Genomic DNA, 125,695 nt, shown 5'->3' with positions numbered 1-125,695 from the left:
ACAACGGGTGCACTAGAGGGGCAACAACGAGACGACCATCAAAACAGGAATGGTTTTACAGGGGGAGGCCACTGACATTTTTTCCCCTCCTCATCCTTTCTGACTCTTTTTCACCAGTTTTGCATTTGGCTAGGGTCACTGTCACTACTGTTAGCATGAGGCACTACCTGGACCCTACAGAGGTTGCACAGGCAGTCCAACTCCTCCAGGATGGCACATCAATACGTGACATTGCCAGAAGGTTTGCTGTGTCTCCCAGCACAATCTCAAGAGCATGAAGGAGATTCCAGGAGACAGGCAGTTACTCCAGGAGAGCTGGACAGGGCCGTAGAAGGTCTACAACCCATCAGCAGGACCGGTATCTGCTTCTTTGTGCGTGGAGGAGCAGGAGGAGCACTGCCACTACATTTTGTAGGGCACTGCGCTACAAAATGACCTCCAGCAGGCCACTGGTGTGAAAGTCTCTGACCAAACAACCAGAAACAGATTTCACGAGGGTGGCCTGGGGGCCCGGCTCACTGCCTGGCATCGTGCAGCTCGATTGGCATTTACCACAGAACGCAGGAATTGGCAAGTCCGCCACTGGCTCCCTGTGCTTTTCGTAGATGAGAGCAGGTTCACACTGAGCACATGTGACAGACGTGAAATGGTCTGGAGAAGCCGTGGAGAACGTTATGTCAGAGATGGGAAATGTGGAGTCAACAAGTCATCTCCATGTCATGTATTTGTTCTACCCACCCACTGAAGCACGTGAGTCCAATCTTCACCGTGAATCAACCTGTACAGATTGGACTCATCTGGTTAATTGGCTAGGTAGATTAAACACATGACATGGAGATTACTTGTTGACTCCACATTTCCCATCTCCGCATTATGATGCCTGTAACATCATTCAGCATGACCGTTTTGGTGGTGGGTCAGTGATGGTCTGGGGAGGCATATCCATGAAGGGACGCACAGACCTATACAGGCTAGACAACGGCACCCTGACTGCCATTAGGTATCAGGATGAAATCCTTGCACCCATTGTCAGACCCTATGCTGGTGCAGTGGGTCCTGGGTTCCTCCTGGTGCACGACAATGCCCGGCCTCATGTGGCGAGTGTATGCAGGCAGTTCCTGGAGGATGAAGGAATTGATACAATTGATTGGCCCTCACGCTCGCCTGACCTAAATCCAATAGAACACCTTTGAGACATCATGTTTCCATCCATCCGACGCCACCAGGTTGCACCTTAGACTGTCCAGGAGCTCAGTGATGCCCTGATCCAGATCTGGGAGGAGATACCCCAGGACGCCATCTGTCGTCTCATTAGGAGCATGCCCCAATGTTGTCAGGCATGCATACACAAGTGAGTTGCTGCAATGAAATTTTAGTAAAATGGTCTAGCCTGCCGCATCATTTTTCCGCTGTAATTTTTAGGGTGTCTTTGAATTCAACCCTCTGTAAGTTGATAATTATCATATACATTAAAGGATGTGGCATCCTTTTGTTCCTAACACATAAACTCAGTCCATATCAGTATGAATAAACGGCATGATTCTTTTCCCCATTGAGATCTGATGTGTTTTCAAAGTGTTCCTTTAATTTTTTGAGCAGTGTATATGCTTTACATTAAACACTACTTTGTAATTTAAAACACAAAAACTCCAAGCGTGATACATTAGGTCAATAAAAAACAAGAAATTGTTGCAGAGAATTTATGAGAAGGAAGGGACTTTTCAGACCATTAAAGTCAACTACAGTTATAGAGGATATATATATATATATATATATATATATATATATATATATATATATATATATATATATAGATATAAATTTATCTTCGATTCCATGACTCCGTTATGTTTTTGCTTGAAGTTATCAATCATATGGTCAGACTTTCATGCCGACCCATGCCTGTAAACTGTTCAGTGACAGTTATTAGAGAAAACTGATGCCCGTTGATGCAAACCAGAACAGTCAAATCCTTTCTTTCTAAATAGCAGCAGAAAAAAAATCTTATTGATTTGAAATGCTTTTATGGCAACAAATGCAAAAAATATATAAATAATAAAAATAATTTGTAAGCAGCCACATACTTCTTTGCAGAGCTGGGTTTGTTTTAATTTCTCTATTTAAGCTTTTGAAAGCCACTTCTTGTTCCTTTTGATGTCTGTGATGAAGCTCATGCATTCAAGGCAAGGCTTAGAAGGGAACAGTTCAAAAGTAACTTCACAGACCATGACACAACACTTGGAGCAAAGTGACTTGTCAAATTAAACATAACATAGTCTTGCTAAATGAGACTGCGGCTGGTTTTATCCTATTCAAAAGCTTGCATTACCCAACTGTAAAGCTCTGCAGGTTCACATTCCAAAGAAACACCAGACACCCCAGACTACAACTTACAACATCAAAGAGGTGGGTAATGTTATGGCTACAGTATGGATCAACTGAATAAACATGAAACCCTAAAGGTCTCATCTAAAGAAAGTAAGCAATATGATTACAATCACTGTTCTTCCAGCATAACTGACTGTTTTCTTTTATGGCACCAAACTTGAACTTGGTTTCAAATGGAAATTATAGCTGTATAGCTCAACTGTTCAAAAGCATTGTAGATTAAATGACCTGTTCTTATGCCTCAGTACAGTTTAAACGCATGCATAAATATCTGATTATATTTGTCATTAGTCTTTCTATGTCTGAGCAGAAACAAACAACAAAAGATAGTGCTTGATCAAATTAAATCAAGCTTTATATAAAACGCTTTCCAACACAAGAGGATCTTATATTACAAAATAATACCAAATATCGAAAATAGAATAAAACAATGAGAATGAGTAAAAAAAATATATATATTTTAAAAGAAATTCTGCCCCCTGTACTATTGGACGTGAGGAACCTCTTTTTGGATAATACCTGCAAGCCAGGTAAGACAACAAGCAGCAGGTTTTTTGGGGGGAATCAGCTGAAATCTCTCAGAGTAAAGGTGGAGAAACCAGCAAAAAGCTGCTCAGATAAAGCTAATAATGCCAAGATGGAACAAACATATGAATAAGTTTCTTTGCATCATCCTGAAAAAGATTTTTCTCACTTTAGTAATGTCGTTAAGATGATGAAAAAGCTCTAGATATTTCTTTATTTGTGAACTAGAAGGCAGATCTGGACCAGAAACATTTGAAATCACTAAACCGAATAAAGCATTGCTGCTTTATGTGCATCATGCTTTAAAGCAAACACAACAAAGCATTACAAAAGTAATTATACCACATATTTCCCCAATGACTTTGATTCAAAAGAGAAAGAAAGCCTACGGTAGTTTTATCATTTAATTTCAGGTCCTGCCCATACTTCCTTCCTTCTGCTGCACATTCTATCCCTTTGTACAGCTGAAAGTTGTAAAATTGAGACAATATTATTTCTGGTCATTACTTCAAAATGTTTGTAAACCGCTAACCACAACACTCCACACATAGAGGTTACACATTTTATTGCCTTTAATCACAGCCTGATGTCTTTTAAATAAATAAAGTAAAACAAAAAAGAAGAAGAAGTTTAACTTTTTACTCCTGGAATATTACAGGATGGACGACCCAAACAGACTAAAGTTTAAAAGGTTTAAAACCAGATAATGATGAGTCAGTCAAAGTGATAATCTATCAAACTTTTCTTTGCTGAATCAGAAAAAAAGCTTAAAAAGGATTGTGTCAAGCTGTAAAGCAATGACCAAAGGTCCACGAGCAATCTTTAGGAAAACAATGAATAAATAGGAAAACACCGGGAAACAAGCAAATAATCCATGGCAGAAAAGACACACATGGATTAAAAACTATAATCTGGCAAATTATTGCTAAAAAAATAAGAGAATGCATATTTAAGAGCTTACCAACAAGAGAAGAAATATATAAAAAGGGTTTATTCATGTCTGGGAGTGAAGGTTTGGTTACCTTTGGACAGAGAGTACCAGCTGGCTCCATTGGTGATCCCTTCGTTAAAGAAGTCTCCACAGTTCCAGCCTTTGTGCATCCAGCTGTGAGCGTACGAGTAGGTCCGAGCCAACTGCCATCACAAACAAATGCATGTGCTCTTCATCATTCAGACATTTAAATGAACAGATAACAGTGAGACCATGTCAGATGTACAACATCTGGAAGTAACTTTTAACCAGCTGCACACCTGCCTGAAGATTTTGTCATCTGGGGTGGCAGCGTATGTGGTCCTCCCTCGAATGCGGGGGTCTCTCGACCTGTCGAAGGGATAATTGGCAACCACTGCTCCTCCGTGGAGATTGGCCGATAAGATGAAGTTGTAGTTTTGCATCCATTTTATAACGGCCAGAGTCTCGGGTTCGACCTATGAAGGGAAAGTATAAAAGAGACGCTGAGGCTTGGAACACAATGAGAAGTGCAAGTTAATGCAAAAACAAGGTGAAAGTACTTTTAATATATATTTACTAAATTTCCAATACAATAAATTGCAAAACTGCATATGATGCTCCAGCTTTACCAACACAGAGAATGATGAAAAAAAAGAGGTGCATTATAATTTAGCCACCTTGATTCGCTGCTTTGTAGATGTATACATCTTTCTCTACTTTACATATAAAATATATAATCAGCTTTCCCAAAGCATGATGCTTCTAACTATGTTTAAATCTATTGCAAATAGATTTAAATGTCTTATTTTGGAGTCATTTGACAAGAGCTTCTTTTTTTTTTGGTTGAGATTTTATGGCACTAGTGGCTCGTTTTCCTTGACAGTAGGATGACAGGAAAGGGGGTATGAGAGGGGGAGAGACATGCGGCAAAGTACCACAGGTAGGATTTAAACCCGGGTCAGTCGCATCGAGGACTAAGGCCTCCTTACGTGGGTCGTGCGCGCTAACCACTGCGCCAACCTGCGCGCCCCAAGAGCTTCTTAAAACTGGGGTGTCCAAACATTGTTTATTGCAAGCTGGAAACAAGATTTCTCATGGCTCTCTGTCATCCATTTCTTCTTCCCACTTTTCAAAAAAGCTTAGATTTATTAAGTGCATCTTTGTGTCTTGTTTTTCTTCCATTTCATAATTATACACTTCTTTTCTATTTTTCTTTTGGTATTTAATTGAATCTTGTGGTTGGATCATGACAAAGTCATATGTTTATGCTCTTTAAAAATACTTTAGCAGAAACAGTATTGATGGTAATTAAAATAACCGGTTATCGATGCAGCAGAACATGTTGCAGAACAGACACAGCATTTGGTAGACAAAATGAATCCTCTGAAAAATTAAACATGCTTTCAAAAAGCCTTAGGATATAAGAAACCTTTAAAAAAGTCTACACCAAAAAACATTTTTATTAATAAAGAAATGGGAGTTAACAATTTCAGCTTCTCCAAGTTCTTTGGGAGCTCTAATGCAAAAGATTAAAGCTCAACCTTGAGCTTCTACTTATTTTCCAGACTAGTGGAAAACATAGCTGTTCTCTCCCAGCCCTGCATCATGTAATCGCTCTTTCTGGGAACAGCCTGTAGAACAATAAACACAGTCTGCCGCCCTGTTACTACTGACCTTGAACACATTACAGTAGATGTAACCAAGCAGGATGACTTAAACGTATCTGTGAACCTTTAGTGATGTCGGTACATCATATAAAGTAGAAGTTGTCAACAAACTGATGGACCTTGACTTTAGGAAAGAGGCTGTGACCCACAGAATAACAATGGCTCAGTTCACATTACACACTGAATCCCAGTCAGTCAGTCAGTCTGCTTCACTGCTTTAGTCTATTTTATCTTCCTGTCCTACCCTCGAGTCACAATCATCTATAATTATCACACATCTAAGTTCACATAGTGTTCATGTTTGTGTGCAATGAAGCTGATTTTTATATGGTTTTAAATTGACAAAAAATTATAAAAATCTGTAGTAAAGTGGCAACCTATCCAGAAATGGATGGATGGATGGATGGATGGATGGATGGATGGATGGATGGATGGATGGATGGATGGATGGATGGATGGATGGATGGATGGATGGATGGACGAATGGATGGACAGATGGATGAAGAGGTGAATAGATGGATGGATGGATGGATGGATGGATGGATGGATGGATGGACGGACGCACGGATGGAAGGACGTTGGATGAGCGGATGGATGGACGGATACACAGATTGACAAAGGGAAATATGGATGGATTATTTAGTCCTTCTGGAAATCTCATTGGTTTTCCTAGTTTTCAAATAATTTAAAGTGAAATTTAAAATATAAATATTAAAAAAAATATTATTGAATCTTAACACATATAACACATAACAGATGTAATACTTTAACCTTAAAGTGTTTCTGTTTTAATATAGCTATTTTTACATTGGCACAATATTAAAATCCAGTAAAAACAGCCCCTTACCCTCCAGGGTCTGTTACTCCCCTGCCTTTGTGGTCAGAGCTCCCTGCACTCCTTCAGTGGCTCAGAACAGATGGCCCTCACTGCTGCAGTCCATAAGAAGCTAGAATGTCAACCAGTCTGCACTTATCTTTCCATAATTACAGGTAACGTTACAATTATTACATCTCTCTGTGTATATTTGCACTCCATAACCTGCTACTCCATACTGGAGGAAATGGAAGAGGGCAGTAATTTGTTGGCAGTCTGACCACAGATCTTTGCCTGGACACCTACAGTTCAATGTCATTTACAACAAAATTTAACTTTAGATCAACAAAGACACAGTGGGAGATGATCATCTGTGAAAAAGAGTCTGTTTAAGCATGACAAAAACAACCTCACGCCTTCTAAAAATGAACGTCATGGAAATCCTCTGGCTTGATACATATCTACTTATTTCTAGCAAAATCACACTAAAATTACAACATGTGGCATTGCTTTGCCTAAATACTACAGTAAGAAGGGCTTCATGTTGTCAGTAAATGTCATCCTGACCAGCATGAATAACATGGTGATAACAGTGGCGCGGTTGTGTCTTCCTGTCAACAGGCAGTTGGCTGTGAAAACCAGGGGCCACTAAATAAGACCAGAGCAGTTTTGGATAGTTGTATTTTTTCCAAACCATGTTTTAATAAGAAATATCAGGATAAAAAAGGAAAAAAAAATAAAATGGTCACATTTCCATGGGAGTAATGGACAACATTCAAACACAAAAGGGTAAAGCTTTCCAGCTGAACTCGTTTAAATAGGAGAGATGAGGCACCATATACTATTTCCCCAATATGGTTATAGTTTAGTATTACTTTCACTGAAAAACCTAGTTATCTGATTCATTTTAATATTCATCTTATACTTTTAACATGATATAGCTTCATCATGATATGACCAACAGTCCTTTTGAAATTTGTATTTTTTCATAGTTTTGTAATATTTAATAAAAAACAATATCAAGTAACCGACTCAGCAGCCAATTATAAACCAGCAAATACAACCTGATGCTGGAATTTAGACAGCAAAATGAAGAAACAGGCCTGGTTTCTGCAAAGTCATGTATTCTTGTTGCCATATGTTTGGCATTTGAGTAACTTAGTGTTATTATAATTATTAGAATAATTTGAGCTTCATTTATCATCAATTTTCAAAGGTATGTTCTCAACTAGAAATAAGCACCATTTGCTTTTGGCTTTGCACAATAGGCGGATGGATACTGTGGTATTTTTGATGAAACAGAAATCCATTAGATGGGGAGGGGGGACTTTAAAGGAGTTAACCAAGAACAGCAGCCTTTTCCTTTTGAATTTAGGCAGAGAAGTTCAGGCTCCCCAAAGGACCTGACCTTAATACTAGAAACGTGCTTTTTGGCAGACTATTAGCTGTACTTTGACAGCACATGCTTTTATAAATCCCTCTACTGTTCATTTCACGCTCAAGTGCCCTAAAGCAAGTACAGGGGGAACTACAGAGGCCATTCGATCACCTGGAACGAAGCCACATGTCTTCTAAATCCAACCTGAATGATGGTATTTACTCTAAAAATTCAATCCAGTTTATACTCTCAAAAATAAGGATAATATTCACAAGCCTGTAGCCTGTGTCTGTTGCTTCTAAAAATGTCTATAAATGAACAGCATATGAGAAAATGTTATTAGCAAAGAGGAAGGTTAGATGTGCCTTTTCTACTTGCAATGTTAATCTTTTTCAAATTGTGATCTGGGGTTCTTTTCAGTCAACATAAATAGTATATTCGTATTTTTGGAAAAAAAAAATGCAGTTCCAGTTCAGGTAAAGAAAAAAGGAACAGAAACTCTTATTCTCCCACAGCATACTTTTAAATTTCTAAACTGTGTGCAGACAGGTTACCCAACAGATTTTTAATATAAAGCACACCTTCTGTCTAGAGTGTTTACTAGTAACTGTATATAATTATGGACAGGTCCTTATATAGTCAGCCAAACTCAGTTGGAGCAGAAATTTAATCCTGGGCAAAGTTCTCCAACTATGTAAATGAACACAGTTGTTCAGCACATGCACACACAAAGTCTATTCAGTTCCTTTCAGTGTCCAATCTTTACCAGCCATATTTGCTTTTATTTAAAGAAAAAACAAATGTATGCATGTAGTCGAAACAGGATATTTACAGAAACTACTACATTCAGACCAAACTTTTCCTGAATGCAGAGGTTTGGAGACAAAAACCTTTAAAATCTACTTAGTTGTTTGGATCATTTGAATTCTTACTTTCTCTTTTTATCAGAAGAGGTGAATCTTCTAAGCGTGAGCTTGCAAATATAATGAAAACAGAGGTATGGTGGGGGTAGCATCATGTTGTTTGGTGTTTTGCTGCAGGGGGATTTCTGCACTTGGTGCAGTTTAGTCTGATTTAATATCAGACTATGAAATTTTTTTTACAGTATTTGTCATTTTATGTACTGAACTTATATGATTTTAATTGTCTTCTTACATAAACAGTTATCATCCATTAACACTGACCTGATGTTCCCAGTTGTCTGGCAGCGGAAGGTGGTGGTTTCTTCCATTTGTTTTCTCATAGTAGTACATTAGTGCATTCAGGTCTGGAAAGTTTCGATTCAGATCAATATCTCTGGCATTCCCTCGACCCACCAGATATCCATTCAGTTCAGGACCCTGTTGACACAAACAAATTGATCTCCTTAGTGTTTGTTTGAAGTGTATCGCTGGTAGACGTTAGCCTAAATCAGTGGTGTCCACATTTTTTGGCCAAAATTATTTCGTAAAAGGAGCTCAAATGTCAAAAAAACGAAAACATATTTAACAATACAATTATTTTTAGTCTGCTTAAAAACTAAACATATAATATTTAAATGAAAAAAGTACATGCCAAAATTGAAACTTAGCTTAGGGTTATGCTCATTTTCCTCAGCAGATAAATATCTAGATTATGAATTATTTTGGCTTTGATTGAAATAAGGAAATAATTTAGATAAAAGAACAGGATAAAGGTAACAAATTAGTTAAAAGAAACATTAGGAATTGAAAATATACCAAACTGTAAATATGTGTTCATAAGCATTTAATAAGCAACTAAATGCCTTGACTACTATTCTTACTACTATATAAGTCATTTCAATTTCATGGATAGAGCTGGTACTATTTACTATAAAATAGACTATTAGGGATAATGCTAACAGCAATTTTGGTTTAAAAAAATTTTTTACTATACCCAATATTTTATTTGTAAAAACGTGGTAATTTTTGGTAATAATTTTGGCTTATTGAAAAAGAAAACATAACCACAAATTGTCTACTTCTGAGGCGAAAGGAATGAAGAAGATCCCAACACCAGGGACTGGTTTCTAAAGTCAGACAAATAAAAACAGATGAACAAAAATTTTTCAGTCTATACATTAAGAATGAGTCTGAAATAACTCTGCCCAATGTTACAATCTGTTTGTATCCCTTGTTAAATAACGTTTCATGGTTTGATTTCACTATCCACACAGAAGCACAAATGTAAATTAAGAAACGTACTTAATCAAGCTTATTAAGAACTTTTAGCCTCTTTAAGTTGGCTAAAAGATCTCAAAAAGCAAAACAACACGTCCGAATCAAAACAAAAACAAGAACAGATGAAAAATAAAGTCACTGACATGAAGGTCTAGGGCAGCAGAGGGAACAAAAATGCACCCGTCACCTTCCCCATGAACCACAGTGATGGTCCATGTGATGGTCCATGACTTTTGAGAAATATTTCTGCAGAATGACGAAACAAACATACAGCCAAACCAACATTTCAGGAAAAAGCTGTGGTGGTAAATGCCTGAGTTTCTCCACTGCTTCGTGACCAGGACAACATTCTATAATAAAGTCATACTAAAGTCATTCTCTCCCAGCTTTTAGATGCATCCTAGTTCCAACAAATCTGAACCAAATCAATTGCTCATCATTAAGACTTTTATTCCAGGAAGTATTGGAGCAGAAAATCAGCTAATAATTTACTGCAGTTTGAGCCGCCTGCAGTAACGACATAAAGCAGTAAACCTGTAAGGAGAACCCTACTGCCATTCCATAAAGTAAAGTTATTCATGTTTAACCGTTATCATACCAAGCATGATGCTGGGAAACCAACCATAACATTTATGTCCAGATGCTGCTGCATCCAAACATCTGTTAAGCACCAAATTATAGTGTAGTTCTGTGCACTCTGATTGGTAAAGAGAAGGTCTGCTGTCTGCTATGTGCTGCAGCTCTCTTCCGGACATATAATTAGTCTCAAAGAGATTGCATACACGTGTGTAAGTGTTTGTGTCAGACTGGGTTGTATGCGATCTGTGGTTCCATGCACAATTACCTGGAAAAGATTTTCCTTAGGTACTTACTGACATGAGCAAACGCTGGGATCAAAATCACCTGCTATTGTCTGGATCTGAGTTGCATCTTGAATGCAGTCATTTGAACTTAAAACATATGGCTTAACATATTATCACATAGACTTAAACAAACTGCATCTTAAGACTGAGGGCTGTGCTTTTTTAGCACATGTGTGTTTTGTTTCACTAATGGATCCTTGACATTTTTGGCAAAAACAACTTTTTTTTTTCCTACTTAGGCAGCAGATGACTGGATTAGAAAAACAGAGGGTCCTTAGGGGGATTTCTGTCTCTGTTTTTTCTTCTTTGGTGCTAGAAGCAAAAAAGCTCACACTCATACCAGTGTTTACATTACCTGTCTGGCTGCCACTTCATAGCCGTCAGGGTTCATGGAGGGCAGGATGTGGATGCGTGTGTCATGGATCAGCCTTGTGATCCGCTGGTTTCCGGCCCTGTACTCTTCGCATAGAAACTTTGAAAGTTTGATGAGAAGTTCGCGGCCGAGCACCTCGTTGCCATGCATGTTGCCCACATACTTGAACTCTGGCTCCACTGCAAGAAGAGTTGAAAAAATGGAGGGAGTAAGAAGACATGCGTGAGCATGCATACGCTCTTATATGTTTAAAACTTAATGTTTCAAATTTAGCCTGCTAAAAAAAGTAGTGCACTTTTTTTCTCTTAAATTAGAGTGCCTTTTTAACTCAAGTCCAGAAAAAAACAAATACACATAATTGTACCATATGAGTCAATAACATTGCTGAATTCAAATCATGTGGGTATAGAATATCCGCCTTTAAAACCTTTTTTCACACGATTGTTGGAGAGCTGGTGCCTAACTCTACAGAACATGGGGCAGGTTACACCTTAGACCGATCACCAGTCAAACACACACATATACCTAGAGTCACCTTAAAGGATCAAATTAACGGTCCTGTTTTTGGATTATAGATGCAGATCCTGGATCCTGGGACACAGGCCCTACAACATTAACTGAGTCCCAGATATGTAGTTCTTAGGTCCCCCATTTAATGTTTGAAATGGGAAATGTACTAAATTGAAAAGATTTGTTTATTAAACTACTACGCTTCGTAAATGAGTAAAATTTCATATAACAATTGTATTTTCCCTCGATTTAAGTAGGTAAATAAGATGATCTGCCAGTGGAATTTGCATATGTACCTATTTCTTATTTAAATTTACTTATTCCATTGGCAAGTGTCCCACTTACCTGCTCAGTTTTTTAAAAATGCATGTACTTTAGGGAAAATGGACTTACTTACACTGCAGTGTAAAGACCACTGTTCTTCCTGCTATAAATATGTGGGGTACATGTTTCAGCTCATTCTAAGGGATTGAATTATTGGTTGATGTCAAGCAATCATTGTTAGAACACAGTCAATGCCCAAAATGATGTTTAAAGACTTTTTATTTGACTTTATCACAGATTCTTAGTTTAGAAAGTTGCAAAGTTCAGACATGAAGAATGCAGCTGTAGATATTTTTCTGTGAATTTACTGTTGATGGCAAAAAAGCTTTTTCAGAAAGGACAAATTTAAGCTTCTCAAATGAGAAATGTAAGGCCAATAAGTGATTCTCCCCGTTTGTGTTATTTCAGAGGTCATCTGATATTCTCGTTGGTATCTTAAAGCAACCAATCCAAACAACCCCGTCCGCTGGATAGATTTCCCTCCTCCCATGGGTCACTTCGTTAATCATTCCTGAAGTGCAGAGAAACCCAGACCTGCATTTAGTGGAACTTTAGGCCAACACCGTGACTGAAAACTGACAGCTATCAAGTATTGTTGTGTGCATTGCTGTTTTTCCCAAATTCATTTGTGTGTTTTCTTTGTTTATCTCTCACTCATGGCAGTTTGACCGTGCAAACCCCCTCTTTATTTTTACCATGATGACAACCAGCAGTGAGTTCAGAAACCACTCGTAGATAGAAGCAGCAGGAGCAAACAAACCAACCAAACTTCCTAAAGAGTAAAAAGAAGGCTGACCTAGACAAGAACCTAAGGTCACTCCCCCGTCATGAAGTGTACAGTTCCTGTTTTTAACCTTGCGACAGAGCAGGCACACATCCGTCTATTCTACTGAAGGAAGCCCCTACGGGTACAAAAGCGGAAAGCTGAAAAAAAATGCAAGCTCAGTCATGGCCAAAATAGCATTCTTTGCAGATATCAGGCTATTTCTTAAGTTGTTCCCTAAGCAGCAATGAAGGAATGGTAAGAAAAAAAAATTGACATGTTTGACATGTGGTATAATCATTTGGCATTTTACCCACAAATATGAGGTGCAGTGTGGTCATGGTTTAGATGTTTTTTATGTGCAATCAATGAGCAAAATAAAGAAAGGAGTTGATTTGGAGTGTAGGGAGAGAGTGAGTGTGTATGTGTGTGTGTGTACCTGTCTAACCCTCAAAGTGAGGACCATTTTTCCAATTTCACCAAATTCAGGACCAGTTTTTGCAAAGTGATGACATTTTGCCGGTCCTCACATGCTACTTTGCTAATGGTTAGGTGCAGGGTTAAGGTGTCAGTTAGTTAGTGTTAGGGTGAGGTATGCATTGGTAATGGTTAGGTTTAGAGTTAGTTTTAAGATTAGAGCATAGAAAGGGTTGAAAATGACTGAAAATCAATTGAAGTCAATGGGAGACACACATGGTCCTCACTACATATAGCAGAATGAGTATGTGTGTATGTGTGTGTGTATTTGTGTGTGTGTGTGTGGGGGGGGGGGGTATTAAACAAGCAAAACATTTTGCAGAAGTAGGCTCTGGGTTAAACCCATGTTGACTCAAAATGAACCTATTAGTCATCTACTCAGTTTTGAATTGCACCACACAATTTGTCAGAGGTCGGATGGCAGAAAAACTGAGATGAAACACAGATGTTGGCTCAGTTCTTTTGCTTTTTTATTTTCTCTTTTTGTTGGATTTCCACTGATGATTATCAAAGACGCCAGCTTTTTAAAGCCCTCCTCTCTTTTTACCCTCATGAAGCCAAATCTGGAGGCTTTTGTTTTATCTCCTTGGGATAAAACCAGAATCCTCGCACAGGCTGCTCAGTCTCCTGCCAGCTATGTCCCAACACCAAAAAGTGCATATGAACAGAATGTGCTCTGAATATCATCTATGCTCCACCAAAAATCACTGACATTTTCTCTACCTTGATTAAATGCAAATGAATCTGAACATCCTATAAAATGTGTTTTTGTGTCTACCTGTTAAATGCTCCTCTATATCCTTTCAGCCAAACAATAAATCAGGTGTTACTCACAGGCTTCATGGATCCCTGGGTTGTCACTGAACTCCAGCACATAGAGGTGGCGGCCCTCCACACTGCGCCCGATGCTATAAATGCGAGTGATGTAGGAGCATTCGCTCTGCACTGCAAAAAGGACTCGGACCATGTCCTCATATCGGTGATGCTGAAAGTCAGAGCCCGACGCTGGAAGCCCCATTATCCCCAGCAGGAGAGCACAGAGCCAGGGAACAGTCCTCCTCTGCAGCATTGTCCACTCAAAAGACACAAAGATGTAAAACACAGAGGAGCACAACACACAACTGTCAAGATGTGTGTGTTTTTACATGCCAAACATTTTGCTTAGTGCTCTTTTCTTTCCTGGTTCCCCCTCTTGCTCCTGCTCTCCCACTGCCTCCTCCCACATACAGACCTTGGAGTGAAGAGCAAGCAAGGACAGCCCCCCTCTCCTCCTTTGTCTCATTCTCCTCCTCCAACAGCTGCTCCTCTTTCACTCTTTTACCCCTTGGGTCCTTGTCAAGTACATGCTACTTGCTTTATTAGTGCTTTCCAGTTCTTCCAAAATCCCCCCAGGCAGACCCTCTCCCTCTCTCTGCATACAGAAATTACCTCTGTCTGTGTGAAGCATTCATTTTTTCTTCCTTTTCTGTCTTTAACTCAACTTATGTGCTTCTTTCTTGGGGAAATGTTTCCAGGGTGCTGCTTTTCTCAGCCCTTGCAGTTCTCAATCATCCATTCATTAACTCTTAAGTCAACACATGGCCCCTGTGTCTGAGAGGATGCATGCATGTGTGCCTGCTTTCCTCTGATGAATCAATGCAAAAAACTATTTCGCAACCTCTTAAAGCTCTTTTTCTTCTAAATCATACATTTAAATAAAGTTTCTTACTAAAGTATTGATACCCAATTAGTCTACTATTCTTTTTTTATATTCAAGACATTAAAATGATGAAAAGGACTTTTCTTTATTATCAATTAACATGCTATGACTATTTGGAGGTAAATGAAAACTTTTTTAACCCAACTCCCCTTGGTAAATTCAATATTTCTTTAAATATTAATTGTCTTGTTTTCACTTTAGGCCTTAGAGTTGACTCGATTTTTCTTATCAGTAAATATTTTTTGATAGAAACCATCTCAGTCTTTTGTTCTGTTTTCTTCAGACCACATGCCATTTTTGTGCAGGCTACAACAGATCCTTAAATATTTGTCTTTAAGGGGATGATAAGTTATAAGTGATGCAGAAGGTTAGCAGATTCTCCTACCTGAGCTGTGTATCTCTGCAGCTCTTCCCCTAACACAATGGACCTCTTTTTGTTCTGGTTAAAGCTATTTGTCTTCATTCTGCCAGTTCTGCAGCAAAATAGAAAATGCTCTTCGTTCAGATAAAAAATTTTCATCTGCATTTCATTCATTCCTAATGCTGCAAAATGGCTTGCTTTGCTGTGCTTTGGTCACAGACCATGCTGTACTACTTTTTCTTATGGATGGATTAAAATATAACCACATTTGTCCGCTGGGCTCCTTGGTTATGGTGTTGTTTGTTCACTAGCTTCCTCTAACAAACCTCTGAGGCCTTCGAACAGCTGTACATAATGAGATGAAATTAGACACACTTTGGAATACATTGAAGCTGAAACTACACTTTTTCTTAGATTTTTTTTCTCCCACTTCCTAATAATGTCCTTCTTCTTGTCGGTCATCCATAAATTACCAATAAAATACATTGAACTGTATTTCTTGTTTCCATGTTTAAATCAAATGAATACTTTTGGAAGACACTGTAGAGGTTAAGCTTTCCCCATCATGTGCAAATATCCCTGAGAAGAAAGGCCCAATACTATAATGAAATTTTAAACAGACACAGGTTGGTTAAAACACACATGCAGCCTCTACAAACACACACAAACATTCAGAATGTGCTCAGGCCTCTGTCAATCAAAGCTGCTGAGAAAACTGAAACTTTTTAGCCGCCAAAAGGTTGTGTAACTGCATGAGGAAATCAAACATATAAAGGGAACAGAAATCAACAGTTGTGCAAGAGGAGGAGGAGGAGGCCTAGGAAAACAAATGAAATATAAAGGATGCATCGATGAAGAAATCAGAAGATGGGTGTCTTATTGTCATGCAACCAAAAAATACATTGCAAAAAGTTACTGGAATTACTTTAAGCCAGTCCTGCTGGTATCCATTAAGGGTGAAGTTTGTCTTGCTGGCCGTTCCTTGAGGATTTTTCTCAAGAGTTTTTCTCCACTCACTGTTGCCACTTTTGTCTTAGCTGAAAGGATTTATCCCAGCAGGATACTTTAGCATGGATTAAATCAACGTAAAATATTGTAGAAGATAGTGCCTCATAAAGGTTTTCCTATCCTTTGTACTTTTTGACAGTACTGCACTTACAACCAGGAACCTCCATCCATCCATCCATCCATCCATCCATCCATCCATCCATCCATCCATCCATCCATCCATCCATTCATCCATCCATCCATCCATCCATCCATCCATCCATCCATCCATCCATCCATCCATCCATCCATCCATCCATCCATCCATCCATCATCATCTTCTCCCACTTATTCCATCAGGCCTATCTCTGGCAGTCTAGAGAGTATACCCTGAGAAGTGGGCTACACCCTGGACAGGTCACCATTCTGTCACAGAAACACCACAAACTTCCATGTTTTTCATTAGGATCACTTGCATCCTCCAGTAAGCTGAATGACAATTGCTGATTGAATTCAACCTTTTGGTTCAGCCATGTTGGAGTGTTTAGGGAAGCTGACCAAAAATCCAGAGTAACTTTGGAGGAGCTGCAAAGATCCAACGTTTGGGTGGGAAGATCTGTTTTAAGACAAATGTCCTGATTGCCTGGACTTCAAGTTTGGGTTAATCTGAGTTCTCATGTTTTGGGTTATTCCTGTCTTATTGACGTTAAACACTTTTTTGTAACTTATTCCATATTAATTATGACTGATTTACTTTTTTCTACCTGTACTGCTCTAGTTACCCTGAATTATTTGTCCATTTTCTTTTGCTTATTAGCAGTGGTGGTTGTAAACCAAATTTGCTGGGGGGCAGGGGAGCAATATTTTTTCATGTGTACAAAGAACAAAAGCATGAAACAAAAAAACAGGGCATTAGATGCTCTGGTTTATCGGCCCCGATTTACAGATTTTTAGAGATAGGAGACCGGTTGATATTTGAAATCAATCTTACCCCCAATCTTTGACTCTTTAAAGGTCTAAAAATCAGCCTCTAACAATGCTACAAACTTTTCATCTATATTCAAGAACATTGGCTATTTCAGTTTTATTGTTTTACAGGTATCATCTTTTTTTAAATATAAAACCAGTTTGAAACATAAAAGTTATTTTCCTAATCCTATAATAACTGCAGTCGGCGAACTGAATGTAAACGTGCAACATCTTCATTGTAAAATCATTGCTGAAATAAAGGTGTGATGATAAAAAGAAAAAAAATCAATGGCCCTAATCATGTCCCAGTGTATAGTATATTCGTAAGAAATGAATGTATTATTAGGTCTTTATTACAGGGGCCAGGGCCAGTTTTATGGAGGCACCAGTCTAGAATCACCCATGCTAATTAGTCTTGCTTCCCTGAAAAACCTCTTTAGTTCCTTGTCATGGACCATTGGTTCCCAACCCTGTCTTAGGTGTTTCCTTGCATGATTATGTGATGAAAGGGGTCCTGAGGAGGTTAAATAATCATGAAAATAAAGTTTGCTGGAACAGAACCACTCCCAGAACTTGCAGAGCAGGGGGGGTTTTCAGGATCAAGGCCAACTGGACTATAACTTCCCAGTTTTTACAAGCCACTAACGATCTCCTTATCTTTTGGCATGGCTTTCCAGGAGCAAATCGAGTCTCAGATTGTTTTCTGTATGTGCTCCTCACCAACTTTTCCTTCATGTCTTCTTTGAAGGCTCTAAGTTATAATCTTTGACATAATGTCATGATCTTATCTGTGTTTCTGTCTTCCACAAGCACAATATGCTGTTTAACAATAACATAGATATACACTCAAATGGTACCCTTTATAGTGGGGTAATATAAAGAAACATTTCATAGAATAAAGTCCCATATATTGCTTTTCTCAAACCATCTAAACATGCAAACAGGCAAGATGGCCTTTTCATTAAATTTAGGTCCTAGCTGGACCCTATAACTTAGACTGCTCACCAACCTAAACACACTGTTTTTTCCACGAAATACCAAAAAAGTAAAATAATAATAATACAATCCACTCTACTTTATTTCCAAGTTTGAAGACATTTCGCTTCCCATCCAGGAAGCTTTTCCAAATCAAATTGAAATTTGGTGTTGCACGTGTGCTGCTGGGGGGATTCTTGAGGCACATTAGGGAAGTTATGGTTATAGGTAAAGGTTTGATGAGGTACATTCAACAGGACCATCTTGAAAACCTTTTAGACGCTGTAAAGATTTGAGGTTACAGCAGAGGTTCAGCTCAAGAGGAAGGGTTTAAATCACTGTGTATTTCAGAATCACAATCTGTTTTATTGGCTGAGTTTCTGCACTGAAATAAGGAATTTCAATTTGGTTCCACAAACTCAGCGAGCAGACATTGGAAATAAAAAAATTAAAAGTGGAGAAAGACATAAATAACAAGAAATATGTTGATATATTTGTATGTAATGCAGACCTCTTTGTTCTATTAAAAAAAGAGTTCTATTTCACAGTGAAGTGGCATTATAATCTGGTTGTTTATTGTTATGATCAGAGTTAAAGCCAGGGGAAGAAACTCTTTGTGGAAATACTGTTCTACAGACTTGATTTTCCTATTGCATTGGAAGTTGTGAAAAAATGTAAAAACTGATGTTCACCGATGTTATCTATCCATTTTCACAAAAGCTCAGCAATTTTATGGCTTTGAATAACCAAAATGTTCAGTGTTTTAAAGTGCAAAGGTGCAGAGGTCATACCCCAATAGCTTGGCAGCTATAAATGCAGCAAGATATTGTTCTACAAAGTATTTACTCAAATAACAGCAACATCTTTAGGATTTTTATTTCTAAGAGAAAAATTAGTAGACAAAACAATTTCCCCTTAGAGTCATGCACTTTATTGTGTTGCTCTATCACATAAAGCCCACTGAAATGCATAGAGAGTTAGGATAGTTGCAATGTGAAAAAATGTGGAAGAGTTTAAATGATGTGATTCTAGTGCAAGACGCTACATGCTCTTAGCCTAGTAGGTAAGAAGCATCCAAACATCACTCAACAGCTTTATCCTAACTGTTCTCGCCAAATTCTTGTGCAGAGGTAGGTAGAGCACCCAAACAATTAAGAGTAAAACTAATTATAATGTTTTTATCAAGTAAGAGTAAAAACGTATTTGGTAAAAACATTTTTCAAGTACTAAGTGACTCTTAATAAAATCTGGCTTACTGTTTAAAATTATGAAACAACACAGATCAAAATGTAAAGGTTGTTAGAGTTCTGGTTCTGTTGTGTTTTTCTGTTGGATGTTCTTTGTTTGTTTTTTCTCAGTTACTGTCTTAGTCTTGGTTCTGTTGTGTTTTCTTTTGAGTGTTCAGTTTTGTTTTACTCCTTGTTTTCTAGTTTTAGTGGTTTTATTTTCATTTTGCTGTGTTCTCTGGCTAATTCTTAGTCACTGTTTCCGTCTTGGCTCTGTTATGTTTTTTCTTTTGAGTTTTCAGCTTTACTCTGCTCCATGTTTTATAGTCTTAGTGGTTTAATTCTTATTTTGTTGTTTTTTCTAGATATTTTCAGTTTTCTATGTTTTTATATGTTGCCCTCTGCTGCCCTCTTGCGTTCTACTTTTTCCCTAGCTCCTTTTTTTTTGTTCTGCTCTGTGCACACCTGTTCCCAATCTGCTCGTTACTCCTCTCTTTGTCTCAGTCTTCCTTAAATACCCTTTCTCTTCAGTTCTTCTTTACTGGTTCCTCGTCAAACTTCCTCCAACTCTGTCTCTCTGAGCCTTCCTCCTTGTGATTGTGATCCCCCTGATGTCTCCATGGTTTCTGGTTTGTCTTGACTCGTTTTCTTCTTTTGATTTTTTGGATTCCTGGTTTCCTGTTTTTGGACTTTATTTTCATGTTTTCATTTTTGGATAACCTGCCTCTGTTCTCAGTAATCTCATCATGAAATTCACCTCTGTCTCCCTGCCTCGGCTTTTTGGTCAACAAACCCTATCCAAATCCCAGCACTAATAATGTAATTGGAAAAACAAAAAACAAAAAACAAAAACAAAAAACAAGACCAGCCATAAGAAAAACTGTTTTAAATCATGTGTAAACATCTTAGAATGGAGTAGAGTATTTCTAGTGACAGTACTTGCTTACTGTCACTTTCTTGTCCACCAAATATCACAGTGGGTTAACCAGATATTAAGTGGGAAAGTTCAGAAAATAAAAAAATCTTTTCAACCGTAGGATTTATTCTTCTGCTTGAATAATAAACATTAATACAGTGGTCAGGACATGCTTTATGTGCCCCTTTTGTTTCCTGCCCCTGCATGTCAAAACTCTATGTATGCCACTGGATTGTACATAGAGTGGATGGAGTAGTCAAGCATTTTACTCAGGCAACAGTTGCTATATATTATAAAGATATTATGCATAGGTAAAAAGTAATGTGCAGTAACTACTCCTTAAAAAACCCTTTTGTCGAAAAGTTTAATTAAATGCAATTGAGTAAATATAGCAAGTTACTATCCACCTCTGGTTTTGGGCACTATGTTTTAATGCACTATTCTTTTTTTCAATTTCTGAGTGAAGAAAGTGTAGTAACATTCTGGTAACATTCTATAATATATTAGGCTTTGCAGAGTTGAAGTGTTTCCATCTGTGCATCGCTTCTCATCAAAATTTGTCTGACAAATCTGCCAGCTGTTTCTTTTTTAGAAAGTACTTCATGTGTCAATGCTTGTCGTGTTGAATAGTTTATGTTTGATATAACTATATGGCAAGGCTGTTTCTTTTAGCCTATTTGAAGGCTTGGAAGTTTGGAAATGGTGAGAGAATCAAGGACAAGAGGGCTGACTGATCAGAGGATGTTTCTTTAGAGACTCATAATCACTTCATCCAAACCCCAAAGTCCAAACCAACCAACCTCCCCTATATTTTTTCATACTTAGGTTGTGCATAAACACCACCCCTAACCAAACTTTGTTAGTAAAGATCTCTAGTGATCCTTAATAATCATGCTTTCCTTAAATTTTAAGCACACAATACAACGTTTAAAAAGCGCGATGAACATCTTTTTTGGTCATTTCAGTGTATTTTATCTTAAAAAATAGGACTCTGAGACATGGAAATCATCTGCAAAAACACATTTGGTAGCTTTTGGTTGTGCAACAGAGCTTTCCTTTTCTTTGCTAATAATAGCACTAGTATTATATTTCCCTCCTTCTGGAAGCCTTACTTAATAAAGGACGACTGAGTGTGTTGGCTGAAAATACGACATTAGAATGATCCATGACCGCTTGGAATACTTTGCATTTCTCTTGTGGCATTGCGTCTTCCACATTAGCATAGCTGTGCGGCCTTGTGAATTGTTTTGTTTTCTGAATAATAGCTTGCCTTCAGGGGGCTGCACAGGGGCACAGCCAAATAGGCTCCGGTTTTGAATCTTAGAAGGGACTGTTTTTGTTGAGCTTGCATGTTTTTCTTGTGCTTGATTTATTCTCTGCTAATTATTTGCCATCTGTCTTTTATTATTCCACTTGTCATTACTTCAAAGCTTTCTCTGCAATTATTAGGGTTGTAAAAAAGCTTTGAGTTTTATAAAGACATTGCTGCAATAAAGTATATAAATATATATGTATATATGCAATGAAAAAAACGCAGAACCGCAGAACCCTCAAGCTCCCAGGCCTCTGGTAGAGGAACCAAGCTTGGAGGAGAAAGAGAGACCACCTGCGATGGGTGAGGAACAGTTTTTTTTTTTTTTTTATGTGCATTTATATTTTTTTCTTTTAAGTTATCCAAACCAACATGACCCTGTCGGAAGAGCTAAACAGTGAAGGCTTATAACTGGGTATTTCACTGATGGCAGGAAGGACTGTTATGATGGGCTGGTAATATTTGGTGAGCATTTCCTTCAGTGAGTAGGAAAGGATGATGTTGAGTTTTACCAACTAAATTTTCAGGCAGTTATTGCAATAAGAATTAAAAGAAAATATATAAACTATTTTAAAATGTTGCGATCATTACCATGTTTTTAGCAGTCTTAAAATAGGAGCCTTGCAAATACAAAACAAGGACAAAGAATCTTCCTTATATAATTTCCACATGTTTGCATGTTTGCGCATTCCCGAGGAGGGTCTGCCACATAACGCCTGTCCCAAACCATGTAGTATGTGGGGCAAGTGGACCGTTCAGCTCTTCAACAGCAAGTCTGCATGTGTACTGGAATTTGGCAGCAGGTGCAACGCCAACTTACGGAGGAGGAAACACGTGCATTCAAATATAAGTTCTGCGGGTTAGCTGGATGTTCAGCTGAATCCCAAACTGCACCCTGACCACTAACTCTTAACTATCAACTGTCACTCTATAAAGACACACTCACAGCTGTGGAAAGCGCCTGGATTGTACGTGGGGTGTCAACCTGCACCACAGAGCAGGTTGACATGCATGTCAACCTGTCCCCTGACATAGCTGTGCTATAATATTTTTTATCATTTATGTTATATAAGTGCAGATTTTTAAAGTTTCTCCAAAGTTGCAGGTATTTCAGAATGATCTCAGTGGTAGTGGTGGCCTAGTGGTTAGGGCATAGAGCTCTGCTCCCCAAGGGGATGGGTTAAATGCAGAGAATGAACTTCGTTGCACTGTACTTGTAACAGTGTAATGACAATAAAGAATGCTGGAAATCTAAAAGATCTTTTTTTTCTTAATTAGGATGCTGCAAAAAAGTAAGGCCGTTATATTACTTGGGTCATCATCATCAGCCACAATGGCGTGTCATGATGGGTTTCAGAAAAGCCCAGTATGCAGAACACCACGGAAATAGATGAAAAGTTTAACAAGTTTTATTGAGCACAAGCACATGGAATAAACACGGGAACTGGTTCAGGCCTGGGGGCAGGTTCACTGGAGTCTGTGAGGATGATAGTTCAGTTAGCTTGGGAGCAGATGAGTCTGAGTTTGAGAGTTTCAGATTTTATTCCTTGAGGTGTCCGGGTTTTGGCTTTGAGAGGAGAAACTGTTGGGTCCAGAGACTGTTTAGTTCAGCAGAGTCCAATAACCGCTTCAGCGTCTTACTTCTAGCGTGAGGGCAGACCTTGGCTTTGGGTTTCCAGCTCTTAGTTCAGAGCTGCATGAGAATCCAGAGAAGGGTCTTCAGGTTTGGCTCAGAGGGCAGGCTCGGCAGGTTAAGCTCAACCAGAGCTTACAAGGAAAAAACTGGATTCCAAACTGGATAAACACTGCGGCGTTGAGGCAAGGTCTGAAGGTAGGTTATATACTGTGGATCCTCTGATGATGAGATGCGCCTCAGGTGTGTCGAAGGCTCAGCTCAGGAGGATCCACGACGGACTCTGCTGGAGAAAGGTGGAACTTCTCCAGATCCCAACATGGCGTGCACAGCACCTGCCCTTTTCATGCCAAACCAAAAAAAAAGGGCCCTAATGATGGTTGCCTTTTTAAAAAAAAACGGTGTAGCTTTAGAGTGTGGCCCGTTTCTGGATCTAAAAACTTTTACCAAAACCACTAACTTTTATACTTTTGCACAACAACACCCCCCACCAAAACTTTGAATGGTTTGAAATGGTTAATTATTTTATTGACACAAATTTTTCATTAAACTGTGTTCAGTTTTTACCAATTTTATGGTGAAACCAACCTGTAGATCTTATTAAAGATATTGGTAGGACAGAATATGCCTATTAATTTGAAATAGGCTACATATATGATGTTTAAGCTGTGTCCGTAATAAACACTGCCAGGACAGTGAGCGCTATGCACCACACAAAGTGCCCTTTTTTTTTTTTTGCTTGAGCACCTGCCCCCCAAAAAGTCTTTGCACTGCACTGATCATCATTACCACAGTTTTAATTCATGTTTTGTGTTTTACATGCCTTTTTTATTTATTTATTCTTATCAGCTTTCCTTGGATGACACTTTATGTTTTCCTATGGCTATTTTTATATTCATTTTGAAATTGTTCAATAAAAAAAAAAAAAAAAAAAAAAAAAAAAAAAAAAAAAAGTGGAACTGCCACTTGATTATTAAGGTGCTTAGACTGGTTTGTCTGGGGTGCTGGGACAGCTCTGTAGTTTTATCGTAGTTACAGCTACTTTACACCAGAGGCCAGTGTAGTGCTTCTCAAAACAAACTAACAAAACCTTGTGAGAAGTCTAAAGTGACCTAATATTCATTTTAAGCCCTAATTTGTGAAATGAATGAAGGAAAATGTAAATAAAAGTGGACTCAGTAATAATATATTTAAATTATTTCATTCTTTTCTTGCTATTTTCTGTTTGCAGCCTTTTTAATTCTAGAAGCAATAGAGAATACAGAATAGACCAAAACTATTATATGAATAAATATATAGAGATTTGTGGATTTCTGAGTTTATTCTAATAATTCTTTGTGTCAATATCTTCAGGTTTTCAAAGCTTAAATGCTCCTCTTTCTCCGCCTATTTCCATAATGAAATGAATGTGGTAGCTTGAGGCGGAGAGTAGAGTAGGGCTGGCTTTTAGACATCTGACTCTATTTGGAGTTGTTTTCTCTCACAGATATGTTTTTTCCTGTTCTCTTCAACTGGTGCTGCTCAAACCACAGTTCACTGGCTGCCTGCATCCTATCAGAGAGCCCTCAGCTGCAGCATGGGTGCTCTTCCAATGCACTGGGTCTTATGGATGAGTGTTTTAATGTTTGCAGGGATAAAAAAGGCAAGCGGTGAGTTCAGGTTCTTGTTTATACTTATTAAAAACTAAGAGAATAAGAAGGCTTATTATAGGGTAGCAGAAGATAGTTTAAGGGATTCTTTTGTTTATTTACTGTATCTTAAAATGAAGTAAAGAGGCTCAACACTAAACTTGCTCACCTCCCATAAATAGGCAGAAAAAACTATTAATGCCCTCTTTTTATGAGTGTAAAATATGTATTAAAGCCTATGAAATGTTTTATTTTGCTTTTTAACTACACATTTCCTCCATTCTGCCAAATTATGTAAATATTTCCATTGCTCAAAGTTTTTATGAGGTTTTACTTAAGTTGAGTTAAATTGAGTGCAGATCAGCTTTGTTTGATACATTAGTAGCTCTAATTTGAAGCATATTTCATCTTGGTGCATTTTAAAATTAAACTAAACAAACCCAGCTAAAATCTGGAATGAATTTTTTCAAGTTTTGTCCAGTTTTAACTGTATTTAGTTCTAATGGTTCCCTTTGGTTAATTTTATTCAGAGTTTTCTTATTATCTAGCCAAAACAAGATAAAAAATGGTGTGGTTTTAGCTGTCATTTGTAACTCCATTTAAAGCTTTCCTCAAAGTATTCAAAGCTTGTTACGTTTTTCTTTTTTTTTAGCCACAGAATGCTGTTTTACCACATGATAACACATAGCACTATCTACAGTAACTGAAAGGAAATATGTTTGCATCAATCCCCCTTTGATTCTATCACATTTTTTAATGCAGCTGCATTCATTGCTTAGAGAAGCAGGAAAAACTCTTCTGTTAACTGGAAGTGTTGTAGCTCAGTTTTACGAAACTGCTTATCTGTATCTCTATATGACCTCAACCCATCAGGCATTTATAAAAAAAAGTGGTAACAGGAAACTTATAAAAAGTCACATTAAAGTTTGTAAAAAATCATTTGGGGAACAAGGAAAATGTGCAAAAAGAAATAAAATAAGACTAAATTGAACTTTCTGTATTACAAATTACAATATTGTGACTGCAGGGAAATCCTACAATCATAATGATAGAGGCAACATAAACCTTCACACTGAGGTGGAGGTTCACCTTTTATTGGTAAGACCCCAGACAAAAAACAAGGGATTCGATGCAATGTTTGAGAACAAAGCATTTTCCTTTGTAAAGGTTCCTAGTAAGAGTCCATGCATAAATCCAGCTGAGTATTGGAACCAAGACTTAAAAATGGAGGTTCATAGATAACCATGTTTGCAATCTGGCCAAGCTTCAGCTGGTGTACAACAGAGAGTTAGAAAATATTTCAGTTTCCGGATGTGTATAGCCAGCAGAGACATATCAAGCTAGAATGCAGCTAGAATTGATAACAGCAGCTAAAAAAAATCAACATATCAAAATATACAATGTTTTTTTGGCCCCTTTCCTTTACCTTCAGAACTAGTCTGCATTTGTTTAATTACACCAATAAATACATTGGTTGGTCTTGACCTACAAAATGTGAGAAAGTTTCTATTTTCTTTTCTTTATTTACATCCCTTGTTGTTCCATTTAAAATAAAATTAAAAAAAGGAAAATCTCTTTCCCTTTGTTGAAACAAAATTTTACCTTTTGGAAGCTGCCAGATTTTTATTAATATATATATGTTTTTTGTAGTTTTAGAGAAATAACTTTTCTACTCTTGGATTCAGGCTCAAACGTTTGCACCTCCAGAGGAGCCAGTACATGCAAGCAATGTCTGGCTGTTCACCCCAGCTGTGCTTGGTGTTTCAAAGAGGTTGGTACCTTTTCCTGCTACACTTTCATGGAAGCAATAAGCTGCCAGGCTGATGCAGGCTGGCACAGAGGTCCCGCTCAAGCAGAAGTAATCCTGGTTGGATCAACTCAGGGAATTTCTTAACGTGAGATACTGAGCTGTCAGTTACATGGGACACCGCAAATTGCAGAGCGAATATTGTTAAATGTGTCATCTGTCCTCTGATACTTAAAACCCCCAACCACATATGGACATAATCATGTTTCATTGTGCCAGCTCATGGTCTATAACACTTTAAAACTCAGAATGATGCAGCATTTCAATTTGCTAAAAGTATTTACAGATCTATACATTTTAGTCTTATTTCTCTCAACAGGCTGTGGTTGAACTTTTTTTTTTTTTTTTTTCAGTCCCCTGTCTGGCAATGTGGCAATAAGAATAATTGTCTTGATGCCAAAAAAGGGCCCAACAGATTTTGCTTTCACAAGTGGAGCAGTACGGCTGTCGCCATAGTGTTCCACTTGATTTATACATATAAATTGCTTTATTATGATTATGCAGGCAGTACTACAGATTATGTGGATACTGCAATGTAAGTAGCACAGGAAAGGAAAAATGAGAGAAGATGAAAGAAAGAGGAGATGAAAGGGAGACAATGATAACTGGTTGAACTTTTTAAGGGTAAAAAAATCTTTTACATACAATTAACTTCACTGAAACTCTGTTATAGACAGGAACTCCACAGATGATTGCTCAGAATGGGTTTCACTAAATCTGCTTTATTTTATTGCTGATATCAGGACTTTGGCCATGGAGTTGCCAGCTTATCACGCTGCGATCTGAAGAAAAATCTGATTGCAGCAGGATGTGATCAATCAAATCTAGAGTCTCCAACCAGCAGGCTCCAGGTGATCGAGGACCGGCCTCTCAGCAACAAGGCGGCTGGAGCAACCCAAGATGTCACCCAGATGAAGCCGCAGAAACTGCACATCACTTTAAGACCAGGTGGTTACCTTTAAATCAGAGTTATAGGTGATGTTAACTAATTAAACTCACAGCTAAAAACTGTCACATATTTTCCAGATGATGCAAAGCGCTTCACAGTAAAGGTTCGTCAGGTAGAAGACTACCCTGTTGACCTTTACTACCTCATGGACCTTTCCTACTCAATGAACGATGACCTTTTCCGCTTGAGGACACTGGGTCGAGGCATTGCTGAGGCCATGAACCGAACAACCAGCAACCTTCGCATGGGCTTCGGGGCATTTGTGGACAAACCACTTTCACCGTATATGTACATCTCACCTGAGGCAGCTGTGAAAAATCCCTGCTACAGGTAGGGTTAACCAATCCTCCACCCAGCTTAATCATAACAATAATAATTTTGACAATATCTCTTATTATAATCATGTTCATTTTAGGACAGATCAAATGCAGATGCTGAAGAAACTGTATTTAGATTAATTGCACTTTTAAATGTTTTGAACATTAGTTTTAAACTCGAAAAAGAGTCAGCATACTCTGTTAAGTATTCAGCACTCTTCTGCTTGTTCTTGTAGCTCACGCTCGTATTTTACAAGTTTTTGTTAGTTTTTTCTGCCCTAATGTGGAGCTGCCATTGGTGTCTGAGTTGAGTCGGTCGCCTCTGAGTATCTACCAGATCTATCTAGAATATAACGCCTCGATCGCTTGCGATCCAAAATGCATTTGGAGAAAACAGGCTACAGGCTTTTACTGTAGATGCATCTGCAATGAACCACTGATGTGACAGCCTGCTCATTAAATGGTGTTTTAGATGTTAAGGACAAAAAAAATTTGTTTTCAAGATACTTTTTCAGTAAAAACTAAGTATACAAATTATACATATAAATTTTTATATAGGATTTTATGCCCAGTAAAGCCTATCAAAATGTTAAATATTCAAAATCCTTTAGAAAGACACCCAGTGCAGCAGAGCTGGGAGTTCATTCGCTAGCACACGGTTGTCAGATTACTCCTCGTGAGAACCGGCGATGCCCAAAACTGAACAAGTGAGTAAGGCCATGCAGTAGTAGGCCAACCACTTGCAGGCGAACCACTAAGGACCGCTGCAAAGAAGGTCAGGCAACTGTTGGAGGCAGGGGTAACCACAACCCAGGTTGTGTGATTACAGAAATAGTCATGCTCACCTCCATGCACAGCCTGAGCTGAGGAAGCCAACTCCTCGAATGAGGTCATGCACACTTCTCTTCTACTCTATACTCTACAGGAAGAGGCAGAGGGCTGTTTTGGGTTTGCATGTGCCTCCTCAGCTCAGCCGTCTTGTGTCAGGGTTTATGTCGGTGGATGTGAAAGTCACATTGGTGCATCTTCTGACTCTGAGAGTCTGCTCTCTGACTGTTGCCTCAGCCTACAGGCCTAGTTGAGAAGGAATTCGACCAAGTTCCTCATGGTGTGCTGTCGGGGTGCTTCAGAAATATGGAGTCATGGGCCTTTTACTAGGGGCCATCATGTCTCTGTACAACCAGAGCAGGGGTCTCATCAAGATTGCCAGCATAAATTGGACCTGTTCCCATTCTATATTAGACTCTGTCCTCTGTCATAGATCCTGCTCACAAGTTTAATGGAGGGTTTATATTTGCAGCCAAGAGTAGGAGGGGGTCAAGTTTGATGATCAGCAGATTTTTTTCTCAGATTTTTATGATTGTTGCGCTGCATCAGTTTGCAGCTGAATGGCCTGGATGAAGATGTGTGTCTTCAAGATTGAGTCTAAAGTTCTCAATAGGAAAAGGGAGAACTCCCTTAGAGATAGGATCCAGGAGAGGCTCAGAGTGGAGTCACTTTTTTACATCGAAACGTCAAATGAGGTGGCTCAAACCAATGCCCCCTGGTCATTTCCCTAAGGAGGTGTTTCAAGCATTTCCAGGCAAGAGGAGGCACAATATACACTAGGAAGGCTTGGAAAAGTCTCTGGTGTTGGAGGGGAGTCAGGGCATTTCTGCTAAGACTGTCGCAACCCTGTCATTGATAAAGCGGAAGACGACAGGTCTGAGTACTCAAAAGCAATCATTCATAAAATATTTATTTATTTAATTGATATTTTGATATTGTGATTCCATTTTTACATTTCATTAACATTTGGTGTTTTAGTTAGAACCCAGTGCTAATATAAAGGAGTCAAAACAGTTTCATGTCTCATTGATGTGCTGCTGTAAGGGGGTAAAATGGTGACTGGTTTTCTCTAGTCTACAACACAAATATTCTAAGTTTTGTGTAAAGCGTTATGGAAGTTTATCTCAGCTTAGTAAAAAAAAAAAAAAGGTTAATGACGGAGCATATGTCTTTTGGGGTTTAATGAAAGCTTGCAAAATGTTTGTCATTTTTGACTTCAGCTTCTTTTTTCGACACATTTAGTGTATTCAAATCTAGACTTTGATTTGTCAGTGCACAGTGTGTTACAAACAGTGCTGATCTCACAGGTTGTTTATGTCTGCATGTAGCACCATTAAACTGATTATGTCATTTCAGTGAGGACGTCTTTAATCGCTGCAGTGCTTAGCAAGAGAGCAGTCAGAGTCACAGCAGTCGTTAAAGGCTCAGCTAGGCACCCACAAATGCTCGGTCAGCTGCTCTGAAACAGCCGCAGGTAGTTTACCCCGAGAGTAAGATTGACTACAAGTAAGCTGCTGTGAGGTAACTCCACCCTGAAGCTTCTCTAAGTTTGATTTGTTGGTTTAATCTCGGTTGGAGAAATGTACTTTCTGTTTACACATAGTCTGAAAAGAACTAGCCTAAGGGAATGTTTCAATGTAAGATAAGACAGACTAAAAAGTTGGAAATGATTTGAGGTTTAAGGTATGGTGTTGTATCCTGCTGCTTGTAACATGTAAAAAATGGGTACATTGTGGTCATAAAGGGACAGATATGCTTGTGGACAGAGGTGGGTAGTAATTATTTACATTTATTTAGTTACCTCACTTTAGTAACAATCTGAAAAAAATCTGTATTTTTTACTTTTACTTGTGTAATATTCTTGTAAATTATCTCTACTCCTACTTGAGTAAAATATCTTACTACTCTGCCCTTTGTGAGTAATTTGAACTATTCCAAAATCAGGTAAATATAAACAGGAGAAATTAACAATGGAAGTTTGTTACCCTGTCCTAACATATATACAGTTTTCTTTGTAAGGATTGTTTTTTTAAGTTTTATGTTTATATTTCTTATCCAATAATTTGCCCTTTTATATTTATGACATTTATTTGTATTCTTTCAGCATTTGAGTATTTAAAACACCATAACCTGCTTATAAAGCCTGTTGGCCAGGATCATTTATAAAGATTAAATCTGATGATATTATCCAACAGTTACTCAGAAAAAATTCACTCTCACTTGAGAACAATTTTTGGGTTCTCTAAACATCTCTGGCTGTGGAAATCACACTGTGCTCAATTGGCACAGAGGGGCTAAAAGAGAGCCAAGAAACTCTCCTTCCTGTAGCATTATGCCATAAGCAGTAAAAGAAGCTTGGGCCATTGATACAATACATACTGGATGAATGAAACCTTTTTCCAGGAGGTTGTTGTGTGATGTTGCTGAGCCTTTGTACATGGTAGCCCCAGTGTTACTATCTTATCTGACCGAAGTGGAACCTAGTGTGCTCTGCTCCCATCCAGCACATGCCTCTCACTGGATATTGGGTATGTTTATAATAAACCAGAGAGATGGATGGTTGTGTCTGAATATCCAAGTAGATCAGCAGGTTCTTAAATACTCATATTGCTGCCAGGTAATTGTTGACTTGGCTGTTTGTGTTTACAAGTAATTTTACAGGCATTCCTAATAAAGTAGCTGGTGAGTATACATTGTTTTGCCTTGATTTTGGAAGCTGCCCCACCTAAAACAGAAGCTGTAATGTGATGATATCAACTCATATACTGGAAAAGTCTGATTAGCAAAAAAAAAAAAAAAATTACTATAAACAAGCTAATTGCTATTTACGTCATTGACACAAAGCTAACCTTATACCGTACATTTAGCTTTGGGCCGGCCATAAATCGAATGAATAAGAGGAGATTGCAGTAAATCATCTGCACAATATCCATTTGAGTAAATATTTTCAGGAGTAAACACATTAGTCAACATGATTCCTTAAATCATATTGAATTAATGTCATGCATAGAATAAATAGCACTTAAAATAGTTAAATAAGCAGGGAGGAGTAAATCAATTCTATAGTCTAAGTTGTTTCTCCGGCTGACATCATTTCACATGCAGGCTTTGTATGTACAGGATTTAAATGTATTTATATAGCACCAATTTATGATAAATGTCATCTTAAGGCACTTTACAGAGACAATAAAGTCAGATCAAACACTCAGATTGGTTAAGAGTTTCTATCAAGGAAAATCAGTTGATTGCATCCAGTAATTAACTTGCAAAGTATGCACCTGATCAATTAGCTTGCAGTACCAATTTTCACTTGTATTGGATAAAAGAGAGCACATACAGTTGTTCATAGTAAGAGAAAAAGGACTACACTGAAAAACAGATGAATCTATAAACAAAGGTGTTGATGACATATTACTTCTCATTTCAGCATAGAGTCACTGTCAAACAGGAACAGACAAATCAACTATGAGAAAAAACATCACATTATGGGAGGAACTAATGAATACTGGAGAACAATTATAAGTCGTCCCTATGTCCTCCAGCAGCCTAAACATATAGCAGCATGAATATAGAAAATATTTTCGATGAGGTATGAGAAAAGTTGAGCCAATTTTAATTCAGACTCAGCAGAGTTTTGATAATGGTTATCATAACATGTCTTCCCCATCTAGATAAGTAATAGAAATGATTAAAGAAAAGTAATATTATGAAATCATGACCTAAGAAATATAAATGTAATACTATAAAATAGTTTTTTGTTGATGTAAATGCTTAAATAACGGAAATCTTAGATCTGTCATGATCAGTTAAAGGAATCTGACCCAAATGCAGAGAAACCACTCAGAGAACACGGGGAAACGTTTGACAGGTTTATTTGATGTAATGAGTACAGGAGTTGGATCTGGAACTCAGTGGACTGTTGAACCGGAACTGGAAGGTCCAAAGGGGAGACCACAGTGATCAATTCAGGGACCGTGGGAAATTTGACCGAAACTTGAATAAAGGTGAAGCGGGACTCACGTTTGAGGGGGTTCTTGTCATTCCTTAAATCCAGTCTGTGTGGGATCTTCCAGAGAAGAGGATACTCATTGGAGACTTGAACGAATCATGTGGAGGTTTTACCCTGCTCAGTGCATTCTCAGTTATTTCTTCCAGGGGGAGAAGGTCCAGGTATCCAGTTTTCACAGGAAGGCTTCCCAAAACTGGCAAACACTCTGGCGTTGAGGTAGTGACAGCCCACTGCTCAAATACTCCTCCAGATAATGATCCAACGAGCCGCAGGTGTGCAGGGAGGCCCAACGAGGACAGGGAACCACCTGGTGGTTGAGAGAGAAAAACACACAAACAACCCACACAAACTGGATTCCTAACAAGATCAGTTCATATAAATTACAATTTCAAGAGAAAAAAAAAAGCAAATTTGTAAGCATAAAATATTTTCTATAGAAGACAAATAATCATAAAAGTATAAAATTTCACAATTTCATGGATTTGATTGTATGTTATTACAAAAATCTTTGTGTTTTACCCCTTCATAAATGTTAGCATTTCTCAATAGGCCATGCTATCATCACTCAGTAACTTATGTATGTTATTGTTCGGTCTGTCTCGGTTTACGTTCACTGGTTTCATTTCTACTTTGGGTGACACTCAGTGCTCATAGGTCATGACGGTATTTTTCAAGTCATTGAAAACATACTATACTGCATAAGATCTCGAGGAATCTTGAATGTTGGCATGGAGGTCTGAAGCACGGGGGCTTGGTTCGCAACTGCATTGGGTTGGTTTAGAAGCATGTGGCTGGAAAAGAGAAACCCATACCAGGCCTAAAAAAAAAGAGGAACTGTAGAAAGATAAAAAAAAACAGACTGGTAACTGATAAAAGATAATATTGCACACAGTAGAGTTGATGCTTGGCAGGACAGAGACCAAAGGAACTAAAGGAAACATCTGGCGATGAAAAATGCTAAGGGAAATAAAAAAGGAAGTAACAAAAGTTTGTACAAAGCAAACATTTTAAGATTTAAACAACGAAACATCGCACCAAACCTTGAAAGAAAAAAAAAACGAGAACAAGTCTATGTTAAAATCAACAAACCCAAACCTGACACCATGGGTTAACACGAACATGAATTAAAAAGTTGATTTCTCTTCAATTGACAGCATTAATACCACCTGTCTGCCCCAGTTTGGCTACAAACACGTGCTGTCTCTGACGGAGGAAGTTGGCCGCTTCACAGAGGAGGTGAAGAAACAGATTGTGTCCAGGAACAGAGATGCCCCCGAGGGAGGATTTGATGCAATCATCCAGGCTGCTGTGTGCAAGGTGGAGAGACACACCGCATGAATGCAAGCATTTTTGCTGCCTCAGACACATTTACTTAGATTTTAATATGCATTCTTTCCCCTTATGTCATACTGAGTTAATAAACGAGAAACATCATTCTCAGAGATAAAACTTTTTTGTGTAAATTAGAAGGGGATAAAAGAAAGAATCTGAAAATCAATGTTTTCCCCCTGTGTGTGAATTAGGAGCAGATCGGCTGGCGTCCAGGTGCTTCGCACCTTCTGATTTTTACCTCAGATGCTAAAACCCATGTAGCTTTAGATGGTCGACTTGCTGGAATCGTGCGGCCCAACGATGGAGAGTGCCATCTGAACTCTGACAATATGTACAGCATGTCAACCACTATGGTAAGCACATATTGGGGTTGACAAACAGAAATGTGTGCAGGCATTTCTTGCAAAATCTTTGAATGTTGTGTGACCTAACAGCACTGTCTGATTTGTCCCACAGGATTATCCATCCCTTGCTTTGATCACAGAGAAGATGTCAGAGAACAACATCAACCTCATCTTTGCAGTAACAAACTCTGTGGTGTCCCTTTACAAGGTCAGTTCAGACCCAATACAATGAAATCACCATAACCCCTGAAAAAGGTTAAACCTGGCTGCTAAAGAATCAGATCCTTTCAGCTCATCCTTTATTTTTCGCCATTTTCAGCAGTTTCCTTGCTTTGCAAACAAATCCTTGAAAAATCGTCTTGAAAAAAAAATAAACAATCTCAGGTTCTGAAATATAGAGCCTTAGTTTTTATATACATGTGATAGAAGTAAATATATTTTTTATATTAAGTACTGATAAAGAAACAATATTGAGGGATGCAGGCCATGCGCTGCTCTGGAATTAAGGAAAGACAGCTGTAAATCAGAGAAAAAGGCCAGGCAAAGGAAAGGTACAAAAAATGTTTCTATCAATACTTTCTACTTTCCATTTTGACTTAAAAAAAGCCTCATCTCTCTGCTCCTTCACCCCACATCACAACAGCATCCAGTCTCTAATTGTTCAACAAAATGTGGATTGACAGAACCGATCAAGTATTTGAACTGCAGTGAACTTTGCATTTCATCCTCAGCAGTTTTCTTTTCGCCCTAATTGTTCCGCTAGAAACATATCCTTTGCGTTGCTTCAATCCCTTCTCTCATGAATGCGATTTGACCATAGGAGAAAACTATGCAGTGGTGTTAAATTTTCCTCATCCATACAGCTGTCATAAAACAGGACAAATGGACCCAGTATTCAGGAGAGACTGACAGTAGGAAGTTTCAAAACATTTAATGACAAAAGAAAAACAGAACAGAAACAAAACGCTGGCTGCTGTGGATCTGCGGACATGCAGCGCATGCGGGCGAGGCGGGGTAACATCCATCACTGGCACACTGGTTGTGGGAGAAACACAGGTAAGTGACCATGATAATCTGACAGAAGATGATTGTCTCTGTGAGTCACTTACCTGGTTTAACAGTTCAGTCCCTCCTCTCTGCAATGCTGAATCCAGGTCAGGAAAGAGATCCATGAGTCCGTAGCATGACCAGGGCTTCAAAACAGGAAAAGATGAATACGTTAAGAGTTCCATGAGTTCAGCAGTGAGCTCAGACAATTACGTTTAGATGGAGACAGGCGTGCCAAGTGGTTTAGAGGAACAGAGGCAAGACATGGTACCAGGAGAACTGCAGAACTTTAAACCTGGCTCCAACCAGGGGCCAGGATCAGAGGACTTAAATCTGGCTCACCCCGCACGCCGAGCCACAACGAGTGGACTCCTTGGAGTAGAGCCAGGACTCAAGTTGCCCCCACATGCCAAGCCAAACTAGACCATAACAGGCTCAGTGGAGAAGAGCAGGGACGCGATCAGGAGACATGAGACAACCACTAAAACCCGCCAGAATCCCTGGCCCCTAGGGACGGGAACATGAACCATGGAATAACTCAAACTAATGAAACAGCAATAAATCAAACAAACATGAATAATGATCTGGCAGAAGGAGCAGGTAGATAAGACGAATGCTATTTAGAGAGCTGGGAGGGCATGGCAGGTGAATCAAGTGAGTAAACAGATTAGCTACCTGGGCTGCGATCATGACAATAGCTTTGCATAAATGGCAAGAAAAGGTACTCGCTTAAAGAACTTGTAGCAAAACCAAGATAAATTATGCACAGATTGATTTTTTTACTGTAAAGAAATTGGGATTTTAACTCTTACATTTCCCTACATAAATATGTCAATGCCATTTATTGTCCCACAATGGGGAAATTCACTCTGTGCATTTAACCCATCCCCTTGGAAAGCAGTGGGCTGCCATCGTGTAGTTACTGGGGAACAGTGTGAGGATAAGTGTTTTGCTTAGGAACCCAAAGTGCATGCAGTAGGGATTGCAACCATCTCAGAACATAAAGGCATTGCTCTAACCACTAGGCCAACACCAGCCATACATAAATGTGCTGTGTGTTGTTGTAATGTGAAATAAAACTGATGGAAATAAAAGGAAGTTTATGGTTTTAATGGGACAGAATAGAAAATTTGTTTTTGTGCTTTTGTATCCATAAGTTATTGTCCCTCTTTTACCATCAATGAATGCACTTTTAAAAACTGAAAACAATTCTCCTTGAATATCAAACTAAACAGTCACATCCCATGAGTGAGGTTGCACTCTAGAAATGGTTAAACTGAAATAAATTTTTTATTTTGTTAAAAATTTTTCTTTTCTGAGGATTTGGAATAAGTGTGGCAGTTTTCGAGTAAAGACCTTGGACAGGTTCTTGTGTGTTTAAGGCACCTGAGAATACATAGAATTCCTGAAAAGGGCAAACCTATAACTTTTTCGGACTCTGTTAAGCTGGAAGCATGTCAAATACGCTGCTACAGCAATAGTGAGTACAGATTCCTTCATGACTGAGATTTACTTGGTATGTAAGCATGCCCCCCTTTCACCCATGTTGATGCTTTCTTATCAAATAAATTCTGAGTATAACACAACTTTTGAGGTTTAGATATGGAGAGAGGAGGGTGTTCTCACCATCCATCATGTAAACACAGTCTTAAAACAATTTCTGCAGAACACTAGGAAAGGGTTTTATTGCCATTAGATGGACCTAGCAGTCAAATTTTATTCTTTTGTCCCAAGGAAATAAAGTTGGAATGCTCTGGAGAAACAATTTTCAGAAATAAATGCTGAACAACATGTATTTATGTTTGATCTTATCACTACCTGGCCTTTGTAGGTGGGAGTGTTCTTTAAAAATCCTTATTAACTCTAGAGTCGAGAGTGTCTAACAGAAATACATTCAAACCATAAAAAAAATATTTTCCTTACAGCTTTATTTTTTGTTTTAATTTGAAATATTATTTTAGTAAAAACAATTTTTATTTAAGATGTTAAGGGAAAAAATATCCCAATCCTTGCCACCATGAGAAATATATATTTAACCGTCTTATTAAAAACTACATTTACTGTGATTAACCTCTTTTCTGGTTGGATTTTAGAGACCATGAATACGCCTGATTATTGTGACAGAAACGTAGACGTATTAAGTCACAATAACAAAGCAAACTAGGCATAAAGTCACTGACATATTTTCATTTTACAAGGGTTGCTTGGTCCTTTCTAGGTTTTAGGTCCCTAGTGAGCCACAGTGGTGGAACAATGAACATTTAAAGCTCAATCTACCAAAATTAATCCAAGAGTGGATCAACAACCGGGGATTAACATAGACCCTTACCACATCTCACAATTTCCAGGTGTCACTCACCCCTTAGGTTTAGTGTTTATTATGAAGAATAGGAAAAGAATTAAGAAAAATTTGCATTTATTGGAGAGTTTGAGTCAAAAAGCACTGCTGAGTATAAGGGGAATGATCTCTGAACAGATATAATTAGGTAGAACATTATAAAAAGCTTGCATCACTTTACAGCTGGCATAAAACTATCATTGCATTGCAGACAAAGAAAATCATCCCACAGTGGTTTTAGTAGAATAAACTGGTAATTTGTCATAATTCACAAAATGATGAATTCTTCTCTTTTGCAGAAAATCTTCGATCAGTTTGATCAATAAGTTTAAGCTCACTTGGGTTTTGCAGCAGGTCAACCTCTGAATAGCTAAAAAAACAAAAAAACAAAAACACATTAAGATCTTGGTCAGTTTATTTTTGAAAATACTCCCGTGTGGCTGAATTAATAAAATTCTCAAAGGACTTGTGGACGAAACTTTCTCCAGAGTTTCTCCACTCTGATAACCGCAATCAAGATTTGCTTCTGCTGTATAGGGTCAAACTTCTCCCCCCAAAGGGTAATATTTGGACAATGCAGTATATATTTGGTTAGATTACATTTATTTAAATAGATGAACCCCTATGGGAGGGGAGCTTTTTGCTGAAATCTATGTGAAGGAGTGCAGCGGAGAGGAAGCTTTTTGTGATCAAAATGGAAAGTATTGATAGAGTTTTACAGGCTTTTCCGTTTTAGAATCAAGGATGAACACACTTCAAAGCATTACTCAGGGTCTGATTTCATCTATATTTTCATGTGTGTTTTGGCAACCCTCTTAGCAAATGAACCGCAGAGGCTAATGGAAACCAGAATGCCATACCTTGGTATAAATGATTCAATGGTGTCTGTTTTAACACTGCCTTTAGTGGTTATTTCAAATAGATGTATTTGTCACTCATTACTGTTGCTCTAATTTATAGACTAGATAACATGTGATACACTTAAGAAACATTTAAACTCCTCATCATTGTGTACTGTCTATTGCAGAACTACAGTGAGCTTATTCCCGGCACCACAGTAGGAACGCTGTCAAACGACTCTGGAAACGTTATCCAACTCATCCTTAAAGCTTACGCTGTGAGTGTCACATAAATACACACTTTCACACTCTTACAAACACACACAAAACCTTGGCTAGACAATGTTTGAGGAGATGACATGTGTTTGCTGACCCACACCCATGATGTGTGAGTCATGTGCACTGAGCCACAGTCTCAGTGGAAATGCCACAGCTTCTGAAGAAGTGTGAATCTGACCAAATGTTGGTGTTTCCTGGCTGTTATTCAACATTTATGTTTGACCTAAAGCCATGAAGCAGAAAAATTATGGATGAGAGAATACCTGTAGATTAAAACAATAACTCAAAGATGTTTTTAAAGAACCAGCAGGAGCATAACAGGTTCAACATAAATGGTTAGCTGTGTCTAAACTAAAGCAGTAACTTGATGCCACAAAGATTGTACAACAACTGGTATTTTTCTGTAGAGGAAATTAAACCTTTTTCTTTCTGTTCTGTGTTTTTGTCAGGAAATTCGTTCTAAGGTGGAGCTGGAGCTTCTGGGTGTCCCAGAGGAGCTGTCCTTGTCCTTTAACGCCACCTGTCTGAATGGAGAACTCATCCCAGGCATGAAGTCCTGCTCTGGGCACAAAATAGGGGACACGGTTAGTCCACTGTGACACCACTATTTTCCAGTATGGATGATTTTCAAGAAGAATGAATTAAATATGTATTATTCAACAATACAACTGATTAAAGAAAAGAAAACATAAAATAATTATTTAATTCAAGATTTTAAGATACTTGCCTATGCATTTATAGGCTGTGATAGGATCAACTCTAAAGTCTAATTTTCTTTGTGATAAATGGATTAAATATAAGCAATGAAGGGATGAATAGCAAAAAGGAAACTTTGCATAAAAATTTATCAAAAAATCAGAAAAATTTTAAAACCTACCTTTCACTTTCCTTCCTCCTAAAATTCCATATCGAGTTGTAAGTAATTTGTCGGCACTACTTGTATAGAGGTGCAAAGAGCATTTAAATACTGAAAATTACAGAAAAAATCCTTTAAATTTAGCACATTACTGCATGTTGGGTTCTAAAGTTTTTTTATGTGCTGAAAATCACTGGGTCAAACTTTTTGAAGATCCCATAGTCTCCTAAAAAAAATTTCTAAATTAAACACCTTTTGCAATGTGGGTGACATTCTGTGAACTTTTGCTAACTAATCTATGAATTCCTGTTTTGTGGGATTAAATATGATGTAACACAGAGAATTGTTTAAGCGGCTCTTCAACATGGGAAAGCCAAAAGAGTGTGATACCTACATAAGGGATATGTGTTAACCTTAGAAAGACAGAAAATGTTACCTTGCATATCGATATCTGTATATACAGTCTGAGCACTAGTCTGATTTTTATAGCAAGAGGATTGGTGACAAAGATCTATCAGGTCCAGTGTTTTTGTTGTCTCCATAAAGAGGATAAGGATGGTAAAGAAAAAGAAAAAAGTTAAAAAAAAAACTTTGAAAGTAAAACAACTTGACTGCAGTTTTAAGCTGAACTCATCATCTGAACAGCATGTAAAATTAATATTCCAAGTCTTAAACTGTTTGGAAAGAGCTCTGCTGCACATTTAGATTGACCTTAATGATCTGAAAGCCCATCATCTTAGCGGATCAGTGTCTGATTTGGAAGGACAAAGTGAACCAAAGTAGAGGATTTGTGGTATAAATTTTACTGAATATCTTCTATTTAATGAGGCTGAGTCAGACATTTGGAACCACTATTAAATGTAACTTCTATATCCTATAATTAGCATGCAATAATTACTAAATGGCAATAATTACTAAATGGCAGTAAAAAACGTTGGTATTTTGTTTACCTTTATAGTATAAGGAGCTAATAAAAAACATACATAGTTCTATTTGCTATTTTTGCTTTTATTGTGGAAAATGTCTTCCTTATATTTCCATTTCCCTTAAGTACACCATCTACATCTATTTTAAAATGGATTTCTCATTTTCTTTCCAAATGCTGTCAAGGAGCAGACTGTGGAAGGAACAGATCAACAGTCTTCACTCTCCTGTCTGTTTTTTTCTGGGCCAAAATACTTGATTTAAATGTCTGCTTTAAAAGTTGACCTTTATTCTTTTTGTTACTAACTTAAATTTGAGTCTGTGTTGTTCTTTCCTGAGTTTAAGTGACCCATTCTGCCCCTCCACAAATTTTCTTTTCTCCCTGGCTCTGATAATATTTCCATATTTGGATCTCTCTGCAGATGTAGTTACTGCCCACTTTTGGACATCAACCAAATATGGATCCAGTACCTCACTAAACAACTACATTAACTTTGTGCTTTTCTTTGCATTCCTTTTAAAATGCTTCCTTATGAAATCGATTTAATAATGGTGTAAAATGAGCAGTAGTTTGGTGAACATCAATCTTTCTGTCCTTTAGGTCTCATTCAGTGTGGAGGCCCGTGCTCGGGGCTGTCCCAAACAAAAGAAGAAAACATTCATCATCAAGCCTGTGGGCTTCAAGGACTCCCTCTCCATTACTGTCACCTTTGAGTGTGACTGCAAGTGCCAGAGCAAAGCCCAGCTAAACAGCCCTAAATGCAGCAACGGGAATGGCACCTATGAGTGCGGCATGTGCCTGTGCCACCCCGGCAGGTTAGGGCCATACTGCGAGTGTGCAGAGGGTGACTATAACCCCATGGAGCAGGACCGCTGTAACGGGCCTGAAGGCTCCGGAGGAGCCGTCTGCAGCGGCCGCGGTGACTGTGTGTGCGGCCAGTGTGTGTGCCACAGCAGCGACTTTGGAAAGGTGTGGGGGAATCTGTGTGAGTGTGATGACTTCAACTGCCTGAGATACAAAGGAGAACTATGTTCAGGTAAGGTTTGATGACCTGATTAAGATTAAATGTAATTTAATTCTTTGCCTAAATATTAGACTTAAATAAATCTTATAAGACAGAAGAATACAACTGAGGAATATGTACCAATATAATATATGAGGCACTGTTAATAATCAGTTAGATAAATCATTTTACCTCAAAATCAATATTTCTGGCTCCTCAAACTTCAGAATTGGGCCTTTTATACCATTTCTGACAAAGATTAGATGCTGATTTTATAAATAAAAAAGCCCAAACAGAAGTCTGTGGTTCGCTGCTACATGTAACACTCCCTATACTCACAACCCTCTTCTCTTTGTTAAGATATAGAAAAGGCTCAAAATGAATTCAGATTTAGTTGTATGACCTAACAATGAAGCATTTATGAGAAATTACAGAAAAATATAACTTTCCGTGCTGATTTTCATATGTTGTGTCACTTTCCAACACAACACTGTTGTGAGAAAATGCACATTTCTACAAGATTTTTTATTTTTGTTGATAGGCAGACGTGTGTTGAGGGTAGCCATTTAAAGAAAGAAAAGATAAGAAAAAATAACTGACAACTGTGTTATGAATTTTTGAGGAAAAAAGAAATATCTCCAAAAAGAAAAAGAAAAGGACAATTGGAGAATAAGGTCAATTATAAAAGGACAACAACAAGAAAATCAGAAAATCAAAATTACGTTGTTAAAAATGATTACCATTGTTTTTTTAAAAGGTATAGTGGAGGATTTTCATGATTTTTGAAAAGAACCGCCCTCTCCACTTTAAAAAAATGCACATGCACAACCCCGTACCCGCTCCCGAGGAGAGGGAATGCCTGTTAAACGTGTGCGAGAGTGTGCACAATCCAATTTCTCCTTGTGCACGCTCTGTTTAAAAGTTGCTGTTTGCATCACTCATACAAGCTTACTTTCCCATAGAAAATGTACATTTTTTTCCACTATGTCAGACTCACCAACGTTAAGTGAAAATGGGGGACGAGCACGTAGGATGGCCTTATGTAAACATATCGCCAGAATGACTGACAATTAGGAGGACCACTTATTTTGATGATTCCACCCGGAAATCCTCATCTATACCTTTAAAGTTAAATTAAAGGACTGTGTTTAGAAAAGATGATTGAAAGTGGAAATTTTGTCAGAGACAAAAGCTTTTTCAGATATTCCCAATTTTAAGAGAAGGACATCTTTTATTTCAACAACTGTGTTGCTCAGCAACAAATTAAGCAGACGGATAACAAAAAGCCAAACATTGAGTGACAGGATCATAAAGCTCTAAAGGACATTCGCTTTCAGTGTGCTATTGTGTGATGGTTTTACTGCGATCATTAAGGCTAGTTTAAGGTGAACCTTAATGACAAGAACAAATGGACATTTCTTTCAAGATTTCATATATAACTTGTTAAGGAACAAGCTTTGAAGTTCACAGGAAGCGTGTTTGTGGCCCGTGGGGCAATTTTAAGATATTCTCAACTTCTGGAGCCACATGTACTGCAGTTTTTCAACCCGCTGAAATATCTGGATGAATACCCGGAAAGATCAGAGGTCTAAAACAAATACCGCGTATGTTTTAAAATCACCTAACGTTAAAACCTTATTATATAATGTATTTCTGAATGTTTAAAGTGCATAAAATTAGCCATTGACCACTGGAGTTAGTGTGCGGTTGTGGCAAAGCTTCATGTGTTTACAGTTTTGTAAATTGCAGTCCTTTTTAATGTGTCGACATGCCACCACACACCCTCTTCATCTGGGAAGAATTACACACAATAGCAACTCTTTCCTCCAGTGCAGGACACGGGCTCCACATACAACAAACATGTGTCACTGGATGGACACCATGTGTGAGCACTGACTCAGACTGTATGCTTTTTTGTCAACTGTGCACAGTTTATTTTAAAAAGGTTCAAAACGTTCCAACAGATGTTTTAGTTCCGGTGATGAAAGTTTTCTGCTGCCAGAGGTGACCCTTAAATTTAAGGTTTCTTTGGAGTGACGATGTGTTTGATGATAGCAAAGAAGCCTCTTCTATAAATTTATCTTAAGATAGCATGATATTGAATAGAACCAATCTATTTGGCTACAGTAGTACATCATTCAATTAACTGTTCACACCTTCCTTTATCTTTTCTTCACTCCCTGTAAGATAGGGATGTGGTGATGATTTTCAGTTCCCAGTATTAAATCAAGTCTTTAAAGGGCAGGTATTCTGGTTAATTCTCGTACGAAGAATTCCTTTATCCTGCCATGAAAAGGTTTGAACTCATAAATGGCCTGTTTACCTTAATGCCAATTAATTTAAATTAAAGTCCAGCTTTTGACTTGGCCATAATTAAAACGTAATTTTGAGCCCTGCAGAGATGGACTTACAGGTCTTTAAATGCATCATTTTAAAATCCTGTTCTCCTCCTGGAGAGCTATTTTCATGACTCCTTCAGATAAGACAAGTTGTCCAGACCCTATAGAAAAAAAGCAGCCTTTACAAATTCATGATGTATGGATATTGGTATGTTTTTTTTATCTTTGATGCTTTAGTAGTTTAACCATTCCAACTTTTTTGTGAAGTTTTTTCTAATAAAAACTTCTGTTTTCTTTTTGGTCCACAGTGATTTCGGATGCTCTCTTTTGCTGTTGACTAATAAATTGTAATATTATCTGGGGCAGCTGAAGCCCGAAGTTCCTTAGATTTTGTTTAAGGTTTTTCTGGAACCTTCTGGATGCTATCTTAATAGCTCTAGGAGCAATTTTTGATAAGCCAGCAACTCCTTAAAGCGTTCCCCTCTGTTCCACTTGTAGATAAAGGCTCTCGCTGTATATCACTAGTGACACAAAAAGCCTTGGAAGACTGCTCTGTAACACTTTCTGGACTAATGGATAACCCTGAGAGCATTAATTAATTTCTTTATGTCAGGGCATGACGTGCAGCTTTTTGGAGATTTTCAGCCTACTTCATGTTGTCAGAGGTTTCTTCATTTTGCATGTCAGATTTTTTGTTAAGGCCTGCTTTGATCTTAGAGAACAGATGTCCCATAGCTGACATAACATAAATGGTTATACATTCAAATAGGGCTACAATGATTTGTAGCAGGGCTGCTCAGTCGTGCAATTGGGTAGCACTGCTGCCTTGCAGGAAGAAGGTTCGGGGTCTTTCTGCATGGAGTTTGCATGTTCTCCCTGAGTATGCGTGGGTTCTCTCCTGGTACTCCGGCTTTCTCCCACAGTTCAAAAACATTACTGATAGGTTATTGGCTTCTCTAGTTTCTCCTTAGGTGTGAGTGTGTGCGTGAATGGTTGTTTGTCCTGTTGCTCTCTGTGTTGCTTTGCGACAGACTGGCGACCTGTCCAGGGTGTACCCCGCCTTTCGCCCATAGACAGCTGGAGATAGGCACAATGCACCCCTCGCAACTCCAATTGGGACAAGCGTGTCAGATAATGGATGGATGCATGGATGATTTGTAGCATTTCTAAACAAAAAAAGTGTTCCAAAGCTGCTTATAAAAAGCAGTTTTACTCAGGTTATGAAACATTCAGCGAGTTCTAGAAAATAAGAATAGATTAATTTATTTAGATGAAGAACACTTTAACACTACTGTACATTGTAAGAGAAAACGGATCAGGTAAAATAATGTATAAGGCTTAATAATACAGGTTTGAAACCAATAAAACAGCTAAACAGCTGATATATTCACTCACCTGATTGTCAGGATCTTTTAAAAAAAGATTATTAAGAAATGGCTTGGTTGATTTGGACCACAGTGTATGAAACTGCATTGAGACACCATTACTAGTTCATATAAATTTCACAAATGGAAAATGTGTTTCTGAAAAGACAATTACTTGTTAGGCTGAGTTACAGGAGGAGACTGTATGGTATATATTTACTTCCCTTATTTACTTTTTATTCTCTTTATCCCTAACCTAAAACAGTTCCACCAGGGTTCGGTCTGACTATGACACACTTGGAAAACAACGCTTAAATTACCATTTATAAACCTCAAGGGACAGCTTTTCTTCATTTCTTCATGTTTACACTTTGCTCATTTGATGTTTTTAGATTTTTGTATTTTATCCAGGATTTTGTCCATTTGTATGTTAGAAAAAAATCCAAAATAAAGCTGCATGTGGTATTCCAATCTAGTATGAAAAGGAACTGCTCAAATAAATAATTAGAAGTCTAATTAAATCCAGATTCTATCAAAACATAAATAACAAGCATGAAAATGATACCAGTGCTTCCATTTAACATTGTTAGTACTTTTTCATGTTGCCAGGCAACTTTGTTCATAATCAAAATAGGTCAGGACTGCAAAAGAGAGAACAAGGGTTACAGGCATAGTGTAAAAATCTTGCACAGGTTACTGACTTGTACCTCATTACATTATCACAACTCATAAATCGCTCCAGCCCCCTTCTCCTCACTTTGCTCACCCAGAAACATTTTGCCGTATTCCCAAAAGTCTGTTGAGTTTCGTGAAAATACCTTTCTGCTTACTCATGGGTTTATGTGGTGTAATGAGGCTAAAAATAAATCCATGTTTGGTCAGAGACGGGGCATGTGTATGAGAGGACTGGAAATGTTCAAAGTCTGGGCCTCTGCAGAACATGGTATGTCTTTGCCCTCAGATAACTCATTAAATGTGAGCGACATTTGGCTTCTGCCGTAAAATAGTGAAATGAAAAGACATCCACACTGCGGTGAAGTAGTAATAACTGTTTGCTTGGGGATCATTGTTTTATCAAGCCACCCTGTCCCCAAACAGCTTCCTGTCTTGCTGTTTATCCAGGCATTGTTCTCTGCGGTTTTGGACCGCAGCTTTTCTGTACTGTCACTCAGACTGACTCACATGCATGCATGGACAAATGTAACAACAAGGGAATGAGATGCTGAATTTTACCCACGTCATGAATCATTGATCCAGAAATAAAAGGACGCCTTCTCCAGACAATGGAACTAGCTTTACCGTGTGGTCGTTTTTAGAAACGTCAGCAAAATGATTCTTCTTTCCAGTCAGGAGCTTTTCCAGCTGGACTTTCAGAAAAAAAAAAAAAAACACTGAAGGTTTTGGCAAGAAATATTAACATGTTATTATTATGGTATTTAATGGCGGATTTTAAACAGGCCTTTGGTTACTTAATATGTAAAGATTTAGACATGCACAGGTGATCATTTGATGGCTTTGGGACTTCTTAAAAGCAACAAAAGATGCAAATTTATAATCACTTTTATATTGAATAAGTTCTAGAAGATCACCCAAACTTTTATAAGTTGTTAGAATCAAGGCATAGTAGTAGAAAAACAGAATCAAGGAACATAACTTTAATGCTAAAACCCTTTTTGGGTTGTTTATTTAAGTTTAATTTCTGGTTGGTTTATGTGCAGCACGTGCCTAACAAAGCTGTCAATAACAATTATTCAAGGCAAAATATGTCATTAACATATAGCATATAACAACTCATTCACCTGTGTCAATATTCATTTACTTAATCACATCCAAGTTGTAAATTACATTTATTTAAACAAATTAAGTAAAGTGTACCTGTTTTTCATAGGCACCAAAAGCATTTTACTGTACTCAAAATTTTAAGTAAACTTATATCCCTGTAGTATTTGCTGTTATGAAATAATAAAGTAGATATTAATTATTTTCTTGTGCTTGACATATTGATTTACTTTGTTGCATCATGTTACATTACTTACTAATATCAGGTAATCATTGTCAGTTTTCTTTTGATAAATGAACCAATGGTCTATTTATTTGATATACATTAAACTGTTTATTTCTAATTTTAAACAGTTTTACAAAGAAGTAAATACCCTATTGTATTAAATTGCCCAATATTTCATGCCACCCAGAAATTTGACAGTCTAACTGGAATTCATCCACGCTTAATCCCAGTTGGGGTCGCGAGGGGTGCTGGTGCCTATCTGCAGCTGTCAATGGGCGAGAGGCCCATTGACCAGTCCATTGCAGGACAACACAGAGACAGGCAACCTTTCACGGACAAACTCACAAGGAGAATAAGGAGAATTTAATTAGCATACCACACCCATGTTCCCCATTTGTTAATTGTCCTCTTTTTTTTGACAGTTTTGATGTTTCACCTCTGGAACGTGTTGCTGTATCAGCTACAGCTTATCAAAAACATGCAATCTTCTTCCCAATTCAGGCCATGGGGTGTGTAACTGCGGTTTCTGCCAGTGTGCACCAGACTGGCAGGGCGAGAACTGCAATTGCTCCCGACGCACAGACACCTGCATGTCCAACCTGGGTCTACTCTGCAGTGGCAGGGGCCAGTGTGTTTGTGGGGTCTGTGAGTGTACACAGCCAGGGGCCTACGGGGCCACATGTGACAAGTGCCCTACTTGCCCAGACGCTTGTACCATGAAGAAGTAAGTCTACAAATCCACCTGTTTGCATGAAGAGTAGCTGAATTCAAAATATCTGGCTAAAAATTATCATTTACTGGATGAAATTGCATTGAATACGATTGTCTTCATAGGGAGTGTGTGGAATGTAAGCACTTCAAGAGAGGCAAGCTGCATGACGATAACACCTGCAGTCGAATTTGCAAGGATGAGATTGTACTTGTTGATGAAATAGGTAAGCCTTGGCCAAAGTTAGGATTTGTAATACACAAATATTGTTAGGACTGATTTGTTATTGCCAAGTGTATGACGACGAAATATGCAAGTAATTGTTAATGTTTTAAAAATTCTTACAGAAAGGCATGATTTCAAGTGCTGTTTTTTTTTTTTTTTTGTTGTTGTTTTTTTTCCGAGTGGACTCACATCTTTCTCCTGCCTTCAGTGCATGTTTGTTTTGATTAGAGTGCCCAAAACAGGGGGACAAATCCCCTTACGACAGAGGTAGGGTGAGACGCCGTTCATGATCTCAGAGAGGGTATGAGGGGAATCAGTGTGAGAACAGGGGCTGAAAGAGTACCATAACCGGGATGAGCTGGTCAAATATACCGCCTTATGGCGCTAAGGACCGTCAGGGGCAGAGGCGGTAGCTTGTTGCTGCTACCTCAGCAAGAGAGCTGGGGAGCACAGGCAGCTCGGAGAGGACTACCAGGAAACAACGATGATGGCCCTGAAGAGGCTATAGAGGCTAACTCTGGAGGATTAAAGCAGAACAGCGGAAGATCCGAATTGTCCTCTGGGTGGAGAGTGGTCTAAAGACAGGGGAGAGTGGCTGCAGTTTACCGTGAGGAGAATGGAGTGACATCTAAGAGGCCTGTCAGGGCGATAGAACAGGAAGAGACGACAGCAGGCCAAGGCTAGGCTCTAGAGGGTAACTGCTGGAGATGAACAGAGGACTGCTGAGGTCCGACACCACCCACCCCAACCATGGACCCACACACACACACACACACACACACACACTAAAACCACCCTCCATGGGCATGGACAATACACACACCTTAGTTTAGTTTTGTCTTCAATTTCAATGTTTCTTTTAGCAATATTTATTGATGTTGCTTCTTGCAATAACTCAGTGCAATATATATGTATATATATATATATATATATTTCTTTACCCTGTATATAGCTAGCTCTTAGTTATAGAAAACATATTTTTTATGCAGGAATAAGGTCTTAGCTCTGTTACACTGGTAGCCAAGTAATCGACATTTCGTTGTCAAGATTCACCTCGTGCATCAGCTGGCTTTTTCAAGAGCCACTCACAAACCTCTTAAAAGCATTCCCCGCTTCATTATTTGTCAACATTACTTTCTGTCTTCCATTTTAATTTAGAAAGCTTGTCTCAGCAGCCTCCACTAAAACAGTGGTCAATTCGTGATACCTTCTCATATCTTAATTTATATACTTGTCAATATACTTGATTTGATGCTGCGATCTAATGTAAATAAAGATCATCAATTGACAAGATAGGTAAAGCGAACGGCGTGGAAGCTATTTTGTACCATGATGCTCTCCGTGTTGTTGGAGAGGAAAGACAGTATGCGTGGGCACTTCATGTTGCTGCAGTCTGACTATTATTATGAAAATGACATATTGTAGTTTTAAAGATTATACAATATGCAATAGTTCAGTTCAGAATATAAATATAATGTTCAGAAAGCAGTTCTGTTGTTTTAACTATGTAAATTTTAATAATGTAGATTTTTATCAATCATTACCGTCGGGGTCCCTGTGTGTGGGTTAGTAGAGATGAACAACTTGCGCTAACCCACACATAGGGTCCCCAACAGTTCCATCATTATGTAACGATTGATAAAAATCAATTGTAACAATTGATTTGGTAAAATACTCAAATGTAAAACTTTTGCTGTATCTTATAGTTCTTAACACTAGAGTTTTTTTCACTCCTACTATACTATTAAGCTTTTGCTTCTTTAGTAGAATAATTTACAGTCTATTTTCCTCACTTCAAGTGCTCATCTTTACTCTGCAGTCATAATTATACTTCTTTTACCAAAAAGGCAAGAACATACTTATGATATTTATACTTTGACTGATTTCTTTGACATTTTCTCACAGTGCTCCATGATACAAATGCGGTAAACTGCTCATATAAAGATCAGGATGACTGTGTGGAGCGATTCCAGTATTATGAGGACGCCAGCGGCAAATCCATCTTATTTGTGGTCAAAACGCCTGGTAAGAAATACAACTCCACACAAAGATGACACATAACCACAGTAAACCATTCATGTTTTAGGAATATGAAAAACATCCCAATTAGCTTGAAAACATATTGATGAGACAGTTGTATCTTAGAAGGAAGGTGGATAAATTACTCAGAGAAGATTTAAATAGACACAAAGGAAGCTTAAAACTAACAGTAGATGAACTTGAATAGAGAATAGTGTTATATTGGGTGAACCCTTCTACAAACCATAAGAAAAAGCACCTAAAAAAGCACCACCTTTATCACCACAAACACTGGTTCTGTGTGTATGAATCACAGAACAACAGCAAAGGGCCTTGTGAATATTTAATTGCCCACAGAGAAACAGGCTTTGAAAAAGTGCGGCAAAAGCATTAGCCAGCTTAAAAAGGCACACATAAAAATAAGCAGGATAAAGAAGTTAAAAAACAAACCACTGGACTTTTTGTTTCTCATCTAGGTCATGTTGGTCATCCAGGTCATAGTCATTCCAACAAAGTTAAAAAAAAGTTTAAAAAACAAACCACTGGACTTTGTTAACTAACTTTAAAGTTTCTCAAGTTTGATTTCCAGGCTTATAGAGTGGCACAAACAAAAGCCTTGTTATGGCTTAGGAAACATGCAAATCGAACAGAAAAAATGGGGAGTCGTTAGGATCATTGTTGGCCTGGCTGACCAGGTGTTTTGGTCCCCTGCATGGTGATGAGGTTTGAGATGATAGCGGGAGGGAATCGACTCTATCACTGCATTGTAGGTTTTTGAGAGCTGTAACCTGAGACCACCCTCATTACTGAGGGGTGGACCTGATTTTTCAGTTCAATTTGCATGTTTCTTAAGCCATAACAAGGTTTTTGTTTGTGCCACTCTGGAAAGCAAACACCACTCCAGACATTTTGAATTGAGAAACTTCAAACTTGGAAAACAAAGTCTTTCCAAACATATGATGACCCAGCTCTCTAATAATTGGAGTTACTAGAATATAAACTGATTTAAACATTAGATTCATTGTTCCTCTTCAACATCAAAGACTAAACGATTTTAGCCTTTCCATTTTTTCTAAGTATTTAAATGATTCCATTTTAACAGGCTATATGATTTGTTTTAATCAAAGTAATGTTTATAATCAATATCAAAAAGCCAAAAATTTAATAAAAACTAGTATAAATTACTATAAAACTTGTAACAAAATATGGTTTTTAAATCATTTTAACCAACTGGTTTGGGAATATCAAAAATAAAGTCAAAGATATAAAAAATCTTATTAATTTTGAACAGCCACCAGTACAACAGGGTTGGCTCATAAGTTTATAGACCAATCAGATCTTCTTATGTTGTGGTTTCCTTCATCCAAGCTGTAGTCACCATTCCCTTGATACCTGTTTGGCAGCCAAACAAAGAGAGAGCTAATAACCATTACTGCCCAGAGAGACTATACCTTTAATGAATGTATGTGTTTAATTTAGATAGTGGTGGGTGTAAGAGAATTTCCCTTGGAATTTGCCTTGAACACACCACACCCTGCTGTGTCATAGAGGCTGTTAAAAGCAGTCCTGCTCTTCTAGAAATCTGCTGACTTCATAGATCTTTAAGAGGACAGCAGTTAAAGAGATTCAGCCGACTATTTAAAGAGCCAAAGAAAGGCAAAGGTTTTAATTGAATGAATAACTGAGTCAGTGAATAATACCAAACAAACCAATATTAGCTATGAATTTAGTTTAATGTGCATTCAGGTGTAAGGATGCCATTTAAAGGGATCAAAGGGTCAGCTGAGGAGTCGGAAACAGCCAAGAAAAAAAGGAGAAGAGGGAAGAAGAAAAAGAAGAAAGAGGCTTTGAAGTTTGCTGTAAAATTTAATTCCTGTTGTAGGTCACGCAAAACTGCTGCAACCTTACGAGCTGCATGTGGTCTGAAAGAACATTGTGACTCATATATATGTAGTTTGATTTGCCAAAATGGAAGACAACAGGAAAGTGGCCAAAAAGGGAGAATGTTTATTTGAATATGTCCATGAAGAAATTAATATAGTTTAAAACTGAGGAAGAACCAGGTGCATCTTGTTAAATATATCTCTAATAATGAATATCTTCTGGAATATAGGTGCCATGTTCTCAGAGACATGGAATAAAATACCCTTTTTATGTATGACATTTAATCAGATTAAAGTGTCTAAGGGAAACACAGACTAAGTTAAAGATTAATACTTTTTCACTTGCTCCAAATTAAGCATACATACTATACTCTAAGATATGTGTATGCTTTTAGACAAGAGGGTGATGCCGGTGGCTTTTTAAGCTCACATCTGAACATGTAGGTACTTCCTTTTATGGCTTTTCCTCTTGAGTAAAATTTTCCAATGCATGACAGTGCCACATTTATCAGTTCAAACAAGTAATAATAAAGGCATGAGAAGGCCCTGCTGGAAAGGTGTGCTTTAGTCACATTAGACAATGGTCATACAGTGCAGATTGTTTGGGTGAAAAAAAAAAGATGAATCTGTGGAGAAGAACCTCATGCCCACTTCTAAATGTGGTCAAAGATCTGTGAGTTTGTTTATTTTCCAGAATACCTTGGAAACCTGGTTATAGGTCATGTCATCAAGGACTCTTTGAAATATGATCAAATCAATTGGACCCTGATCCCAATAAGGGTAGCACTAGCCTTTTTGTAAAAAAAAATATATATATATAAAAAGGAACAAAAAAAATTATTTCTTCAAATTTTGGGATTTTTTCTTCTACTTGCATTTGTTAATTTGGAAAAATAGATTTTAAACAACCAACGAACACTGTTTTTGCATTAAAAGGTAGCCTTAAAACTAAGAAAGGATAAGATTTGGATGATGAGCTCCTTTACTGCAAAATATTGAAATCTAAATAAGTAATTTTTTCTTAAAACAAGTAAATTTTTCCTTGAATTGAGGATGCAAGTGAGACAGTTTTCCAATGGAACAAAACAAAATAAGAAAAACAATGGTATTGTCTTATTTTAAGTGCATATTATCTATCTTATTCTAAGAGTAAAACTAGTCATTCCATTGACAATTCAAAATAATTAATGGTAAATACACTTAATTTAAGAAATTTTTACTTATTTCTAGATCGTTTTTACAAAACGATGGAGCAAAAATAGGAAAAGTTATTTATGTTCAACTCAAATCCGGAGCCTGAATGGTGTGTTAGCATTGGTGCTTATAGGTTCAGATTTAGAAACATGGGTGTCAGAAAGTTTTGGTTCCCTGTCCAAAATGTTACTCATGCAAACTGCATTAGATTTATAATTTAATAGGCCTCCATATCAGTGGGTAAGAAACTGGCCTAAATGCTTTTATGACGAGCACACCTAAAAGCAAGAGGTTCTTGAATATACGTTTAAATCTGCTGCTGGTGTATAGGGAGAAAGGAGACCCTGGACAGGACAGCAATACATCACAGAGCAAGATATGATATATATTTTCTGCTAGTGAGAAAAGATGTCTCCCTAATCTTTCAAAGATATCCATAATATCATATAGCCTAAACCTTGCTAAGTCAGTGGACAGTCGTTAAAAACACTGATATTTAGCACTTTTACACAATCTGAACTTGTATTACTTTTGCTGGCTTGGCCTGAAATCTTGGAATAATGTTGTAGCTCAGAAAACATTTTCCAAGTGCCTTAAATTAAAGCCTGAAACTTAAGGCCAAACAAGTAGGTTGGTTAATGGAAGTGCTGAGATGATTTTCTGAACAGTTTCCCATTTTGAAGCTTCCCAAACTTGTAAGGAATTCTTTAATGGGACGTAGGGGTGAATACAGATGACTCAGCAGTATTTAGTTTATTACTTCTCTCTTAAAGACTAAAGAATGTTTTTTGTGGACGATTTAAAAAGTTTTTCCTGGACAATAGGTGATAGGAAAAAAACAAGTACACTTCCGTTCCAGTGATAGAATGTTCCATGTTAATGAGCATTGCTGTCAGTGACTTTTGAAACTCCTTAAATCAGATTCCTGTTGCGTTTTTTCCCCAGACCATAATGAGGGAAGGGGGAGCTGTGGCCTTGGCTCTAACATGTCAGTATTTTCCACTGCAGTCTTTCCTAGTTTTCTTCCTGAATATATTAAAAAAGCTGTTAAAGAAACGGTTATTCATGTTAGCAAGGTACCACACCATAGATTAGTTTCATTTGCAGCTTACTTTATGTGCTGCCACAATTTTTCTAATTGGCTCAGTATTGAACTTTGATTGGGCCTTTCTCAACCCATAGATGTGCTTTAAAACAAACCATTACATTACAGCTTTCATTATTGTGTTTTGCAGCCTCTAACTGGATTTCCTCCACAATGGTGCTGTAGAATAGAGTAGCTTCATTAATCTTGCCATTGACCCTGATCTAATTCCCTATCCTCTTTCTTTATTAATAAAAGCATCTCATCAGCATGGTTCTAACATGAAAATGTTTCAACATACAGGTGGCATCTTGGGGTAACCAGTAATAGTTTATTTTTTTATATATATATACAGTAGTTTGAATGTAGGCTAACAAGTATTTGGTCACAACTAACAAGATAACCTATTTTTTTACTGTGTCCTCTACATTGCTTCACGCAATCTCAAGAATATATGTTTCCTTCAAAAATGTCTTGCCAGTCTTCATAAGGGTTATATATAGTGTTAACATAACAAATAATTGTCTTGTTAACAGTCTCCCACTTTAGCATTGATGCTCAAGAAAAACATTGTCAGACTTCTTGTCAGTGTATCGACTGCCCAGACCTCCCAGGTCTTCTGGTTAATATCATCTCTGCATAGCTTGCACCAAGTCCAACAATGACAAAGTAGATTTTTATTTTTATTGTATACAGAACAGAGGATCGTGTATTCAGACAGACAGACAGAATAATATTTCAAAAGGCGGTTATTTAAAAACAAACAGATCTGCCGTGAGCAGCTAGGGTGTCTTAGGTACGAAACTCTGTATGAAGAAAACACAGGTTAGTGACCATGTCTATCTGGCGGAGGATGATAAAGAAAGTGTGAGTCACTAAACTGGTTTTAAAGTTCAGTCCATGTCCAGAGGAAGAGGTTGGTTCCAGCCGGTCGACTGCCAACAAGACATGGCGGGCGCCTCCCAGAGAGACCCAGAAATTTAAGTTCCAGAGACCAGAGAACAAGCAGGAGAGAAGATCCGAGCAGATGAAGGAAGGCAGGATAATTCAGGGGGCGAAGCTAAAAGGTTCAGAACCAGGAGATCAGAGGTCCGAAGAGGTTTCAGAAGGGAAATTCAGAACGGTGTCAGGAATCAGTCCCAAGTTCGGTTAACATGCAGAATCCAGTAGCAGTCCGATGACAGGTCAGGTAAACAGATCAGAACAGGGAAAGGCAGTCTCATAGGTCCAAAGATAGAGTGGGTCAGGATAAGAGAATCAGTAACACTAAGGTACACTAGACATAGACAACTCTGACCTCTGGTTTGAGAATAATCTGGCCCTGATGACTGTTTAAAGGCTGGTTAAATAGAAGCTGGAGCAGGTAGATCAGATGAGAAAATTGGCTGAGCCAGGCAGGTGATTGGATTGAGCAATCAAGCCAGTCAACAGCCCCAAGGTTATGACAAATATACTCCATTAATCTTAAAAAAAACCTCATAAAAATGTAAAAAAAATGTTAAAACTCTCAGTTGCTTTATATCGAGAATAAAAGTAAATTTCTTTAGATTGGCCTTTGACTGTGCTAGCTGAATATCATTTGCTACGTTTTCAGTCTGTTTTATTTCAGTTCAGTTTAGTGCAGCACATATAGATAGAACTCGAAGAAAAGCATGTTTCTTTTGAGAGGTGGGGGGGGTGTTCAGACACTTTGCCCTTATATAAAATTCCAGGCACTTCCCCATTTATGTCAAACAATAATGTCAATGCACACTTTTAATTACAATAGGATATTTTTTTGTTCTTAACACTTTTGGATTTACCCTTAACCTCCTTTCTTTAATTCCCTCCTCAAAAAAGGGCCCTTTAGAGTTGGTCGTCATGGATTTTCCACATCACATTCATCAGGCAGCACTGACTAAATTTTATTATAGAAATGCTGAGTGGCTCATCCCTGTCTCACTGAGTAAATTCTGTTGTGCCGGAGAATTGATATCCAATATACAGGCTCAGGGTGTCAAACTCTTTAAAACTCAAGTCACTGAGGGCCGACATCCTGCAGCTATTTGATATGTCCCTTTGATATGTTCAGCAAACCTCAATCAAGTATTTTGTGGTCACCATGTGCTTAAATGTGGCCAAAAAAATGTAGCTACTACATGGGAATGAGTTAGTGTTTCCTGTGCACATTATGTCTCTTTTTCTCCCCATGTCAGGTTCAGCGATCGATATCTTTTCATTTACTAAGATAGTGAAAAAAACATACTTTTTTCTGCCGCCTTCACAATTATACACTATGTTATTCTTTAGCCTAATGTATTTATGCATGTGCCTTTTTACAGCCAAACGGTGAAAAGTTTGATGCAAAATGAAATTAACAGTAGGATGCAGAGAGTCTTGAGAGGAAACAGTTTTATGATTAGATTTCCTGTAGACTGATATTAGTATTATCTTGTTCTGCCTTTTGCCTTCTTCTCATTACTTTATCTGCTTCTCCCCTTCCAAACAGACTGCCCTAAAGGTCCGGACATTTTGGTGGTGCTTCTGTCTGTGGCAGGAGCCATCTTATTCCTCGGCCTTGCCGCTCTGCTGATCTGGAAGCTGCTGGTTACCATCCATGACAGGCGGGAGTTTGCCAAATTCGAGGAAGAGCGTGCTCGGGCCAAGTGGGACACGGTGGGTAAACAACGGGGGAGGTTTAACATGCAGAAAAGCAGCTTTGATTGATTGTATCAGGGCTCAATTAGTGATACCTGGGGAAATATATTTTTCAAATGTGTGCCTGTCTATGTCTTTGCTGACTCAAACATAGAAAAGGCCACACACAGCCTTCTGCCTGTTTTGTGAGGGTCCCTTTTTTATTATTTAGTGCCATGCCGTTACTCCCAGCAGAACAAAAAGCAGCAAAAGGAAGGGCTGGGTTTATATCAGCCAATGCTAATCAGGTACTGGTAATTGGCCTCTTTGTGGTCTCACAAAACTCCCAAGCTTTAATTTTCAGGGAATCACTTAAGTCACAGAATAAAGAAAGGGTAAACAAAAAAAATTTAGCTTTTTATTTTTGATAAATATTTCCACTTTTTTAAGTTCTTTAAAACTGACATTATTGTTTCTTATCTTGATTGATTTTCAGGGGCACAATCCTCTTTACAAAGGAGCGACATCTACATTCACCAACATCACGTACAGAGGAAAAGACTGATGCTACTGAAAGAATAAAAAAGAAATGTAGAGCATGAAATACTGGACTGATAAGAACCTTTGGGAGAGTGCAGCGAGTCTTGTGCAGCCTTCTACTGTCATTTAATAATAATGTGTGTAAATATGTAGAAATTATTCTGCGGAAGAATTTTCTAAGTATTAATTTCCTTCATAATGGTGAAAAATAGTTAATGCTTTTAAGATTTACAGAGGTTAATTTTCTGCTCAGGCATAAATAAAGAATTGTGGTCTCCTCATATATATTGTACAGTATGTCTTGGCAATATATGCTTTTATCTCTGATCCTCTTTTGTTTGTAGTTTATTTTCATTTTCATGTTCAACAAAAAAGGAATCCAATAAAAAAGCAAGACTTAGACAACCGAGGTGGCAGCTGAACAATGATGTAGAGTGATATTGTTTCTCTAAAAAAACAAAAAACAAAGTCAAGAGCATAGCACAATGGCAACCCAAGAAGAAAGTTAAGCTTTCAACGCCTCCAGCTTGAATGTGAGAACATAAGATTTATGCTTTGATTGTTCTTGTTAGGAGGATAAATTCAGATGTAATGCCTGAGAGCAGTAGCTTGGAGACAGATTACCGCCCCACCCAAGGATTAAAAAAAGGAACTATAATACTTACTTTAAAACAAGATGGTTTAGTTTTATGTGGTTTCCAAAACATGATCATTTGTTTTTTCTTAGCTTAAAAGTATTCTCAGATACTCAAATAATGAAATAATTACCTCTTCAGTTTTCAGCTCCTTTCACAATCAGCAGTTTTAGAGCTCCTTCCCTTTTATTCCAATAAGCTTTGTCTATCCGACTCACCCAGCCTCAAAGCTTTCATTCTCAATATTTTTAAAATTGGTCACAAACAGATGCCTAATGTTACAACCATAGACCCAGAAGCTAAAGAAGTAGACACTTCTGCTGAGCCAGCAAGGATGTAGCAACTGGTTTCTGGATGATAAGTAAGTTGCCTATTTTTACAGAGCTACCTTGAAAGTCAGGCTTCTGGAGTGTTATCTATTGGTTTGTGTAAGATACTTCCAGGAGGACACCAATTGCGTTAGCACTCCTTCGAGAGTTTTAATGAAGAAATCAGAAAGTGCTGATCATCACCTGTAAATTATTAGATTGCATATAATACTTATAAATGTGTTAGATTTTGTTTGTTATAGTTTTATGCCCCTGGGGCTGCTGTGAGGTTCAGTGTCTGCCGACAATGACGTAATTTTTGGGAAATTTGACTTTTAAAATAGCCACTGCTTTTTAGAAGCAGTTGCAGTAGAGATCCAAATGTATGTATGAAAAAATTTTGCATAGTAGGTTTCCTTTAAGAGCACTATGTGGTGAGAAAACTCTGCCTGTTATTTTGCTTTTTAAATATTTGAATTCTTGCCATAATAAGATCATTTTTGCTTCATTTCTTACCAGCATTGTTATTTTGATGTGCTCAGGCTTGTATAAGGGCAACTTTCACAGCAATGTAACTCCAATAAAACTACTTCACATAAGTTATATAGGAGTGTCATGCTGTGTTTGGCAAAAACATTAAAGCTGTAAATGGAAACAGATGGACATTTCACTTTTAACACTTTATACATATATTTTTTTACTTGTAAGAAGCTGAATTCTGCTACAGTATTGAAACATCATCTAAGGAGACTGTCTGACCTACCATGTTTTCAGATTACAAGCTATCCTCCATAAACAGCAGAGCCTTTTCTTCAACTTCCTATAATGTGTAAATCCCTTTTATTGTCCCTCAATGGGGAAGGTAATTCTCTGTATTTTGACCCATCCCTTTGGAGAGCAGTGGGCTGCCATTGTGTGGTGCCCGAGGAGCAGTGTGGGGATAAGGGTTTTGCTCAGGAACCCAGAGTGGAGGCTGTGGGAATCTAACCTCAGAGCACAAGCGCACTGCTCTAACCCACTAGGCTAACTAGGAAATGTGTTACTCAATAGCTTTGAAAATAAGATTATTTTTATATAGCCACTGATTATGGCTGAAATATCTGTGCACTGATGGGCTCAGACCTGAATCTTTAGAGGCATATTGCAAAGGTGTATGTTTGATTTTAACTTTGGCAGGAAAAACATTGGTCTGATGTCATTAGTCCTATGCAGAAATGCGTTTATTTTTTTTTTTTGTGCTTGACATGAGCAACAGGTTGCATTTAGTTTAAAGAGAAAAGGAGCATTTCTTGCTACATTTATACAAATTTTATTAGCACTACACACACTAGATACTTTTTATCAATGTTTGATTTGAGTGTGAGAGCATGCACATGCCCATTTCTCCTTGTGTGTGCTCTGTTTAAAAGTTGCCGTTCTAACAGCTCATAACAGCTTACTGTATCCGAACATCCGTCCTAACCCCTAAATCCATTAATCACTATATAGAGCAGGGACTATATAGTGGACTTTATAGCAAACTCAGTTAACTTGCTGTTTGGACAGATGGCCACTGCTTACTCTTCTCCTTTGGTCACGTAACTCCTCCTCCATCGGTGCCTGCGTCATCTTTGTTTTTAGTCACCGCTGTTTGGTAGCGACAGCCCATGGCGACAGCGGTCAGCTGTGACAGCAAATCTCATAATGCTTTGCGAAGAGAGCTCTTCACGCAAAGCATTCAGGGATATATCTGCCTCTTGTGGGGCCTTTCTTTTGTTCTCATACACTTCGTAGACACTTTTTCTCTTATTACCCTCTGCCATTTTTAAAGAACCGCTGTGATAAAGGTCAGCTTTAATGACTGTCTGAAACCATAGCTCACCACACATATACGCCTGAAAGTGCACATGCACAGAAAAAGATAGCCAACTGGGGACGAGTACGTAGGACGGTCTTGCGTGGACATATCGCCAGAATGATTGACAACTAGGAGGACCACTTACTTAGATGATCCACCCAAAAATAAAAGATCATCCTCTATACCTTTAAAGGAATAGTACACCCAAAACATGATTAGCCTTCATTTTCTATTCACCCCCATGCTGAAGAACACTCTGGAGTACTTTTTTGATATCTCAAATGCATCTGGAGATCTGGGAGGCTTCTTGCTGTCTGCTGACATTCAAATAATGGAGATCCATAGCGCCCGAGGCAGAAAGGTCCATAAAAGTCCACAAAAAACGTGTCGGTATTCCTCCATACTGCTCGTCCAATGTATTCCAAGTGTCCTGAGTGGGTAGCGTCCATAATTTACTCGAAACAAAGTCATTTAGAATGTTTTTAGAGCATAAACAGTAGTGTATAGGATTTCCTAAAAGCGCGTTCACGAGTCTACGGAAACCGCGGCAGACCAAACCAGATGAAAGTGCGCATTCAGCTCGGCAAAGAAATCATGCTCTTCCTCAATACTGAAGTCCTCAGACATTTTTCTTTCGTTGTTTCTTTCTTTGCACAGGTAAACAGCACATTTCTTCTTCTACGCTTGCATTATCGGCAGAGCAGACGCTGAATGCGCACTTTCATCTGGTTTGGTCTGCCGCGGTTTCCGTAGACTCGTGAACGCGCTTTTAGGAAATCCTATACACTACTGTTTATGCTCTAAAAACATTCTAAATGACTTCGTTTCGAGTAAATTATGGACGCTACCCACTCAGGACACTTGGAATACATTGGACGAGCAATATGGAGGAATATTGACACGTTTTTTGTGGACTTTTATGGACCTTTCTGCCTCGGGCGCTCTGGACCTCCATTATTTGAATGTCAGCAGACAGCAAGAAGCCTCCCAGATCTCCAGATGCATTTGAGATATCAAAAAAGTAGTCCAGAGTGTTGTTCAGCATGGGGGTGAGTAGAAAATGAAGGCTAATCATGTTTTAGGTGTACTATTCCTTTAAGGTTGTGGTCCATTTGTGATATTTGTTTTACCCATGTTTTTATCTTTCAGAATCAGAATCAGAAATACTGAAATAATCCCAGAGTGAAATTAATTTCGTTACACGCTCCAGTTACAGTTTTATATATATATATATATATATATATATATATATATATATATATATATATATATATATATATATATATATATATATATATATATATATATATATATATATATATATATATATATATATATATACTCAGTTAAAGAAATATTTCACAAAATAAATAAACAAATAAATACAGCAAATAAATATATCAGACAATTCTAGAGATACGATACCATACAGAACTGATTTCAGCCATTACTTGTTGGAAAGCAGAAGGCATCTCTGTGCTAAGAAAAGCTAAATCACTAAAACCTTTCTCTGTTAAAGTTTAATACAGGTGATATTTTCTGTAAATTAAAGTTTATTTTTGAAAGCTTTAAGAGGCTTTGAGAGCTTTGAGACACAAACAATTACTGTTTACTGTACTAGTAGTTTAAGAACATAAAGGTAGAGGCCAGCTGGGCAAGGCTTTACAGGGGAGGGGCAATACCCCAGCCCCCTTGACCCCCTGTAGCCCGGTAGATCCACTCCTGCTCTTTACAAATCATCACTAGCAATACCTTTACAATGAAATGTTTTGGGTTAAATAGATGCTACTCTGAATCCTCATAAATAGTTCAGATTTTTTTAACAAATGTGTGTGGGTGGGGGGTTGCTTTTATTGCAACAAAACAATCGAGCCTTTATTGGACTGAGTTATTTTAAAACACACCTGTGTTAGTGAGTTATTATTTTCAACGATGCTCAAAACTGGAACAGAAACTAAATCTTATTTCTTTATTTGGATTTGGGAGCATGTGTTATTCTAATTCCCTCTTGGGAAGGTTACTGTTCTGCAAAGGTAACTCCATCAAACAGGGACCTCTAGTGATATACATTCAAACTTCAGTACAAAACAGCAGGTGGATTTGCTTTGGCTACTAAGTACATTAGATCGATAAAGTTCCCGTTAGGTAAATATTCTGGTAGCGACACAAATACTGATTTTTGTGGTTCTGTTTTTTTTTTTTTTTTTTTCATTAGAGTCATAGGAATAGACATTTGAGTTATTAAAATATAGATATCCTTAGTCCCACATTGGGGAAATTAAACTAAAATTATGCCATAGTGCTGCATAGTGATGCAGTTTGTAGCACTGGTGCCTTGCAGAAAGAAGCACTAGGTTTGATTCCTGCACAAGGTCTTTCTGCATGGAGATTGCATGTTATCCTCAAGTCTGTGTGACAGTGTGGGGTCCTGTTAATATGCCTCTGACTGATCGTGCACCTTGGCTACTTGGCCTTTGCATACATAGGTTCTCTCCGGGTACTCCAGCTTCCTCTCACTGTCATAAAACATGACAAAATTGAATATGAGTTTGAATGATTGTGTGTCTCTATTTTGCCTTATGAGGTACTTGCGATCTATCCAGGAAGTACCCCACCGTTTGCCTATAGACTGCTGGAGATAGGCACCAGCCCCACGGCGACCCTGACCGATTAGGCAAGAGAATATGGAGGGATGGAAATATTTAACGATGATGTGGGTTGTTTTGTCTTTTTTTTGTGTGTGTGTGTTTGGACATAATTGTCACTTAATGTCCAGTTCCCAGTATGAGAAATAACCTATTCACATGACTTCCGTTGTGAAACTTTATTAGCCTTCTTGAGATGTTTAGCTTCTATTCTGAGGATTATTCCTTGAGTTCGTTTTTAACCCGTCTTTGTTTTCTGTTTTTTTATTTCCTATTTTTGTTTATTTAGAAATATTCATATATGTTGCAGTCCTCTACACCATTGTTATGTTTTTGGGGACCTCACACTGTAATCTATAAAATGAGCTCTCCTTGGTGCTGAAAGGGAAATAATATAATAATGTTCGACAAATTAAAATTTGTTAATTGGTTTGCATTGGTGTACATGTTCTATACTCAAATAGAGCAAAGAAAAAAGAAATGCCTGCTCATCCAGCTGTCCTAAGAAGAGTCCAGGTGTACAAAAGTATTTTTTCTGTAAAGGGCTTAGATGTTTTGAAATATTATTGAAAAAACAGCATCTTCTGACTATCTTAGAGAGCACTGTTGAACCGGTCATTTCAAGATAAAGAGTATGGGCCAACTGCAAGCTTACCAAGAAGTGGTGGGCCATCTAAACTGCAAGGCAAAGTGAAAAGAGTATTTATCAAAGAAGCAGTAAAGGACAGGGCATTTAGTAGTTGTGCATGCCAAAAAAAAACACCTTTATGGAAGAATGGTAATAAAAGAAAAGAAAATTGCAGTTTGTCATAAATCATGTAGTTTACACTAACAACTTGAGGAAAAACTCAACTTTATGCTCCAAATACAAAAAACTGATAGGTTACAATGCATTGTACCACAAAAAAAAAAAAACAACAACAACTTATTAGTGGTAAAATCATTCCAGGCGTTTATAGTGAGACAGAGAGCTCCAAATAACCTACAGTTGTAATGGTATATTTGGTGACTCATAGCAGTTAAACTATCATAAACTCTCACTCATAATAGTTTATGGTAGTTGATTTTTACATTTGGAATTTAAACACATATTTTTTTTTCTTCCACTTCATAATGATGTGGTAATTTGTTTAGGTTTATTACACAGACTCGAAATAACATAAAATAAAGATTGTGACTGTATACCCCCCATCAAAAATAAAATGTGAAAAAGTTCAGATTGTACAGCTTTGGAAGACCGTGTAACCCCTTACACACTATTAAACATATTTTATTTCACATTGGATAATATCTCCCACCCTTGCATGAAGCTGTTGCTGAACTGGTGAGCTCCTTTACTGACAGACTGCTGCACCCTAAATGCACCAGGGAGCGTTATCACAGATCCTTCCTCCAAGCAGCTGTAAGAATCTATAACCACCACTGTTCCCAACAACCTCAATAAATTGTTACATTCATGCTGATTTTGCATCATTGTTAACTTAATCAGTTAAATAACATGCTGCTGTTATTTTGAACATCTCTGATGTTGCTGCTATTTTCAAATATCCTTTCCTGTAAAAATGTCCATAGCTGTATATTGGTTATTTATTCTCCAGGTGCCCCGTTTTGATATTGTAAAAACATTTTACAGTACAGTATTTTATTGTATATCTTTTATCTTCTCACTAATATGTTTTTTTAAACATTTTTATCCTTATTTGTGTGACAATTTTTTTTTTTAATTCTATAATCTTTTTGCTGCTGTAAACACCAGAATGTATCCATTTTCGGACAATAAAGGGATTTTCTATTCTATTCTATTCTATTCTATTCTAATACAATGATAAAAATAGATATGTCAGTGTTCCCAAAACCACTGAATTCTACATAGAGCATGTTTGATGAAAGATGAGCTTAAGTTACTTTATTACCTAATTTAGTCCATGTTTGACATTTCTTTTAAAATACAAAATAATACTTCTGCAAAAAGAATTAAAATTAAACAATGCCTCGCTTGATAAAAAGACAAACGAGATTAAATGGTAAAGGTGACGATGCAACCTAATAAATAAAAACAGCTGCTTTGCAGTGGCCCCAGGAAGTCTGGGTCCTTTTAAAGGTTTATTGTCCACCCAGTTTCAGCCGTGATCACTGTGTGCATTGTAAATCGGGGTGGAGGTTACATCAAACCAGCACGTAGCTTGGGAAACATCAGTGATAGTTTCCTCTTGAGCTACTTTGCGGCGTATAGGTGATACAGGAGGTTGTGATCTTTTGCCATTAGGGAGAAAGGATGGACTTAAACTCATCGATTATTTCCAATTTAGATGCTCGGTGATACCAAAGGATTAGATCAAGGACAGCAGAAATGTGACAACACTTGTTTCAGAAGATTCAGAGCACTGACAGCTCTTGGCCTCCCCACGCAGGGGCTCCTGCTGAGACAAGGAAAACCCGAGGATCGCGGCCTTCAGTCCGGATGACACCGGCACGCGCGAGCTTCATCGCTTTGTGTAGCTAGCATCGGCTAAGCTAACAAACGTCTCATTGAATTTGACTTGATTGTAAATGGATATATCAGTTCAGACTGTGTTATTTATGTTGCTTGGACCGGGGAGCTGTTGATGAGTTTGCTGTCCCCGAAATGGGCAGAACACATCTCCTATAGGACCGTGTCTGGCTGTGAAAACGGCTGAAGGTTTTCCAGGTGAGACCTTCGTTCTAGCTAATATCAACCTTAGCTCGTTAAGCTAGTCTGACTAACCAACATCTCAATCTTTGCTGTTTTTTTTGACAACCCGTGTCCTTTAATGCATCTGTTGAGGATCTTCTGTCGTTATGTAACCTGATAATTGTTTGTTACGAGCAAGTTCTGGTGTTTTAATGATAATTTGTACAGTCAGTGTTGGACAGGTTAGGTAATCTCAATCTGGTTTGCGGCCATGAACGTCGGCTATTGTTATCTTAACTTCTTTGGGTATTTTTTTTTTTTCTAGTAAGAGTGGTTAATTTAATATATTTAAAACAGTATTTATTTTTTTTAAATGTTTAAAATGCCCGTTAGTTGAGTCACAGGCCTCTTGAATTGTTTTGAGCTTCTGAAAGTAAAATGATAAAATGGCAATCTAGCATCACTACAGGTATTTGCTTCCCCTTATTCTACAGAAATCTTGATTTGTTATTCAGATCATGTCATAGAGCAGAAGGAAAAAAAATAAAAACATACTGTAAATTTATATATATATATATATATATATATATATATATATATATATATATATATATATATATTTACAGTATGTTTTTATTTTAAAGTGTAATGTCAACAAAACAAATTGCAAGCAAAACCTTCAGTCAGCCAGAGGCTTGTATTTTCTTTAATTTCCTCTGCCTATATTCATGTTATACTGTTGCATCCTAGTAATTAAAAATATAACTGGAAATTAATAGTTTATTAAGTTTAAAAAAAAAAAAAAACTATGGAAACCATTGTCTCCACAGTTGCCCAATGGCTTTTATATGACTTGCATCATGAATGCACCAAAGCATGGAGACTATCAGCTTTTTAATTAAGGAAGCCTGGGTTGCTATAAAGTAGCGTTCAGCTCTACCTTGTTGAATATGGGGACTCCCACCTTCCTCTTTACAAACCCCATGAGGGTGACATTAGATGAGTTTGTTGGTAACGTGTAGCCATCATATCAATTTCTTTCGGAAATCTCCACCAATCAAAGAAAAACATGAGGTGCACTAAAATTTCCATGTTGACTTCAAGCAGAGTATAGCATTGATCCCTAATTGAGATGTGTAAAGCTTACTTTGAGCTAAAACCAGGACTTTGGACCACTGAGTAACAGTCCAACCATTTTTCTTCTCAGCAGAGGTAAGACATTTCTACTGCCTCTTCTTGAGTAGTTTCTTGGCACAAGCAAATGCTTCCCAAACCATGTAATGGTGTTTATATATCAACATATTTTCCTTCCACTCAACTTTCCAATAATATACTTGGAAGCTATCACATGGTTTGGTCACCCAGGTGGTCAAAAAACCCCATGGTGGCATGGCTTCAGGGGTGGAAGAGAGCCCCTCAGGTCCCTGGTTGCTGCAGGGCTGTCATGGCTCAAACACCTCTTGTGAGGGATGGGGCCCGTAGACTAATAGACCAGGGTGGCGATTCCCTTCCATAATGGGTGCCATACTGTGTTTTTTATTTATTGAGGGATCACACTCCAAGAGTGCAGAGTTTGGGGTGACCCTTTATTAGGTTGCCGTAGAGAGAGATATGCTTTGGCTGTTCGCAGCGAAATGCGAAGCAGCCAGGATGATCAGCTCCTCCAAATCTGAGGCTTTGGTTCTTGATGTGAAAAAGGTGGGTTGGCCCCTTCAGTTCAGCAGGGTTCCTGCCTCAAGTGGAGGAGTTCAAGTATCTTGGGGTCCTATTTACAAGTGAGGGGAGAATCAAGCGGAGGGCTGCATCAGTTAAAATATCATTTAGGAAGCCTATAAATCAATGAACCAGCCAATTTCTTTATACACCACAAATAATCAAGATGCTAAATGGGTCTATAACTTAAAACAACTCTGTATATACTGTATTTATCCCATGCATCTTTTTCTTCCTTTGGCTCATTCTTCTTCTTTGACTGTTTGAGTTGATGTAATGAGTAAAATTCTCCACTGTGAGGTCAATAAAGTCAATCAATCAAACCAGACTCAAATGCATATAATAAAACAAAAAGACAACACAAATTTATAACAGTAAGTTAAAGAAAATGAAAGACTACTAATAACAGACTGATATTTATGCTTTACTGAAATGTCAAAGTTAAGCAAACTGGTATGTTGTTGATTTCCATGCAGTTAAAGCTACGAGGAAATAAAACGTACAGCAATTCTTGAGAAGGTTTTAGGAGACCTTCTAAGACTATTTTTTTTTTCATTTGTCTAAGTTTTCCAATAAAAAATAATAAAGTAGTAATAAAGAAATAAAACGAACTTGCTTTATATCTGGTGTTTATCTGTTTTTCCATGGACAGCTACCTGTGATAATCTAATTTACCCCAAGGTTTTCATTTGGTTGTAAAGACTTACAAGAGTCTTATCTTTTTTTTTCTCTTTGTTGATTCTCGTGTGACACTAACCCAACCTGATTAGGTTGTAATGTTCCTCCTTGCTTATATTGTCTTTTCTAGGCATGATGGAAGGACTTCATAGCCAGAGTCTCAGCTTGGATCGACGCAGACAGGAGCTTCTCGAGGCTCGATTCACTGGAGTAGGTGTTGCTAAGGTTAGTATAAAGTGCTGTTAAAGGTGTTAAACCCTTATAGTTTTTATCCTCCTTTTTTGCTTGATTGTTACACAAAACTGTTTCAGATTTAAAAAGTAGTTTTAATATCATAGATAGTATAATTTAATACAAGGTTCACTTTTAAAGTAATTTCTTCAAATGATGAAACCAAATTCATGAATCTACCCTGATTCTTTGTTAAACCATCAGCTCACTTGTTAAGTCTTACATGAACTGTGATAAACAGCGTCTCCTGGGCTGGACTCTGAGCTCAGTTTATCTTGCTGTAATCAAGGTGACAATACCAACTAATAATCGATCAGGAAATCTGTATTATTGAACCTGTTTGATAGCAGGAAGTAGGCCAAGATCACATAAAGCAACACATCAAGCCCAGATCTTAAAAAAAAAAAAAAAAAAAAAAAGCTGTAAAGCAGTTACAGCTGCGTCAGAATAACAATAAGAGGACGTTTCAGAGAGCCCGTTAAAGAGGGCAGCCTTTGAAGTCAGAGTCTATGAATGGATTTAAAGTTGTTTAACAGTGGAAGTAGCCAGATAATACAGCAGACAATGTGGAAAAGGAGAGTAAGGATAAAGAGAGCTAAACAATTAATCATGGCTTTCTGTTGACCGGTGACGGCAACATTCCATGTAACTCGGCCTGTTCACACAGTCATGAAAGAATCTCACATGAGTCACTTCAGGGCAAAACAATCAGATTTATCTGCTGTGTCAATTAGAGACTGACACAGGAGTGGATTTTCACTCCTGTCCTGTCCCACTCCCACAGAAAAAAATGGTGTCCCGTCCCGATCCCGGGCCAGAGTAGAAATCTAAATCCTGTCCCGTCCCACTCCTGGTGAAATTACTCCCACTCCCATCCCGCTCCCATTCAGAATGACTCCCGCTCCTGCACCACTCCCATTCTTGTTGTTTTTGAGCGCGGGTGAAAAACTCAGAGCGGAAGTTACCATTGATTTGCTCCCGCTCCCGTCTGCTCCCGTTAATGTTTAATCCTGTACCGTCCCAATCCCGTGATCGTTACTAATACTGACTCCCATCCCACGGGAATCCCACGGGAATCCCGTGACCCGTGGGATTCCCGAAAAAATGTCAGTCTCTAGTGTCAATGTAGCCGTAGTGTCTTACTTCTGTTAAATGTGATGTGACTGAAATTGAGTGCTTCTACGCTTTAAAACTTGCACTTTGTGCAGTTATATTGCAAATGCAATCATTTGCACAGCCCTAGTCATACTGTGTCTAAAGTGTAGGACAATGTATAGCATTTGTTGTTAGCCACAGTAGGTTTATACCTGAGCAACATTTTTGAGTTTGGTTTTGGTAAATGTTTGACACCTTGAGCTTAATTTAAGCTGGGAAAATCTTGACTTTTCAGTACAAAGTGAACACACCGTAATGCTCCTGTCCTGTAAACCTGCGATTTCTGGGTCTGACCGCCTAAATATGCACCCAAAGTTGTGTCTTCATGTTTGGGCGGATAGCTTTGTCATATCTGTCTTCATGTGTTTTTTATTCGGCATCAACTTGAGCTTTCTGGTTTTCGTCCCTAATGCAGCCCACAGGACACGCAGACAAGATTTCATTATTTTAAGGTCTCATCCAGTGGCATGTTTAATGGACGGACGTATTTTTGAATATGCAAACTGTCCTTTTTCATCAGTGGTTTCATCACTCTGTCATCTTTAGTACTTTAGGTAATGTCATTCAGGTCTGTTGTGAGCATCTGTAGCTGTAAGATTTGGTCAAACTGGCTAAATATTACCATAGCATATAGAATATCAGCTTATAAAACTTCACAGACCTCTGCTGTATGCGTTTTGAATCCCCCAATTTATAGCATACCATTATGGAGGATTTTATAAGTGGGATCCTATCAATTAATCTCATAAGTTGTTTCTCTGGGTGTTACAGACCTCTGCTAACAGCGAATCATCAAACCAGTCTCAGTGCAGCGCCGGGTCTGTGAGTGACAAGGAACCAGAGGTTGGTTCGCATTATTTATTTCCATTTTATGCTAAAGCAATGCTTTTTTCTTCTACTTTAGTTTTCTTTCTTTTTTTCTATCTTTAACAATAAAAATTGGCATCAAATGGCTTTTTTATTTCACCCCTTACGACTAAAACATTGTTTGATGAGCAGACTGACACTAAGCTTTGAGCCTAGTTTCCTTAATTTTCTGCGGGTCGGAATTTGCCACGCTGTTGAAGGTGTCAGACCTAGCAAACAATCAAAGTTTCATATCTAAGACGGATTTTGTAGATACTCAAAAGAAACAGACACCAAGGTGGAAAAAAAAAACCTCGTCAAGTATGAGCTATAAGAATGAATAGTTGAGTGCTGCAGTTTTGTGTTTTGGTCACAAGTGGCAGTATCATTAGAAATCTCTGTAATGCTTCTTTAGATTAAAAACCTTGGAATAGAAATGACTCTAAGCTGTTTTTTCCAGACTCAGGAGAAAAAGGCTAATGGGAGAAGCAAGAAGAGGAAAGGTGAAATTTTTGAAGGCAGCGGCCAAGGTAATTCCTACCTGCTCCATAACTGAACGTTTTGTTGTATTTAATTATGAATTTTTAAAATAAAAAATATTTAACTGAAATGAATCACATTTTCCACTTTACTTATCTTATCTCTAAAAACCCTTAGATTTAATCGTAACTATCAGGATAATGTTTTTATTCCTTTTTCTTATTTTTCCATTTTCCGTTTTATTGTAGGAAAAGGAAAAGGGCAGAAACTAAGTGATTACTTTGAGGTAAGTAGAAGCCATGTCTTTGTTTTGTGAAATCTTCCTTTATTTCTCTTTTGACATCTTTATTTCAACTCATTTTCAAACTTTACCATCTCAACTTGTTGCTTAACCTGTTTAGGGACATTCTTTTCTGAATCCTTTTCTGAATAACTGTTCTTCCCCTTTTGTTGATTTGGTTCCTTTCTGCAAATTGCCCCATGCCCAGTTTGCTGGTAGCAGTGGCTCTGGCACCAGTCCTGCACGAGGCCTCCATTTGCTGCTGCGCTCTCCTTCACAGTGTTCTCTGTCTTATCCTCCGGTGAGCACCGGCATCCATCTTAAATAGCTCTCATCTGCTCTGCTCTTCCCTTTTCCGTCCTTGTTTTCTTTTATTTATAATGAGACTTGGTTTGCATTTTCAGGTAATCATTAATTTAAATGAAAAAAACAACTGACATTAAATAAATACTTTGTCTGCATTCAGGTTTGTTTTTGGACATTACATTAGTTGAAGTATTAAAAAGTAACTTTTCAACTAGGGCTGGGCAATTAAACCATATAAAATTAGGATTTCCCTTTTTTTTTTTTTTTTTTTTTTTTTTTTTTTTTTTTTTTTTTTTTTTTTTTTTTTTTACTAATCCACTCCTTGAACTTCAATAGCTCAGAGTGACATTGGTGCCCTTTAAATTAAGGTCACATCCCAAAGAGGATGATTGGGATAAAAAAAAAAAAGCTGGTTTTTGAAAGCAATATGTCATTTGTCATTTTTCTTTTAAAACTTAGGTGAGGAAGAAAAATTGATTAACCTGATTTGGTTGGAAAAAAATCTTTAGCAATATCCAAGCAGGTTATTACATTGTCATTGATTGAGGACGGTTTACTAGTTTTTTTTTTTTTTTTTTTTTCTAAGAAGAATGCAGTAGAGAAAGTAGGCCATAATACAGAGTAACATGCAGCTAATCGGCACAAACATCTGATGTCTCCACGCTTAACAGCTGATGTCAAACACGGGGGTGGAGGTTCATGATTCCGCCATCTGTTTGACGATGGAGATCGGACTTTGTCATCGGCATGAATGACAGACAAAAAAAAACTGCTGCAGTTTTCTTACGAAGGCTGGATCAAAAAAAAGGGAAACTTGAAGTTAATTGTAATCTAAAATGGTTGTTTCTAACAGGTCTTGAATGAGTGTCCTTAGTTTTCCAACAACCTTTATAAAGGGATCAGAGGAAGATATCTTAGTCTGTTTTGTAAAAAAACAAACAAAAAAACAACAACAACTTTTTTTTTATTATTTCACGTCTGTTGAATATGTTTTCAGAACGGCAGCCCTTCATCCATTGGCTCCACCCACACCGACTCCTCTTCTTGCGGCTCCTTTAGGACAGCCCCTGCAGCTTCCTGCTCACATAAAGCAGTCCAGGTAACTTCTTCTATTTACTATGCGACTAAAAGAGTCATTGTTTACTTCTTAAGTTTCTAGTAATATACTTCTAGGAATTTACAATATATATTCCTTGAATTCTTTTTACCCTGACTGTATGTGTAAAAAATGCATAATATGCAGGAACTAAAGTCAAACTTTATGTCTGATGCAATCACTGCTGATAATACGACACATTTAAAATAAAAACACCAGCATGTGTCTTCAGATCGCTTTCTTTTCTCTATCATTTTATATGTATAAGCTTAAGTTTGACTGTCTTCTTATGTCTCTCTGTACTTGCTTTGCAGTCAGATCTGACACTGCTAAAACTGAAAGCAATAGAGAAGGTCAAGAACACAGACCTGGAGAGGACAGAAGGGAGGATAGACGACCTTGTGAGGGTACGTTCATTAAATACGCCTAAAGATCGTATCAGGTTTGAAGAAGAATTCAAGTTGCATCCATTTGTAAATGTCTGCATTGGGCAGCTTCTGATCAGTTCCAGTTTACTTCAACATATCTGCTCATTCACTGGATGTATTTGTATCTGTTAATGAGAATATGATTTATAGAGTCACTGTGGTCTGCTGTGTGTCTCGGCAGTCTAACTGTGACTTGAGGCGGCAGGTGGATGAGCAGCAGAGGATGCTGGAGCATTACAAGGAGCGACTGAACAAATGTGTGAAGATAAGCCATCAGCTATTAATTGAGCAGGTTAGCTCAAAATCATTTTTCTAATATTCAAATCTTATTTTTACATTTTTCAAAAAATCTTTTTATTTGACAGCCTTTTCTTCAGCTTTGTAACATAGTAGTCAGTAAGAGAGCATTACCATTTTCTGTTCTTGCACCTTAAAGGAATACTACACCCAAAACATAATTAGCCTTCATTTTCTACTCACCCCCATGCTGAACAACACCCTGGAGTACTTTTTTGATATCTCAAATGCATCTGGAGATCTGGGAGGCTTCTTGCTGTCTGCTGACATTCAAATAATAGAGGTCTATGGTGACCGAGACAGAAAGGTCCATAAAAGTCCACAAAAAACGTGTCAATATTCCTCCATACTGCTCGTCCAATGTATTCCAAGTGTCCTGAGTGGGTAGCATCCAGAATTTACTCGAAACGAAGTCATTTAGAATGTTTTTAGAGCATAAACAGTAGTGTATAGGATTTCCTGAAAGCGCGCACATGCACGCTCACGACGCTACGGAAGCCGGCAGACCAAACCAGCGCATTCAGCTCGGCAAAGAACTCATGCTCTTCCTCAACACTGAAGTCCTCAGACATTTTTCTTTCGTTGTTTCTTTCTTTGCACAGGTAAACAGCACATTTCTTCTTCTACGCTTGCATTATTGGCAGAGCAGACACTGAATGCGCACTTTCATCTGGTTTGGTCTGCCGGCTTCCGTAGCGTGGTGATCGTGCATGTGCGCGCTTTCAGGAAATCCTATACACTACTGTTTATGCTCTAAAAACATTCTAAATGACTTCGTTTCGAGTAAATTCTGGATGCTACCCACTCAGGACACTTGGAATACATTGGACGCGCAGTATGGAGGAATATTGACACGTTTTTTGTGGACTTTTATGGACCTTTCTGTCTCGGGCACCATAGACCTCCATTATTTGAATGTCAGCAGACAGCAAGAAGCCTCCCAGATCTCCAGATGCATTTGAGATATCAAAAAAGTACTCCAGGGTGTTGTTCAGCATGGGGGTGAGTAGAAAATGAAGGCTAATCATGTTTTGGGTGTACTATTCCTTTAAACTTGACTTTCTTCAGTCCAAGGGGGAGAAGATGGCTTGCAGGGACAAAAGCATGCAGGATCGTCTGCGTTTGGGTCACTTCACCACCGTGCGCCATGGAGCATCCTTCACAGAGCAATGGACTGATGGATACGCCTTCCAGAAACTTGTAAAGTCAGTCAATGGGTACATAGAATGTGGTTTATCTTGAGGGGGAAATGTTCTAATTTTTCTTTTTTTTTTTTCTTTTCTGTTTTAGGCAGCAGGAACAAATCAACTCACAGCGGGAGGACATTGAAAGGCAGAGGAAGCTGCTGGGAAAGAGGAAACCTCCAATGGTCCAGATGCCTCCACCCAACATGGAACAGAACAAGCGAAAGAGCAGAAACAATGGGCAGGAGAATGAGACGTAAGCACAAAAATGGCAGCTGAGATTCTAAATGAGGTCGATGCAGAGCACGCTGCTATGTGCTAAACAAGGTTATTATTAGCGTTAACTCAATCTAACGAAAAAAGGAAAATAAAATTTTTTACTGAAATTAAACAAAAAACTAAACCTTGCAAATGTGCTCAGTTTTCATTTGTGTCTTTGACATAATTCATTTATACGAGGTCTGGTTTTCCAATTGCAGTTTTAGGTTTTTTTCTCTGTGCCTTATTAAACAAGCAGATTGCAGGTACTGTTCCTGCAGCGGTCTGTCCTTAGCTGAGGTTTTATTTCTATTACTTTTTTCTTTAACCTTGCCCCTGATATGTATGTTGTGTTATATGAAATACTTTAAATATAACTAAAACCTTTAAAAAAAAATAAACAAACTAAGCAAAAAATAAACTAGCTAACAAAGGAATTGAAAATCAAAAGTCAACTTTAGAAACTATATCAACGTTGGTGCCCATAAGGTTAAAACTGAATCCTGATTTCTGAAAAGTGTGGCTTGAATTTGTATAAAGGCTTCCCTTGACCTAATAACTTTTAATACAACATTTTGCTCCAATTATTTCACCAAGTCTTCAGAGGTACGGATTTGCTTACTTTGCACATTTGAAATCTCCAAACTCCCAAGTTTGACTCATCTTTGTAAAAAGCTTCGTAGTGGGAAATGTGGTATTGCATTTCTTTCTTAGGAATAACGGATATGGACTAAAACTTTTATCTCAGCATTTTGGAGCTCAATGATTATATTTAAATTATATCATAAATATAATATAATTATATTATAAACATTGCCATATTTTTCTTCTAATAAAGTAATTATAAAATCAAAGCTTTGTCCCAGATTTCCTCAGGCATCTTTTTTTTTTTTTAAACAACTGTAGGTAATAAAAACAAAAAAAAAAACATCCTGGTCTACATTAGTGAAATTATAATGCATTGTTTATCATCTTTATAAAAAAAATATAGGCCAATCTTAAATCTCTTTTGAAAATATCTCAATATTTTTTTAAAAATCTCAATAAATTGCCCAGACCTGTTCTTTCCTTTTTACCTCCTAGTTATGTTTTGCTCTCTTTTTGTTTTTCATGTTTATAACTGTGAAGAAATGTGAGGGTTGTGAATGACTTGTGTCACTTGAGTGGAGGTTTCTTTACAAATATTAGCACTGATAAAACTGTAAATGTTTTTTTTTTTCTGTATATCAAACAAATAACATGTGATTGTTGTTGCCTGAGCTTTTCTTTTTTTATCATACCAATCTGAGCTTTTCCCACACCGTCTCTTCCAGGTTGTCGCTGGCTGCATACCGGGAACAAGAGGAGATTTTTAAACTTCGAATAGGTCGTTTAAAAAAGGTACGGTCTTCACGGCATTAGTGGCTTTCTTCCAGTTTGTCTCAGAGTTTTATCTCTGAATGAGAACGAGAGGTCACTCTGGTTCTTTGCAGGAAGAGGCGGAGATCCAGACGGAGCTGGAACAGCTGGAGAGGGTTAGAAATTTGCACATTAGAGAACTCAAGAGAATCCACAATGAGGACAACTCTCAGTATGTATTGTCCCAGTTTGACATTATTTTCAAGATTATGTTATTTTAAAAAAGCAATATCTTAAAACATCATTTCACTCAAATCCTGTTTTTTTTTCTTTCTGGTAGATTTAGAGACCACCCCACGCTGAATGAGCGATACCTGCTTTTGCGTCTACTAGGAAGAGGAGGCTTCAGTGAAGTTTTTAAAGTAAGCAGGAGATTTTTCTGATTATCATTTCTTTTGGGATTCTCCAACCACATAAATGAGAACTTTAGATCTGTGTAATATTTGGCTAATATTCTTTATTTGTAACATTAAAGCGGTTGTGGAATAATTTACTCCTCTAAGGGCCGGATTTATCAAGATCCAATTTTGCGTGCAGTAATTTGCGCTCGCAAACTGGAATTTTGCGCGAGGGGCTGAACCATGGTTTGCGGGTGATTTAACAAGAGTGATTGCGTAACTGGTGGAAGGTGCAAAACTGTTGGAGACGCCCTATTTAAATGATGGTTTTGCGCGTTTTGTGGTTTGCGGCAAAGTAGTTTGTAGTCTGTACAAACTAGTGCATTAAGAAATTTAAATATTACAGTGACCCCCAACAAAAAAAAAATAAGTAAATATATATATATATATTTATAAATTGGCAACCTTTATTCCCTAAGGTGGTATGTGCTGCAGTAAAAAGAAAAAAAAAAAAAAAAAAAAAAAACAGGTGTTTTGTATTGGCCTGTGACTGTGGATGGGATCCCCGCAGCATTTGGCACGTTGCTCCACAGGCGCAGGGGGAGAACCCCGACCCCGTCGGACAGCACTTCTGAAAAAACGAGATTGGGAGATCCCAGCTCTCGCTCCAACCGTACGCTGGAATGACCCAGATGCAAAAAAGTGCAATGTTGCAAGGAGTTTTGTGATATCTGGTATTGCGTGGGTCCTCCTTGCGGCTGGCTCCAAATCCATTCGGAGTTCCCCCAACAGCTCCAAAATGGCAATGCTGGATAAACTATATGTTTTGATGATCGTTTCCTCGTTCATTGCAAAAATATTCACACGGAGTGAAAAAATGCGTTCTCTGCGTCTCCTTGCTTTATTTCCATGTCTCCTTCTTGCGACAATAACTGCTGCCATGTGTGCGCAATTACGCATACAGACCATTTGCACCTTCTTTTGAAACGTGTTAAATATAGAGTCAGATACCGTTAGCAAAATTGCGTTCAAGTTTGATAAATCACTTTGCGAGTGCTAAATTAATATATTTACATGTTCTCCTCCCACAAGACGCACTTTAGCGTGTAAACGCCCCATATTGCATATTCATTGCAGAAAAAGTACTAAATGGATCAGAGGCGCTATTTAGCACGTTTTAAAGACCAAATGCTTTTAGCACGCTGTTGATAGATCAGTTTGTACATTTTTTAGCGTGCGCAGTGAAATAGCTCACGTTTTAATACACGCAAACCTTTGATAGATCCGGCCCTAAGACAATAAGTAAGGTTTTTCTTTTACAGGCTTTTGATTTAACAGAACAGAGATATGTAGCCATCAAAATCCATCAGCTCAACAAGAACTGGAGAGAGGAGAAGAAGCAAAACTACCACAGGTGATTTAGAAACCATAAAATACATTCTTGGTGATCTCCACTCTCTGCAAACCTTTGACCTATAATTACTTTTAACTATTTTCAGACACGCCTGTAGAGAATACAGGATCCACAAAGAACTCGACCATCCTAGAATAGTCAAACTCTATGACTATTTCTCAATCGACAGAGACTCGTAAGTGCCGAGTAACTGGGACGGAAAATCACCACTGCTGTTTGGTCTGATACCTCAGCTTGTGCAATGATGTAATGGGAATAGTGCAAGGGGCTGTGTTAAATATGAATGCAAAACTTTTATTTTGAAAGAGGAGCACTTTAAATCAGAAAGGGATTCCCTCAGATTAGTGTATTGGGGTTGAGAAATTTGATCAACAGCTCTTACTGGTAGTTTTGTTCTGAGATAATGGGGAGAATTTGCTTGTGTTCTGCAGGTTCTGCACAGTGCTGGAGTACTGTGGAGGGAATGATCTGGATTTCTACTTAAAGCAGAATAAATCGATGACCGAGAAGGAGGGACGCGCCATCATCATGCAGTTGGTCAACGCCCTCAAGTATCTCAACCAGATTCGGCCTCCCATCATCCACTACGACCTCAAGCCTGGTACTTCATGGTGTTTTCTTTGAGTTTTGTTTTTAATGCTGTTCAGACGACAAACACTTGGTTGTTTTGAACTCTCTCAGGGAACATTCTGTTGGTTAACGGCACGGCCTGCGGTGAGATAAAGATCACAGACTTCGGTTTGTCTAAGATCGTGGATGATGAGAGTTCTGCAGATGGCATGGAGCTGACTTCACTAGGAGCAGGAACCTACTGGTAAACACATTTACAGAAACGTAAAACGTTTTTAGCAGAGGAATCTTAATGGTATCTCTGTCTGAAATTGAATCTTGCAGGTATTTACCACCTGAGTGCTTTATTGTGGGGAAAGATCCCCCGAAGATATCCAATAAGGTGGATGTTTGGTCAGTAGGAGTCATCTTCTACCAGATCTTATATGGGCGCAAGGTACATATCTGCATCATTTGACACAGATTAGTAGGTCTGCTTTTATTTGGCTGATTTTTATTTTTTTGGTTCCTTTCTCCATCTCAAGCCGTTTGGTCACAACCAGTCCCAGCAGGATATCCTTCAAGAAAATACCATACTTAAAGCTACAGAAGTGCAATTTCCCCCCAAACCGGTTGTCACTACAGAAGCAAAGGTTTGTTTGGTTTTAATCCCTTCGCTCATTTTCCTCCTATTGTAGATATGCTCTGTGTCCATTCTAAAGTTTGAAGCCTTAGAAAATCTATGTAAGCATGAATGCAACAGTTATACACAAACTGAGATAATTATTGCAGCTACAACAGAAACATCAGCTTGAAATGTAAACTTGGTGGGCTTTTCCACAGATCAGTGGAATAAGAAGAGACTCATGAGTGTTTTATTCTGAATGAATTCATAGTGATCATTTGAGAACTCGGTTCAGTCTTTCCATGTCTTTGCCACAGCCTCATGTTTTTGTCACTTTTCGTATTATAAGCTGGGCCCAAGCAAAGCTATCTGCCATAATAAGGGCTGGGCAATTAATTACATTTGCAATAATTACAATTTAATAAAATGCATTTTGGTTACATTACAATTAAGTAATGATTAAGACACTAAGTGGAGTTAATATGCTTAAATATGTTTAAAGTAGGTTTGCAGAAAGGAAAATATAAATCCACTTATGCAAAAAGAAGTATGTACTTTGTGTTGGTGGGAAGGGAAAAGCAAAATCAAAATGTAATATTGATAGAGAATAATTGCTAGTTTGATTTTTTTTTGCCAAAATTTTTCAGCTCCAGCCTTAATTCAATTGTGAACTTCTGTCTCACTATATAGAATAATCGTTTTTAGCCTGTCCAGCCAGACTGAATCACATGGAGCCTAAATCAGTCTGGTAAACTGCCGACCAGATGTGGTCGGACCAATCACACCGCAGAAGGCTGAACTTTACAATGCGTGACTCTTGGCGTCAGAATTACCCATAATGCAGCAGTGCTTTTCTGCTAGCATAACGGAAAGCTGGTGACCGCAACGGAGCAATGTTGTAATTTAGTCCAAACTTTATATCCTCTGATTGTTTTTGTTTTTTTAGGCAAAGGCAGCAGAAATTTTACACTGAAGTTTCTTCGACAGCTTGAAATGTTTCACGGACCACAAAGTTACAAAAACAGAGCGCGTCACTTGGAGTTTTTGCGTCAGATTCGTAGTTATGATGGTTCCCGGTTCCCTGTTAGTCCCACCTTTGAAACTGAGCTGTACCAATGCTTTACTAGACTGATATGTCATGTGTACGTTGTATATACATGGTATACATCAGTCTGGCTGGTCAGGCTAAAAAAAATTACTTCAGAAAAATCTGGATTTGACATTTAAAAAGAGGAATTGTGATATTTTTCTCCCATTTGGTTCCTTTTAGGCTTTCATTCGCCGTTGCCTGGCTTACCACAAGGAGGACCGCGTGGACGTGCTCCAGTTGGCCAGTGACCCCTTCCTAATGCCCAATATTCGTAAAGCCCTGGGTAGTAACACAGCATTGGCGCTGCCCAGTCCTTCCACCTCCAGCTGCTACAGCAGCAGTGCCTCCAACTCAAGTTAGCATGAAGAATGTTGTGGAAAGCTTTGAGGGACAAAGACAGCAACGTGGAGACATTACTAAAGTGTGTGCAGAGCACAGGAAAAAGGGGGAGTAAAGTACAAACGGAGAACGATCCAATGGTTTAAAATGTGCCCATCACTTTTCTCCAGCTGGTCCACATTGCAGGGCCAAGCATCCAGCTATGGGCTCATCAGAACCCAAAGATTTGCAGATATGCATGCACTAACATAGACCTTGGCTTATTCAAAGGGACTTTTTTCTTCATGCTAAATTAAAGAGCATTTGGAAACTTTTGCACAACTGACTCGCTTTGAAGTATGACATGGTCATACTCAGGATGGTTTACAGAAGTCAATTTATAATGTTTCATCCCATACTGCTTGAAATCTAATAAACTGTCAATCATATCCCTAATAGTCGGTTTCAAACACAAACCTATAAGGTGAAAGAACTCCTGCGAGTGTTCAGGAGCAGCTGATGACTGAGAATTAAACGCAGACTTGAAATCACTGAAGATGAATTCATGACTTGAAATGTAAGAGAGCTGATTATGGAGAGGATGATTAGTTTTGATCTATTTTGTGTAACTGTACTTGAAGTCAGCTTTTTATTTTAAGGAAGTACATATTTTTCCATTAGATTTCCCCCTCCTAATGTTGTGGCTAACCTTAAAGGGGGGGGCAGGTTGACTGGGTGTGTGTTGTGAGTTGCAACTCATTGAAAATAATTAATAAGATCATTAAAAAGTATTTGTTATCATGTAGTCATGGTGTCTTGTTTTGTATAGGACGTTGGTGTCTGAGCACAAAGATGCAAAAAAAATGCGTGATATATTTAACCAAATGTGCTTAAATTCTATTAATTGCAGATTTGCTGCATGTTGCTTTATATTTATAAATCTATTAACCAAAAAAAAAAAATTCTGAATCAAAATGAAAATCTTTGTGGTATCTAACATTATAGGGAGAATGGGCTCATTAAGAGGCTTCATCTGCATGAAACATCTGACCTGAGGAACTCAGAATCGTAGAAACTTTAAATAAGTGACACCAAAATGTAAGATTCTTTTATGGGGAAAAATTACACAAAAAATTAAATACTTTGTATATATCCAGGTTAATCTTCTAAAGCCAGTTTTGCAAAGAAGCAATCAGCTGCAAAAGAGGGCGTGGCTTAATCCCCAAATATTAAGCTAGACCACTTGGTCTATGATCTATCTAGAGGTTTATTCTAATTTTTACAGCTTTCATCAGTTTAAGACATCTAAAACTTAAAGGTGTAGCGGAGGATTTTAGCAAATTTTTTAAAAGACCAGCCCTCTCCACTTTAAAGAAAAAGCACCCTGTACCTGCTCCTGAGAGGAAACCCCTATTAAACGCGTAGGAGAGCATGCACAAGCCCATTTTTCTTCGTGCATTCACTATTTAAAAGTTGCTATCTGCATCGCACATACAAGCTTACTTTCCAAAAGAAGATTTGCAAAGTTTCTGCTATGTCAGACTCACCACCGGTAAGTGAAAATGGAGGAAGAGAACTTAGGATGGCCTTACGTAAACATATCACCAGAATGATTGACAATTAGGAGGACCCATGGACGTAATCCCCTCCACTTTTTCAAACATCCAGCTTGGTCCCCTCCAGGTTTTACCGTCCAAAAACTATGTTACACTACAGTACAAAGACATACGCCAGCACCTGAATCAAGCTCAAACTGAAGACGGCTTCCCTGAGTTCAGACCCCCATAACCTCCTAATTGGCTCACTGTCTTTTCTTGTGTGAATGGCCGTCACTCCTGAGAAACTGACTTTTCAAACATCTGATGCGCGACTGAATCAGGTCTGATTGGAAAGTCAAACACACTGACTTCTGAAATTCAAATTTCGTCAATGGGAGGACCAGTTACTTTGATGATCCACCCAGAAAAAGAAAATCCTCCACTATACCTTTAAGCATTTTGTGAATTATGATGCTTTGGTTCAACAGCAGAAGAAGATTCAGAAAGTTCCTGAAATTCTTAACCATCAACAAAATCTACATTCGGCAGATGTGGGTTTGTCTGGTAAAATTTAAACCATAAAAACTAGATTTATTCCTTTTTTTTTAAACCCTTGCATTTAATCTAATTAGTAGTTTAAAATGTGTTTGATCTGAAACGTGACAAAAGCTAAAGTAGAAGGGGAAAAATGTTTTCCATTAAACACATTCAGACCAACTATCTCCAATAACATTTTATAGGAAATAGCTTTTTTCTTCCAGTGTAAACATTTTATTAACAGACTTCTCTCTTTACATCTTTTAGAAATGTTAGGCTGCAGAGTGATAACACGCGTATGAGCACCACTAATGGTGCTAGCTGAATATGTATTTAGGCTGAATGTAACCACTACAGCAACATTTTTGGTTGAAATGACAGGATTCAAACTGCCTGCCATTGTGAACAAAAACGGTCATGAACTGCTTTTTTTCTTCAGCTTGCTCCTCAGCAGTCTCATGAAGTGTAACGCTCCCTCTAATGCAAGATGAAAAGTATTTACTAGCAGAGCAAAAAGCGATCATAAGGGGCTTTTGTAAAGGCATGTAAATCTGGAATTATTCCAAAGTGGACCAACAGTTTGATCCTGGGAATTCTCAGACTTTAATTTCATGCCGAAATCCACATATAGGAACCGTTCCACCCGTTGCTTAGGGACCGTGCAGGGCCAATATGACTTATTGGTGTCCAGAGTGTTTATCGGTTGTAGAACTGCGATGTGACCCATGCCAGCCCCCACTTCAGGTTGGTGAGCATAAACTTGAGCGCCTTGGTCCACTGTTCCTCAGAGTTGAATTGGGTTTTGATGGAGTAAGAACCTCCGCTGCCACCCGTATCCTCAATCTTCCCCTTCTCCACATCCATCCTAACGAAAACAAAGGGGTAAAACATAACTTTACATTTGTATTCACAAATACAAAGAAACTCAATGATGTTTAGGCTTAGAGAAACATTAAGGATCTAGATTTCCAAAAAAACAAGTACAAGTTTTCCTAAACCCGAAAAGATTTGTGACTAAATATTCTTGAAATTGATTTTATATTTATAGAATGATACCAGGATTAATGAAAGAACAGACTAATTAGATGATCTCTTATCCAACTTAGACTAAGCCGTTTCTGATATATAAAGTTTTCTAATGTTTATAAAGATAAAAAAAAAAAAAAAAAAAATGGTTTAAACATTTTTGTTAGCATCTTTATTCCTGATCCCATTTAGGTTTGGATGCCGCTAGCATCATGTCATTAAACATGCAAATCAATCTGAAAATCACAATAAGTTTCATAAATATTTGGATATTTATCAATTAGAAAAAAAGGGTTAATTCTGACAATTTAAACTTAATTTTCCCCAAACCCAGTCTTCAACTTTTTATAATTGTTAGATTTTTTTTTTTAATCATTTTCTGAGCATCCTTTGTTAGCATTATGAAAACGAAAGTTAAAAAACAAAACACAAAAAACTTCATTTGAAGGCTTCAAAAATAAAGAGACAATCTCACTGGAAAATATATTTTTTGACCTGCGAAGCTTAAATGTATACAACTTGGAATACAACTACTTTTTGGAGCTAGACAATGTAGATTTAGCCGCCCTGGAAGCTGTCCTGTGGATGCACTAAAGATTTAAATCTTTAAAAAAAAAAAGTATACGACAACATAAAACATCAGGCATTCACGGATGTATTATTAATAATCTCTAACAACAAAAATAAAACATTCTCTCTGTATCTGACCTGTATGGGAGGCAGAAACCAGTATCTCCCTTTTCCACCTCTTCTTTGAATTGCTGGACGCAATCCAGGAAAGCCACCATGGCGTGATCAAATTTATTGTCCCAGAAAAACCTCAGACCACCCGAGCAGTATAACGGGAGTTCCTAGGAAAAAAATAAAATAAATAAATATGGGGGAAACCTGCAACCGACTAATCCGTCAGATTATTAAGAGACAACGTCAGTAGGGAAATAGCTTCATGCTTTACCTTTGATTTGTCTGTCAGTGACTCCAAGTATGAATGGTTTCCATAAGGGACCAGACGATATCTGGAAATATAAGAGAAAAGAATAAATTTTTCACTAATTGTGTAAAAATGTACACACGTTTTTTTTATATTTGGCCAAAATGTGGGGTTAATATTAAATGAAGAGATTAAGCTCTAACCTCTGAAATCTCAGCCCCATTTTGTTGGCCAGAGCGTGCAGTAGCAGCACCGTCTGCCCCCACGCCGCGTTGATCTCATTCCACTCCACGGGAACGCTGGGAAGCCGACCCAGGCGGAAGTTGTTGATGGTACCAAACTGGCCGCTGTGCCTGTTTAGATCAAGGGTCGGCCTTTATTTTAAGACTCCAATTTCTGGGTTTTTGAAACACTTTCTGAGGAAAAACTAAACGTACCAGATATGAAACGTTGCATTGAAAACATTTGTTTTCTTAAGTCGATCAAGCTGAATCTGACAGTAACGCATCTGGTTGTCGACGCTCTTCAGCTCATCGTCCAGCTCAAGCTGCTGCCGCTTAAACTCACTATACTCTTTTTGGTACCTTTTTGGTAAGAGCAGACAGGGCTGTTAGAAGCTGATTCCTCTGCAGAACAAGCCACTAAAACCTGCACTGATAAGAATAAATAAATAAAAACAGCTGGTTCCACTTACTGGAGCTCCTCAGTGTCCAGCTGCTGAGACTGAATCCTGCTCTGGGCCAGTTCCTTGGCCACAGCAGCCCTCTGCTCCTCCACAGCCTCCAGCTCCTGGACCAGAGTTTCCTCTTCGTTTTTCAGCTGCTGCAGTTCTGCCTGCAGAGTCTCCTCTTCCTCCACCTGTAGGTTGGAGAGAAGCTCCAGACACTGCCTGGAAACATAACCATCAGCATTTTAGCAACAGGACAAACTCTTCTTCTCCAAATATACCGTTAGGTTAAATCAGCTCACTTGTAGTTCTGGCACTCGTTCTCTGTGATGTTGAGTTGGGTGTCCAGGTGATCCAGCAGAGTGTCGGTGCACTCCTCACAAAGAGGGTGATCCACATCCGTTTGGCCGGACATGATGTCAAAGAGGTCACTGGTTACCTTAGCGGGAAGAAAACATAATATTGCCTTGATTTTCTCAAAAAAAATAAATAAAAAAAAAAGCACAGAAGAGGGAAATTGACCAACTAAAACTATCACCTTTAACCTTCGACTAAGGTTTTCCATGGTTCCGCCATCCGAAGCGTCCCCGATCAGCGTGAAACTGTTGGCGCTCTCCGTTGACATCATCCTGCAATGGAAAGATTTGGCGGCTTTGTCATCTTTCGGGAACCGTTTTATTACATTCAGGCTGCAACTGATTTAAAAACAACTCACCGTGCAGGAGGGATGTACTTTCTGGACACTCCATCTTGCTTGTTTTCCACAAACGTCTCCTTTGAGAAAACAACTCCGAATTAAAACAATCATGCTGGAAAAGCTTAATCACAACTTATATTTTAAATGTTCGGTTTCATTTAATATCAATAACTAGTGATGGTACCAGCAACACTGATGCATCGGTGCATGCGTCGAGCCCATAGAGCAGAACACTATTGTGCATATGTGTCGTTTCAAGGAAGCCATGTGACCGATACAGGAGTTGTTTCTAACTGACTGACACACAAAACTGTGTTAAAAAACATATCTGACAACCGGATAAATCTGTTTATCATTAAAATTATCAAAAATTTTGTAGCAGCCTAAAAGGAATAGGACCATCGTGTCTTACCTTTCCTCCCATTTATCACTCAACTTATCTGAATTAAAGTTAATTTCAAATTTACTCTTAGTTTATTTACTGTTTTTACTGTACTTATTGTTTTAAAAATATGATTTAAAAACCTAGTCCCCAAACATCCTCATTCACATTTTCCCCTAGATTTTCACGTTATATGTTTACATTATATATTGGCTGCATCAAAAATATCAAAGATATTTTCAATTTAAACATAAATGTGAAATAATGCATTATAACCCACAGTAACTTAAATTCTATCATTTTACTAGGTCATCAAATCAATTCAGTTTAGTCTGGCAAATAAGCTGCCTGTAGTGTCTTTAAATGTCCAGCAGGTGTCAGTATTCTGAGACGGTATCAATAACATAGTTTGGCAATTTGTAGAAACGCTTCAAGACGCCTCATTAACCAATCACTACTGACTTTACACCCAATTAGAAAGCAATTAAAGCATAACCTTGTCTTTTTTATCTATTTGTATTAGTAAACTAGGAATCCTGCAGCTCAGTATTATATGATAATAACCTATTCTTGCAAAAATGCATTTAAATTTAAGTTATAAAGCACCAGCAACATACATGGCAATCCAAAGTTCTTAACAGGAAGTCAAAGAAAAAAAATATAGAAAAATATCTGAGATGAAATCCTGCATCTGGAAACCAACCTCTGGTGCTGCCTCCCCTCCACTGCTGTCAGTCTGTTTGCTGCTGGGAGTCACAGTAACCAGCGGGGCTGAGGAAACAGATCTCCTACAGTTACTCCATCATACAGGTGATATATTACCTCAGAATAACAAAAATAAATAAATAAAAAAACCCTGAGACCTACCGATGAGCTCCTGGATTGTGACTCGGTCGAGCACATTAAAGGAGGTGTCCAGTTTGAGCGGCTGGCTACACCGCTGACACACGAAGCTCACCTGCATAGTGGTGCTGGCAGACTTAGAGCCCTCCATCCCTCACCTGGCAGAAGAAAACACGAGAAAACAACAAATTAAAAACCGTTGACGCCATACTCTCTGGACAAAAACCACAAAAGCAGAAGAGATGACTCGATGGGCTAGCCTTCCAGTTAGCTTGGGCTCAACTTAACAGGGTGTAAGAGCAGGAGACGTACTTACTGTTAACTGTAAAAAATAAAACAAAACACTACTGCATCAGAATGTCCATTATTTTTTGTTTTAAAAAATGACTACTGTCTCAAAAAACTACGTCAACCACTTCCTTGTTGTTGTTTATGGCGAATGAGACCTCTTCTTCTACGGTTACCAGTTTGTAAGATTATAAAAAGTGCTGCCCTCTACCGGCGCTGTAGTGGTATTATTCAAGTAAAAGTTTCAACACACAAATCATTTTTGAGGCAAGGTTGTTTATGTTTGGATTATTTCCTGAAAAACATATTTACAAAAAAAAAAAAAAAAAAAAAAAATGAACGAGTGTTTATAAACTTAAGTTTGCTTAATGGGAAGAGATGTATATCTTTGTTTTGGAAAAAGACTCACAGACCGAGCATAAACCAATGGCTGCAGCAGATGTTACCTGTACTCCCTCTGGAAAAAAAATATGTATATATTAAAGGACAAACAGGACCTGTTTGAATCTATTTGGAACTCCTTCATTAATTATGTTAAGACTCTGAATATATCAACAAAAAGGTGCAAGTGATTAAAGAACAAGTGAACTGCAGTTCCCAAAGACAATTTATTGAAGGACATATACTGTAAAATTTAATTCTCAATATAAGAGGCTAAGAATGAAGTGTGATCAGTCCCATTTGAATAAATGTTGTGTGAGGCAATTTGTTGTCTGTATTTTATTTTGACTTGAACAGTAACGTAACTATTGCTGTGATTATTTTCTGTATGTTGTTCAATATGTTTGTTTAAATTGCTAAAATTTGAATAAATATATTTTGGGGAGAAAAAAAGTTTAAACACTTTTTAAGATTTTTTTTAAATAGAATACCATTCTAGAAGAGTCTACTTAATGAATTATTGGTTAATTAACCTTTGAAGAAGTAATTCTTATATCAAGTTCATTTTAAAACTCATTTTAGAACGATTTTTCCACATTTCTTTCACAAATAAAGAAGCAGTATATTCTTAAAACAAGAGCATGATAAATACTATCTCTGTCAGTGTATTTCACTTGGACTTTATTTTGAGTTGTCTTGGCATAAGCTCTAGTTAAACTAGTTTATATCAGCAAAACTGTCTGACATTGCATTATTGACTCCATAGTCCCCCCACATCCTCACGATCTTCTACAGAAGCACCATAGAGAGCGTTCTGACCAGCTGTCTCACAGTGGTGTGGAGGCTGCAGAGCCTCAGACTGGAAGAAGGTAGTGAGAACAGCAGAGAAGATCATCAGGGCCCCTCTTCCCTCCATTAAAGACATTTCATCCCAGCGCTGCCCTCTACAAAGAGGCTTCGCAGCATTCAGTGCAGGTCCAGCAGATTGTGAAACTGCTTTTTCCCCACCACCATCAGACTAATGAACTGTTGAAAAAACTCTATATCATGTCACAGACTCTGCGTAACACTGATAACACTAAATTTAAAATACTGCATATTTGCACCATATATATTTGCCCTAAAAGGCTCCTAACTTCCATATTAATGCCTTTTTGCACCATGTCTCTCCTACACTGTTTACGTTTGATCTCTGCTGCACTTTGTGGAATGGAAATGTTCATTTCACTGCTAAGCTGCTGCTTGTTTACTGTCTGAAAGCTGTACAAAATGAAATGTTCTTCTCTGTACACTCTGTGCATGCAAGTAAGTCTAATCCTGAATGTATAACTTTAAATCTGAGCTATATAATGAATCACTGATCTTGATATACTTTTGATACATTTTACGGATGTGTGTGATGTACTTACACAGTGAAGTGGAGTAGAGAATAAATTTTTTTTGTTTTGTTTTTTACTGATATAGTCTGATTTTCAGCTCCATTCACCCTCTGTCAATAAAATCAAAGCAAAAATACCTACTTTATCATTTCATTAATTAATACTAATTAATTAATACTAGTTTAATTCCTGCTGTTCTGTCAAGGCATCTGAGATTTATTAAATTATATTTCTGTAAACAAACAACATCATGAAGGCCAGTGACAGACCTGGTCACAGACAAATAACATTGTGGAATTTAGGCTGTTATAAAAACAAAATCTTTGGATTTTGAACATCTCACAAGGCTTCAGTTCACTAACTGAAAATGGAAAAAGTATTACATGAAAATAAACCCCCAAAAAACTGACAAGTTAAAGGCATTGAGAGTATTAAACAGAGAGAGAAGAAGGTATCTGGAGAAGCTGCTGAGCAAGGATTTTATTCGGTTTTCCAGTGTATTTGTACTTTGTTCATGCTTTGAAAACCTTTGTTCACTTGAATGTAATTTGATATCCAAAATAGTTTTTAAAAAGTACTTTAAACTTGTATCAAAATTTACAACAAAAACATATTTTGATACAGCAGAACTTTGCCTTTCACTGTAGGTATGTTTGGAGTTCCATTTAAATTCTGAAAGAGAAGTGAAAGAACCTGGTTGAAGACCTGAGTGAATTCTTTTCAGATTGTATAATTAAATGGGAGGTTTCTGCTGCTGCATTATCTTTTAGACTTAGACAGGTTTATTTGTCCTTTTTTTCACAGTGTAACAAGTGTAACAAAAAAACTGGACAAATTAATCTTTTTAAAAGTGCAGCCTTGAAAAAAGTAGAAAAAATATATATAAAAATTTTTTTTATCGCTAAACTTTGTGGAAGTATTTTACCTCAAAAAATATTTTATGTTGAATAGTTGTTTTTTTTTTTTTTTTTTTTTACTGCTAATTAAATATGTTTTCTGCAATTTGCAAATCAAAATAGTATTTTTTTTCTATCCCATTTTTCCTCCTGTATGTGAAGGTAGTATATTGTTGATTTTAGCATCCGCTCCACCAGAGGGGGCGCTACTATAACACTAGAATAAATCTGTGGTCAAACACAGCAGAAGAAGAGGAGATTGCGGGAAAACTGAAGCAGAAGAGGTTGTTGTTGAGGTCTTCAAACTGTCAGAAAAGAAGGTAACTTTAATATAAAGTGACGCCATTGTTTCTTCTCCTTATTACTAGTGACACTGATATGTTGTTATTGAGCGTTTGTTGAGGTAATGTCGTTGTGTCAGAAAAATGCTAACTGTGTAGCTCAAACCTTTCATGTTAGCAGATTCGGTGATTTTTATATGGAAAACCCTAGGTTTCTGGTAATTAATTTGTGATGTTATGATGCTTTGGTAACAACTGGGGGTTCGCTGCATGAAATATGAACAAAACTAAAATGTTTTTTTTTTTTTAGCTTTGACTTCAGATCAACTGTTTTTTTTTCTCTACTCACAGAAAAAAAAAAGTGGTTTAAAAAAATAATAAACCTATAACATCCTATCCAAGTACTTTAAATCAATGTATTTAAAATGAGTGCAGACGTCACCCAATTTGAACATATATTTCATTCTTCCTTATAAATGCAAACACCAGGTTTTGTCTTCCTCCCTTCACCATTTTCTTTTTAAGCACATACGCTTTGGTGTGTTTAACTCAGATCTGTTATGATGGCCAGAATTATTAGTAATTTTTCTTGGGATGTTTTATTTTCTACAACAATATATATTGTTAATATGTAATATATATTGTTGGAGAGACAGAGCAAGGGGTGCTGTTTGTGAAGAGGAGTGTTTGATCTCAATTCATGTGCAATTTTCTGATTGCATGCATTTTAATAGGCCTTTATTCTTTAGTTTACTAAGACATCTTTGTGATTTATCCTAATGTGTTTAAAAATAAAAAATAAACTCTTGAGATGAAAACTTCCTTCCTGTAGTGCCGTTATGGACCCACTAGGGGTCGCGACCTCGCCTTTTCTGTTCCAGATAGTACCTCAGTTATGGAACCAGATGGTAGTGTTAGAGTAGTTAGTGGTTTAAATGTAGATTTGATAACAAACAAAGAAAAAAAAAACATAGAACATCCAGATCTGTAGTCAGTCTCCACATAGTGTCCGATAAAGTGTGGGAAAAGTATTGAATTCAGTTGAAGCATTGTCTTAGACTAAAAAATGTGCAATAAAAAAAAAAAAATGACAAAGAAAAATAGGCCTGTCTAAATTTACTTCTTGTTTAATAGTTTAAATGATGCATTGATCATCCACCAGCATTCAGCTTGTATAAGTCTGTGTTTTCAATATCCATCCATCCGGGAGTGTTGGCCTAGTGGGTTAGAGCAGTGCGCTTGTTCTCTCAGAAGGTTGCAAGGACCGGGTTTGACCCCCACAGCCTGACTCTGGGTTCCTGAGCAAGAACTCTAACCCCACACTGCTCCCCAGGCGCTGCACAATGGCAGCCCACTGCTCCCCAAGGGGATGGGTTAAATACAGAAGTAAATTTCTCCAATGTGAGATCAATTCATTTCAATTATCATCCTTCTGTCGGTTTTTATTTATTTATTTATTTGTTTATTTGATAGGGACAAGTATGTTTCATGCATCATGTCACACACTACAACATTTTAGCTAAGGCTAATTCTCAATGTCTGTCCCCAGTTAGGCTTTTACACAAAACACAGTGACTGTACACAAGAACAACAGAGCAAATTACACATTAAAACATCACAGAAATAAAATCAGGTCAGTTAGATTATTAATGTTCACATGACTGACCTCTCAATAAAAAGTCTTTAAGTTTATGTTTAAAAAGGACCCAGTTTGACTCTCCCTTCAGTTCTGCAGGTAATGTGTTCCATGTTTTGGTGCCTTGTACAATGAAAGCTGATTGACCGAAAGAGGTTTTGCGTCTGGGTACATGACAGTTTCCACTGTGGGCTCCTCTTGTGACTGAGCCCACAGCTCTGAGAGGAACTACACAGTCACTCAAAACCTTAGGGGCCTTATCATGCAAGCATTTATATACCAGTTTTAACTGGGCAAATTTCACAAAGTTTTTGAAATTCAGCATTTTTAAATTGTTCAGACTAACACAGTGATGGGACCTGATTGGTTTTTTTTGTCTAAGATTTTTATAGCTCTATTATAGATCATCTGAAAAGGCTTGATAGTAGTGCTTGTGGCCTGTGACCAAGAACTAATGCAGTAACTTAGATGGGAAAAGATCATGGAGTGCACAAAACTGTGAGCAGCGTGAAACGTACGGGAATCTCTAATCAGTTTGAATGTGTACAAGTTTGCTTTTTAATTTAAAGCCTTGCCTTGGTGCACGTATCTAAGAGTTCATGTATCTTGGTCTGTTGTTTATGATTAGATGGTAGCCTGGAGTGGTGGATGGTATCATTAACAATGTAGCTAAAAATCAAAGCTCCTCATTTATTGGTCTATATTTGTTTCAATGTTCAGAAAGAAAATTAGGTTTGGCTAATTTTAGCTTCCTTTGTTGGCTCGATGAGCTTAGCCAATTTATTTCACAGATTCTTTTATCATCAATACATAAGTCCTATTTTAATAGTTCATTTCTGTTTAATTGAAGTAATATTTTAGATGCAGAGCTGTTTAGCAAAATAGGAAAAAATGACAACCTGTATTAGTTGTCCAATTTGCTGCCTTAGGTATTTCCTTTACATACACAATGGAAAATAATATGCTGTCAACTTGAGCAAAGTACACACCGGTTGTATAACTCTACTGCTTCTGTTAAAGTTTGTTCATCGTTAAACCATTCAGCAGACAATAGGATTGTTTTAAAGGCATTGCCATAAAAATAGAGAAATGATCAGAGGCTGTTATCGGTGTAGCGTAAAAGAATAAAATAGACCTTTTATTTGATATCTTCCCTTTATACATCTCCTTTGTCCTGCAAACGGCTACATTTGTTATGGTTTAATGTGTTGCTTGCTTGTTTCTTTCCTTCATTGCAGCATTTTCCCTTGTGGCTCATATTTTGCAGCTGTTTAAAATCACCATGACGACTCCAAAAGCGGAAGATGTCAGAAAGGGGATCGCAGTCCTGTGGGAAACTCTTCAGTGTCCAATTTGGTGAGTTTGTTTTAGAGCAACAATTATATTTCTGATTGAGGGGGGGAGTTCCTCTCTCTGATATCTCCTGTATTTTTTTTTTTTATTTTTTTGTTTTGTCGTTTAGCCTGGAGCTAATGACTGCACCCGTTTCTACTAAGTGTGATCATCAGTTTTGCAAGTAAGAACTTTTTGGATTTAACTATTTTAGAGGTTTGGTTGAAAAAAAAGTTGCATTTTTATATAGTTTTTTTAGAATTCAATCTTTACCTTAAGTTTCTACTTGGGCAGATTTTGTATTACAAAACTTTTGGACAACTCCAAACCAAACAGAGCCACTTGCCCTGTTTGTAAATCCAAGATAACAAAGAGGTCAGTACATGGAAAACCTTCTATTAACGGCTGTAATCAGAGATTTTATTCTTATTAGAACCTGCTGCTTGTTTGTTAGGAGCCTGCAGGAAAGCCCTGGGTTTCAGAGACTTGTTGCTGGATTGCAAGACATGATCCAGGCATATGAACATGACACCAGCACAAACTGTAAGAGCTTATGAACAAACTAGCTGATATAATATGCTTGAATAAATCTGTTTTACTATAGCATGTTTTTTTTTTCCCACTTTCAGACTTTACTGGACTGCCACAGGAAAGGATGAACGCTAAGTAAGAACCAAACAAATGAAACCTTAATATTCTCCCATTTAGGTGTTCAGCGAATACATGCTTTTTCTGTCTTTATAGTATCACAGATAGAGAGACAAGTAAACATGCTGCTAATTTATCATCTGGAAACACGTTTGGAACTGATCTGAACAATTTGGAAACCACAGGCTGTGATGATCATCCTCAGTCATGCTCCTCAACTGCAGCAGGTAAAAACGTTCATGCATCACATCAAATCCGAAGCCATACTGTTGTTAAGCTGTAGTATATTTTAAACCGCCTGAGATATCAGTAGCCTGACAGTCATTCAGCCATGCTTATCTTTCCAAAAAAAAGAAGTGGTTGTACTGGTTTGAAACCGCTGAAGACTTTTCTTAAAAGTGCGGCTCGGTTGAAGCGGCAGTATCCATTCTTACTCTGCAATATTTATTTGCTCTCTCTGATGGGTTTAGGCTTCTTTTATGGCTCACACAGCTCATTGAAACAAAGTTAAAACCATTACGTGGTAAAGAAAAAAAAGTTTAATGAAGGTGTGGGTCAATAACAGTCAGTAAATTGATAACTTGCAATTCTTTTAGTGATGTAAAATTGACCGTATTTTCTGGACTATAAACCGCTGCTTTTCCCCCCACGCTTTGAGCCATGCGGCTTATAAGAAGATGCATCTTTTCTGTAAATTTTTCCTCATTGCCAGAGGGCAAAGTCAAAGTTGTAAATGAAAGAATAAGGGGCTAATTTTCATTTAGCACAAGAACATGTTAGCAGCAGGCACAACAGAGAAGAAATGTCCCAAATTCACACATTTTGACTTTTATTTGTGTCATTAAAGCTGTCGAATCGATAAAGACAATGGGCTCAACTCCTGCAGAGCTTGAATAAAGAGCTGACGAAGCCCGTTCTTTCAGTTGAAGCTCTTACTGCTGCAAGCTAACAAGCTAACGGGAGCTAGCATTCCTCTTAGTCCTTAATCTAAGGGTGACATGTAGAGCTCTCCCTACAGGTTTAGTTGAAGACAGTTCAGTAGATATCAGCGTCTTATAGCTTAGTGCGGCGTAAATATGTACGTTTTCAGTGGCTTATAATGAGGTGCACTCTATAGTCCAGAAAATACAGTAATTGTTTTCCTGATATGGTTCAATCCCGTCAAGGATATTTAACAAGTATTTCCCAGATTTTGCTGGGTCTGGACTGATTGCTTGTCTGGTCTTGATTCATTTTTTTGTTTAATTTTTTATTTTTCTGAGGATGCTGTTTTAATTAAAGGGCTGACACTTGGAAACAATTAAAAAAACATATGGATTTAGCATAAATAAATCAAACTAAGTCACTGAACCTTTGTTATAAACCTAAACTGAAACATTAGAGTCTAAAATAAACCCAAAGTTGTGTTTTCAATTCTCCCTTCTCAATTTTCTTAGTTATATTGACTCAACCTTTAATAAAAGCGGCTGAAGCTAATCATTTAATAATCTAAATCAATTCTCTTAACCCTACAGACAGTATATCTGTAGTGATAAGAAGCATTTTGTTCTGGCCATAATTACAATACCAATCTTAATGTTAGAACAATTTTTTAACATTAGTCCATCGCTGCTTAAAAACCTGAGGCTGTCACCTCGACACTCAGCATCTGTCTGTCTTGCTTTTTATAGCTCTGAACGGATTCGCTCAGCTAATGGGACTTGAAGACTCGGTTTCTGTAACGGCAGAAAACGAAGGCCTGGATGGCCGCCTGTGTGACATCCCGCCAGCTTCTGACAGGAAGACGTCCAACTCTGCAGATCATTTAGAGACAGAAAATGTTGGGAAAAACGCCTCATCGTCAAGAAGCAAACCAGAGAACTCTGATTGTTTGAAACCTACTCAGGAGGAAACTGTTCAACAGCCTGTCAGGAAGTCCTCTAGGAAGAAACAAAAAAAGGAAGTAGATCCCGAAAAGGTTGATGAGCAGAAAAAGAAGAAGAGTTTAGAGAAAGTCGCCGAATGGCTCCTGAAGGTTCCAGCCAAAGAAGAGCTGGAGCTGGAGAACCCCCCCACCCATGAGGATGACGAGGACAGCTGTTCGTCTGCATCGACGCTGGATTTGGTGCCGCAGAACGATGAACTGAATCCTAAGAAGGACGATCGCGCCAAAGGCCTCGAAGAACAGGTTTTTGGTGCCGTCTACAAGCGTAGAGGGAACAAAGTTATAGAGCCGCTAACGGCTAAAGAAAGAAAAAACATTAAAAGAGTTTCAAAGAAAAGCAACCTACTCCACTGTGAAGAGAAACAGGTTGAAAATGAAATCAGCGGGGACTTTTATAAACCAGATGTAAAAGAAAAGCCTGATGGAAGTGTTGAACAGTTAAAAAACTTGTCAGAAAGCGACAAAAATCAACCAGAAGCATCACCGCCAAAGAGAAGGACTCGTAAAAATATGCAACAGCTTCAAGTTGAACCATCAGAGCAAACCGATTTAAAATCAGAAGGTAGAGAGGAGAAAGGCGGCAGTAGGAAAGCAAGAAAGTCTAATTCAAATAGAAAGAAACCAACTAAAGAGGCTGAATCTGCTGTTTTATTAGAATTTCAGAACAGCGAAACCAGTCCTAAACCGAATGAAAGATCCGAGAAAGTCGTAGTTCAAATCGAGACTTATCCCAGCAGCGAGGAACAGAAGACTCCAGTCATGAGCAGTGCCAGAAGAAGCAGAAGACTTCAGCTTTTTGCGGAGGAGGATCAGGAAAATCGCAGCGCTAAAAAGCTAACTGAAGATACCAGTGATGAAGCCATGGATGCAGTGCTGCCTAAAAGTGGAAACCTACCAATGGAAGCGAAAAGAAACGGATGCATCTATGAGGAGGATATCGGAGGGATAGAAAGCGCAGAGAACAGTGGGAGAGCCTCTTTAAGACAAACTGAGGCAGAAGTTCCCGAAGCCCAAACTCCTCCTAAAGCGGCTGCTGACTGTCCTCCCTCTGTGGTTCCAAACTCTACAAGCCCATCCCTTCCATCTGTGGTAGGTCCGACGCTTGACAGCGAGAAGCAGGAGATGAATTACCAACATGATTCTCAGCAAGAAATCAGTGTTAATGAGGCTAAACGTAAAGTAGAAGAATCCGAGGATTGCAGGAATGACAGTGAGCTGGACACAGAGCAGCTGCTCAGGACCTTTAAAGCTGCTAAAAGGAAATCCTTCTGTCTCGGGGAACCAAACGTGAAGAGAAGCCGTGGTTTAGATGATGCAGCGACCAGTGATGCAGGCTCTGAATTATCTGAAAATGTCGGCGAGGTTTTAAAAGTTACTGGAAAGCTGGTTTGCAGTGATGTGATTCCTCCTTCCGACTTCCCCGACCAGAAAAAACCTGATCAATCCGTGCTGGAAGCTTCTGATCCTAATAGCAAGGGTTCAGTGCAGGAGGATGATGCTGAATACTGTCCAATCAGAAGTAGCTTCAGCAGTGGTCTCAGTCCTAACAAAGTATCAAGGCGGGACAGAGACAGCCCTCAGTCTGTGGTCCCTCAGGTCATAGAGTCTGGCCTCTGCTTCATGGCTGTAGAGCGTGATGCACCAAGGAGCTCACAGGTCGCCAGTAGTCTGAAGGAGATCAGAGATGGTGTTTCCAACTATCCTTCATTCCAAGACGCCTCTTTAACCCCGGACATTTTAGAGATCCATAAAGCAGATTTGAACGCCAGTGTTAGCGGAGAGGTCAGCACTCCATCCTCTGTCAAGATGAACCCGAAGAAGAAGAGGAGAACTCAGAAGCTCGATTCTTCATCTGAGTCAGGAAGCAGTGACTCAAAAGAGGAGTTTCCAGCTCTGGCTCACATCTTTGGAGTGTCAAATCGGCCCCAAACCGAGGCCAGAGATCAGGAGGAAATGGGTGAAACTAGCAGAGGTGAGGGTGTCTGTGGTGAAACCGATGGAGCAGAACCACTGAGCCGTCCTCCTGGCAGCCCGAGTCCAGACCAGGTCCACTCTAGTCAGGCGTCTGTGGACCTGTTCGGCACACCAGCTGAATGTAAGTAGAGCAACAGTTGGAAACCTCATCACTTTCTAGCCGGGCTCTATGTCTATCTTTTGGTTCTCTAATCTTGTTTTTTTTACCCTTACATTTAAAAAAATTAAGGGGAAATTTAGGAAAAAGTAAAAAAAACCAACAAAAAACTCACTTTTTTCCGTTCAGTAAAAGCACCTCATTAAAGTGTTATTAGGTCACACAATGATGAGGAAGTTATGACTGAGTGAAGAAGAATGAAATTGAGTTTGTTTCAGTTTTACGGAGATCTTTAAAAAAGAAAATCAGGAACGCCAACGTTGCTCAGTGTTTTGTGAAATTTTATTTGTTAGTTTGTTAGTAGGTTAGTGCTTCACAAAGTATGTGATTTTACTAATCATTAACTACTAAATCTTTTGTAAACCTTTAAAACTTTTCTTTTTTGCAGGTGATGCCCCTGAAAATGATGCAGGCATTTCCATTGAATCCTCTGAATTCTCAAGCGAAGTTCCTGTTACACAGGTAGATATGACCATGCATCAGTTTGGGATAAAAACACATCGAACTGCACAAACGGATTATGTTCATTAATCCATTAGTTCTAAACACGGAGTTAAATTTATAGAGGGCATAGAGGGCAGCCTTTACATTTTCAACAAAATCTTCCTATCAGCTCCTGGGTGACAGACTGCCTTTGTCAGTGAAAAAGTTCACCCTCAGCTGCTTTCTAATTTGCATTTCATTTATGCAGGAGGAAATGTTGCAGAAAGGATGATTTTTATTTTGTCTGCCTTACCTCATCCATCTTCCATTGCTCGCTGTTTTATTTGTTGACTATATTTAATTTGGGAGTTGCACTCTTAAGCCCCAGGGTGTTTAAAAAAACAAAACATCCAGTATTTCTGAAAGAGGAGAACGCATTCATTAGGTTATTCATTTAGTCTGTGCACATAATCGATGCATCTACACTGTGAGACCAAAGAATACAGTAACTGCAGCAGTCTTTACCTCCCCTTTTAAAATAAAAAAAGAGGATATTTAGAGTTAAATCTCATGCTTTCTTTTATCCTCTTCTTCCTGCAGCAAAAGATAGAAATGCAGAAGGAGCTGGTGAGGCTGGAGAAGCTGATTGCGTTGGTCTCAGAGGTGCTTCAGGAGAAAGAAGGCAGCCCTGCCAGAGAAGGGCTGCCTTCAGAGAGCGATCAGGGCGGTAAAGACAGGGGTAAGCAGGAGACTGTTTTCTCCATTTGTATTATTTGGGTTAATGAGTGGTAAACCATTTTATTTTTCTGATAGAACCTGAAATAATCAAGAAGATAACTTTTTAATGGAACTTTTTACCGACATTCATATAGAAATAAAAAATTAAAAACACCTTTTTAGCTGACTCAAAAGGTCTATTCATGGTTAAATTCAATATAAGAAGTAAAGAACTTTTAAATGTGGTATATTTCCCTTTGCTGCCATAGATTTTTAGATTTTGCTCTGAGTTGCACAGTATCTGAATTTAATTATGTCAAATCCACAGGCCCAGATGTCCCCAAACCCCTCCCGAATGATCAGGACCCAGTCCAGCCTTCAGACAGGTCAGACTGTTAGTGCTGCAACATAAAGGCTCTTACTTCCTTCTTGTTTGGGTTTTCTTAGCAAAGCAGCTGTTTTTCTGTGTATATTTTCAATTATTGATGAATGAAAATGATAAAACATGATAAAAAGTAAAAAAAAAAAAAAAAACATAAATCATTGATATTTTTGCTTGTATTATAAAAAAAAAAGCAAATTCAATTTGGTTATGATCAAAAAACGGAGAGTACCGACTGATTATGGCTTTATTGTTTAGAAGGAAGTGATTAAAACAACTGATAACGTCACAACAGGATGATTATTTTGAAATGTAAACCAGTTCTTCAAGGACGTCTCTGAGGAAACATTCCTGGAGCTTGAAGTGTTGCTATGCATCTCTCACCCAAAGCGATCATGAAACATAATGGGCAAACGTAAAAGAATGCCTTCCTTTATCTGTTCAGGCTAATCGTTTTTGGGGTTTTTTCTGTTTAAAGATGATCTCATCCTACTTACTTCCAAAACTTTAAGCTATGCTAGCTGAGAGGATCTGCAGGATTTCTGCAGGACTAGGCGACTATAATCGCTGGATAAGAAAAGCAGATTTTTGTGCCTGGACCATTTCTGTCCTGGGTTTTGGACCACTTTTCTGTCAGAGTCCATCAGATTTATAATGAATGAAACTCAAAGATTGGATCAGGTCATACAATTCTGTCTTCTGTTGTGCAGAATAATGAAAAAAAAGATAAAATGGGCTATTTATTGAAATCTATTTCTGATAAATGTCTTAAAGACTAAATCGAGGTTTGAATGCCAAATATGTAGAAAAAACGGGGATATCAAACGCCCAATTAAAACAGAAAAATAAGTGTTCAGAAATCACGAGGAAAAATTGTTCTTGACTGTCTTCAAAGAAAACAGGAGTTGCAGAAAAACAAGCAGTTCAAGCCTCAGTATTTATTTTAAATTTTTTTGAAGAATTGCTTTAGATTATTCCAGCTCTACTGCATAATAAGCTTGAATCCCTTCAGCAAAAGGAAAGTATATGATTTCCAAAATATCTACAAGACAAGTAACACTTCTGTGAGAAATAAGAGCAGACAGGCATTTGTCAGTTTGATTGATTGCTCTGCTACACAGACATCTGCCTTCATGGAGGTTTAATGTCAATATGCAGCTTTTTAATTTATGGTCATATTTAAGTAGATTAGATATGCACAGTGCTTTTTTTATTCTCAGATAATTATATTATTGCTAACAGATGTCAAATGTAAATGTATCATGGTGTAGCATTAATGAGCGGTACGATAACTGAAGCATGCGGCTCTTAATTGTTGTGGATGCTGCATCTGAATGAAGAAGTTAGTGTTTCCTTGTATCGTTAAAGGACAGACTGTTTGTCTCACTAATGAACTCTGATTCTGCTTATACTGTGAGATTAAAAAAAGGGATTACCGGCAGCCTCTGATGTCATTTAAAGCACTTAGACGGGAACTTGCGTTGCTAAAATAATTTATCTTTGCCATCTGAGTGCGTCCCCCCAGCTTCTAAATACCAGCCAGAGGGAGATTGAAAAGATGGCAAGAAAGGGCTTTGTTCTGAAGATTTGAAATTGGAGTCACAAATCCTAGGAGTGCAGCGCGGAAATTAGAAAAAAGTTGGCACTTCTTTTGGGGTTTTTAATTTTTATGCGGGGAATTTAAAAGCAGCGTTGCTGCTAGTTTTCACTCTTCTGAGGTCTTTCAGGCAAGACATTGTCAGTTTCTTCCCAATTTTAATCATAGCACAGCTTATCAGTGATTACTAAGAGGAGGTATTATTATATTCTGTCTCTGTCAAGGTCTGATTTGAAATTGCAATCATTATTCGGGTCTGATTTTAGGGAAATCGTTAATCAAATAAAAATGATGTAGCTTCCTTGATGAAGCAGCAGGGTTAACCATTTTCTATGTAATCTGGTGCCTGTTAGAGGCTTCAACAAGATAAGCATTAAGGTAATTTTACAAAGGGAGTTGGTTTGTAAAATGTCTATTTCAGTTGCTTACCATCAATCAATTTAGGGCTTTTTATGTTTCATTAGAATTTCTTTAATTTTAAAGGTTTTAAGGGAAGCCATCAAAGAGCAAAGATGTTTTGTTGGGGTTTCCAAAAATGGGAATCGCTGCAAACAATAGTAACCACCAGCAGAAAGTGGAGAGGGAAAAGTCCTCAGGGTTAATTTTAGTGCATGGAACAAATATTTATATGAAACTGTATCTAATGAGGAAAAGGAAGTGTGAAGAAATGCTGTCAGAGGACATCAGCTTGGACAAACCGCCACCACACAGAAAAATAAAAACACTCTGAGTGAAACCTTGTTTCTTGTACTGAATTGAAAAATGCATTTATAACGCTGAAATTGCTCCATTATTAATATAGATGTAGCTTTGGTCCCATTCTGACCAGTCATTGCTGTAAATTATATTTGAAAATACCAGGGCTCCCATTTCTCACAGTTGTGTCATTATGTAACCATTCATTAGCGAGCTATGTGGTTGAGTTTGCCTCAGCTTTTTACACATTACCAGACATGTTGTCCCTGATGCAGGTGTAACTGCTCGCCAGTAATGCAACTGTCAAAACTTTTATTTGTGGAAACTTCCAAACCAGCAAAACCAGGTTCTTAGTCTATGTTTTCTCACGTCATCTGGCTTTAAAATAGTCATTCTAGGCTAGTATTCATGATGTTTGGAAGGGAAATAAATTTTTTTAGTGTAGAATCAGTTTGCAGCTGTATTCCAATGTTCTTAGACATTAAAGAAAGACTTTTTGGTTATTTTTTTTTTGTTTGTTTAGCTATTTACATGAGTAATGGATGGTGGTTAGATGTTTTGTACTTATTGATGACACAAACTATAAAAACAACAGCAAGGAGTTTGTTTTATTCTGAGGACCCTTGTGCTCACAAACAATCCAACTTGGCTTTAACTCCAAGTTTCCTTGTTGCTCGACTTTGCTTTTTCTTCTTAATATAAAACCAATATTTTAATTGTTTTTTTTAAATACATTTTTGGGCAGCTAGGTGTTTTTATTGTTTTTTTCCTTTAAAATATGAACATGTCTGGCGTTTACACAGACTCTTCTGATCAGAGTTATGTCTGGCTCTATAGAACGATAGACGTGTGTGTGATATAAGGAAAACTTGTGCTTTGTGCATTTCTTGTCCAAGTAATAAATCTCCATTAAATTTCCTCCAAATGAGTTCAACAGGTGTTAAATTTATAAATGAAATGATCACAAGTCAAAGATTTTAATCTCAGCAAAATAATATAATCTGCATCCTTGCAGCTGAATGTCAGTGCTGGGTGTGCAGTTCTGCTTTATTTGCCATAAAGCCAGAATGTTATTGCACATAAAAGGCCACATGTAGTTTTATAATTGATTTCATAAATTATCCTTGCTGCCCCACACAATGCATCCTGAATTTTATATTAAATCCCTACTGCCGTGTCATCAGTCATTTGACATATTTCAATCGGTGCACAAGGGTCCAAAATCTAGTAGAGAAAAACCTGACCTGACTCATTCTTTTTTTAGCTGAGGGAGGAAAAATGTATCAAGGCAAGGTTTACAAAGCAAAGTACCTGAACTGTGAGACAAGTTTTTTTACTCACCTGCTATAAATCGTGTTTGTTAGTGCCCTTTTTTTGTTTATTTTTATAAATATCTTTCTTGCAGGGAGGATTTTTTAGATGCAGAAAAAAGACCATCAGATGATAAAGTAGTGGCAAAGCAGGGCAGCGTTTCAGAGAGCGGTAAGGCTATTTATGTAACACACAGTATGATTTGTTGTACATTAGATACACCTCTATTACTTCGGTCTGCATTTTTCAGTATTGAGTTGATTGTGTCATATTCTTTGTTGATGTGAGCCAAGATGCATCTATATTTTATAAGATGCATTCTTAATACAAATTTTGTGCTTTTTTATTTATTACTAGCCACTGATTATTCCTTCTTTTCTTTATTTTCTTTGAAGCTGTAAACGACTCATCTTGTGCGGCATTGCAAGTAAAAGGCACAAAGGTCCGGAGTTCGACTCCTGCAACCAAAACGGTTATAAACCGTGATTTACCGCCAGATGGTCAAGAAGACAAAGAAAACAACAGTCCTCCGAAAGACCGACCTAAACCTAAACTTGTCCTGGTGACGTCTGGACTGGGCCCCAATGAGCAGGTGGCTTTTGGTGCTTTCAGTCAGCTCAGGTGGCCGTTTATATAGAAGAACACTTAATCTGATGTGATATTTATGTTTCCAGATAATGGTGAAAAAGTTTGCCAAGAGACTTGGCGGTCACGTCGTTCCACAGGTCACGCCAGAGGTCACCCACGTTATAATGCGCACAGGTAAGACTGCGCTTTAGGTTAATGTTATATTGTTGCAAACATGTATGCATCAATCAAACTTTTGTTTTCTATGCGTATACTCTTGCACATCTTAAGTGTGATTTCTTGTTTGTTTCTCTCTCTTTAATAGATGACCAGCTGGTATGTGAGCGCACTCTGAAATATTTCCTTGGAATCGCGGGCAGAAAGTGGGTGGTCAGCTTCCTCTGTAAGTGGGACTTTACTAGTTGGGGGTGATTATAGTGAATTTTTTAGATTACGTTATTTCCCGGACTATAAGTCGCTACTTTTTCCCATGCTTTTTCCCATGCTTTTTCCCATGCTTTTTCCCATGCTTTTTCCCATGCCGCTTATAAGGAGGTGAGGCTTTTCTGTGGATTTTTCTTAACCGCTAGAGGGGGAACTTACGACTGAGTATAAGGGCCAGGCTAGAGTTTATTATTTTGAGAATAAAGTCGCAGCATTACGAGGGTAAAGTCGCAGCATTACGAGGGTAAAGTCGCAGCATTACGAGGGTAAAGTCGCAGCATTACGAGGGTAAAGTCGCAGCATTACGAGGGTAAAGTCGCAACAAGAATAGCCATAAAAATTAGAAGAAAAGAGTTGTATTTCATGACAACTCTTACAAGAAACACTTTCCTCCCTAAAATGAGAAATGTCGAGCATCATGTTAAGTTATACTTTACTTTGGCTCGGGTTTGACAAATAAGGAAATCTTTTAGCACCAGCATCAGATTGGGCAGTATGTCAAAGTGGACTCAGGTTGCTGATTGGTGGAGCTGGTCGGCCGTAATATGCTGGTCGGAGCTCAAAGCTCTCTTTCTGAAACGGGTTGTTGTATGATGACTTTATTCTCGAAATAAAAGAAAAGAAAAATCTCTAGCCTGGCCCAAATACTCTGTCGTAGGAAATCAAAGTTGAAAAGGAAAGAATAAGGGGCTCATTTTCATTTAGAACAGGAACATGCTAGCAGCAGGCGTGACGGAGGACATATGTCCCGAATTCACACATTTTATTTGCCGCATTAAAGCTGCTTCACCAATGAAGGAACTGTGCTCAACTCCTGCCGAGGTGAAATAAAGGGCTCACAAAGCCCCATCTTTCAGTAGAAGCTAGCATTCATCCTCATCCCTACTCCAGGGGCTACATGTAGAGCTCCCCCTACAGGTTTGGTGGGAGACGGTTCAGTAGATATCAGCAGCTTATAGCCTGGTGCGGCTTATATATGTGCATTTTCATTTTTTTTTCAAAACATATCGTGGGTATGCCTTATATGGGGGTGCGCTGTATAGTCCGGAAAATGTGGTAATGAAGTGGCTACATGAACATTGCTTCTTCTCCATTAACTGCATGTGTTGGTGCATATTTCCTGCAGGGATTTCTGAATGTTTCAAAGAGAAGAAGTTGTTGGAAGAGGTAGGCTTTCCTCTGTGTCTCTTGAATGAGTGCATCTCAGCTCCATCCATGTACAAGTGTTGAATTTGCTCTTTGATGAATCTCTTGTTGGGGTTTGCAGTGATGGCCCATAAATTATTTAGCTTCTTTTTTTTTTTTTTTTACTTTTTTAATGCACTTATGTAACCTTTCTGCCAGGCTTTGTTTAGCTTTCCCATCAATTAGAAACTATTTTCATGTATCAAATGTTCTGTTGGTAAAAAATTGCTAACTTATAAGATGAAAACTGCCAAAATGAAGAATGGGGGGTTAAGGGGAACAGATATGGCTGACCGCAGGAAAAGTAAAACAACAGAATAATTTCTTCACCGTTTTTAGATTTTGTGTCAGACGGATTAAATGCTTTACTTCTTTAACATTTTTTTTTCCAGACCGGTTTATGTCCACAGTTTGAAGTAATTTAGCTTGTTTACAGAGTTCATTTGAAGTGAGAGGCGATGTTGTGAATGGACCCAACCACCAAGGGCCCTTGAGAGCTCGTACCACACAGGACAGTGATGTGAGTAATTGCATACTTTAATTTTGGAATATTTTCCATTATTTTGTTTTCCTTTGTTATTGAAAATCACCTTTATTTTACACATCTTAATATGTTGTATTGAGTTTAAATCTTAAAAAATATGTTCAGTTTAATGGGTTTGTTTGGTAAATGTTTTATGGCAGCCTACGAAAAATTTAGTCATAAGGCCCACGGTAGGAAGCAGTAGTTCATCAAGATGACTCTGGGTTCAATGTTGTTTTTTCAGAAAACTCCTTTATCTCCTATCTGGGCTGTCACCACGGTAACCTGTGTTGTAAAACATTTCCACTAGTGAGGCTTTGTATTTTTTTTAACAGAATTTTTATTTATTTATTTTTACTTCCTAATTCTGTTTTTGTAATCGAGACTCTTGATTTAACTCCATCTGTTCTACCTGAAAGCAAACATGTCCAGTACCACAAGCTCTGGGTTGTTTTACTGAGAGGTCCATCCATCATAAGAGATCTTCAAAGATCGAGTTTGGAAAAAACAAACGAAAAGTATTCAGCATAAAGACAGCAAAAAATGCATCATTTACTGTTGTGGGAAAAAAGTATTCAACTATTCATCCTAGTTAAATAAGCGGAAATCGATGGATTTCACTCGGCACATTTATTAATATCTTTGCAAAGACTGGCACAGCATTCTGCTCTGTTCTGATCTGGGCTGCGTTCGTTCCCCCTTACTTAAAACAATGGAAAAGTAGTCAGAGTCCAAACAAATTACAGACACTTTGGTTTTCAGTAACATGTTATGAATAAACCTTGAGAAAGAATCTGGTTTGTTACGGGAAGAAGCTATGTCTGGTCTACAAACACCATCCTGCAGAGAATGGTGTGGCCTTGAGAGAGAAACAGACTGAGTGAAAACTTTTATAGTGAGTAATTAGGATAAATTAATATATAATAGAAGAGAAATAAAAAATTTCCGACAACAAATACTCTGTGATCAGACTTGATTTAAATCTTATTAAAGCTGATTTATGAAAGCTTTGAATCAACCTCATATTTCCCTTTTTTAACTTAAATTTGACGCAGAGTTCACAAACATTTTTCCAGCCTCTTTCTTGAAACTCCTGAGAGGCAAGCTCTTGATAAAGGTTGGATGTTTGAAATTGTTATTGAAATTATTAATACTGCATTTACTAATAAATTGGCTTTCACCTTTAAACATGTTACCACAATCTGGAAAAGCTTGAAAATCTATAGTTTTTCCCAGTAGTTTCCTTGGCTGAAAAAAAAATACCATATTGCCGAGCCAGAATCAAGCCGCTGTACTTTGATTTCATGGCATCTGAGGAAGAAATGAAAAAATCTATAACAGTAGGCCAATGGTTTGGACACGTATGTCAGTTGGGCCAGAAAAAAACTGGAAAAAATGTGTATAAAAAGTGTGTATATTGTCTTCGTTCTTTAGCTTAATTAAACTTTAATTAGATACTGAATATATATATATATATATATATATATATATATATATATATATATATATATATATATATATATATATATATATATATATATATATATATATATATATATATATATATTTTAGCTATTTTACCAAAAGTATTTTTTTGTCTATCCTCAATAAAACTGAATATAAGAAAAAAAAAAAAATATTTCACAGTTGTTGTTTTTTTTTTTTTTTTTTTTTTTTTATACATCTGTTGTAGATTTTCCGACCGTTCTTATTGTAAGTTTGTTTGGTTTATTATGACACAAATCAAATCCTCGCTCTCCATTAGGAATACTGTGTGGTTTCATTTTCTGTCATTTTTAACTTTGCTTCATGCTTCCGTCTGCCTATCAGTTTGATGTTGGTTCACCTAAATTTCCCCACTGAGGGACAATAAGGGAGCATTTTATTTCTACAAGCTGCTCCAGCTCCCTGCATCACAAAAAAACAAGACAATTTATGACAACTCCACAGCTTAAGTGTTGAAATCATCTCACAAAAGGTCAAACTCAACATATACTTCACTGTGATTTTTAGTGAGCAGCCATGAAGTGATTCTGGGGACATTCACCGACTGTCACTAGAAGCACTGATTGGCTGATTATGTCGCACTCACTGTCTGGGAAACGGCTTATTTCAGCTTCAACATGTCATCCTAAGTTGGCTTCTAATGTTAAGCCAAGGTTTTTATCTGGATGAGACAAACTCCTGCAGTGGAAAAAAGAATGGAGAAAAGAAAAAAACAAAATGTTGATTTCCGTTGCCAGTTACACTACCGTTCAAAAGTTTGGGGTCACCCAAACAATTTTGTGTTTTCCTGAAAAGTCACACTTATTCACCACCATACGTTGTGAAATGAATAGAAAATAGAGCACAAAGAACCAGACATTTGCAGCTAGAATAGTCATTTACCACATTAGCAATGTATAGAGTGTATTTCTTTAAAGTTATAACTAGTTTAAAGTTATCTTCATTGAAAAGTACAGTGCTTTTCCTTAAAAAATAAGGATATTTCACTGTGACCCCAAACTTTTGAAAGGTAGTGTAAGTGAACAAACTTCTTCACAGATATAGATTTGTAAGTGTTGCAACCATTGATTATACTCAGTCCTATTTAGCAAATTATTATAAATATAGTATACATATTGTGATGATCCTTCTCCGTGCCGGCGTCCCACAAGGCTGCTTTCTCAGCTCCCTTCTTATTTCCTCATGCACCAGGATATCTTATATCATACATCGATTTTTTTTCTTCCCCCTCACATATATACTCATAGAAATAGATGGGACTGATTTCTATAATATATTGGCAAATAATATATTTTGATTAATGTAATTAACATTTGTTGCTTATTGACTATATCTGCTATCAGAACGGGACTCAGCAGAGGAGATGGAGCTGTCTGTGCTGCTATCTGTGAAATTCCACCCTGACAGTTTGGAAGAACAATCCCCAGATAGTATTAAAAAAGTACACTTGAAAGTTATTTGATAATGCAAAGAAAGTGAAAATAACTTTTTATTAATCCCAAATAAATGTAGGTATCCTACAGTATTCTGCATTTTGGTGACTAAAATGTAAAAAATAAAGGAAATGGAATTTTTTTTTTTGCCATATTAAAATACAGTTTGTGTGCATAGAAAATTTAGAATATTTAATGAGGTCGTTATGCAATTAAATAAGTATGCTCCTCTACTCATGATGACATTATGTGCATACTAGGGCTTAACGATTTTGCCAAATTATCTAAATTATTTTTAACCAAAATCGAGATTTTATTTTGACTTTCCTTTGCACTAACCCCAAGCTTATAGATCTTTCGCTTTTAGAAGGCTTGCTTACTGAGAGTCCATTGTAACAGGACTATACTGTAACCATTGTGTATAGATCTGCATGTTAAATGCTAAGCTCTCTACCTTTCTGTTTGGTGACAAACCCACACCAAACGTTGTAGGGAGCAATTTAGTGTCTTACTCTTGTTAAATATAGTCTGATTAAAAATCAGTGCCTCTGCAAGTTGAAAATTGCCTTTTGTTAAATTGCGACTATATTACAAATGCAATTAATTACCCAGCCTTACTGCATACTTGTTAACTGTTATACTAACGATTAAAATAAAATAGGAGGTTGGAAAAAATACTGGAGTTTTAAACTTTTGGAAATGTTCCGATTGTAATGAAAACTAAGAAACCAGTTAAATATGATTGAAGAGGGTTAGCTGGTCTGGTTCCTGGACCATACTCCCACCTCCCTGTTTATCTTTTTTAAACACTGTTGCACTTTTAAACCTTAAGTTCATTAACATTTCTGTAAAACTTTAGACTTTGAATTTAAGAGTTTAAACCAGTTTGGTATTCTTTCAATTTTTATAAACCAAGGAAAAGAAACACAATTAAGAATCCACTTCAGAATAATTTCAGAATATTTTGCTCAGTCACATTACTCGCAGCCCTCCTATATTAAACCAATAAACAGTAAACCACAGCTCGTTCCATCTGCAAGGAAGTATTTTCTTACAGAAAAGATTTTAAAATAAAATATTAAAATCTCCCCCTTAGTAGTGTTTATTGTGACCTTTTTTCGTCCCTACAAGCAGCTAATTGTCATTTTAATGATGCATAATTACATATTTCAGAGCTTAGAGGATGTTTTAAATTGTATCTGACTGAATATATTCAAGGTTCAAGGCAAAAACTGAAGCACAGACTGGATTAGAGCCAAGAACTATTAGCTCCTCTATGAGAGGAGGGCAAGCAGGGGAGGCTTTTGTGTCATTTTACTAATAAGAGAGATGGTACACTTATAAATACCTCTCAAATCTCCTATCAGCCGTATCCATCTTAGAGTGCTGAACTCCTATTAAGATGTACTTCAACAATAAATTGTAGTAGTGCTATGAGCCAATAACAGAGGGGTATTCAGAGATGACCTACAGTAACCCCATCCTTCTCCTTTTCCCCGTATATCAACTCTCCTCGCCCTCCGATTCTTTCACCTCTAAGCCAAACATTATTTTCTGCTTCGCTTCATTATATCAGATCATGAACCTTCTTTAAACCTTAGATTATTAGTTGTGTTTGACAGGCCTCATAGCATGCCAACAACAATCATTAGAGGCTAAAATCTTCAGCGTGTTTTCTGTTAAAGATCTCCCTATTGTTGCCGTGCCTCTATTTGACCACAAAGAACCTTCTGAGCACCAAAGTCAATCAAATGCTCCCATCACAAGCAGCCCTTGTTTCATCCTGTTGCGCCAGCCGCTTCACTCACATCCTGTTGTGAAGAATCTAATTGTATTTTTCCTCTGTGTATAAAGTCAGCGGGCCCGCTCTGCTGCCACTGAGGGGGAAAATTAGAAATGGCTCGGATGTCATGTTGATCGCATTCGTCCCTTTGAAATACCTCCCCTGATCGAATTAACTTGTAAATTCAGGCTTATATAAGTGACTCAAATCAAACGGCGGAACTTTGAACGTTTTTTGACGCATCATGCTTTTCATTTTCCCTGATGAGGTGTCTGGAGCCGCCATACAAAAAATATTTACAGCTGCTGCATTGTTTGAAGAATATAACTGTACAACCAAAAATCTTTGTCTTTTCTTTTTGTTTGTAATATGCTCACATAAAGTAGCACAGAAATCTGCACTTTGCTTGCTGTTTGGTTTATGGCTTAAACTGCATTAAGAATGTCGAGACTAAAAAGCTTTGCCTAACTTAGCAGAGCAGCTAAATATAAAATTAGATATCGACTGAATGGAAATGCCTTTTATTATCTGACCGTCAGGAAATTCAGGTGTACGATTGGCAAAACAAATGGATAAATGGAAGCATAGAGATAGACTAAAAGCTTAAGATTTAAGAATATTTCTCATGATGAAAACATAATGAAATGTTAAGAATGCAGACAGAATACGCTGAAAGAAATTAAAACGGGCATAGAAAAATAAAAGCACACTTGGGGAAAAAAATTACAATGGCATTAGACAAAACTAAGAGAAATTCTTAAAAGAAAAAGTGGAGCACAAGTAGAAGATCAAATGCTTTTAGGCCTTTTTCTTCTGGATTTATCATAGCTGAACTATTTCTTATAACAGTGGACAATCAGTCTATCGCCTGTGTCCTTTTCTCTCCTCACAACCTGTCTTAACTCCTTTCCATCCTGTGCAGATCCCTTTCCATCACACCAAGGCAATGCATACTTTAAACTGTTGCCCAGTATAAGTTTGTTAGTAGCTGATGGGAGGGGCTCTAAAGGGGAGCAGAGCTCAGAGGTCTGATTCCCTAGGAAATGATGCCTGCACAGTATTAAGGGTAATACATTAAAAAAGTATCACATTACCCTAATATGTTATGTTCAGGCAGTGACAGAATAATATATTGTTACAAACAAAATTTTGGTAAGATTATTACAGTTCTTAACGTACACACCACCTTACAATCTTAACTGATAGTCTCCAGGGGGGGGGGGGAAAAAATAAATGGCAGACAGCTTAAATAAACTAGAGAAGAGGTTTTGTTCTTTATTTTTTTGTTTTATTTTGTTTTTTAGAAGTCTTGTTTTTTATTGGAGAAGGCAGTTTTAAAACAACAAAAGTCTGCAAGATGGTCACAACTGTTAGGATTATTGGTGTTGGTGATGTGTGAGTCTGTTCATCCCTAATAATACCTGTCTGTTGCGTGTCAGAACTAATGTTTTCCCAAGTAGTTTGTGCAATTAGGACAGTTCCTCTGGATGAGAGCAGTATCCTTGTTCTAAAAACAAAGTGTAATATTTATATATGGCTGGATCCATGGATGTCTGCTCATTGACAAACATGTACGATGTGGCATACTGGAGTTGCACTAAAGGCACTTCACGAGCAGCGAGCTGGTTGGTAAGCGCTGCCATCTGTACATCTAAGCAACTTCTCTGATCTGAGTAATATAAAGATTTCTGTTGTCTGATGATTATTTAATGCATATACATTATGGAGTATTATTTAAAGAGTTTGTCCTGAGTGATCTCGTCTCAGGAAAGAATCTGGGAGGAAAGCTTCAAGGTGTAAACACAGAGCTTTCCTTAACAAACAGTCAGTTCTAGGTTTTCCGAGTGGCCATTCTTCCACTAATGTTAATTTTTAAAAGTAGAAACTACAGTCATGTTTGATTTTATGGAAATGTATTTTTTGTTAAACCTTGACCTGCTGGAACTATGAAGGAAACAAAAAGAATCAAAGAATTTGATTACCGTAGGCAGTTGAAGCAAAGAAGAACAAGTATCTCAAAACACTGTAAAGCTATTTAAAAAGCATACTTGGATTAAATTAAACGTATTTAAAATAAAAAAGACAAAGGCCTATTACACAAAAAAATAAAATACAAAATAGCAGCATGGTTGTAAAATCTGTTATGCAGCAAGTAAAACTGGAAAAAGATCTAAAGCATCAATTTTTAACCTTTGCTGCAGATTCTCCCTTGATATATGACTTGGATTTGGATATTCTCACACATAATATGCCATCATCAGCCTGCAGTGGGATTCGTTTTAATAAGTTTATAGCAAATGTTTGCTTTAGACATTCCCTCATGGCTTTTTTCTGCCTCCACCTGTTCCCTGCTTCCATTGTCTCTCAGTTATGGTAGACCTTCTTGGCCTGCCATGCTCTCTTTGTGTAATGAATGGAAAAATCAATTTAACATTATTAACAAAATTTTTTCCTTCTATAGTTATTTTTTCAACATTTGGTGAATAACGCCTTTAATGTGAGTGCAGTGGCTTTATTGAGACTAGTTTTCATTCCCATTTTCCTATAAACTACTGCAGCCCCTTAGGGTCTCCTGGTCACATCCCTGTGGTTTTCACTGGGATTTTATCTCAGTGAAGGCGGCACTTTTACTCACCCCTGAGTTTACAGCATTACTGTTGGAGAGATTAGTAAAAATAGGTGTCATTTTAAACCTTGAACAAGGAGTTTGGGCTTTTAATTTGCAGGGAAAGCTCAGAAGTGTTTTACCCTGCGCTGGTGTAACCCTTCACACAGGCGAAGAGTTCAAAAACCCACTCTGTGATGGTAATGGAAGTAAGGACTGCTCTCACACGCTGCCGCTGAACTGTGTGTGAAGGTTAACATTACTCTGCTTATGTCCCTCACTATAGGAAGCTCTGCAGTTTTTGTAGACATTTCTGTTTTATTGTACTTTTAACTGTAGTTTTTGTTTCTGTCTTCAGCTTCTCTTGAAGGGCTACACAATCTGCCTCAAGGGACCTTTTACAGACATGTCCACAGGTAAACTGCATCATTTAGTCATTTATGTCAGTTTAAAATGGTCAAAACACTGTTTCTGTATGTTGGCAATTTCTATATAATCTAAGATTTATAATAAGGTCAGAACCTCTTGATTCAGCATCCATCCATCCATCCATCCATCCATCCATCCATCCATCCTTTTCAGTTCTTCCTCTGATCCTGCAGTATGTCTCACAGATTTTATTCTCATCACTTAAATTGAAGACTGCATAAAAAGCTGCCATTAAAAACAATGAATTCAAGTATGTGGGTTAAAAAAAGAAAGGATATTTGCATCTGAATTGTTATGGAATTTGAACTGTTAGAAATGAAAGAACTACTTTCAAATAATCAGTGCCATCTTTCATCAGCTTTCTTTCTTCTTTGTTATACCTATTCTTCAAACAGAAGTTAAATGAAGCATGTAATTCCTAATTAGACATAATGATCAAAATCTTTAAGCAGAGATTTAAACATACTTAGACGTTTTATGTTCCTGCAGATGGTTGTCACTTTTCGCTTTTAAGGGTTTAACCCGCACAGCAGCATCCATCTTTGCTTGATAAGATTGAACAACCAGGAGTAAATCCATCACAATTTTCAATCTTCTCTATCTTATCATTTTCAAATGCTTGTGTTCGTCAATGAAAGGTGTGAACATACTTGAGTGGACGTCAGAAAATGTGATAAGACATCCATACGCCGCAGTTCTTAGACGATCCTTTCTGATTATCTTGTTGCATGCTGGTAACTGACATCCTGCACAGCCTCACTTCGAGATGTGACACAGATGTAGTTCCAGAGATTTATGTTTCAAGAACCGTTCACTCATTTCTCTCTTCGTAACCAAAATTACTTAATCCATCAAAATCATTCGTTTATTTCCCCCCTGTGCCGCTGAGGGGGAGACATAGTGGTGAAGTAAAAAAAAAAGAAAACAGGTTTTCATTTATTTTCTTTGCAGCAGATTTGAACAACGGTTGGTGAATCCAGGATGTGGGCAGACTGAGTGCAGATCAGAGGCGTGTGTTTGTTTTGTTACAGTAGTTGTTGTCATATTTCACAGTGATGACCTTTGTTAGCTGCTTGAGAGCTAGGCTCTTAAAGGAAAATAGTAACTTTAATTTTTTATTTATCAAAAAGCTCAAAGACAATAGTTATGAAAAACAATTAGATATTTTTGCTCTATTTTTTTATTATGTAATTGCATCATACCTAATTTATTTTAATAAAACTCAGTATGATAGACTGGCACAAAGTAGAACATCATTTTTAAACTATAAATAAACATGATGCAGAACTTTATGGGTGCAAACATCTATAAATCAATCAATCAAAGTTTATTTGTATATCACTTTACCACAACACCAGGACCAAAGTGCTTCAGAGAAAGATAAAAATGTAAAAACAAAAGCATGAATCAGCATCTTCTAAGTATTAAAAGCCAGTTTGAAAAAATTAGTTAATCTGGACTTTTTTTGGAGTATAATTTGTATCCAGGTCCTATTTGGCAAAAATTTTCTAGCTATCTTTATCTCTAACTCTTAAGCTTTCCAGCTTCTAGCTTTGAACATCTAGAGGGCTACATTTTTGCTGATTATTTTTTGTGAAATGGCCCCAACTTTATTGGCAGCATCTGTAAATGTCACTGTTCGAGTCCTGCCACAGATTCTTATTTCGATTCAGGTCTGGACTTCAACTGGGCCATTTTCTCACATGGTATTAACCATTCCACAGTGGCTTTGGCTGCATGTTCAGGTTCAGTTTCCTGCTAGAAGGTGAACATCTGCCTCTGCCGGGCCTTCTTCTAGGACCTCTGTCTATACGGATCTATCCTTTTTATCAACATGAACCAGCTTTTCTGTCCCAGTTGAAAAAAACCCCCAAAGGGGTGATGTTTTCTTTGGTTTTATCTTCTTCCACTCATGTTCTTCTGCATGTAGAACAGAGATCCCATTTAGCTGATAACTTTCCTCCACACATCGCCCTCTGCATGACTGGTGGCAAACTGCAAACAGGACTTCTTATAGCTTTCCTTCAGCTGTATTTTTTCCTCTTGGCCCCAATCATGGTATTTCTCTTGAGGTTAAATCATAAAGGACATAAGTTTTTCTGACCTTTTTAGGGTATAAAAACCACACAAAAGCATGGCTCTCATTTCATATTTGCTCTGTAAAAAAAAAAAAAAAAAATTGCAAATATTAGTTTCTTTCACAGGTGTGTACTATTTTGTGCTGGATTTCCATATAAAAAAAAACTTGATAGCACACAAAACCTTTCAACAACATGTGGTGAAGTCTCAGTGTGTCACGCTTTTCTATTTCAGTTTCCTTCCTCCAGCGCTTGCTAAAATGCTGCAGCAGCGTCCTCCTGCTGCTCTCTGGATTGATGAAGCTTTGCTAATGGGATGACATCTGCTAGCTAGCATAAGCAACGTGAAGACTTCCTTAAACTTCACACGAATATGGAATCCTGCCAAACTGGATTTTATGCACCATTTAACCATGAACCATATAAATCATGCTGTAATATTTTACACTAAGGGATTTCCTAAACCTAGTTATGAAGGTGTTTACAGATGACGTGACCTTTTATCTCTCTCTAATTAAAAGAGGTTTCTTTTTATAGTTTATTTTGGTTCCTGCAATGTCGAAATAATAGAAACATTATATGATGTAGCAATTCTTTTAAAAAAAATATCATATTAATGTGTTTTCGAAGATGACATGCAGTGGATGGTTGAGTTGTGTGGAGCCACAGTTGTTAAAGATCCACTTCTTCTTGATGGCAAGCAGGTAAGGGGATCAGTCTCTCTGCCTTGATACATGATTACAGTTTGATTGATCTGCCTTTTTAAAATTGTGTGTTTTTTAATCTCTAAAATATGTACTGCTTTGCTTTTATTTACCCATATATAAATTTCCAGTTTTCTTAATCAAAACCTAAAGTTAGGACAAACTGTGATATATGGCGTGGCTTCAAAACATGCATCAATACTCCTATCAGTTTGACTTTGTTTGATAAATCCACCTTTTATCCATTTATTCCTTAAAGATTATAATTTTAGTTTGGGAAGAGGTGTTTTTATTCATTTATTTCTGTCCTTGTAAAACCTATTTCACTGAAGCATTTTTGTTTATTTTCTAGGATTTCTAGCTTGCTTTCTTAGCTTAGTGAAGGATGACCAATTCAAGCCCTCAAGCACTTCTATCCTGCAGCCTTTAGTTGCATCCGTTGGCCTGCAGAGGCCTGGTGAAAAGTCGTTTTTGTGATGCCGGTCAATGGAGCAGGAATGCATCTAAAGGTTGCTGGGTAGTAGCTTGTGCGGACTTGTGCTCCTCGTGTTCGGGCGAACGATTAGGCTAATAAAATGCGAGCCTTTCATCCTTGGCAGACCGATTTACCATTTAATGACCAGGAAGTATCTTTAAAACAAATGTCTATAAATTTATTCTTCTCTTTTGTAAGAAAATTTTATTTTACTTTTCTGTTAAGGCATTCTTTATCTCCCCAGTAGTTTCTCTTTACTTAAACATAATATCTTCTATGTTAAATTAGTGATTGGTATTAGTGTATGTTTTGCTGTTTATAAAGTACATTTGCAATAGTAGCATTTTGTTTAATTAATCGATGTTAAATCAAGAAGCACTTATTCACCGCATTAGTCATTCACCATTTTGTATATCTGCTTAGAGAAAATTAAATTATATCTGTGGAAATGTTAACAAACTCTCACTTTAAATAAATCTGAATGTTGAGGCTGAATGGCAACGAGGCATGTTTCTCTTATCCAGACATTCAAAATTGGAAAGAAAAGAATATGACGACATAGTAGGGGAAATGTGCCCATCTTGATCAGTCAGTAAATAGCCAGAAGAAGAAGCTGTTTAGCTAAATTTTCCTGACTGCAATGTTTAAAATATTAACACATCTGTTTTTTACGTTTCTTCCCACAGAAATCCCACCATATCATCATCGTTCAGCCCAGGGCCAATTCATCATCCTCCTTGTACAGCAGTAAGTCTTCTCTGCAAAGAAAAAACACATTTTCACCTTTAGCTTTTTAACTAGGCCTCAAACGAAACACGCTTTATACCCGACCCAGGTCCTCACGCCCATAATACCAAAGCTTTGCTATTATTGCTCTGCTAATCGTAGAATTAGCAGAGATTAGGAGAATCTACTTCTAGAATGTGAGATAAAGATGGTCTCCAGTAGAAAAACCTCTTGGGTGTTTACTGAAGGAAGAGAATTTCAATCATCTTAGTTCAGTTCTCTCTAATAGCTGTAATCGATCTTAGTCATGCCTCGTTGGTCTTACGGAGCAGTGGAAGATAATCCTGATCTTAAAGCAATATTGTATGATTTTAAGTTGTTATAAACTAGACGGCTGTCTTCCTGAACTAAGCATTAATCCCAGAAGCTGCGGTCCACTGTAGCACTAGAGGAGCTGCAGAGACCCACAGCTTAGGTGGGAGAGTCTTTTGATTGAATATCTGTAATTATAAACAACTTACATTGAACTTTATAAAAGAACGTCTAGAAAAAGCCCTTTTAAAAAGAATTAGGTGAAAGAAAATATCTTCATAGGCTTTTGCACTAAGGAGCACACCTCAAATCTGAATCCTTTGTCCAAAAGCACCAAAGGAAGAGAAAAGGTGTTCATGATGTACCATAGCGGTAACTAACATAATAATACACTGCAAAAAAAATTTAAATCAAATTTTTTTTTCTTAAAAGGGTGTTTTTTTTTTTTTTATTGAGTAGGTAAGTGAGACACTTTGCTAATGTAACCAAACAATCTACATTTACTATAAAAAAAAAAAAAACCAAAATAATTGCTTTGTCTTGTTTTAAGTGTATATTATCTAATAATCTTAATTTAAGAGTAAAAATACAAAATTCCATTGGCAAACCATCTTAATTACATACTCAAAATAAGGGTAAATATGCTTAATTTCAGAAGTTTTTGCTTATTTCTATATAGTTTTTGGAGGGTAACCTGTAAGAGAATGGCTAGCACTAACTAACCAGTCTTGCCTTTATGACTGTGGAGGATTTTGGTGACATGTCTGACCTTTCTTTCCATAAAGAAACAGCACTTTAGTTACTGAATGCTGGCAAGCAGCAAGGAGGGATCTCCTCTGGTTTTGAGTTAAATCATTACTTATAAAAATTCAGCATCAGGGAGCAACATTTATGCTTAAGTTTCTGACATCTGTCGGTGAGCTAACAATCTAAAATATACCTTCTTTTTTTGGCCTCCGTAGTGCGTTAAAAATGTTTTCAGGTAACTGCACCTTCCTCACCCACTCCATTAAAGTGCATGCCTTTACACCTTTATAGCCAGCAGAGTGGAATTAAGTCTGCAGGTACAAAGCGTAGAGAGGCCTAACACTGAAATGGCAGGTGCTGCTATTCGAAATGAGAAAAAGAGGAAGGAGAGCGACTTATAAGGAAAGCAAATGTGAAGGCTGAGAAAAAATGTCAGATTGTAGGGAGAGGAATGTCAAAACAAGTGTGCCACTTAAGAGAGAGGCAGCCACAGCACACAGAAAGCTGACTGCTTGAAATGGAGGAGAGGAGAGCAACCCCTCCTCTCAGCATCCTAATTTACACTACTACATATTTAAAGCCGTGTGCCCTCCACCATGTCCTCTGGCACTGATAGTCCAGGTAATTGAACAGACTCTTCAATCCTCCCTTCTTATTCCCTTTTTCCCCACAAATTGAAATCATCAAGTCAGCCAGTTTATCATTATTTGGATTTGAAAATGTCCAGAAAACATTGGTTAAAAAGTGATGTTACAGATGTGGCTGAAATACCTTAAATACCAATGTGTCTATGAGGTATTTACTATCAAATATTTAAATGGATTTTATCCTTATATCAAAGATACACTATATTGCCAAAAGTATTTGCTCACCTGCCTTGACTCACATATGAGCTTAAGTGACATCCCGTTCCTAATCCATAGGGTTCAATATGACGTCGGTCCACCCTTTGCAGCTAGAACAGCTTCAACTCTTCTGGGAAGGCTGTCCACAAGGTTTAGGAGTGTGTTTATGGGAATTTTTGACCATTCTTCCAGAAGCGCATTTGTGAGGTCGCACACTGATGTTGGACGAGAAGGCCTGGCTCTCAGTCTCCGCTCTAATTCATCCCAAAGGTGTTCTATCGGGTTGAGGTCAGGACTCTGTGCAGGCCAGTCAAGTTCATCCACACCAGACTCTGTCATCCATGTCTTTATGGACCTTGCTTTGTGCACTGGTGCACAGTCATGTTGGAAGAGGAAGGGGCCAGCTCCAAACTGTTCCCACAAAGTTGGGAGCATGGAATTGTCCAAAATGTCTTGGTATGCTGAAGCATTCAGAGTTCCTTTCACTGGAACTAAGGGGCCAAGCCCAGCTCCTGAAAAACAACCCCACACCATAATCCCCCCTCCACCAAACTTTACACTTGGCACAATGCAGTCAGACAAGTACCGTTCTCCTGGCAACCGCCAAACCCAGACCCGTCCATCAGATTGCCAGATGGAGAAGCGCGATTCGTCACTCCAGAGAACGCGTCTCCACTGCTCTAGAGTCCAGTGGCGGCGTGCTTTACACCACCGCATCCGACGCTTTGCATTGCACTTGGTGATGTATGGCTTGGATGCAGCTGCTCGACCATGGAAACCCATTCCATGAAGCTCTCTGCGCACTGTTCTATAGCTAATCTGAAGGCCACATGAAGTTTGGAGGTCTGTAGTGATTGACTCTGCAGAAAGTTGGCGACCTCTTCGCACTATGCGCGTCAGCATCCGCTGACCCCGCTCCGTCAGTTTACGTGGCCTACCACTTCGTGGCTGAGTTGCTGTCGTTCCCAAACACTTCCATTTTCTTATAATACAGCTGACAGTTGACTGTGGAATATTTAGGAGCGAGGAAATTTCACGACTGGATTTGTTGCACAGGTGGCATCCTATCACAGTTCCACGCTGGAATTCACTGAGCTCCTGAGAGCGACCCATTCTTTCACAAATGTTTGTAAAAACAGTCTGCATGCCTAGGTGCTTGAATTTATACACCTGTGGCCATGGAAGTGATTGGAACACCTGATTCCAATAATTTGGATGGGTGAGCAAATACTTTTGGCAATATAGTGTATGTGGCTGTGAAATGCATTAACTTGGTCCGATCCATTTAATCTACATTCATGTTTGGAAGATTAAAACAATTTATGAATTAAGGTTCTATGATTCTATCTGCTCAATTGTTAAAATGCTAGTCATATTTCACCATCAGATTTTGCTTATATAGTTTTGAACAGGGGAAGCACAGTCGGACATTTGGTAACGTTGCTGCCTCACAGGAAGTAGGTCATGGATTATAATCCCAGCAAACCGCTTTGACACCCCTGATCAATTCCAGCTTGTTCTATATCACCTGATTTATCACAATATGATGTCATGTTGATTTGTTAAGTTTACCAATAGTATAATTATTGAGTTCCCAGTCATATTATGATGCAATTTCATTTAGTTCACCAGCCAACAAAAGATATTTTGCAAAAACTAAATTGCACAATTATTAGAACTGATTACAAATCATAAAAAAGAGCTCAAACATGAGTTCAAAGATCAAACATTTGAGATGTATTCAACCTCATGTTGATAAGAAACTTTCGTACTCAGAGCACCTGCTGCTTTCTTAACCTCCTCTGTAAATTCTTCAGCGTCTCAAGGCAGTCCCTCTGAGTCAAATTCAACGGGGTACATTTATACTCTTGGTTCTGTGTTCTGCAGTCAATATAAACACAACAATAAATGTTCAACTGTTCAAATTCCAAAGTCTTGGGTAGGGGTGTGGGAAAAAATATTTTTGGCATTGTATTGTGATTTTCATTTACCTGATATAATATCAATCTTAAAGGAATAGTACACCCAAAACATGATTAGCCTTCATTTTCTACTCACCCCCATGCTGCACAACAACACTCTGGAGTACTTTTTTGATATCTCAAATGCATCTGGAGATCTGGGAGGCTTCTTGCTGTCTGCTGACATTCAAATAATGGAGGTGCCCAGCGCCCGAGGCAGAAAGGTCCATAAAAGTCCACAAAAAACGTTTCAATATTCCTCCATGCTGCTCATCCAATGTATTCCAAGTGTCCTGCGTGGGTAGCATCCAGAATTTACTCGAAACGAAGTCATTTAGAATGTTTTTAGAGCATAAACAGTAGTGTATAGGATTTCCTGAAAGCGCGTTCACGGCGCTACGGAAACCGTGGCAGACCAACCCAGACGAAAGTGCGCATTCAGCTCAGCAAAGAACTCATGCTCTTCCTCAACACTGAAGTCCTCAGACATTTTTCTTTCGTTGTTTCTTTCTTTGCACAGGTAAACAGCACATTTCTTCTTCTACGCTTGCATTATTGGCAGAGCAGACGCTGAATGCGCACTTTCATCTGGTTTGGTCTGCCGCGATTTCCGCAGCGTCATGAACGCGCAGGTGCGCGCTTTCAGGAAATCCTATACACCACTGTTTATGCTCTAAAAACATTCTAAATGACTTCGTTTCGAGTAAATTCTGGATGCTACCCACTCAGGACACTTGAAATACATTGGACGAGCAGTATGGAGGAATATTGACACGTTTTTTGTGGACTTTTATGGACCTTTCTGCCTCGGGCACCATAGACCTCCATTATTTGAATGTCAGCAGACAGCAAGAAGCCTCCCAGATCTCCAGATGCATTTGAGATATCAAAAAAGTACTCCAGAGTGTTGTTCAGCATGGGGGTGAGTAGAAAATGAAGGCTAATCATGTTTTGGGTGTACTATTCCTTTAAATGGGCCGCCTCTGCACTGCTATTTTGGCAGATGGCGCCATGCAGCCCTTTTGCTGTGCGGCACAGCCCCATATCTGTAGCTGAGGAAGTCACAGTGGAAGACGGGAACTGACTCAAACCCCAAAGAACATGGATACCAAAATAACTAAGGGCCCCGTCACACCTTGCTGATTTAGCCAGCGTATGACGTCCCAGAATCTCCTAAAGCGCTGGCATACACTGAACTTTCTATGTATGTTTTTCAATTTTGGGTGCATACATATAGTATTCATGACGAGTCCAAATCGTGTGTCCAATGACAGCCTAACTTATGCATAACGCACGGCAGTGTAACGTCCATGAAATGATGTGTCCTGACGGGGGTAGCGATGTGCGACGAGGCGCTCGGCTTGCATAAATAGATTTATTTGATCGCAATATTAACCTAGCTGCTCTTTACTGCCTGCCAAAGAAAAAAAAAGAATAAATAAAATTTGAAAGAAGGAAAGAAGTTGCTTCAGCGTCATGTCTGCCAGGAATTTGTTGGACGTGGGCGTGAACGCAGGGAGGATCCATCACACTCACCTTCTCGCTCACCCTATGATGTCGATGAAGTCTGGAGAAGAACTGATGGTTTCCTCCTGTGAACCCCCTTTTATAGCAAAACCCTGCCAATACGCCATTATACAGTAGCTGTAAGTTAGAAACTCGTTCATCGGTCGCCTGAAACAGGTCAAATACATTGATATGCGTTGGAGATAAATTCTTGATAAGTTACGCGTAAGTTATGCACAAGGTACTCAGAGGTTTTAGATAAACTAGACACCACAACTTATGAGTAACTTACACTAAACATACGTCAACGATCAGATAACTGACCTGTAACTTATGCCCCACGTACTGAATGAGCATACGCTGGCATATGTCGGAGAGTTTTGAGCGCGCTCAAAATTTCCTGACGTAATTACCGTATGTCGACGTGTGCCAGCGTGCTTCAGCTTGCTTCACCGTGCTCATGACTTATACAAAATGTACCCATAACTTATCAAACTTATGCCAGCGTTTAAGAAAGATTTTCCATACGTCAGGCGTACACTGTTTAAATCGTCAATGTGTGACGGGGCCTTAAATGATAATTTTGGTGAACATATCCACCACTTGCTTTTTTAAGTATACATTACACAGTTTTACAATTTCATATCTGGGAAAATTATTCTAATAATTCAATAATATCGGATTTTGACCAAAGTATCGTGATATGTATCAAATTGCAACACCAATGCCAATACTCACCCCTAGTCTTGGTTGAATCTGTTTGCTTGGGATCATCGTCCTGTTTGAAGCTCTAATGACTCCACAGCTTTAGCCTCCACACAAAATTCATATTTTCTACCAATATTTCATGATACCTGATTGAATAACATCCAGCCTTCTGCATGCTACTGCTACAACTCAGAGCATCACTCCGTCACCACCTTGCTTCAATATAAACAGGCCGTTCTGTTCAGAATATGTATGTGACATATTCTGACAACTTCAAGATGTATCCATTGCCCTACAGACCTTTATCAAGGGTCTAAGCTACTTTGCTAGCTCTGCAGAGCTGTGTTTATGGGAGTCAGGTGTGTTCAATTATATTCTATACATTCTAGATTTAAGGTGGCTGTATTTTAGAGTGGCTAGCTTTACTCTGACTCTTTATTTACGAGAAATTTAGTTTCTCAGTTTGTGGATCAGTTTCTATTTGCTGATGTTTTTTGCTTCTGATGTTGAATTCTGTGAAACTGGAAGGATTTTAAAAGATTTATTTTTTTCCTTCTCGAAGATCCTTCCTGCCTGCTTAAAACCTAAAACCCCTTGATGGAAAAAGCAAAAACCATATGAGTTACTGCAACGTTTAATTTCTCTTTGGGAATATTAAAAGCATTTTCAACTTGAATTGAAAACAGAGAAGCGTCTACAGGTTTGCAGATCCCAAACTTAATTTTAAAGCCACTGATTTAAACTGTTTTTGTATAATTTATTTAAATTGAAATGTCTGAATAGCTTTTGTCAACAAATCTATTTGCAATAGAGGTTTGATAATTTTAGGTGCAATATGCAGACATTTTAGGACAAATTGTAGAAATCTGTGCAGATTTATGACTTCAACTTTGCCACTGACATGTCCTGCTATTGTGGTCTTTATTATTAGTTTGTTTTTGTTCTCAAAACATTTTTTCAACATCCTTTTGTTTGGTTAACCATAGATTAGGGATCTACCACTGTGTGGAAATATTCATGCTTGTCTCACATGAAAGATGGAGTAGTTGTTAGTCTCTGCGAGTAACTGAAGCTCTCTGGGTTTTGTAGGCAGGTGCCTGATGTGGTATATCTTTAGCAACCTAATCACTAAACCACAGTGTAGGACCCAGTGGAGCTCCAGTGTGGTCTAACAAACAGCTTTCAAAGACAGCTTTTCATGTTTATTTAATGAAAAAGAGGCAGGAAAGCGTCTCAGATTATACTCTGTTCAATTGAACCCTTAAAGACACACCGCCTGTGATTCTCTTCTTTGTTAACCTGCTCTCTGCTCAACAGGTCTGTCCAGGAAGGCCACAGTCGTGTCCCGTGGATGGCTGCTGGATACCGTAGCAACATACACACTGCAGAAGTACAGCAGTTACACTGTGTGAGGAACAGAAGATGCACCGTCTCTAAGCTAATTGTACATTTGTGTTTTTAATCTCCAGTTTTGTAACTTAACACATTATCAACCTGTTTTGTGTAAAATGTCTCCAGAATAAGATGTATATAAAGTCATATGAAAAGCATATCCTTGGTTTGACTTTTTGTTCGAAGTAGGTATTGTCTTTGTTGTTTCACATGATGTTTCCAGAACAGGGGTTTCAGCCACATGTTATAAATGAACTTTTAAAGGAGGATGAAATAAGACCAAAGAAAATCACAGGAAAATGTCTCATAAGGACACAACCTCAACTCTGCAGCTCGGTTTGTTTGCAAAAGGCTTTTTTCTTGTAACTCAGCTAAATATTTAATGAGCCATTAATAAGTCTGGTGCATCTATTATCCCCAATGTCCTGTTTAATGATTTGTCCTGCAGGACCCTGCAGGACGTCATGACCAGGTCTTGAAGGCCATAGCGAACTCCATCTGCAGTGGAATAGCCCACTGCAAGCGCCTCCGCCCAGCGAAGGAGGCTATCTCCTTCATCAGAGCTGGAGAAGGACCACCAGCTGTTTCCA

At 37.9% G+C, this 125,695-nt stretch overlaps 5 protein-coding genes across 7 annotated transcripts; 3 read left to right on the top strand and 2 right to left on the bottom strand.

Annotated features, from left to right (window-relative positions):
* Positions 1 to 3,888: 3,888 nt before the first annotated feature.
* On the bottom strand, positions 3,889 to 14,321 carry LOC119792205 (carboxypeptidase N catalytic chain-like). The gene is made up of 5 exons (XM_038298729.1): positions 14,049 to 14,321; positions 11,123 to 11,319; positions 8,909 to 9,064; positions 4,165 to 4,341; positions 3,889 to 4,047 (listed from the first exon to the last, which is right to left on the bottom strand). The coding sequence occupies exons 1-5, from the start codon at positions 14,281 to 14,283 to the stop codon at positions 3,904 to 3,906; spliced, it is 909 nt and encodes a 302-aa protein (XP_038154657.1). The 5' UTR covers positions 14,284 to 14,321; the 3' UTR covers positions 3,889 to 3,903.
* A 10,444-nt stretch (positions 14,322 to 24,765) lies between these two features.
* Positions 24,766 to 58,054, top strand: itgb3b (integrin beta 3b). The gene is made up of 15 exons (XM_038298755.1): positions 24,766 to 24,941; positions 26,606 to 26,691; positions 27,471 to 27,675; positions 27,754 to 28,006; positions 33,985 to 34,147; positions 34,354 to 34,515; positions 34,619 to 34,714; positions 38,919 to 39,008; positions 39,459 to 39,593; positions 41,391 to 41,826; positions 48,003 to 48,225; positions 48,336 to 48,436; positions 50,341 to 50,460; positions 57,104 to 57,270; positions 57,728 to 58,054. Exons 1-15 carry the CDS (start codon positions 24,869 to 24,871, stop codon positions 57,794 to 57,796), a joined length of 2,379 nt encoding a protein of 792 aa, XP_038154683.1. The 5' UTR covers positions 24,766 to 24,868; the 3' UTR covers positions 57,797 to 58,054.
* A 7,250-nt stretch (positions 58,055 to 65,304) lies between these two features.
* Positions 65,305 to 81,338, top strand: LOC119792208 (serine/threonine-protein kinase tousled-like 2). Of its 2 annotated transcripts, XM_038298733.1 has the most exons (21): positions 65,305 to 65,885; positions 68,371 to 68,465; positions 70,398 to 70,469; positions 70,933 to 71,002; positions 71,201 to 71,238; positions 71,441 to 71,533; positions 72,536 to 72,637; positions 72,949 to 73,041; positions 73,244 to 73,354; positions 74,428 to 74,564; positions 74,650 to 74,799; positions 76,115 to 76,181; positions 76,274 to 76,371; positions 76,480 to 76,561; positions 77,860 to 77,951; positions 78,037 to 78,126; positions 78,383 to 78,552; positions 78,633 to 78,765; positions 78,846 to 78,957; positions 79,046 to 79,153; positions 80,396 to 81,338. In XM_038298733.1, the coding sequence occupies exons 2-21, from the start codon at positions 68,373 to 68,375 to the stop codon at positions 80,573 to 80,575; spliced, it is 2,091 nt and encodes a 696-aa protein (XP_038154661.1). In that variant the 5' UTR covers positions 65,305 to 65,885; positions 68,371 to 68,372; the 3' UTR covers positions 80,576 to 81,338. The 2 variants fall into 2 exon arrangements, with proteins under 2 accessions (XP_038154661.1, XP_038154662.1); XM_038298734.1 differs by lacking the exon at positions 71,441 to 71,533 and having other exon boundaries at positions 65,306 to 65,885.
* Positions 81,339 to 82,815: 1,477 nt separating this feature from the next.
* Positions 82,816 to 87,628, bottom strand: becn1 (beclin 1, autophagy related). Of its 2 annotated transcripts, none has more exons than XM_038298743.1 (12): positions 87,471 to 87,628; positions 87,179 to 87,312; positions 87,015 to 87,082; positions 85,948 to 86,006; positions 85,771 to 85,861; positions 85,535 to 85,671; positions 85,260 to 85,454; positions 85,003 to 85,149; positions 84,769 to 84,918; positions 84,590 to 84,650; positions 84,343 to 84,485; positions 82,816 to 83,473 (listed from the first exon to the last, which is right to left on the bottom strand). In XM_038298743.1, exons 2-12 carry the CDS (start codon positions 87,303 to 87,305, stop codon positions 83,305 to 83,307), a joined length of 1,347 nt encoding a protein of 448 aa, XP_038154671.1. In that variant the 5' UTR covers positions 87,306 to 87,312; positions 87,471 to 87,628; the 3' UTR covers positions 82,816 to 83,304. The 2 variants fall into 2 exon arrangements, with proteins under 2 accessions (XP_038154671.1, XP_038154672.1); XM_038298744.1 differs by having other exon boundaries at positions 85,948 to 86,003.
* A 2,708-nt stretch (positions 87,629 to 90,336) lies between these two features.
* LOC119792213 (breast cancer type 1 susceptibility protein-like) lies at positions 90,337 to 125,263 on the top strand. Its single transcript, XM_038298739.1, has 21 exons — positions 90,337 to 90,418; positions 93,283 to 93,371; positions 93,478 to 93,531; positions 93,642 to 93,722; positions 93,802 to 93,890; positions 93,977 to 94,013; positions 94,092 to 94,222; positions 95,666 to 98,014; positions 98,439 to 98,512; positions 99,074 to 99,212; positions 99,519 to 99,576; positions 103,271 to 103,347; positions 103,572 to 103,768; positions 103,851 to 103,938; positions 104,069 to 104,146; positions 105,314 to 105,354; positions 105,809 to 105,892; positions 113,581 to 113,638; positions 116,360 to 116,433; positions 117,595 to 117,655; positions 125,031 to 125,263. The coding sequence occupies exons 2-21, from the start codon at positions 93,298 to 93,300 to the stop codon at positions 125,123 to 125,125; spliced, it is 3,939 nt and encodes a 1,312-aa protein (XP_038154667.1). The 5' UTR covers positions 90,337 to 90,418; positions 93,283 to 93,297; the 3' UTR covers positions 125,126 to 125,263.
* The last annotated feature ends 432 nt before the right edge of the window (positions 125,264 to 125,695 follow it).

The sequence above is a fragment of the Cyprinodon tularosa genome, unplaced genomic scaffold, assembly GCF_016077235.1.
Source record: "Cyprinodon tularosa strain WSP-4 unplaced genomic scaffold, ASM1607723v1 ctg413, whole genome shotgun sequence".
Taxonomy (NCBI): domain Eukaryota; kingdom Metazoa; phylum Chordata; class Actinopteri; order Cyprinodontiformes; family Cyprinodontidae; genus Cyprinodon; species Cyprinodon tularosa.
Note: the sequence above shows the minus strand (reverse complement) of the source record. Positions and strands in the feature narration are given on the sequence as shown.

Excerpts from the sequence above, each read along its gene's own strand:
- LOC119792205 (XM_038298729.1), bottom strand. The coding sequence starts at position 14,283 with ATGCTGCAGAGGAGGACTGTTCCCTGGCTCTGTGCTCTCCTGCTGGGG. Across the intron at positions 4,342-8,908 it reads CAGACAACTGGGAACATCAG|GTCGAACCCGAGACTCTGGC; the intron begins GTCAGTGTTAAT and ends TTCCCTTCATAG. Across the intron at positions 4,048-4,164 it reads ATGACAAAATCTTCAGGCAG|TTGGCTCGGACCTACTCGTA; the intron begins GTGTGCAGCTGG and ends TTGTGATGGCAG.
- itgb3b (XM_038298755.1), top strand. The coding sequence starts at position 24,869 with ATGGGTGCTCTTCCAATGCACTGGGTCTTATGGATGAGTGTTTTAATG. Across the intron at positions 28,007-33,984 it reads GTGAAAAATCCCTGCTACAG|CATTAATACCACCTGTCTGC; the intron begins GTAGGGTTAACC and ends TTCAATTGACAG. Across the intron at positions 34,148-34,353 it reads TCCAGGCTGCTGTGTGCAAG|GAGCAGATCGGCTGGCGTCC; the intron begins GTGGAGAGACAC and ends TGTGTGAATTAG.
- LOC119792208 (XM_038298733.1), top strand. The coding sequence starts at position 68,373 with ATGATGGAAGGACTTCATAGCCAGAGTCTCAGCTTGGATCGACGCAGA. Across the intron at positions 76,182-76,273 it reads GAATAGGTCGTTTAAAAAAG|GAAGAGGCGGAGATCCAGAC; the intron begins GTACGGTCTTCA and ends GGTTCTTTGCAG. Across the intron at positions 79,154-80,395 it reads TTGTCACTACAGAAGCAAAG|GCTTTCATTCGCCGTTGCCT; the intron begins GTTTGTTTGGTT and ends GGTTCCTTTTAG.
- becn1 (XM_038298743.1), bottom strand. The coding sequence starts at position 87,305 with ATGGAGGGCTCTAAGTCTGCCAGCACCACTATGCAGGTGAGCTTCGTG. Across the intron at positions 85,672-85,770 it reads ACCTTAGTCGAAGGTTAAAG|GTAACCAGTGACCTCTTTGA; the intron begins GTGATAGTTTTA and ends CTTCCCGCTAAG. Across the intron at positions 85,150-85,259 it reads CTGGACACTGAGGAGCTCCA|GTACCAAAAAGAGTATAGTG; the intron begins GTAAGTGGAACC and ends CTTACCAAAAAG.
- LOC119792213 (XM_038298739.1), top strand. The coding sequence starts at position 93,298 with ATGACGACTCCAAAAGCGGAAGATGTCAGAAAGGGGATCGCAGTCCTG. Across the intron at positions 93,723-93,801 it reads AAATCCAAGATAACAAAGAG|GAGCCTGCAGGAAAGCCCTG; the intron begins GTCAGTACATGG and ends CTTGTTTGTTAG. Across the intron at positions 93,891-93,976 it reads ACATGACACCAGCACAAACT|ACTTTACTGGACTGCCACAG; the intron begins GTAAGAGCTTAT and ends TCCCACTTTCAG.